The 132,609-nt window shown below is 41.3% G+C and overlaps 2 protein-coding genes and 1 pseudogene across 2 annotated transcripts; 1 reads left to right on the top strand and 2 right to left on the bottom strand.

The window, feature by feature from the left end:
• Nucleotides 1-25,054: 25,054 nt before the first annotated feature.
• On the top strand, nucleotides 25,055-64,713 carry LOC126974478 (uncharacterized). The gene is given in 14 exon segments (XM_050821995.1): nucleotides 25,055-25,067; nucleotides 26,341-26,990; nucleotides 41,205-41,409; nucleotides 47,787-47,857; nucleotides 49,362-49,435; nucleotides 50,233-50,315; nucleotides 55,322-55,410; nucleotides 55,671-55,673; nucleotides 56,588-56,684; nucleotides 58,493-58,598; nucleotides 59,984-60,128; nucleotides 62,307-62,419; nucleotides 63,702-63,832; nucleotides 64,619-64,713. Coding segments are annotated over 14 exon segments (1,875 nt in total).
• LOC126977936 (putative nuclease HARBI1) lies at nucleotides 29,771-30,899 on the bottom strand (annotated as a pseudogene).
• A 7,501-nt stretch (nucleotides 64,714-72,214) lies between the features above and the next one.
• On the bottom strand, nucleotides 72,215-75,955 carry LOC126975375 (protein toll-like). The gene has a single exon (XM_050823232.1). It carries the CDS (start codon nucleotides 75,852-75,854, stop codon nucleotides 74,583-74,585), a length of 1,272 nt encoding a protein of 423 aa, XP_050679189.1. The 5' UTR covers nucleotides 75,855-75,955; the 3' UTR covers nucleotides 72,215-74,582.
• Nucleotides 75,956-132,609: the final 56,654 nt, after the last annotated feature.

Here is a 132,609-nt window from a genome sequence, read left to right as displayed (position 1 = left end):
GAGATAGCAAACAGCCTTGGGGCACTCCAGCGTTCACGGGCTTGGGATTCGAGCAATAACCGTCGATAACGACCTGTATGCTTCGCCCAGTGAGGAAGCAGGAGGTCCACTTGCATAAGCTCTCGGGAAGCCCAAATTATGGAAGTTTTGAGAGGAGCGCCTTGTGCCATACACGATCAAAGGCCTTCGCTATATCCAGGCTAACTGCAAGGCCTTTCCCCTTGCTTACGATAGCCGTCGCCCATCTAGTTATTAGGTATATCAGAAGATCACCTACCGATCGACCATGATCAACTGGTCACCCTCTAGGTATACCAAGAGGTGATGGTTAATTATGCTCTCCGTGATCTTGGAGAGCAGGGAGGTAATAGCTATAGGCCTGTAGTTTGCCAGATCCGACCGGTCTCAATTTTTTATTTGGATTGGATGGATAAGGGCTGACTTCCATGAGACAGGGACTACGCTTTTTGTATATGAGTGCCGGAATAAACGCGTTAGCACCGGCGTCAACTCAGGGGCACACGTTCTAAGCCGGATTGGAGAAATGCCAATCGGCCCGCTTCTGTTGTCGTCAAGAGTCGAGTTGGTGGCAAAAAGAGCGCACAGGAGATCGGCTTTCTCTTTTGCCGTATGGGCCAGGGTGTCATCCCTCATTCGCAACGGCAGGGACGGCTGGTTGAAGAGCAGCTTTCGACAACGACCAGAACTTGCGTGTTTCGGTCAGATAACTGGAAAGCTGCTCGCCGATTTTGATGATGTGGTTCGATATCGCACGGGCGATTTGCCGCTTAAAAAATCTGGAGGCACGGTTATACTTCCTCTTTAGAATTTTCAGTTCGGGTCCTATGAGCCCAGCGCCACGACCCAAATTCGATACACCTGTTTTTTGCAGTAAGATGCTGCTTTAACTAACACATCAGACCAGGGCTGTGATCTGCCACCGATCGGTACTATAGAGGTTGCTATAAAAATATCCGTGCAGGCACTAGGGTCATCCGAAGGGAAACAAACCTTGCCCCAAGGGTAGGATGCAAAAAAGGAACGCATCCTATCCCAATCTGCTGCTTGTTGGCGTCGGATAGGTACTACACTCTTGAGCAGGCAATGGTTGAACGTTCCCAGAGTGGCGTCGACAGAGACCTGGTAAGCATCGGGATGTGAAGTCAGCAGAAGATCTAATAAGGACAGCAAGTGGCATCCACATCCGGGAGCCGCGTTGGTGACTCAACCAATTGGGACAGACCATACGCCAATGCAAATGCCATGAAATTACCTCCGGTCCTCGAGAATCATAGCGGCACTAGGCCGCTACTTCTTAAGATCAAAACTATGTTTGGTAAATTCCAGCATGAGTATTGTGTCCATGTAACTACCCTTAATGATATTTTTTAATGGTCATTTAAAATGAGCACCTCGCTATTTATAGTACCTGATCTGATTTCACTGTTCAACTCTTAATTCAATTCAACAATTTAAAACTTAATTAATTTAAATATAAAACAAATTTCAACATATTATTATAATTTTTAATCTTTCATGTACCAGCCTGGTTTTGACATCTTTGCGCACTACTTCGATCGTTTGATTAATGTCATTATTAACATTGACAATTCACAACCGACGCTTCCGCATTAGGAATAGTCTGTTCTGTGTTATTGACATCTAAAATTGTAAACACTAAGTACAATGAACCCTTTCTATTTTCTCCCATTTATTACTGAAAAAGTGAACAATTATCGAATTTATAAATGAAAAGTGCCTTAAAATGTTCTCTTTGTGTCAGTGTTTGAGATTTTAAAACATGCGTTTGCGTTAAAAACGATTTACATAATAGGGCTATGGAGGTGCAAGCCGGTAAATGTTATAATATGAACTCGCAATAAATGCTTAAGAATTTACGTTGAATTTAATTATTTGACATACAGAATTAATGTACTTATATAGAGAATATATAAGATTTATTAATCGGTAGAAATCATGGAAAGTCAACAGTGATGAACAACCACAAAAATTGGAGGTATATAAAGTCCTAGTTGTAAAAACTAGATACTTTTACTTTATAACTAAGAACTTTATAAAAAATTGCTCCTATTCCAAATTCAAATTCCTGTAGGGGCAGCATATTTTAAAAGATTATTTAAAATTATCAATATCTTCTGTATTAAATCAAAACATATATCACAAAATGTATGCAACCTGAAGATTCACTCACTTACACACATACCTCACCCACACACTTGAACACTCTGCCCCTTCACACATCCACTTTCAACCTGTCTGTCATACACAATCATGGAATATTTTTTTTTATATGGTTTTATTTTGTTCCAGAAAAGGTAACATGATGGAAGAGATCAGTGAAACAAATTGTTGTAAGTTCCTTTTGTTTATCTCAAAATCTAATGTAGGGTATTTATGGAAATTTATAATTTATTTTCATGGTAGTAACAGATTAGGTTCACAAATTGGTAGTTAATATTCAGGTTAGACCTACACTTGGGATCTATCTACATTATGTATATGGTGTGTGTAGATTGATGCATCTATATTTGTTGATTGTCAACAATGATTTTTAATTAAGTCATTGAGTACTTCATTTGTCGTACCACTTAATACTGATGATATTTAAATAATGTGTAAAATGATGAAGCTGTAATTATTGATTCCCAGTCAATTTCAGCCTTTTCCGAAGTTGTGGTGAATGGTAAAAATATGACTTTTGACATTGATTTGAAGTGAAGAAACCTATTTAAAATATCAATTTTTTTATTATTTTTGTATTGCTACTTTATTAATTTATTTATTAACCAATGGGTTTTTTGTCCAGACGACTTGGAGGTGTATGAGGAGTGGGACAGTCGCTCCTCGCTGAGTCAGGCAGATGAGGTGAGTTTCACTCGTGCTCCCGCAAATATGCCTCATTAACCTAGATATCGAGTTATTTTTTCAATATTCTCCTTTTCGACGGCCATTTTTTCAATTTCCTTTGTTTTGACATTAATTGGAATGAAATAAACTCTAATTTGCCAAAGTACATCCGTGCAAAACTGTATTAAAATCTGTATGATCGTTACTGAGACAAGAGATCCTAGACAAACTAAAAAACCGAAACACAAACTCTTTTAAACACAGATTACGAAGATTGTCAACCATGAGAACCATCATATAATAAGAAATGTTTAATTTATAAATTCGGAATAGCCTTGAGCCCCAATTATATTATATATTTTTTTTTTTATGGTATAGGAGGACAAACGAGCGTACGGGTCACCTGTTGTTAAGTGATCACCGCCGCCCACAATCTCTTGCAACACCAGAGGAATCACAGGAGCGTTGCGGGCCTTTAAGGAAGGTATACGCGCTTTTTTTGAAGGTACCCATGTCGTATCGTCCCGGAAACACCGCACAAGGAAGCTCATTCTACAGCTTTGTAGTACGTGGAAGAAAGCTCCTTGAAAACCGCACTGTGGAGGACCGCCACACATCCAGATGGTGAGGATGATATCCTAACTTGTGGCGTGTCGTGCGAAGGTGGAATTCGGCGGCAGGAATCAGGTTAAACAGCTCTTCGGAACACTCCCCGTGATAAATGCGGTAGAAGACACACAATGAAGCGACGTCTCTACGCAACGCCAAGTGATCCAGCCGTTCCCAGACCTCTGTGTCCCCGACAATTCGAGCTGCTCTGCGTTGCACGCGGTCAAATGGATCGAGCTGATACTGGGGTGCGCCAGACCAGAGATGACAGCAATACTCCAGGTGTGGCCGGACCTGCGCTTTGTAGAGCGCTAGAATGTGGGCCGGCTTGAAGTATTGCCGTGCTCTATTAATGACGCCCAGTTTCTTTGAAGCCAATTTGGCTTTGCCTTCCAGATGACCACGAAATTGGCAATCGCTCGAGATTTCGAGACCCAGTATTCCGATACTAGGCGAGGCTTTGAGGGAAGTGTTGTCGAAGAGCGGTGATACGACAAATGGGGTTTTTTTAGTGGTGAACGCGCAAACTTGAGTCTTCTGGGGGTTAAATTGGACAAGGTTCAATTTTCCCCATTACGCGACCTTCTCAAGAGAGTCAACGATTTCCCGAGAGCGACCTGCATGGCCAGTGTATACGGCATCACCAGTGCTGTCGTCTGCATAGCAATGAATGAAATGAAGCACGGGCTTCGGGTTCGAGCAATATCCGTCGACAACGACCTGTATGCTGCGCAGAGTGAGGAAGCTGGAGATCCACTTGCACAAGCTCTCGGGAAGCCCAAATGATGGAAGTTTGGAGAGGAGCGCCTTGTGCAATACACGATCAAAGGCCTTCGCTATATCGAGGCTAACTGCCAGGCCTTCCCCCTTGCTTTCAATAGCCGCTGCCCATCTATGTGTTAGGTATACCAGAAGATCACCTGCCGACCGACCATGGCGAAACCCGTATTGTCGATCGTTGATCAACTGGTGACCCTCTAGATATACTAAGAGCTGACGGCTAATTATGCTCTCCATGATTTTGGAGAGCAGGGAGGTAATAGCAATAGGCCTGTAGTTTGCCGGATCCGAACTGTCTCCTTTTTTTGGATCGGATGGACAAGGGCTGACTTCCATGAGTCAGGGACTACGCCTTTAGAATAAGAGTGCCGGAATAAACGCGTTAGCACCGGCGTCAACTCAGGGGCACACGTTCTAAGCACGATTGGAGAAATGCCATCCGGCCCGCTCGACTTCCTGACGTCCAACGAAAACAGAGCTCGCCTAACAGTTTTCTGTCTGAACTGTACTTCAGGCATAGAGCTCTGACACCGCGGGATGGTCGGCGGTGTTTTTCCGTTGTCGTCAAGAGTCGAGTTGGAGGCGAACAGAGTGTACAAGAGATCGGCTTTCTCTTGCCGTATGGGCCAGGGTGTCATTCCTCATGTGCAACGGCGGCATGGACGGCTGGCTGAAGTTACCAAGAGAAGCTTTGACAACGACCAGAACTTGCGTGTTCCGGTCGGGTAACTGGAAAGCTGCTCGCCGATTATGACGACGTGTTTTGACTTTGCACGGGCGATTTGCCGCTTAAAAAATCTGGAGGCACGCTTGTATTTCCTCTTAAGAACTGTGCAGTTCGGATCCTTTGCGCCCAGCGCCGCAACCCAAGTTCGATACGCCTGTTTTTTGCAGTCAGATGCTGCTTTAACTGACGCATCGAACCAGGGCTGTGATCTGCCACCGATGGGTACTACAGAGCTTGCTATAAAAATATCCATGCCCTGCAGTATCACATTGGCTACTGCAACGGCGCAGGCACTAGGATCATTCGAAGGGAAACAAACCCTGCCCCAAGGGTAGGATGCAAAAAAGGAACGCATCCTATCCCAATCTGCTGACTTGTAGTGCCAAACGTTGCGGGTCGCTGGTGGTCTGCGACGTCGGCGTCGGATAGGCACTACACTCCTGACCAGGCAATGGTCGGACGTTCCGAGAGTGGCGTCGACAAAGACCTGGTAACCATCGGGATGTGTAGTCAGCAGAAGATCCAATAAGGACGGCATGTGGCTATCCACATCCGGGAGCCGCGTTGGCGACTCGACCGGGTTAGACCATACGCCAATGCAAAATTATGCACAGATCGCCCTGCGTAATCTGTGGTACGTGATCCAAGCCATTCGGCATTGTGCCCGTTGAAATCACCCAAGACTACGATTTCAGCGGAGGGGATCTGTGCAAGCACGTCGTCAATTGCCGCTTGAACGCAGCCCATGAGATGATCGGTTTCTGCGTTACCACTATGGGACCTGTAGACACACGCATAGATGCGGACGCGGTCCTCTAAATCTACGCGGAGCCAGAGAGTGGACAGGTCCCTCCCCTTAAAATTGCCGAGACGGCGACAGCAGATATCCTCCCTAACGTACACACATACCCCGGCATGAGGCAAAAAATTGTGCTCAATTTTGTACCCGGGGTACGTTAAATATGACGTATCGCTAGGTCGAGATATCAGCGTCTCCGTAAGGAAACACAAGGCCGGCTGCGCCGTCTCAATATATAATAATATTATAGTATTAAAAGAGGTAGATATGTCACTAGCGCGCCGAAGATGAATCGACTAAATGGACGCAATTGGCCCCTTCTTTCGTAGTCGCTCTCTCGATACGAAAACGGTTCGCAAGCGTTTGTTGTCGGCAGAATTTCTTTTATTTTTTTCTTGAATTTGATATAGCTACAACAATGAAATACCGTCTTGTGATATACTTTGTTTATTATTATTATAACATTTTATTTTATTTTATTATTTCTGTAACAAAATAGCCATGGCATCGCGTGCCGAACGTAAACCAATCCAAGCCGAGCTCGACTCGACAGTCGAGTGGCAGTGCGGACATTCATTAACGTAGAGAAATGACGAAACATTGATACTGTCTGTTAAGGAATAATTGAGTGATATTTGACTTACGTAAGAGTTTTTTCAGTAATACTCTCCCTTTCGGTATATCCCTTGCTAACTGCAGAAGAATCAATGTATCATTTTTTTCATCTCCCATTATCTTATTGTAATAAACCCTCAACAAAAAGACACATCATAAATAATATAAGATACATAAAATAATAATTGTTTATTTTTAAATTTATCAAACTTTATAATGTTCTTCCTTGCGGCGGTGTCCCAGGAATTGCCCTGGACACATACGGGTGCCTCCAGAAAAGCGCGCACAAAAGTCTCACAACGCTGATTCCACGATACTGAAACAGATCCTGGGCGACGTCTTTAGTGCTCTTATTACAGTAAACCAGTTATCCAAACAACATCACATTATAAACAATTTTGAATTACTCACCCACCTTCATCAACTTCACAGACTAAGTTAAGCATTACCTACTTTAAAATAATAATAATAAATTCTTTATTGCCATACAAAACATTACAATTAATATAAAATGAACATTTTGGATACGCGATGTAAAAATTGCCATCCCCTCCTCCCTAAGGTGTTGAGTGGGAGTGGATGTTTGTGGCTCCCCGGTTACCTACTTAAGCTATATTTTTTTTATAAAATATAATATTAAAAAAAGTGTTCTGATTATCCTTGCAAGTGTATGTAAGTTTGTGTGTGTGTGTTTGCGTGTGTGCGTGAGTGTGAGCGTGTGTTTATGTCCGTACACAGAAAAAATAGAGAAAGATATTATTGTGGAAGTGGTTCTATTTCTCCCCATCAAGTTGTTTTTTTAGTATAGCAAAACGGTATTTTTTAAAGGACTCGATACTCATAAATATCTTCGATATAAATAACTCCGGGTTAACTAAATATTAATAAAAATGTAACTTTTACGCAATCTTTTAAAAAGTCTTATATTTAAATGTGTAACACTCTCGTTAGTCAAAGAAAATAATATATATTCGATAGAGAAGTTCTGAAAAACAAAAATTTAATTTTAAATTGGTTCTTGGTACTAATAGTATTAAAATATAAAAATTATGATTTATAACGATTATGAGATCCGTTGGTAGTAATAAAAAAGTATGAAAAAAAATTATGAAGAGAGATTATTATCAGCACAGACCGGTAGTAAGACAAAGAATAGGATTTAGAATTTTATGTAAGCCAATATATTTTACGCGTATATCAACCAGGTGGCGTGTATCATTATAAACCAGCCTGGTCTTGTCTTCAATAATATTTCCAATATCGTGGCAAATTACAATTTGGTGTGTAGAAAAAACTTGCTTGTGAAGTTTATGATGTTGGTGCACCTAATGATAATTAATAATTACTTATTATCTATCCAAAGATAATTACTAATTAACTTCATATTATTATATACAAACTAGCTGACCCGGCAAACGTATTGCCATGAATAAAAAATTGGATGATAGGAAATGAAAAATAGATTACGACCGATTCTCAGACCTACAAAGAATATAATAAAAATCGGTTAAGCCGTAACAGGCACTGTGACACGAGAATTTTATATATTAGATAATTCTTCTGTCCATGTGTTTGTTAGCGAACTCCTCCTAAACGGCTGATCCCATTTTGATGAATTTTTTCGCGTGTTCCAGTGAATTAGAGAATTAAATCTTTAGTTAAAATTGTTGTTGATCTTGGAATGTTTTACATTGCATTCGGCAGAGAGCATTGCGATCGAGTATGAAATATACAAAAATATTCAATTTTAGTGTGTCTCGAATACCGATAGTAGGTGCTGCGAAGTTTGTGTTCTTATTGTGTGCAAAAAAATAAAGTACTTATTGAAATATTACATTAAGATATAATTACTTAGTGTGTAAAAGGTTTTGAGGTGTACGTTAAATCTATATATATATATTGCAATTACACTCCAGTACCGGAGTAAATATTTTATATAATTTTCTATCAAATTTGCGTTGATTAGTAAACATTGTAACCTACAAATTTGTTGTATAGTTCATTGATGTCGTAACACATTTTAATTTAATTGTTTATATTTTAATATATTTACTTATTCTATATTCAACTTACCTCGTAGTACACACAATATACTCACGCACTATCGATTGGTCGAATCGTTAACGTGTAGTAACTATACATCTAATGACATATTTTGATAATGAAATAAACTAATAACGTTAACCCCAAAGTCGTCAGAAGAGGTAAGAGTCACGCGATAGAAAGAGAGGCAATTTGTAGGTAAATAAAAGTGTAGGTTAATAGCGCTGTGAGATCTGAATTACACCTTGTTGTATGACCGCAAGAGTCCCTATTTCTTTAATTGATTTTGCAGAGTGAGACTTCTGTACTTGTATTATTACATATTCTCTGGCAATATTCACCAGTTTAATTATTCCACGTGAGTGTGGACTTGTGTGTAACAATTTAAAAGGAATAAAAGGCATTTATTTTCTCAAAATTGATTCCTTTAAAATTCTTTTTGGTGTCATTTCTAATATACTAGATAATACTACCGCTTCGGAAACAAATGGCGCTCTGAGAGAGAAGAAGCGGCGCAAGAAACTGTCCCAGCATTATTTTTTGCGCTATTTTTAATAAAAATATAGGTACAATATTGTACTGTCATTGCTATGCTATAAAATAATCATAATCTAGATTATATACTTAGATATTCAGTGGTGGAGTAATAGTATATATAATAGAGTTTAAGACAGAGACATTTTTAATAAGACATTTAAATTAATTTATAGGTAATGCCTGAACAGTGTATACATTTACCCTTAAAGCTATTATTTTTCTTATGAAGCCTACTAGAATAAGTTACATGCAATCCCTTATTTCTAGTGTTATAATAATGAAAATCACTATTAGGAGCAAAAATGTGACGATTTTTGTGAACGTTTATTAAATTTTCATAAATGTTCAGCACAATGAACACTCATAATATTTATTTCTTTAAATTTTTCTTTGAGAGACTTGGTTTGTCGTGGTTATCCCTGCTCTAGGTTATGTGAGCTTCACTTCTAATATTTTGTCATTCGTATAAATAATATTTAAACACTCTCAGATAATTAATACGTCTAGATAGAGTTTCTTGCTGTTAGGCAACCGATAAAAACAGGTCAGTTTTTCAAAAAAATTTACAATTAATGGTAATCCTTCGATATTCAATGCTTTGATATTCATTGTCTTCAAAAACAACGTCAGAGTGAAGTTTGACCATCGTTTCAGGAACCACTACGAAAAAATGTTGACACTTGACAATATGAATTTTGATATTGTCAAATATATTTATGAGTAACTACAACATAAAATAATTACTAATAAAATATTAAATTATTTAGATTTGTGTTGATTACCTATTTCACTCCCATACAACCAGTAGAAAATTAAGATAAAATTATTCTATGAAATACCTAATTCATACATGCTATTTTAGAAACTAGTAAAATACAAAATAAACATAAGCTATTTCTCTTATAGAAAAAAAATATTTTAATGGATATTGAAAATAAATTTCAATATTACTTGCAGCAAGTGATTATAAAGTTTGTTTCTTTCTATATTTTTGTTTAAATTAATTTTTAACCGACAGATTTGGCAATCTGTGAAAGAAATCTACAAGATAAGCTCGGGCCTCCGATCGTTTACATATGAAATAAAAACGTCACAATTCAATTAAATCCACAATTCAAGTTTGACGTTACAAAAGTTCTTTCATAAAACACGGTATAATATTGTTTACTAATTAACAGTATGTAAATTAGCTTATTTGTTAATTAGCATACCGGGTACATAATTGATCATCGTTATATAAAAGCGCTTTGTTCTCATAATAATAATTAACAAGAGGCCACTTCAAACTTGAACTTCCGCGCCATTTTGTTTTGTTAGCATTGGCAATTGGCAAGAAACTGTCAGTTTGTTATGTGTTCCCAGGCGTGAATTTATCAGCTATTTTAAAGGAAAATGTCTTTAGTAGAGTAATACAATATTCCAAAAACGTAATAAAATAATATGTGCTATATATTCTATGGCTTCACATAATTGTTTAAATCAGTTCTTGATATAAGAGCACAATTCTTTTTAGCCCATAACGAATTCGATTGACTTTTAATATCAAGCTGAAGTAGCCCGGATTTAAAATAATTATTAATTTATTTAGATAATCGGTACATCAAGCAATATTAATTGTTTATCAAAGTTATTAGTAAAATGTAAACAATTTTGGTTTAAACAAACGTTACTCGTAAAATATTATTTGCTCAAGCAGGTAAATTTTTATGAATATTGCCTACAAGAAAATGCTTCAAATAATTTTTTCATTTTTGTAATTCATTGCATATATTTTTTATTTTCTTACGTTTAATTTAATAAATCACAAGAGATTTTGTATTCCAAAAACCAAAACCATCTATGGCACAAGAATGCTAAGTAATAATATAATACCTAATATTTTAAATGATGTACCAGATAATCTACAAATATTATATTTTATATAAAATAAAAGGTATTTATGTAAAATGTATATTTTATACAGGCTTACTAACACGTATATAGAAAACCAACATATTTATGTGTGGACTAATATAGAAATTAATATGTTATTATAATAATTATTGTAATGTAACCCTTAAATCGCGAGCAACAACATACCTAGTTAACGTTTTAAGGTTAACCCTTTTGGGGTTTTCGTGATATTTAGATGTAGTAATTTTATTCTATGCTTTGTTTTGACCAATAAATGAAAAAAAAATACTTTAACATTCGTAGTATTTTCTCCTTTAAAGAATATTTTTTAAATCTGATATATTTGTTTGATCATGTGTTGTGATCACATAAATATTATAAAACATATGGTAGTTATTAAATAACTATTATGGCAACACTATCATGTACCAATCACGGATAGAATCTGCGACGCAGAAACGTCACGCGCAGCACTGCATTTGCGTCAAGTGTCATCGGAAAATAAATAAACGCAGTTTCGAGTTTACGAATGCGATTCGCAAGTCGCATGCAGTTCCGTGAAAGTTAACATTAGATTAACAGTTTAGTTTTAGAATTATATTTGTGTTGCTATAACCGGTTTGTTAAAAAAGTGTTCTAAAAGTGAAGTACAAAAACAAAGTAAAAACTTTATTATAGATCAGCTTGAAATACAACGGTATTTTAGTTGACCTACTTGAGCTGTGACGACTGACGTCATTGTTGATATTTTTGAAAAAGGAAAATGTATGGAATGCACTCGGTTTAACTAAATTTTTTTATATCATTATAATGAGGTTATATTGAATTAGTTCTATTAACATGCTATTTGAACACTTTAAATAATGGACTAGACTTAGTAATTATAAAAAAAACTGCATTAGAATAATAAAGTTGGTGAGAGCATTTTGTTAGTTATTGAAAAAGGTTGTTCTTGAAAAAAAAAAGTTACATTATTTTTATATATCTCTCAATTGCCCTTAATTCTGTAACAAAATTTTCCAAAATCTTAAAGATTTCATGGCAGAAGGGATGAAACATTTAAACTTATTTGTCTTAAAAATAATTTTATAAACACAAATGCTTGGAATTACTCCCGTATTATGGATCGGTAATCTATGTAAAAACTAAAGATCTATGGCCCTTGCTCCTTTACTACACTAGAGCCATTATTGTTTTTTGATGTGTTTTGGCTACGCTTCTATTACCAATTAATGGTCTAAAAAATTCAAAAAAATTACTAGAATATTGAAGAAAATTTGGATACAGATTCTTAGAACTAATTTTTATACATTTTGTCAAAAATGTTATCAAACTTTGTATCATATTTATTGTATAACTATCCAGAAAAGTTTGAAGAAGTTAACCAATTAGCTAATAGAAGCCAGAAAACTATGTCAAAACTATTGTTAGTGTAGGTTCAATATCTTTGCCTATCTCCCTGTAAAATAATATTTATATATTATATTTTTTGTAGAGATATTTTCAGAGAGTTCCTTCACATATAATATATAAAAGAAAACAAAGTAGATTCCACTGTGAAACATCTGGATTCACAATAAGTAAAGTTGGATACAAAGAAATATCTGCTAGTATGCTCTTTTGAAAACTTTAAATGTCTTTATGACAAAATTTGTTGATGCTAATTGCTAATGCTATTTATATCACGGACACTTTTCATATATATATATGATTATTTATATACATATATATGACTTTTTTATAACTTTTCTTATTGTTTCATATATTTTTATGTCTATATATATGATAATCCAAATAAAACTAAAAATAATTAATTTTAGTTAGGTACATAATTCATAATATTATTTTTTTTACAATTAGGCGTAGGATATTTGGACAGCCTTTGGACGGCTTAGGTCTAATTGGGCTGCCAGTTGCAATCACCAGCCTTAAGTTTTAGTCTAATGCTTTGGTCTATAAATTATGGTGTAAGTGATGTTCACTTTTTAACCATTGTTTGTGTTTTTCATGTTTGGACTTGTAACTGTCACATTCACATAGAAGATAAATATTAAAATTTATCTGTTAGGCCTTCAACAGCATTAATATTGGTTAGCTTCTCTTCTGAATGTTATTCAAAATCTGAAGGGAGTCCATACTGGTTTTCATAAATTATAGTTATATAGTAGTTACAAAGATTATGTTCGTTTACCTTTTTAGTTCATTTCTTAATCTACATTATGAATTGAAATGGAGGAAGAGTGGTTGGGGATGTTACATAAGTGTGGATAGCAATTTCTTGTGCAACATCTGTGCTTGTGTTCATCACAGGAGCAAAATATGTCTCTTGTCACAAAAAAGTTTAAGGATAAGCTATATATTATTTATTTAGTTTAATTAAAATGGTTTACACCAATTATATCATTATTAACTCAGACATTCATCTTGGTCACAGTCCTTCAGTCATTTTGTCATTATTCCCGTCCATTAATCCGCGAACAAGTCACACTCAGGGTGTGTGTTCAGAAGAGGATTGAGCACAGTGAGGGTGTGGGGTATAGGTGACTGACCGCCAACAGATAATGCTTATGTTTATGGAGGTATTTGTTTCAAACAAAAAACCGACAATGCTTATCTCTTAATTCGGGAGTATCAATCTTACCATGAAAAACTTTACAGGCAGTAATGAGTTGTCAGTACTCCCGCCAAACTTCCAATGATATATGTAGTTCAGATACCCCAAAGAAATTTGGTTGGATACAGGTAAGGATAAACCCATATATCAGTTTATAAAGGTACCTCAGAAATACCTTATATTATGCATTGACTCTCACAATATCTCTAGAACCATATAAGGCATAGAGATTTGAAATTTAGTAGGATTATTCCTTTCACCAAGTAGAGGTCTTACGAAAGTAAAGAAAATTTTACAAAAATCAACCTGCAAGAGTTATTTTTTGTTATGAACAGAACAGTTCCAGTACTGTACCTAAGATATAACTGGGGCCTAATATTTTAATCAGATATGTAACTGGCTAGTTGTTCATTTCAATACTTTATGGAAGATGTGTGTAAATGAGTGCACAAGGCAAATATTTTTGCTTGCAACACAGAAGTATATTTATTTATTTAAATTAAATTGTGTTGCATGCGACTTAGTTACTAAACAAAATTGTAATACTAAATAATTATCACATTCACCTCATAAGGTATAGCAATGAATGACAGAGGGGCAGACATTCAAATATTTTTTTCCTCTGAGTATTCATTAATAGAATAGTAACTTTTTAATATTGGTTTCGGCTTTTAGATGTTCTGGTAACTTATTATAAATTTTAACTGTCATTGGGTAGGGACCGGAACTCTGTAATGCTAATTTAGATTTAGTTTGCAAAAGATTATTTCTATAGCAAGGTGTGTTGTGCCTGGCCACATCTATGATTTTAGTGTATGTTGTGTTTATATATGTATGTTATGTTAGAATCTAAGGAGCATTGCCGGCCATTTTAATAAGGTTTAATTTTTTGATGTCACCCATACATCCTGGAAACCCTGTGTAAGAAAACTCATTCAACAGTTTGTATGTGGCAGAAAGGTTCTTGATAATCACACTGTAGGGACACCACACATACAGATGGTGAGGATGATATCAAAGTTTGTTCTGTGTGTGCAAAGTACTCCTGGTATTTTTTAAATTCAATAGGCCTTTACTGCTTGGCCTTTACATCTCATCAATCGTCATTTGCACAGATTTCTCTCATCAAAACTGGGTTCAGTTACTTTTCTTATAAAAACTATTTGTTCTGGTTTGTATTGGAGTTCAATTCTATTCCAAACCTTCATATATATTATCTAAATTATCTTTTGTTTTATTTGTACTTGTAACTAAGAACTTATCTCTTGCTTTTTTAACAATAAGTTATTCATTTTGAGTCTATTGTATTGTGTCAACTGTAGCGTAAATACTGGTTATTACAGCACTGCACCATTCATGTACTACTGTGTACATGGCACCCAGTTGGCAACAGAATGTAGATCAAACATAATCTCTCACTTATCTTCATTTTGGCAAATAGCAGTCTTTATTGAGAGTTGTACCGGCTACATTTGATTGCATTCAATATAATTACTTCTATGTACACCACTATATTAAAATTAAAAACTTAACTGATTCTAATTATTACATTCTTAATTAGGTCTTGGAGTACCTCACTACTTTTGATATAAGCACACATAATTGACAAAAAATACTTCATGGACTCCATTTTTCTCCTCTACTCACTCCCTAGCACTAATCTTCTTAATATATATAAATTATGTGACACATTGTTTGTCCGCGATGGACTCCTAACCTAATGAACGGACTTTAATGGGGATTACTTCATGGAGTGAAGTTTGGTCCAACTTGAGAGATAGGATAGTTTGTATTTCAATTAGGGGTCCATAATAATTTTTATTTTCGATATTTGTTTTGTATCTACATATTTTCTATGAGAGAATTTAGTGACACACGATTTGACAGTTCCGCTGTGAAACAACAACAGGGAGCATTTACGAAATAATTCTTGATGTTTTGAAATATTATTGGCAAATTCCTATATAACAATTTTTTTTATTATCTACAGAACAACGTCTGTTGGGGCATCTAGTAATTATATATATTTATTTATTAGATAATATAGTAAATATTATCCAAAAACAATTTTCTTTGATACAACAATAAAATTTAGTTACCTATATGTAATAGGACAACCAATAACAAAAGCTATTAATGTTTAATATTGACAAAAGTTATATTGCATAAGGAATTTGGACACTTTAAATTTATTTAGGTTCCTATATATATGACTTTTACCGATTTCACTTTAGTATATGTTTATATACCTATATTAACTATATAAGAATTTAAAAAAGTGTTGTAAAAATAACAGACATCAATGTTTTAAAAACAATAACATGATATGTAATAACGAAAGCAATAATTGATTATGTTAGCTGTCAAAAGTAAAATAAAGAGTTGGAAAATTAATCATAGTATAATTTAATATGAGAAGGTATTTTAATTATTAATTAATTTGACTAACTTCTGCTGCATATAATGAAATAACCCCCATTAAAAAATTTCATCAGAATGACTCATTTTTAGGGACAACTAGCACTCAACTAAAATATAACTATGGAATAATTGTTTTCTGTATGTCTGCATAATTAGCATTTCGCCAGTAGTTGGCAGTAGTTAGCATGGGACATCCTTGGTAGTATGAGCCTACAAAAATATTGATAAAATCTATTTCATTTATAGATATTAAAATGTGATACAAAAAAAACACCAGAAAAAGATTAAGAATGTCGCCGACCGTGAAATATTACGCGGTGAAAAAGTGCGGAACGCTAATATAAAGTCCGAGTGGTGAGTTGGATTGGAAGTGTTCCATATCACTGTCACTGTCATATATCACAACGTATATAACATGTATACCCGTACCTCAGCATAAAATATATATTTTTTTAATTTGACCAACAAGCAGTCCAGGCTTTGAATATGTGTTAATATGTGTTTTCTAATTTAACGGTTATGATCGGTGCTAGGATTGAACCAAGTTTTATTTTTCTTATTACACCTGAAATAAATATAGTTCGTTATTAAGTGATATTTACAACTTATTTTTTTTAAATAAGTAATTACACAAAATATTTACAAAATTGGTGAAAACTAGGGAAACCAGAAATATTATAATTATGACATTTATTAATCTATTATAATTTAAAATTTAATAATTTTTGTACCTATTTTATGTTATTTATATATGGCTGTATTATTATGACATTTGACTGGGCCATAGTAGCCAAATAAAGAATTTCAAATTAAAAAAAATATATTATTATAGCGCCAAAGGTACTACTATCCCTTGTCAATTACTATTTTAAGTAATTATATTTGTGTATGTTATATAGTCTAACAGCATGAATATTTGTTTCAGGTTTAAAAAAACTTGTATCAATCTTTAGCACTTTAGAATTAATGCCTTTTATGCCTTATGTATGGTTTCTAGTTTGGTAGCTTGCGGTGGTGTCTCGGTCAAATATAGCGTTTATGTGTTATGTACTCCACGCCCGCTCAGACAGTTGACAGGATTTTTAGCATTACTAATATAGGTATCCCGGAACACACTATGTTGTAGTATTGTCGGCACGGCCACCGTTCCCAACTAATCCTTCAGTAAACATCTGGTAGCGGCCTACTTTTCATGTTTGTAGTTTCGCAACACGCAATAGACAAGTAAACACGAACGGCGCGGACATCGTGTTACATTTATGTTATGTTCGTAAAGATATAAACACATGATCGGATTTGGTGCGACCGAACCGTGGAACGAGGTCCGGTAGCGGACAATATTTGACGGTATGTCATTGTCCATCGCTCAAAATTTTTGAAGTGAAACTTCTTAATCGACGTATGAGATAAATTTTATTGAAAACCGTCACGATTTTTGTTTACGCGCCATCTTGTTTTAATCCAAGATGGCCGCAGCGCAAATTTATGATTGCAACATTATGAATATCGTACCCGAGCTTCTCGAGGGTGCAGAGAAAGAATTTCGGATATTTTTTTTTTTATTACTGTATTGTAACATAATTTAAAATTATTTTCTTCTGAAAATAATATAATAAAAAGACTTATTCTAATAACAAAATAGCGTTAATTTAAAATGGAAATTTTTTCTTAAGCCTAATCTACCGAAGTTCTGCGAAGTTGTAATTAGTAGAAAAATTATATTTTATAAGTTATTTTTATTACCGTCCAGACCGTACCGAGTACAACGCCAGACAAATTGTTGCGAGGCGTCTACCGGACCGTCTGATGTTCCGGCCGTACCAAATCCGACCATGCGATCCACTTATGCGATCTGGTGTGTTAATACAACCCCGTCTCTTTATTTTGACCTAGCTATTTAACAAGTATAGGCCGACATAGTGTATATCTATATAATTTTATTAAATATCGTATTAATCACATACCTACTTGTAATATACTAGCGTATAGAACACTTGACAGTTCGATAATGCGCCACCAATTTTTAATGTTAATGTGTGCGTCAGCACATTTTCATTAGTGTTACTAAGTTAGATTACCTAAGGATTAATATCCGCTGCTATCGCAAGTTGATACCGCAGACTTAGTCGCAATGTGCGGCAATTAATACTACGCCCAAGTGGGCGTACTCGAGCCAGTCTCGAACAATGTGTGACGTTGACGTGCCATATGTTCTGTTAAACTTTGCTAATAAATAAAACTAAAATGCCGGGTTGCGTAGTAGAATTTTGTAAAAATAATACTACAAAAAATAAGAAAGACACTGGGATCACATATCATCAGTAAGTATTTTGTATTTTATTAATTTCAATGTAAAATAACACGAAGCGTATGTTAAAAAATTTGAAATATGCCATTGAGTGTCAAGATGGCACGCACACAAGCATCTAATAGTTATATAATATGCACTAAAAAGTAAAATAATTGTTAGGTACTAGGTAACAAATAAAAAAAGAGTTTAAATAAAACACTTTTAACAGATTACAACGTGTCTAATTGTTACTGTTTTTAAATTAGATTTTTACGTAAAGATACATATTTATTATTATTTTAGTTAAACCTATGTTTGAGTCAGACAGTCCCCCTGAAAACGAGATCTGGAAAGGTCTTGAGCGTTTTAGTCCTTAAAAAATGTTTTATTTAAATGTGTAACACGCACACATTAATCAAAGAAAATACTAAAAAAAGAATTATCAAAATCAAGGCCAGTCTTAGGTTCTGAGGTAACAAAAATAATAAAATACCGACGATTTGAGAAGCTCCTCCTTTTTTGAAGTCGGTAAGAAAGTGATCGTCTTAAAATCATCAGTTACTCGGATTTACCTACGATATGTCTTAGAGTAAAACATTTTACGAACAATGTGGTGAAATTAATACGTGATCTTAATACGATGTCATATATATACAACGTGTTACAAAATCCCGTAAATTTTTTACTAATTCTCAAAGCTAAATATTTTGTCACCCCTAGTAAGGTGTCATGTCAGGGAACCAGATTATTAAGCAGGAAGGCCGATTTACTTGTTTATGAACCTATTTTACCTAATAATTGTCTACTTAATTAGCCTAATAGTTTTTCTATTTTTCATTCATAAATGTTTGCTACCTCCATACAAGGATGTCATTATACTAAAGTACTGGCTTCAAGAAATGTCATGTTGGGAAAAATGGTTATTTTATTTATGTGAGTGTATTTCGCCGATTGCTCAACGGTTGCCGAGATGGAGCATCGTGTTGGATCGGTTTTGCATCAACAACACTGATGGTGGTGCGAAATGCCACACAAGCCATATCCCGACGAGCGAGCTTGTGTATTGAGCAAGGCGGAGCACACTTTGTTAATATGTTGTTATTTTTTGGAGTATGTTATACAGCGTTACTACGGTTCTTAAATATTGTGAATGGACGCGTTATAAGGCCCCATTAAACCTCCGTTTTTTTCCTCTTGGCTTTACGGATAGTTTTGTAACACCCTGTAGAACATGTCTTATTATATTCACGCTCTTCATTGATACCGTACGTGTCATTACCAAAACACACTCGTTCAATTGTGCCTGTCTTTATATAAATCACTATCTAGCTAGCCGCAGGCAGGCATCAATGATAAACAGAGGATCTTTACATGTTTTATTAACAGAAGCCCCTTCGAAACATATTTATTCAATATTAGCTGATGGCTCGCGACTTTGTCCGCGTAGATAAAGGCTTGTTAAAAATAATAAGCAAGTTTGGAATTGAATATTATATCGTGTCCTATTCCTGTTCCGGTTCCTGTTTTCGCTACCGTTTCCAACATATTATATGAATCTTAATTCGAGGAAGATTGCCATGGCAAACTAAACCTACTATTGGTATAGTTACAGCTCATCGACGTGAATTTCAGTTTTTAATAAGTCCCGCAGGAATCATGGATTTAAGCTCTAGTCTATCGCTGTACCAAATTTCATCAAAATCGGTTCAGAACCTCCGGCGTAAAAGCATAACAAACTTACATTAGCAGGGATTTAAACAAACTACTGTCAGTAAATTAATTTTCCGCAGCGCGAATCTAACTCGTAGGCCGTTCCTTCGGGCAGGTACTATAGTAACCACAACGTAACTGTAGGTCTTCGCGACTCAATCCGATAACCACAATGTATGTTAATGTGTAACGTACCTGCCCGGGGAAGTTATTTGTACGGTCATATAAATACTGCTGCAACGTAAAACCTTCATCTTATTATTTTCTGTGCTCATATCTATAATGTATTTGTATTTAAAACATGAATTTGTAATTCATCTTAAATCACACTGTAAGTGCTGACCCAGTCATTGTGAGAATTGTCGTATGAAATGAATAGTCATTGACTGGATTATTTGTATTGCGAATATATAAGAATATCTAAGTCAAAAAAATATAGGTCTCGGACACGGACGAGTAAAAAAAGAAGGACTCCACGCCGTGATATTAGCAAGTGAAGCACCGTTATGATAGTGTGTGTGCGGTTACGGGGGATTCTAGTTACACAATTTTTTCTCCCTTAAATAATCATCATCCGGAAATCAACAACAAACATACTATAACCTTCTCCGAAACACGGTGCATCTTATGGTATAAGTATTATTACGATTACGGTTTAGAAGGAATAACGGCTCTCTATTTATTAGTATGTAGATGTTTAATGATATTGTTGTTCTCCATAGAAACTACGCTAAATATCATAATAGTTGTACTACAGGTACTACATCCTGAATACAGGAATATATGAAGGGTGGACGTTTTTGACGGAAATGAAAGTACTCTTAATACTTAATATAGGGAAATTTACTCAAATAAAACATACATACATCAACAAGACATCTTCATATATATATAATGAAAATGGTCTTTGTTTGAGGCTCTTTCACGCCTAAACCACTGATCATATCGACATGAAACTACAACCATTCGATGAGAAATTTATCCTAGATGGTTTATGGCTACTTATTTTTTTTATTGTATTTGTATAAACTTTAATTTATTTCCTTTTAAATTATCAGTTAAGAATCAACTGTCAAAATACGCGACATGGTTCTAGGTGCTATCTTCATCTCCCGAGATAAAATCTTTTGCTTTCGGACCACCTTTTTCGTACGAACGCTACGTGGACAATTTTTCTGTCACAAACAGAGGAGGTCTCATTGTACCTATTAATAGCCCGGTACATAAACATTTTTTCTAATACCAAGCGTATGGAGAGTTTTAAAAATTGCATTTGGCTCAATACCTACTTTGTGTAATGCAATCACAGCGATTCGGTTCTCTTTATAACCCTACTTTATTTTAATATCGCAATATATTATACAATGTACTAGCGCCAAATTGAGAAAACACAATGAACAATCACAATAAAAAAATTACAGATTCCAAATTCAAATGTAACATTTTGTTTATTTTAATTGTAACAGTATTTATGGCCAGACTTAGTATATGTCGCAAGTAGATATAACACTTGGCGTGAAGTATTCTCAATAGTTCGTATCGTTCCCAGTGTTCAACACAAGCACCTAGGTCGGGAAGGTCAGACCTTAACCTAGGTATAACTCGATTTCCCTCCCCCCCGCCTCTCCCCACCGCGCCTCCCGCCCCCCGCTTCGCCAATCAATGGCCGCCTGCCCGGTGACGCAACGACTCCCCGACTTCTACGGTCAGGGTTGCCAACGGTATAGTTTAAATCAGGGTTTTCATTACGTCATGGTCAATGTTTGATCACAATTTTAATTAATAAATGGTTATTTATAAAGTTTTATGTTGTTTGATGTAGTTCCTTGTTTCTAAATAGGCCGTTTGATTTCGACAGAATCGAACATATATAGTACGGGTGTAACGCTTTTTCCTTACGTGACATTTTCTGTCAATTCACTCTACTGTGAACCGCGTAAAAGAATTTCGTAATAAAAAATAACAGATATGTAATAATGACAAACAGGAGACAGTGGTTAATTTTTTTACTGTTTTTGTGGCTAGGACTGCTTTGTAATTAATAATGTTTTTGGAAGCTTTGAATGAACTATGGTGAGAGTCCCTGGTTCCTTTCAGTATGGTGCGCATTACATTCATGGTATCCTTTTTGGGATAAAATGTGATTCTCATCGAGCCCATCGCATGTAGCTGCTTGATTAGGCCGCAGTGGCGAGTATTTCTGCTTGCTTGGTACTTTTTTTTTATGGAAAAGGAGGACAAATAAGCGTACGGGTCACCTGGTGTTAAATGATCACCGTCGCCCACATTCTCTTGCAACATAAGAGGAACAAAAAAAATTTTTTGAAGGTGTCGTATCGTGTCGTATCGTCCTGGAAAGTCCCGTACAAGGAAGCTCATTCCACAGCTTTGTAGGACCTGGAAGAATTTTCCTTGAAAACCGCACTATGGAGGACCGCCACACATCCATATGGTGGGGTTGATATCCTAATAAGTGGCGTGTCGTGTGAAGGTGGAATTCGGCGGCAGGAATCAGGTGAAACAGCAATGCGGAACACTTCCCGTGATAAATGCGGTAGAAGACACACAATGAAGCGACGTCTCTACTCAACGCCAAGTGATCCAGCCGTTCACAGAGCACTGGGTCCCCTGGGGATTATCTTTGCGTCGATCACATGTTTTAGATTATTTTATATAATATAAGTGAAGCCTTATAGAAGTGGCTTTGAATATTTTTATCCCTCGGTCCTCTCTCATTTATTTTTTGGTATTTAATTAAACTATAGTTACATACGCCACATAATGGTCTTTCTAAGTTAACACCATTGATACAACGAAAAAGCGATAAAAGTACACAGAACTATTAGTTTATATAAGCCGTACTGCCAAATGATAACCCTGCCTCCCACCACCTTCCACCCCGCTCAAGGGTGGGTGTGGGGGTGTGGGGAGGAGTGGAGTTGACCTTGGTGTTTGTACGTGATTCCGTGAAGGTGCAAGTTTGATTCCCAACGGTTTATGGTTATACAAGTAACAGACATCTGAGATATTATTTCTTTATGTCTCGCAATGTGCGTTAGCCAGTTTAATAATCAACATACTGAGTAGCTAATTTCAAGCGTGGCTAACTGTTTACGAATTGCCAATAAAAATCCTTTACAGAAACTATACTTTAGCTTTCTTTTTCTATGTTGCTGTACATCTGTTAGAGATGTTCATGTATTTGTTTGACTATATGTCTATGGTTTTAACATTATGGCTTACCCAAATGATTTGAGTTTTCTTTAGTGTTGATTCCGCCAATATTTGCCGCAGTTGCGGCGCTTTTAGCGAGACAACACGTCCTGAGGATGCCTCGTGTAGAGGCGAAACACGTGTCGAATTGTTTAAAAACAAATATTGGCGGAATTAACACTAAAGAAAACTCAAATAATTTGGATAATTATGGATTTCCGCAAAGTAACGCCTACTTCAATAAATTTTATTATGGCTTACGACTGAAATCGACCGCGATAAAAAAAAATCAGTTGACATGTGCTGAGGAAACGTCCATTGTTTTAGGTCCATCGCAGACTATAGTAAAATATAGCAAGCTATACAGTAGTATATATATATATATATATATATACATACCTATAGCGTTGTACAACTTTCACCAATACAACACTAGTGGCTATCGCTTTTTATAGATATAGTACTGAACGCTCTATACACACCCCTAAGGATTATTATCGAATGATCTCGTAGCTCCTAGTTAGTTCTTGACAATATGTAACGCATTTTGAATTCAGCATATTAAGGAGATTTATGCAGCCTTCTTGACATAAAGAGGTACTTTGAATGAATGAAACCTTTATTACAAGTAAACTAAAAAGACACACTTTTAACTTATGCTACAACTGAATGATTATAATTACATTTCACCTAATATATACTATATCGTATGTTAATCATCACTCGCTTGTCCGCCGACATAGGTCTCCTCCAGATCTTTCCACATTTTCCTGTCGTAAGTTGTTTTTCTCCATATTGGTCCAGCAATCTTTTTGAAATCATCTTCCTATCGTATCGATTGTCTCCGTCTATTTCTTTAATCTCGATAGTAAGGTCATCTGCAAATCTCAAATGATGTCGGCCGTTGATGTTGATCCCGTATAGTTCTCAATCTAGTCTTCGAAAGATACCTTCTAGAACTGCAGAAAAGAACTACTTTACGAAGACAAAAATATTATATTGTTTTTAATTTTAAAAGTGCAGATTGACTACTTCTGGTCTCGCGCTTTCAAATTTCACCTCCGTTTTCGCTCGTAATCGCTAACTTTCTCCCATAAGTCAACAATATATTTCTTTTATTAGAAGTGGCAGTGACGTCTGCTATACATTGTGTTGTTTTAATATGATAATGGGTATGTTCCGATATGCACTGCGACCACTGTACAGTGTGACGTCAATTTAGTATACTGTGAAGCCGTTCCTTTATAGCCAGTTGTATTGGTTACTATTTAAAACGGAACGCAATCTCGTGCACTGTCAGCCGCAATTCGACGCAGCATTCAAATGAGTGTAATAAATGAATTAAATGAGTATTTTAAGTTTTCTAGTTTATTAAAAAAAACTGTTGTTGGAGTGCTGTCAAATTAAAAATATTTGGGATTAAACTGTAGGTATTCTATATATATATGTAAGATAGTGACTCATCACGATATATCTGGAACAGGCGTAGAGAATTGAAATTTGGTAGAAATATTCCTTTCGCCGAGTAGAGATCAGCTAAGAACGGATTTAAAGAAATTCCATCCGCAAGAGTTTTTTTTATAACAGAACAACGTCTGTCGGGTCCGCTAGTTGTTTGTGAAACGTTAGGCCCTCGAGTTGTTTTCACTGATCACGTGATCAAACACTCAAAAAGCGACTATCTTACCTCTCAAAAACGAGTGCTCTCAGTAGAATATGGCGGTGATTTATGACGTCATACATTTCCCTACGGTACTGCGGCAGTATACTGGCAGTCCATAATGGAACGAATTTTTCTACAGTCTACATACCCAATATAGCTAAGATATTAACTATATGTACGATTTAACGAGTCGGATGGATGATTAAAAAGTAAATCCAACGAGTAGGTAACTCGTTGGCTATGAAAGGTGTGTTTGTCAAGTTCGTCGCTAGATGACGCTATGCTGTAAGTACACTTACCAAACTTGAATTTAGTGAAATCAGAAACAATCCCAATACGGGGCAATGAAGAATGTAATAATAATAAAGCCTTTATTATTACAGTAACAAAACATAATATTTACTTATTAACTAATGCATACAATTTAATACATTTTAATTAATTAACTTAACTTACATAACTATATTATTAATTAATTATTTGCACTTTTAAACAGTCTGTGTCTTCTTTCTGTTAACTGTTTGTCCTTCGACAAAGGCCTCCTCCAAGGTATTCCATTCTTTCTGGTTCCTTGATATTCTAGTCCATAGTCCTCCTATCTGTTTCAGTTCATTCTCCCGTCGTATGAATTATCTTCCTCTTATCTCCTCTGAGGTACCATTTAGTTATTGCTCTAGTCCATTTTAGTGTTTCATCCCTCATAACGGGGCCTACTCATCTCCAATTCACTGTGCGTATTGTTTTCTCTATGCTTTTAAACTTAGTTTTTCCTTTATATATATTTTATATCCTGAAACGAGCAACTCTTATTTATATAATCTGAATCTCGGTAACGGCTCCAACGATTTTCATAAAATTTAGTATACAAGAGATTTTAGGGGCGATAAATCGATCTAGCTTTCAATTTAAAAAAGTGTAGTTATATCCGTGTTTTGATGAGAAACAGCTACAATAACATTTGAATATAACTAGGTAAATTTCGCGACTGTATACAAGACTATAATAGCTCAGATGGGACATTGGATGATCCGGAAAGCAGAAGACCCCGGTTCCAATCCAGATGTCCTATTAGCTTTTTTGTTCAAGTTTTGTACATTCTTAAAAATCCGAGCAAGGCTCGGTCTGCCGGATGTTGGCATATTGATATGAGCATTGTTGATACCAATAATAGTCGAATATGATATGGGGCAATGCTGCCGATATCAATACCATCTTTGTGCAAAAGATATTATAGCCGCATATTTGGTACGTGATTGAAACCGATTGCATTCCATTATTTCCATTAGTTGTTAACGATATAACCACCAAAACAAAAAAACAGGCTGACTTTATCATCACCGTCCAAATTAAGAGACTAGGGCCTTACAAAGACTATAATTTAAAACAAATTCCTCAACATTTAACTACTAAGTGATATTATAAATTCTTCTTAATACCTAATCTTTGGACGATGGTAATAAAATCTTAATTTTTTTTAATTCTTAATGTCCACATATAGTTTAAAACTGACATGACATCATGAAATGGGTTGAATTAAGTACCTACAAATAGCAATGAGTTAGAAATGTGAATATCAGCTATGTGTTCGTAGTCTGTGTTATCAAAGTGGCAGGAAATAGGAACGTGTCCGTGGAGCCCCCGCGCTCTACGGCCTACTACTACGCAGACCTCGAACGGATCAAACGACAAAATGGCGGACTGACTGCGTCGCACAATGGCCGACCGGCGGATTTACAAGATGGCCGACCGAGCACTGCACAAAATGGCAGCTCGGGCGTTGCACAAGATAGCGGACGCTGTGTATCACAGAACGGGCGGGAGAATCCCGACGAATTGAGCGAGTACGTGGAGACGAATGAGATATTCAACGATGGCGCTGTCAAGGAGATACCGCCGCTGCGAGACCGGTGGGCCGCGCCCAGGGCTGCAGAGGAGACGTACTCCACGGCCGGCACGTTCCCCATGCCCGAGCCCAAGGAGAAGGAGCCGCTGCTGGCCGAGCTGGAGATAGTGGGGCGGGTGCCGCTCACGCAGCTGTCGCCCACGCCCGGCGTGCGTAGGACCAGCTCCTGGTATCTCTGCTGCCCCAACGTGGCAGACGACGAGATCTCGCGGGAGTCCTCCTGGCGCTACTCCAGCCTGCGTCCTGTCACCGCGCCGCCCACTCCTGGACAGAACTCCTTCCACATGGTATGTTATAATCTCACAGTGTGATGGTTAGTAACTCTAACCTCTACGCTAATGATCCGGGTACGTGCAGAGATTTGTATGATTGAGTGAAAAAAAAGTGAGGACCGTTATTTTAAAATCACAGAAAATAAAGGGTTTATCAGTCATTACTGAAAAAAAAAACAATGTCATAATTGTAGCTATGAAAAGAGCAAATCATTGACACATTTCAATTACTTCTTGTGCATTTTTACGCAAAATTGACAATTTCATTAATAAAACCTTTCCAACGAGAGAATCAAATTGCCTTGATCACTGTTTTGTTAAATCAAAACTCAAAACTTCTACAGTTGTTTGTCATACAACCCTAACTGACCACTTTAGTGTCATGCTATCGTTACCTCTCAAAATAACCAGTAGAACGAGAATAAACTCAACTTTCTCAAAGACCGACTATGAGGCTGCGATCAGCCCATCACTGTCACTCATCGACCCGCTGCAATATTATGTTAATTTATGCAATTATCGCAATAGCCTTAAAATATTATCGAGTCTTGCTAAAATGGAACAACGTCATCGGCATTTTTGACAAGTTGACATTTGACTTTGATTGTCATTTTAAAATTCGACTAACGAGTAATGACTAACGAATAACAAAAACAGTGCAGCGTCGAAGAAGAAACATTTTTAGAGTAAAATCTGATTTTTGTTTAATCGTAATAAATTCATCAATCATATTGTATTCCGATTTGTGTACTCCACGTGTTAATATAATGGATTCGGAAACCGTAAGTATTTATTTCCTAATGCATTCGTTAACTGCTGACGCAAGATATTCGCGCCTAATTTATAACTATTTTTGTATTTAATTTAAAAGAATTCTCATAAATCATATTTACTCAAAATTTTTACTTGACCCTTTACAAGGCCGAAAAATAATTACTTATTAATTAATTAGTAATAAAACCACCAACGCTGTCATTTCTCGCCTAATTTGTTTGCTTTTAGGTTAAAGGCAAGCCTCTCACAAAAGAAGAATCGAAGTATTTGCTCGATTTAATTGAAGGTAATAAAATAATTACATCAAAAGCGACTAACGCCTTCAATAATAAGCAAAAAACACAAGAGTGGATGCCAATATCAGAAAAATTCAATGCTACAGCAACGAATTGCCCACGAACGCCTCAACAACTTCGCCTTAAGTGGGAGAATTTAAAGAAAAAATCACGGAAACGTAGGTCCAGAATCAGAATGAACCAAATTAAGGTTAGTTAGGTACTTGCATACAGTTGTCTCTAAAAATGCAGTTTTTACAAATTTTAACTGAATTTCCTTATTCCAGAGTGGTAGTGGTCCAGGTGACTACATACCACCAGATGATTTATTAGACCGAGTAGCTGGATTACTAGGCAGTACAGTCAGTGGTTTTACTGTGCCATTTGGAGGAGACAGGGAAGCCATGGAATTTACTATTGGTGGTGGTGGTAATGGTGATGGGCAGGGTGGTGCTGGTGATGTTAAAATTATTGGTGATGATGATAGGAATGAAGCTGTGCAGGTGTCCATTATAAATGAAAATGAAATGCTTATTCCAATGCCTTTGCCTATTGACAAGAGCATCGGGATAAGCATTGAGACTGAGATGCCACATGTGGATCAACCTCATATAAATACGCCAAATAAGTTTAAAAGACTTACATTTTGCACACCTGTGATAATGTTGATTTTATAATACAATACTAACTTTATATGGAGTATGTCCATAGCACATATTGAGTCCACTAAAATACAATGCCTTAGCAATAAAAATCAATATCACAATAAAAACATAACATTGTTTTCCATTCTACTGTTTTTGATGGTATGCTTGCAGCGCTTCATAAATTTAATTATATTTATGATGTATATGTTATTTTATTTTGTAAGGAAAAAGGAAAGCTTTATTATTTTTACTTTGTTTTCCAGTTAAAAAGAAATGGAAACCAGATGAGAGCAGGACCACAAGGAACAATGCAATAGCCGAATATTATTCTACCAAAAAATTAAGTACAGATGCTAAATTAATTAATATTAAATTAGAAAATGAAAATTTTAAGCTAAGAAATGAACAACTGAAGTTAGAAAATGAAAAGTTACAATTAGAAACAGAAAAACTAAAGTTAGAATTAGATAAATTAAGAAAGCAAGACTAAATTAATTGAGCTTACATGTATGTTGTAGTAATTTAATAATATTTTTTCTAATTGGTAATAAGTAGTATTCGGATAGGTATGGTTTTCATAAAGAAGTCTGTAACAGTAATTTATTATTAATATGTATTATCTTATATCTTTAAACGAGCAATTCTTGTATATATATATATATATATATATATAATCTGAATCTCGGAAACGGCTCCAACGATTTTCATAAAATTAAGTATGCAGGGGATTTCGGGGGTGATAAATCGATCTAGCTAGGTTTCAATTAAAAAAAAATGGTTTTATCAATGTTTGAATGAGAAACAGCTACAATAACATTAGAATACAAAGGTAAATTTCGCCACTATATACAAGACTATTATAGCTCAGATGGGACATTGGGTGATCCGGAAGGCAGAAGACCCCAATTTAAGTTTTTGATAGCAGATCGATAGTAGCAATAAGTGTCTTTTTGTACTTGTTACTATAACAAGATTATACCTTTATATATTATTAACATATAGTTAGGTATTGTTTTTGGATTCTGGTGAAAAATTTCAATAAAATTCAAAGTTTATAACAAATGTGAGTATGCAAATTTTTATCATTAAAAAACATTTAACATTTTATAATATCTGCTAAAGTATCTGCTATATACTATGATAATACCTTTCTATAGTATTCCTGGTTTTGATGTGTGCTTCATTATATCGCTGTTCCGCTTGTGTAACTGGATTTAAAACTGGTGTCAATAAATATGTTCTATTTGGATAAGCTCCCAGCATCCAGCGGTTGCCAAATTGACCTGTATCACATTGAGCTGGAAATATGTTATTATTATTACTTTCAATTATATTAAACAAAACATACAAATAATAATTATTTGCAGTACCTCGGAGAATGGAATTATTAAATATAGTTGCATCATGAGATGAGCCTGGCCAACGGGCCACTACATTCATAAACCGCAAATCAGCATCACAAATTGCCTGTAAATTCAAAGAGAAATATCCTTTATGATTTCTATATTCCTCACCAATTACATTACCTAAAACAAAATCATAATTATTTGCAATTTATATATGAAGTTAAAAGCTACATGCATATTGGTAGGTGTAGTATATGATACTCACATGGTGATTGAATTCTTATATGAGTACAATCAATTGCAGCAATAATTCGAGGAAATCCAGCAATTCTGTAGAATTTCTCCGAGCTTTGTTGGTGAATTACAACATATTCATCATATAAGTTAGCAATTGCTGATGATATATCACCAACTATCCTCCCAGCTGTAGACGTAGAGACCCCAACAAAGTCAGCTACAGAATTGTACCCAATGCATAGAAGCGCAATGTTAATAAAAGTTGATGAAGTGGCAATACTCCATTGTTCCTGAAATATATAACTGTTATGTACCAACTAATCTTTCTATTTATAAAATAACCTTTACCGTAAGATGTCTGATCATATTATTGATAATAATAATATTCATACCTTGTGGAAGTCACACGAATATATGGCATTAATTTTGTGAGTAATGTCTGGAATGCTGGTTTAGTTAACCTAAATCTAAAGGTAAATTCGACATCATCCAAACTCTGCATATAATTAATTCTTCTCAATTGCCTTGCAGCAGCACGTTGTCTGTCCTCACCATCACTATCAGTATCCCAATCGGATAACTGAGCTAATTCTTCCAAATCACTCTTATCACTATCACTTGAAAATATTGATGAAGTCATTTTATTTTTAACTAATTATTTAATATCCACGATAATTAATAATTATATTATTATGTAAAATAAAATATATACTATAATCTTAAAATCTGTAATCCGACGAACTCCTAGGATAGCAATCTGCGACTGTTTTCACCGATCAAAACACATGTCAGAATAGTCCGATTGTTTATTGACAACGCAAAACTGCCATTTTCGAACAGAGAACAATCTTTAATCTATGATCCGTCCTCTCAGAGATTGTGTGATTGTTAAGATTAAAATCTCTATCTATGGATTGATTAGTGGCATGCTTAACTCAAGATATTTATTAAAATATCAATCGCGGATACCAAACACTGGATTAGGATTGATTATTAATTTCGGGCGCTAGACGACAGGTAGCCATCAAACCTTGGATTACACCGGGACTGTAAATGTATGAAGAATCGAGATGAACTACACAAAAAACTCCGAAAGGATCCCGAAAACTTATCTCTTAATATAACATACAAACGTTATCGCAATACATGTAATAATATAATAAAAAATATTAAAAAACATTATTTTGAATCAGAATTAGCAAAAGCCAAATATAATGTCAAAAATCAGTGGGGATTAGTTAAACATATGTGTAATTTAAATATCCAAACTAAAGTTCCATCGGAGTTATTATGCTCTAATTCAAACTCCCAAGCTGCACTGGATAACATTAATAAGTATTTTGTTAATGTTAGTAGTAATTTGGCTAACTCTATCCTGCTTAGGAAACACACAAATGAGTTGGAATTATTTAAGAAAAGTAGACAAAACACAACTAGTGGACCATTAAATTCCTTTATGCTTTTGCCAACAGATGAAATGGTAGTAAACAAAATTATCTATAAAAAAGATGGGATGAGATCTCCACATCTTTTATCAAAAAAGCTGCTGATGCCATTGTGAACCCCTTGACACGTATATTTAATGCTTGTTTATCTAAAGGCATATTTCCAGATGGATTTAAGAAGGCAATTACTGTCTCTATATACAAATCAGGAGATAGAAATAAAGTATCAAATTATAGACCTATATCTCTTTTGGCAACTTTCTCAATATTAATGGAAAAGTTAATAAACACACGCTTACAACAATATCTAGAGGTAAATGAATTTCTCTCAGGCAACCAATATGGGTTTCGACAAAATACTTCTACGAGTGATAGCACTTGCACTTGATAAATTGACTTCGTATGTTGTCGAAAACTTGGATAACAATAAAAAATGTGTTGGCATATTCCTAGACTTAGCAAAAGCCTTTGATAGTGTTTCTATTCCTATCCTCCTAAACAAACTTGAGAGATTAGGCATTCGAGGAATTCCATTGCAACTCTTTCAGGATTACTTGACAAATCGAAAACAGCTTGTTAATATTGATGACAGTCTAAGCCAAGAAGAAAGTATAACTTACGGTGTGCCTCAAGGTAGTGTTATGGGTCCCACATTATTCTTAATTTATATTAACTTGCAAATGACAAAAGGCCAAATAATAAGATTTACTGATGATACCGTTTTACTGTTCAGCTCAAATACCTGGAAAGAAGTTAGTGATGCAGCGAATGAAGGTTTTGCTGCAGTAACTTCATGGCTAGATAATCACCTACTGACACTTAATATCGAAAAAACAAAGTTTCTCACATTTTCCATAAACGCCAATAGTCAACCCTCTTCGAATTCCGTAATTATTAAAGCACACACATGTAGTAACTTCGGTACTTGTCATTGCGAACCAATCACTAGAAGTAATTCTACAAAGTATCTCGGTGTAATAGTAGATCAAAACCTTAACTGGAAAGAACATATCTCCAACCTAACTAATCGCGTAAGAAAATTGATTTACATATTTAAGACAATTAGAAACGCATGTGATGTAAAATGTCTACTAAATGTTTACTTCGCACTATGCCAGTCTATATTACAATACGGTCTTAATGCCTGGGGAGGTACCTCAAAAGGCACCATGTTAATAGTTGAAAGAGCTCAACGTATGATTCTAAAAGTTATGACACGTAAAAAATACACATATCCAACAAGCTTGCTATACTCGGAATTGGGAGTGCTTACGGTACGTAAATTATTTATTAAATGGGAGATCCTGGCACAACACAGAGTTAAACCTTACTTCACTACGAGACGTAGAACAGATGCAGTCTATAAAATACTTAAATTTAGGACATCCTTTGCTCAAAGATATCATGGTTATCTTGGTCCCTACCTTTCCAACAAACTTAATAAAATTTTAAAAATCTTAATCATAGATCATGCAAAACCACAATTGATAAATATCTGAAGTCATTGGACTACAATGAGACCGAAAATTTACTAAAAAATCTTATTTGACCAGTAGGCACAAAGGCATTTCTTCCCCTCGGGTACATAAATACAGTACCTACACACATCACCCTTCACACATACACACATCGCTACTCATTCACCATACACACATAACAACAGTCATAACGTAAATATAATATAACACTTGATCGATTTTGAACACAATCAAATACCTAGTTTGTATAAGTTTGCTAATTTCAAGTACTCGCACCTAAGTATCGCTGATCTAAGGACGATGAATACTATCCTTTCGTGATACAGTTTTTACTAGTACGAAACGATAGGGTTAATCAGTTTAATGACAGCCACTAAGTTACCTATACTAATGAAAGTTAACTTTGAATAATAATTAGTTATATTGTATTTAGTTAATTCTATAGATTAAGAAGCTGTATAATGGTTTTCATATTTTAATAAAGATTATTATTATTAAATAGCTAAGGAAAGTGATTTGCGTCCCTACCCCGTTGTTAACCCAGCGCTACTCAGATCCTACCTTCTTAATAATACACTACATAGTATTATTGCATACATAGCATTATATCTATAATTATTGACGGGATTCTTTAAAACTATAACATGTACTAATCTAGTAGGTATAAAAAACTGACTTACAATCTCATAACTACTGTACATAGCCCGAACTTTTTTCTTTGGCCTAAATTAAACCCAAGTGATAATGAAGTACCGCGCGAGGTTTGTTAATTATAATTGTGTCGTCACATTACCGACGTAACGGCGTTTGGTTGATGACGGTCGGCAGTACTCCATTGTTCCACTTAGGGCCCTTTCACACCAAACGAATCCGAATCAAGTTGAATCTGATTGACCAAGATTCGGCTTCGAGCGCTCCGTTTAAATGTGAAGGGATTCTTTTCCCCCCTTCAGACCGGACGAATCTGGTTCAATCAGGTTTGATTCGAGGTCGCACTTGATTCAACCTGTCAGATTCCTCGTCCGGTCAGTCTTGAATCAACAACCATACGAGATGGACGTGGAGTTATTAATTTTAAAAGTTAAAGAAAATAGTGCGATTTATGACGCCAGTGATAAAAATCACAGCAACAGAAATCTCATATGTTCTGTGTGGAGGAAAATTGGCGAAGAATTAAACATTCCAGGTAAGAATTATATTGTACTCAGTAATAATAATCATTATTTCTATGTTAGATCATATGCTCGTATTGATTGTATTTTGCAATATTTGAGTTTGTCGGCTATAAATGAATAGGAATTGTACAACAAACACCACACTGTGTATCACAAATATTTTAATAAAATAAATAGAAAATCATTTTTTTTTATTAAGTAAAGTAAGTAAAAATAGTTTTCAAGTAAATACAGTAGGTAATTTCAATTTTGCCAAGGTATAAATCCTGCAGGCTGAAGAAAATACTCTTTCAGGTGGTTTCTTGTTGTGATTGCTTCATTTGTTCCTCTTCTCTGAGTGGTGGGAGGGATTGGCTATTTTCTTCATTCCAAGAGAAAAGTTCTTGATCTAACATAACATCTCTAGGGCTTTGTTGTTTTTAATGAAATTATGCAAAACGCAGGCACACTTTATAGTCATATCTGTTTGGATGACATCAGTTTTAATGGATACCTGCAAAACTTCAAACTTCTTTGTAAGAATTCCAAAAGCACATTCTACAGATATTCGAGCGCGAGACAGTCTGAAATTGAAATTTCTTTTACTGAAATCTAGATCCCGTCGTGGAAAAGGTCTTATTAATTTTTTTTGGAGAGGGAAAGCTTCATCGCCAACTAGGTACATCTCTGTTTCGTACTGAGAACCTGGCAATGAGAACTGGCCTTCTGGTACGTTCAATTGGCGAGCGTTGTAACTTTTCCCCATTGCAGATTGTGTGAATACCGTACTATCATTTTCCTTTCCATAAGCACCAACTTCGATCATTGTAAAGCAAGCGTTAGCATCAGCAACAGCAAGCAAAACAACAGAATGAAAATCCTTGTAGCAATAAAAAAGTGACCCAGCATTTGGTGGGCGTTGTATACGGCAATGTTTGCCATCAATGCTTCCTATACAGTTCGGCATATTCCACTTCTCGTGATAGTCTTTTGCTATTTTCATCCATTCATCACGACTAGGAACACACATGTAACGGGGATGGAGAGCATCCCATAAAGCTTTCGTTGTTTCCTTTACTATTTCGTGGATGGTCGACAACCCAACACGGAAGTAGAAACTGAGAGAAGAGTACGAATGGCCAGTAATTACATACCTGCAAACAAAGAAAAACAATACAATTTATGTTAATTAAAACCTGGTTAATCTGTTAAACTATTTACAAATAAAATGTAATAATCAGTAAATTTATAAAGTTACATTCTCCTTATATTTTTTTTGCAGGAGACAAACTGAAGGAAAAATGGCATCAACTACGTTCCAACTACATGCGTGTCAAAAGAAACGAAAAACACAAACCCTCTGGATCTGCGGCAAAATCAAAAACAAAATGGCCTTACTATCATTTGATGTCATTTTTGGACCAATTTTCAGAATCAAGAGATACTTCTGGGAATGTACAACAAGAATCACTCAACCAGCCAGAATTTGTTAGTGAACTTCAAATACAGAACAACCAGAAACTTCAAATCCTACAGTCAATAATAAGAAGAAATTTACGAGGAAAAGGCAAGCTGCAATAGATGACATCGATTCCCAGTATTTGAGTGAATTGAAAAAAATTAATTCATCTCGGCTGGATGACAACGACCCCGACCGGATGTTTTTGTTAAGTTTGCTACCATTGGTGAAAAACCTGACTCCTGCTGATAACGTGGACTTCAAACTTTACTCATTACAATTTTTTATCTATATTCAATATATATAACTCGGCATATCAATTTATATAACTCGGCATATTTTTCCCATTGATGGTTACCATTAGAGACCGGTAAAGTTTTTCACGCTTTAACGATCTCAGCCATTGTGGCCTATATATACAGATTTAATTAATTGATTTTAATAATTATACAAATATCTAATTCAAGTTTCAAACGGTGAGTGTATGTTGTTCTTTAAAATAAAAAATATATACAGATTTAATTAATTGACATTTTATTACCTGAGACAAATTGCGAGTCGTTTCTCGGCTGTGATAGACTTTCTATAATTTGTATCCAGTTTCGAGATTTCAGGTCCCACCAAATCCAGCAGTATTACGAACAATTCCTCACTCATTCGGAAGAAGTCATAGAATTTCTTCTCATCATTTTATAGGTCAGGATGTAAATGATGAAACATACCAAAATTCGGCCTTTTCCTATTTATGTGATGTATCCACACTTTACTTGTTTTCTGTTTCCGCCGTTGCCTCCTACGAAACACTATTGCATTTAAAACAACTGCGTCCATGATGATAGCTCAAAAGCAACTAAAAGAAGGAAAACAAAAAGAAGATGAAAGGATTTTTATAGATTCAGGTTGATTCAGCTGGTGTGAAAGAGTGGAGATGACGAATCAGATTCAACTTGATTCGGAGTGATCCAGATTGATTCGGATTCGTTTGGTGTGAAAGGGGCCTTAGGGCGACATGAGGTCTGTGCCGCGCGCCCGTGCCCGGAATACTAATGACCTACGCTCTGTGCATTAATGTCGACTTCAAGTCTCTACTCTTATAACGATGCATATGCATGCGTCATGCGGGATACAGTTTCAGGGTTGCATACCTTAACTTAAACTTTTCGTAAATGTTATGTATCTTTAACGTACTGTTTGAATCTGGCTGGTTTTGATGACAGTAAATAAAATAAAAATAGCATTTATTGCTGCTTTTCCTTACATTTAGTATATACATGCCTACTTACTAAACACTAAATTGAATTAATCTATTCTATTATTTGAACCATCGGCAACTGGATGTTTGTGTAGGACAGGTTGTCTTTCGACAAAGGCTTCCTCTAAAGATTTCCACGTATTCCTGTCTCTTGCTAAACGGGTCCATACCGGACCGGCCAGGAAAGTGGCCTCAAGAAATTGAGGTCATCTTCCCATCTTTTGCTTTATCTGCCTCTATTTCTTTTGCCATCTCTTGGGTACCATTCTGTTATTAACTTAGTCCATTTTTCTTTACTGTCTCGTAACATAATATGTCCCGTCCAACGCCATTTAAGCTGCCTGTATGTAGTGTGTGCATTTGTTAATTTTGTTTTCGTTTTAATTTTTTGTAATTTTACTTTATCAATTATTTTTATTCCTAAAATACTCCTTTCCATATCATTTTGGCAGGCTTTCAATGTATTTTCTTGTAATTCTGTTAGGTGCTAACATAAAATGTCTGGCATCCATATAGTAAACATGGCATAATGCACATTTCATGTACTTTCTTTTTTCCTCTCATTGACATTTCTTTATTTTTCATTACTTCTCTAAGAGACCGATACCGTTTCCAAGTATTAGTTATTCTTCGTTCTATTTCTTTATTCATGCAATCATCTCTAGATATAAGTTGGCCCAAATATATATATATATTCATTTACATATTCAATTTGTTCATTATTTACTGTTATTTGAAAATGAAATGAAATGAAAATGAATTTATTTCGGAAGAAAAACTGACACATTCACACAAAAAAGTTAAAGAGAACAAAATATATGCTTAATCTAATACTTAACTTACTTGACTTAATACAAAAGAAACAAAAGCAAAACTTGATGTGGCAGTGGTCTTCCAAAACTGGAGTCACTCAGTTATAGTTGTGTCCATACACTATAAGCACAACACTGATTTTCAGTGACCCCATTGTGCGAAGTTTGGAGCTGAACTGACATATTTTTAAAAGTAAAATATAATTAATTGTGGCACTAAAATAATTATTATGAGAAAAAAAAATATGATTAACAAAAACAATGTTACTAAAAATAAATAATGACAATAACAAAAATGATAAAAAAACGTATGTGTGTAAATATAGGAAGAAAAAATAATAATAAATACGAGAAGGTATTTTATATGATACAATGAAATTTAAACAGTGTTCACCAAGGCAGGAGATGTAGGGAGGTATTGGTCATTAATAAGTTTTTTTTTTTTTCTAAAATCCGAGACTGTATATAAACCCCGTAGCGGCGGTGGTAAATTATTCCAGCACTTGGTGGCATTGTACGTGAAACTTCCCCTGAAAGCCGCAGTGTGATGCTTGGGAGGACAAAGCTTAGCCTTTACAATGTTCCTTGTTATAAAATTCAACACCCTGCCCTCATTTGCCCATAACAGTTTCGAATAGAGATATGCTGGCGTTTTTGTCTTTATAATTCCAAAAATCATACAAGCGAAGTGTAGCCGTCTGCGACTTTCCATGTTCAGAATATTGGCTTCTCTAAGATGCGGACTCACATGAGATCTGTGTGGAATATTCCAACAAAACCGGGCGCAGGCATTTTGCACTCGCTGTATAGTACTTTTGGTGCGGTTATTTCTTCGTTGGTTACTGCTTGTTGGGAATTATATATTGATTAATTGCTTGTCATAATTTTGGTTTTAGTTAGGTTCATTGTCAGACCGGCCTAAATTCCTGAAGATCATCTCCAGTACTCCTGAAAATAATTTAGGTGATATTGGATGTCCTTGGCGTACACCTCTTTTAATAGGAAATTAGTTACCCGTACATTCATGTTTAATTTGTGCTGTGCTCGCTGTGTATACGCTTTTTTAATTGTTCGTATGTATTTGCTTGGACCCTTTGTTTTTTTTTGAGCGTCCCATATATACTTATATGTACCAATGTATCAAACGTTTTGTTAAAGTCAACGGACCCTGTGTAATATGTAGAAATTCTTTATATTTCTGTATAATTTGTCTTAGAGTGTGTATATGATCAATAACTGAGAATTTGCTTCGGAAACCAGCTTGTCCCTGTTGGTTTTCCTCTAATGTGTTGGTAATTCTGTTTAATATGATTTTTGAAAATACTTATAAATATTAGACATTAAACTGATCGGCCTGTAGTTTCTTATATCGCCTCTTGATGACAGTAAAAGGGTTTAAAAAAAGAAATAGGTGTTGTTTCCAACATTTGTTTGTCTTTCTGTCAAAACGAATTGAACCTAATGAAAAGGAAAAATGCGGAAAATATATACGAACTTTATTGGACTTAATGCAGTGTTAGTAAAAGTAGCACAAAATTGGTTTTCAATCCGGGAATTCTGATGTCAAAAATATACCTCGCTCTTTCCGCCCTGTCATGGATGTAATTGGCGACATTTTTGATAATGGAGTAAGATCGGCATATCAGAAGCTACGACATAATAGCTGAAGGATTTGCAATTGCAATTTGCAACAAAAGAGTTTCGACACGAGCTCACTGAAAGATATCTGATGAACTCACTAATATGTAATGAAACCAAATGGTTTTTGAAGAGGTTGATAACTGGCGATGCTGTTTGGTGGGATACGAAGGTTATTATTAATTATCAGATACCCGATGAGATTACAGCTAGAAGTTGAGTGTGAGCAACCGGAACTGATCAATATAACGGGTCTTTAGACATTGAGTAAAAATTAAGAAAGTCTGGTTGGCAGGTGCTAGTGCATCTGCCGTATGACCTTGCGCCTTCAGATTTCAAGCTGTCTTGGTCTCTTTAAAATTATTTCGGCCCTGTGAGGTTAACTTAGAGAGAGGACGCCTAATTGAATTAGCAGGTTTTTCGACCAACATTTTACTTCAGAATGGCGACGGCGTGGCGTGGGACGACTTTGAATTTGAATGCGTGATCACAAGGTTACTTACAGTTTATTCCAAAATGAAATTATGGAAAATTGATTTTAAGACATATATTATTGTCAGGCCTGAGGCATTCATTTAGGACTGGGGGGTTGTTTTTTTGGCTTTTTTTATTTGACATTGATAAGTGTCATTTCCGTGACCTTCGTGAATAAACTGATTTTGATTTGATTTAAAGACCGTATTCATTATATATGACGAGGAAAGAAGGTTTGTATTGTTTTTAAAAGGTGTGACGTCACTATTGTTGATTTGCTGGTGATCACTCATAATTGGATCAGAACGAAAACTGCTCGGGTATTTGATCACCTCCGTATATTCTACGGGCAGCGTTACGACGTCCCAGAGAGGTCCGTATCGTAGGACAGCCCGAGCACGAGTGCCTCAAGTGCCGTCGAGTTTTCTTCTCACCCCCTGTGTGAGGGCGGAAGGAAGGTGTCAGGGCGGGGCCCTATACCCTGGCACTTCTTCTCACAAGACGTTAGGAGAGTCATTTGATTATATTTGGAGTCTTCTTGGAATGTGGTTGTGGTCGCTACATGTGATGTCATCTAACGCGCGCCCGAAGGGCGCGTGGGGGATGATGATCGAGGAGATAGCCTCCTGCATCAGGAACCAGCGCTGGACATGACTATGTCCAGGTCGTTGCGTTGGGGTTCTTGCGTCCCCCATGACGTTTTTTCTTCCGTTTTTCAACATTTTTGTCTTCATTAGGCTTCTTGGTGGGCGCCCCCGCTTGTTCCGAGCGATCGAACTCCGTTGGTAGGATACACGGGGCGATCGACTGGTTGGCGAGGATTCTTGGCTTCAAGGCTTCCGGGACTAAGTATTCTAGTTTGAGTCCTTGTATGAGGATGCCCAAACTTTCTAATGCCCCATCACTTGCCTCAAGTGTCGATAGTGTGGCCGTATTTATAGGGCTCGGCGCACGTACACGTGTTTTCAATTCGTGTTTTTTTAACAATAATTTCACATCACAATGTAATCAAATGATAACTGAATTATTCTCGTTTTTATAATAGGTGTGCTGCAGTATTTGCGCCGAGATATATATATATATATATATAAACATATTAGCTGACCCGACAGACGTTGTTTTGTAGATAGTAAAAAAAATACTGTTTTATAGGAATTTGCCACTAATATTTCAAAACATCAAGAATTATTTCGACAAAAATTGTTATAATGAAATTGTTTTACAGCAGTACTGTCAAACCGTTGTGTTGCGTGCAGGTGGGTGGCGGGCGCTCGGAGCTCGCGGCGCTGCGTGCGGAGCGAGACGCGCTGGGGCGCGCGCTGAGCGGCGAGCGCGCGCGGGCGGCGGCGGCGGCGCGGGCCCACGACGCGCGCCTCGCTGAGCTGCACGGAGTCATCGCCGAGCTGGTGCGGCGCGCGCAGGCCCGCCGCGCCGCCGCCATCCCCGAGGAGGACGACTCGGGTACACTACATCCGCAGTACTAACTGGCCGTGCGAGAGAACAACTTCGCACTGTGCCATACTAGACACTAGTAGAGCGAACCCCTAAACAAATTAATTCTAAACATAATACTACTATAACCTGGGTCTTCCGCGTAGGCCCTTACGGGCCTCAGGGTAACTGTTCGTAGTGGTGGCCCCTTTCAGTGAAATAATTGTCGCCTGCAACTACAGGCGGAGCCCTGAGTGGGACTGCAAGGTCCATGGTGTCGTATCCGGTGGTATCCTGCTGCAGTGCGATCGTGCCCGCGTAGGGTTGCGAGCGGACTGCGGCAGGGTGGTAAGTCCGTGGTTGGTTTGCGCCCGCCGCTCAGCGAGGTCGAGCCCGCCGGTTGTATACCGTCTTTTGTCCGGCGATCGTTGACCTGATTCCGTACGAAGCGTGGTACCCCGGAAATGAGTAGCGTCAGCGACTGCTACGCTCACAGCGACTTCAGACCCGTCTTACTTAAAGGCATAAAAGGCATTTATTTTCTCAAAATTGATTCCTTTAGAATTCTTTTTGGTGTCATTTCTTATACTACTAGATACTACTACCGCTTCGGAAACAAATGGCGCTCTGAGAGAGAAGAAGCGGCGCAAGAAACTCTCCCAGCATTCTTTTTTTATGCGCTCTTTTCAATAAAAGTATACAATATTGTACAGTTGCTATAAAATAATCACAATCTAGTCCCAGGCTGTCCGATCATTTAGATATTCAGCAGTGGAGTAATAGGATTTACGACAGAGCCATTTTTTTATAAAACATTTAAATTTATTTATAGACAATGCCTGAACAGTGGCTGGGACTTTATTGTAGAAGTGTATACATTTACCCTTAAAGCTATTATGTATCTTATGAAGCCTACTAGAATTAGTTACAAGCAATCCCTTATTTCTAGTGTTATAATAATGAAAATCACTATTAAGAGCAAAAAGGTGACGATTTTTGTGAACATATATTAAATTTTCATAAATGTACTGACAATAAACAGTCATAATATTTATTTCTTTAAATTTTTCTTTGAGAGACTGTCTATAACCAAGCTGATATATAGCACGAACAGCTCTCTTTTGCAGAGCAAACACTATATCAATGTCAGCAGCATGACCCCATAGTAATATACCGTACGTCATGATGCTGTGTAAATAACTAAAGTACACTAATCTAGCGGTCGCAACATTCGTGTACTCTCTAATCTTTCTAACTGCATATGCCGCAGAGCTGAGTCTATCTGCTAGATGGGTAATATGTGGACCCCACTGAAGCTTTTTATCTAACGTGATACCCAGGAAGACCGTAGTGTCCACAAGTTCCAATCTCTGGTCATTCATAAGTACGTTGGTTTGTACCTCCGCTGTGTTTGGTGTAATGAACCGTAAACACTTTGTTTTTTTACTGTTTAAGTGCAGATTATTCGTCTCAAACCAACGACCTATCTTTGAGAGTGCATTGCTTACCTCGTCATCAATATCCGCACGTCGCTTCACTTTAAAAATAAGTGAAGTATCATCAGCAAACAATACAATCTCATGGCTATCATCTACCACAAACGGTAGATCGTTAATATATATAAGAAACAAGAAAGGACCGAGAATAGAACCCTGTGGAACACCTATTCGCACAGGTTTACCCGAAGACCGTTTGCCATTTACATCGACTATCTGAACTCTTTCGCTTAAATATGATTTTAACAGATTTAGGGCTCTATTTTTCACTCCATAATGCTTTAGTTTTAGGAGTAAAGTTTCATGGTGGACGCAGTCAAATGCTTTTGACAAATCACAAAAAATGCCCAATGCATCCTGTGACTCTTCCCAGGCGTCAAAGATGTGCTCAATGAGTCTAGTACCCGCATTAATTGTTGATAAACCCCTAGTGAAACCAAACTGATTTTTGTTCATTAATTTACAAAAATGCATTTGTAGCTGTTGAAGCAAAAGTTTTTCAAAAATTTTACTAAAAACAGGCAGCACTGAAGTAGGTCTGAAATTAGCAGGGTCAAAAGAACTGCCCGATTTAAACAAAGGTATAACTTTGCTGTATTTCATGAGGTCAGGGAACACACCCTCATCTATGCATTCATTAAATATTATTGCTAATTCAGGTGCTATAATGTCAAGTATGTATTTAACAATATTAGTCGAATGGCCCCATAGGTCTTTTGTATTTTTTAGGTTAATTAATTTGAAGATTTTTATTATATCGCTACCTGTAACATACTTAAATTTCAAGTCAGTAGAAGATACTGGTACGTGTAATTTAAGCATATCATATGCTGCTTTTGGCGAAGAGTTAAGGTATTTGGTCGTGACAATCGGGATTTCGGAGAAGTATTTATCAAATTCATTTGCAATTTCTATTTCCGAATTTATAACGCGATTATTAATATTTAAACAGATAGAGGTGTTACGGCAATTCGATCTACCAGTTTCATTGTTAATTACACTCCAAGTCGCTTTTACTTTATTATTACTGTTTTTAATTTTATCTGCAATGAAACGTGTTTTCGCTTCATGACAAACTATTTTAAAAAGCTTGGAGTATTTTTTTACATATATTTTAAATACTTCACTATTATTGTAATGTTTCTCATAATAAAGGTCATATAAGCGTTTACGACTTTTGTGGATACCCATTGTTGCCCAATCATTAAAACTATGTTTGTTGTTTACTGTCACCGTTACTGGAGTAAAAATCCTGTCAAATTCCTCACAGAAGGAGTTGAAGACTAAGTTATAGTGAAAATTAGCAGTTTCACCACAGTGTAAAAATGGTATCGTATTTACCAAATTATTTCTAAACCTCTCAAGACGGCTACCCGTAACTGGTATAATCGTCACCTTTTTTGGTCTGACATTGTCCAATCTTGTATTTACTTTTATAAGTTGCCCACTATGGTCGGACTGAAGATTATTAATTATGAGTTTACTAGTAATAGTAACATCTGTAAAAATATTATCTAAACAGGTTGCTGTTGTAGAAGTGATTCTAGTAGGTTCCCAAAATACATTGAACAAATTAAAACTTTGAAATAAATTTTTAAGGCTAGTACAATTGGCCGAAGGTTCAAGCAAGTTTATATTAAAATCTCCACACACTATAATTGACTTGCTAGTTTTGCTAAATTTTGATAGTACCTCCTCCATTCTATGTTGGAATTGTTCATATGATGCAGTGGGGGGGCGGTATACACTTACAATAATAAATTGCTCTAGTTCTATACAAGCTATCTCAATTAGTTGTTCTATAGAGAGATTAACAATATCTCTTCTATTTTTACATTTTAATCTATTATTAATAATAATTAGGGAACCTCCATGTATTGCCCTACTTCTACAAAACGAACTGACTACTTTATGTTCTCTAAAACTAAACTGGAGCTGATGACTCTTACGCCAATGTTCTGTAATACATAATATATCTATATTACAGCAGCTCAAAAACAGTTCAATTTCTAATTCCTTACTTGAGATACCTTGTATATTCTGGTGAACAATATTTATGAGCTTTATATTATGATTATCTATAGCAGTAACATTTATATTTGGTGAATGTTGCCTATTTTGTATGATATTGCAAGAGTTGTCCTCCCTTGTCAAATAACTTAATTTAAATTAATTGAAGAAAAATCTTCATTGTTATATTTTTGTACATTAGTACTAATACATTCCCCAATAGGGGCTTGTATGTCGATTATTTTACAATTTTGCCCAATAGAGGCATGTTTATTAAATAATACTACAGAGGAAGTAGTTTGTTGACTAAGACTATAAGCTACTAAAGTAGCCAGCTGTCGCTTAACTCTAAATGGTAGGTATAGGTTACCATTGGTTATTTTCATTTTATAATTAATGAATTTATTTGTGTCAAATAAAATTAAATTTTCATTGTTGTGGAATGTCGCATTATACAAAGTTGTATTTAATTTAAATATTTTTCTATTTTGCTCCTGTGTCAAATCCGAGGAGTATGGGAATGTACACATCATCACTTTAGATTTTGTCTTATTGGAAATATTAATTAATTTTTCTATATTTTTAATTAGGTCCTTATTTCTAATATTATGAGAGTTATTACCAAACATTATACCTATGATTGTTTTTTCTTTTAGATTTATTTTTGGTATGGAATTTATGAGGTTATTGAAAGTTATATTGGGTTTACATATATTTATCAACTCACAATTCTTTGCAACTGCATTATTTAATAAAGGTCCAAACCCTTGGCCAATTTTGTCTGAAAATAATATAAACCTACTTGATGCACTTGTATCCATACTTTGACTAGTTTTTAATGGGGATACACTTAGGTCTTGATAATTTTCTAGTGAATGTTTATTAGTTGTGCTGGAGCAGTGGCACATATTATTATTGTTTATAAAGGATCCAAAGTGTTCCATGTTTTCATTGCCTAATTTAATTAAGCAATCAGCCTGCTTTATATGTTCTGATATTTGCTCCTGCGCTGAATTATATTTTTGAGTAATGTTTTGCAACATTGTTTCTAGAGAAGATATTTTATTATTTAATATATCTGTATCAATTTTATGTATTGCATGGGACTCTGTTAATTCTTTATTATATTTTTGTAATTTTTTCAGCAACTCTTGGTTTTTTGACCTAATTTTGCAAAATTTTTGGCCTAGGAATTGGTTATTAAGGAGTTTGCTACTTTTTGCTATAAACCTTTTGATTTTTAAATATTTCTTTATCTTTTTATGAGAATTTGTTGTAATATAATTCTTATTATTAGTGGAGCTTTCATTTGTTAAATCTACAGTTACTATGCTTTGTTTTTGAAGCAATTCAGACTCAAGTATGTTTATTCGACTTAAAGTCCATTCATATTCAGAACTACATTTGTCAAATGAATTAATGATTTTATGTAAGCTGTCCCTTTCTAAGGTTAAATCTAAACATTTTTGGTGCATGTCTGCCAGCTCGGACTTAAGAGAAGAGTTTGTTTTAAATACTTTTTGGATCTCCAATTCACACTCTTCCCGTTCATTTAAAAGTGTTTGACAAAGATCCTTTGACTTCTTTAGCTCCTTAGCAGCACAGCTCAGCTTGTTTTCCATTTTCATGGTAGCCTTCCGGGTTTGCATAGTGAGGCTTGAAGTCTTGGGAACTTGTAGGCAGTAGTTAAGTAACTGTCAAAATATAAAGCTATATATAATCTTGTTATAATAGTGTGTGAGAAGAGGGTACAGGTTTACAGAATCTAGAAATTAACTCCAAAAGTGCAGAACTCAATGGTTTACTATGGTTAATTGCCAATTAGATTAGTTACTATATTTTTCCTTGCTATTATTAGTATGTATAGTGTAAGAAGGATAATGGTGAATATTGTATGCGGCAGTTGATGTTGTGGTCTTCAGCTCAGCTTCCACATTTTTGTCAAGTTGAGAGAGACAAACAGGGCCAATGTAGTGAGTATGAACGTAACTCACAACTGTGAGTAGTGTAAAAGTGTTATAAATTGTATATAGCTACGAAACGAACAACACACTACAACGTTAACAACTATTAGTTGTAAGTAAATAGAACAAAATACTTCCCTCGTTTTTGTTTTTTGAATTTTGTAATATGACAGTTGGGCCGGTACAACTAAGTTAGTATTCCATTATCTTCTTGAGATTATTGCGATATTCCACACTTATTTTATATAATTTATAACTTTAATGTACACAATAGCAAATCAAGATTTATTGATTTTCAATATTTCTAATTATTTAAAATAAAATTAAAATCAGCTGTTAATTTTACGTCTCAGTGCCCGGGTTGCCAACCCAAAAAAGCTTATCAGCGCGAACCAGGCGGGGGCCACATAGGTGAGCCGCGTGCAAACGTAAGACTTGTATACGCACAACTTCGTAAGGAGGAACAGGTCGGATGACTGAACGGGGCGGAGATAATTCCGTGCAGCGCATAGAGAGGGACCTGTCGATGGTCACGCCGAGGTATTTGGCCTTTGGGGACAATTCGACGGTATCGCCCATGAGTGTAATACAAGGGGGCGGTAAAAGGCGCGCCTGCCCGATAGAAATCGCCTGAGTCTTCGCCACATTGAACATAATACTATTAATATTAAAAAAATAATAATACACAAAACACAATAATAGTCTGTTTTAATCAACGACTACCGCCATCTATAAACCCACGGAAGAAAACTTCATGTATAATGTCGTCTACGTTTAACCAACATGAATTTCAACAGCCGTGATGGAGATGAATTATGTAATAATATATTAGAGCAACACGTCATAGACTGCAGTTCTGAGTATTGTCTTAACATTTGAGATATGTCATAAATCTGTATGGAGTATATATTATTAACAAGGCATGTAATAGTTTCAGAAGAGTGCGAGTCCACGACGCAGCCAGCCGGCGACCTGGACCACGAAGCTGATCAGTCCAGGACGGAGCAGGTACTGCAGGAGCATGTTGTGTGATAACTTCCAACATCAAATCGACTCGTTTGTATTGCTGCTAAATACGTATGAAGCACTCTCGACATGTACTGGCCAAAATATCCGCGGTTTGTTACAAAAATTGTTGTAATACGTTGGTGCAGAGCCATTCACAGTACACCGATGCCATTTACCACTGGGAGGCTCCTTTGCACAGGATGCCGGCTAGATTATGGGTACCACAACGGCGTCTTTTTCTGCCGTGAAGCAGTAATGTGTGAACATTATTGTTTTTCGGCCTGAAGGGCGCCGTAGCTAGTGTAATTACTGCGCAAATGAGACAACATCATATTATAATTAGCTCAAGGTGACGAGCGCAATTGTAGTGCCGCTTACAATTTTGGAGTTTTTAAAACTCCTGATCGGCACTGCATTCTTAGAAAGATCCTGTTCGTCTCGTCCATTACTGTCATAAAAAAAACCAAAGTACTTATTAAATATACCCAAGTCGCCAACTCTCAGCATTCTGGGACCGAGTGACTCCATGGCTGTCCTGTAGTATATACAGACTAGTTCCGCTTAGCCAGACACTCATATGAACTACAGAGTAATAATTAAAATGTATCTACACCCAGCTTTGAATCGTCTATTAAAGTTTCTCAAACAGTTTGCTTATTGCCAACATTAAAACACCTAATAACCATTACATGTCCAAACGAGTGTTGTAATGAAATTCAGTACAACATTACAACACTCCTTTGAATAATTATAATGGTTACTAGGACTGGCTTTTTTAATGTTAGCAGTAAGCTAACTGTTTCAGAATCTTTTATAGAGGATTCATATTATGGGTGTAGATTAAGTTTTGTATGCAACTGTTGATAATTAGGTATTGAAGCACTCGTGTCATACTATTATAAGCCCAAATTCGTGTTGTAATACTACTTTTTACACAACAGTTGCATAAATAACTATTAGAATAATAATTAAAAATGAAAATGAAAACATTAATTGAACTCATGTACGTTCATATCAGTAAGAGATATATCTAGTACATACAATGCTCTACCGAGTCCGCTTCTGTGCTGTGAGAGCCTAATAACCCCAGTTGTGTTGTCGATGGTAGGTATGTGGGACTCACCATCTCACAAGAATGCACTCTGAAAGAGGTAAATGTATACACTTTTATAATAATGTCTTAGCCGCGGTTCAGGCATTATATCTATAAATAAATTTAAATGTTTTATTTTAAAATGGCTCTGTCGTAAATCCTATTACTCCACAGCTGAATATCTAAGTGACGGACAGCCTGGGACTAGATTATGATAATTTTATAGCAATACAATATTGTATATTTCATTCAAAAGAGTGCAAAAATAAAGAATGCTGGGAGAGTTTTTTCCGTCGCTTTTTATCTCTCAGAGCGCAATTTGTTTCCGAAGCGGTGGTAGTTTTAGAAATGACATCAAAAAGTAAGGTATTTAAGGGAACCTATTTTGAGAAAGAAATGCCCTTGCTCCAGGACATATCGTCGGTCGCCAGCCCGGCCGAGCTGCCGACACCGCACCAGCCTCCCGACGAAGACCATCACCCCAGGTCAGACTCACAACTCACTCACACTAACCAAACTATATCTGAAGGACCGAGCATTGTTCGGAATCTGATGATTGGGTTGTGGTAATTGATAATAAGCAAAAATTTGTTTTATGAAATAAATTTAGATAAGATAATTATAAAATAAAAAACCAAGAAGAAACTCAAATGTGAGTGGAGGAGGGATTTTGATATTGAATAAGTGATTCTTGAATCCAATATTCAATTAAATGTGTTTGTTATAGAGAGGCTGGGGTTACGGGCGTGGCGCGCGCCTCGCTGGCAGTGCCACAGCCGTCCGAGCCGGGCTCCAGCCTGCAACTGTCCGACTCGGAGATCTGCGTCACGACCGCGCGGTGAGTGACCCGCGTTAGGGTGCGTACACACTGGTCAAACGTAACATTAAATGTGTGGACGCATAGTGTGCTTTTGGCCTTCAATTTCATAAGATAAAGATTTTACCTAACCTACTTCAAGTAAAGCAATGCAGCGACACCTTCTCTGCCACAAAATGGTGTTGTTCAAACAGAGAAAAAACTTACGCTACTAGTTATCAATTATAAATAAAGTGGAAATAGTTTATTGTACTAAAATTAACAGAATTATTACAATATTAATGTTTCAAAATTCTGGTTTAAATTATGAACAGAATTGTTCAATGTAGGAAGCCTACCGGCGGCGGCGGGGAATGTGTGGGGCGGGGCGAGGAACTAGCGATTTATTAATAAAATTGTGAATTGAACGAAGTTAAAGATAATTTGTAACATTGTTTTGACATTAAGTAATATTTGTATGTTCAGGTGCTGTCAGAACACAAGGGCGGTGCACTCCAACAACAGCTGCAAGCGGGAGAGGGGATCACCCGCCTTGCTGCCGTCGCCAGGTGTGTCACAATCATTCAACTATTCATCCAATTGTTGTGAGCCTTCTTCATTGTGAATTCCACTAAGATTCGTGTTCGATATTAGGAATGGACTGTAGATTGTTGGTAAAAAATAGAACAATGGTTATACCACCTACCTACGCCACACAGCATCAATATACTTGCGACGTATACAATATGCTGAGGACTAAATATATATTTTATTATATAAAATATGTAAATATGACAACTTTTATTTTCCGGTTCCGGTGCTCGAATTGTACACATCGTTGTAGTGCAGTCCTCAAACTTATTGTAATTAAAATATATTTACGGGTTGTTGGACACGGTGAATAGTAAAAAAACACAATCATAAGTGCTGTGGATTTGTGGAATTATCAACTATCGTGCAATAATCGTGAAAATAAAACAGATTACAACTAAACACTAACCAGCAACTACCGGATTGTGGTTAGAAATATTTCATAGAACTGTATTAGAAACGTCATTGTGTCACTATCAGTCACTGACAAGTTGAAAGTGTCAGTGGCATTTATTGCATCGGTGTTGCCAACACAAAAATTACAATTTATCATTGCGATCCATTTTACGCAACGAAGTTAAAACATGGAGAATCAATTCCAAATTCTGTTTGACAAAATGAAATTTGAAATGCAGAAACAGACGGTTGAACTGAAAGAGTCTATAACTAATTCAATAATGGAGAAAATGGATGAAAAATTAAAGCCTATTTTAGCAGAAAATAAAAGACTTGAAGATAAAACTGCTAAACCTTGAGAGAGAGGTAGAATATTTGAAAAGAGATAAGAAGTACAACAATATTATTATTTTTGGTTTAAATGAAAAAGAAGAATCTACCTCAGCTCTCATACAAGAGGTGAAAAAGATATTTAATAAAGACTTAAATATTAATACTGGGGATTATGAAATAAACAACATTTATCGCATTGGAAAGAAAAGCCTGGAGGGAAAACCGAGACCTGTTTTACTTTCATTTGTGAATTTATGGAAGAAAAATGAGGTAATGCGAGTCCGGAAAAATTTTAAAGATATATACATCACAGAGGACTATTCTAAGGAAGTTCTGGAGAAGAGAAAAATGTTACAAACTAAATTGAAAGAAGAAAGATTGAAAGGAAATTTCGCATACCTTAAGTATGACAAGCTTGTAGTAAAAGAAAATAATACAATAAACCAATGATAAAAGGAAGAGAGAAATATCTTCATCGCCGCTAGATAATATACAAGCAAAAAAGCAACAATCCTGGACGCCATCACAAAATGATATGCGTAACGCTTTCGATGTCATGAGAGGTAGATCCAACTCTCTCTCTTCCTCTTCCTCTACGGTGGATAATAGGCAATAACAATTAGCTATCGGCAACCGGAAAACACAACAATAAAAATTTAAACAACGAAATAATTGGAAATTTCCAACCTCCCCCAAGCCGATTGGTCCTCGTGGGAGAAAACGACCACGACCCTCTAAAGATAAAAAATAACAAAAAACATAAATATAATGATATACATATAGCAACTATAAACTGTCGATCACTAGGAACCACAGAAAAACTAGAAGAACTAGAACTAGTATTAGATGAAATAAAATGGGACATAACTGGAATTAGTGAAGTGAGAAGAATTGGGGAAAGAATAGAAGACCATGGAAAATACATATGGTGCACCATATTGGGGAGACGCCCGGATTGTACGGAGTCGGATTCATGGTTAAAAGAAACCTTGTCAAAAACATACAAGAACTAAGAGGAATTTCAGAACGGATTGCACTTCTCAAAATTCAATTGCCTGTAGATAGATGGTGAGGAAGATCAAGTATGGTCAATAAACCAGGTGTATTCGCCTACCGAATCAAATACAAAAGAATACATAGTAAAAATTGAAAATACTTACGTAGATTTACATCCACTATTGCAAAAGCATCCAAAAACATAATAACATAGTTATGGGCGACTTCAATGGACAGATTGGCAAACAAAAAATTGGAGAAGAAAATATCATAGGGAAGCATGGATTTGGCAATAGAAGTAAAAACGGCTCACGACTAGTATCCTTTGCTATTGAAAATAAATTAAGCATCCTTAAGAGTTTTTACGGAAAGAAACCATCGAAGAAATGGACGTGGATCTCTCCTAATGGCAGGCAACGAACGAGATCGACTTCATTATGTCTAACAATATAAAAAAAAGCAAAAAAAGGTTTGTCTGTTTTAAACAACTTTAATTTTAACTCAGATCATAGAATGGTGAGGGCTAAACTATCGGGGACACGTGTTAAAAGAGCACGACTATTTCACAACAGTATGAAAGCCATTGAATGCACCGGTAACACTAATTTACTTCTGAACAACCTCGAAATATCCTTGCAATGCGGAGGAAAAGAATGTATATCCACGCAAGATAAATACAATAGATTGCTTAAACAATTAAAAATAGAAACTAATAAAGTAAATTTAATTAGTAAGACAGCAATAACATTAAAAAGTGAGCAATTATTACAAGAACGGAAAGAACTTAAGAACGGAGAAAACAAGGAAAATACAATGAAAATAATAGACAAAAGATAGCAGAAATAAGCAAAAAGATAAGCGAACAACTCAGAAAAGAACGAAAAACAAAATGGTTAAGAACATTAAGAAAACATATTGAAAAAACTGGAGGAATAAAGAAGGCTTTAAAAGAAATGAATTATAAAAAAGACTGGATTCCAAACATGGAAAATAAAGGTAATGGAAAGACCAGTATAAGACCAGAAATACAAGGAATCGCTACGGAATACTATCAAAATTTATACCAAAGTCATAATGGAAAACAAGTAATTGAGGAAATTTATTCGGAAAATGAAGAGGAGAGTAAACCAATTCTAAAGGAAGAAATATTAAAATCTATCGAAACAAAAAAGCTAGATAAATCACCTGGATCCGATTTAGTCACAAATGAACTACTAAAAACTACGGTACCAGTGATAGCACCAATACTTACTGATCTGTTCAATGAAATCCTCGAAAAGGAAATCATCCCGGAAGACTGGACCAAATCATCAATCATACTGCTGCATAAAAAAGAAGATAAGGGCGATATAGGAAACTACAGGCCGATCAGTTTAATGTCCAATATTTATAAAGTATTTTCAAAAATCATATTAAATAGAATTACCAACACACTAGAGGAAAACCAACCTAAGGAACAAGCTGGTTTCCGAAGCAAATTTTCAACTATTGACCATATACACACTCTAAGACAAATTATACAGAAGTATAAAGAATATAATAAAACATATTATATAGGGTTCGTTGACTTTAACAAAGCGTTTGATACATTGGAACATGAGTATATATATATATATAGAGCAAAATACATACGAATAATTAAAAACGTATACACAGCGAGCACAGCACAAATTAAACTGGAATCTACGGGTAACGAATTTCTTATTAAAAGAGGTGTACGCCAAGGAGATCCTATATCACCTAAATTATTATCAGCAGTACTAGAGATGATCTTCAGGAATTTAAACTGGACCAAAAATGGGCTCAATATAAATGGAGAAAATCTCAACCATCTACGTTTTGCCGATGATTTTTTCTCAGAGGACGCAGGAACTCTGGGACTAATGTTGCAGCAGCTATCCGATGGAAGCGTTAAGGCCGGTCTGACAATGAATCTAACTAAAACCAAAATTATGACTAATTCCCAATAGCAGCAATCAATGAACAAATAACAGTAAATAACGAACAACTAGAATATGTAAACGAATATATATTTTTGGGCCAACTTATATCTACAGATAATTGCATGAATAAAGAAATAGAAAGAAGAATAATTAATACTTGGAAAAGATTTTGGTCTCTTAGAGAAGTAATGAAGAATAAATACCATGCTTACTATATGGATGCCAGACATGGGCGCTAACAGAATTACAAGAAACTAAATTAAAAGTTTGCCAAAATGGAATGGAGAGGAGTATTTTAGGTATAAAATGAATTGATAAAGTTAAATTACAAGAAATAAAAACAAAAACAAAATTCAAAAATGCACACACTGCATACAGACAGCTTAAATGGCGTTGGACGGGATATATGTTACGAGAGAGTAAAGAAAAGTGGACTAAGTTAATAACAGAATGGTACCCAAGAGATGGCAAAAGAAATAGAGGCAGACAAAGCAAAAGATGGGAAGATGACTTCAAGAAAGTGGCTGGTCCGATATGGACCCGTTTAGCGAGAGACAGGAATACGTGGAAATCTTTAGAGGAGGCCTTTGTCGATAGACATAGAAATAATAGAATAGGTTAAATCAATTAAGTGTTTAGTAAGTAGGCATGTATATACTAATAATAGTAAGGAAAAGCAGCAATAAAGGCTATTTTTTTTTTATTTTATATATGACAACAATTTTGTCATAGTTACACAACATTTTAACCTCTATAACTTTTGTTCACCAATGCTGGGCAATATGCACCTTTTTTTTATGTAAATACGGGAAGAGACGAGCGTGACGTTCAGCTGATGATAACTGATACGCCCTGTGAGATTGAGACATAAGATTTGCATTTACCCAGTAATTTCACTAGCTACGGCGCCCTTCAGACACAGTAATGTTTACATATTACTGTTTCACGGCAGAAATAGCGCCGTTGTGGTACCCATAATCAAGCCGGCATCCAGGAGCCTCCCACTAGTAAATTTATTACTTTATTTCTTTTGTTTTCTAAAGCTATTCTGTTCATAATGTTTGTTTTATATTTTTCTTATTTTTGTTTAGTTTAGAATAGCTTGTTGGTGTGTCTATAATAAATAAATGTCCTACTTTAAAACAAAATAAGTACATTTTGTGTATGTTCATTCTGAGGCACACAGGCCCATACATTTTTTGTTCATCTTGTTTAGAAGTAAGTATACGTTTTGGATAGTTAACTAGTACAACCAAGTTCTCGCGGTAGAGCTTGTGTGTCCTCACAACTGTACGTTCTGTGGTTGTCCTGCGCAGGGAGGTGTGAGGCGCGCGAGGCCAAGCTAGCGTCACGGGTGCGGCTCAAGAGGACCGAGGACTCGGACCACCAGCTCACCGATGAAGAGGTACGTCTTCCTGGATCTAATTTGTGTCTTACAGCCTAGCGAAACTCTTAGTGATATGTGCGCTTGTATGAAGATTATAGCAATCATTGATAGATTAACAGATGACGGCTACAATCTTGTAAAAAACGGAGATAGCCAAAGTCCACTACGTTACAAAGTATACTTCGTCGCCAGTCGCCTTACGGTAAATACTAATATTTCAAACTTACGTCAAAGGACTGCACGTTTCATAACTAAACTCAATTACAATTTTTACTTAGGCAGTCCCGCCTCTTATTACATATTATTTACATCCTCTTTGGTGTCTTACATTTGAAACGCTGAATATGTTTCGATTCGTTATATAATTTAAAAAACATCTATTTCATTCATCATTTCAATAGAGAAGCTGGTTTTGGAATATCTAACATTTAAGAACGTCTTGTCTCCATATTACAATACAAAGATACTTCATCATCAGATCATCTTCTCCGTGCATTGCAACATCAAGCGTCTGCCAAGGTTACATCTTAGGTCCTTTCCTTTTCATTATGATTGTCTCTTGTTACATGAAGTTCCATAAATAGGCTAACACTTGCAATAGATAAAAGCAAAGGCATAATATTTTCTAGAAGATCACAGATCAACCATAGAAATACTTTGCATAACCTTGTCCTTGGTAGAGTTTCTAGTTCTAACAACCAAATTTCAGGCTACCAAAAAAATTAAATTGCAGTGTTCATGCATGACTGACAAGACTTTCTCGCCGGCAAGGCAGTCCCATCGCGACCACAATACATGCAATTGGATCGAAACATCGACATTAAAGTAATAAAATATGTATCGATAAAATAAATATAGATAGATAGATTAAGCTACTTAATATTATATTATGCTGTTGAATCTTATAAATCTATTTTTTTCTCTTCCTAATTAAGTTAGTAGTAGTTAGTATTTACTGTAATTATGTAACTTTAAAATGTTCTCTTGATAATCAGTCATACATATTATTGATATTAAGTAACACATGTGCTTTTGCTTCTCTTTTTGACTTTCTATATTTAATGTTTATATGAGAATTGTATTAGGTTTCAGCTGAATGTGTTTTACCAGTTAGCTTTGGTCAAGTTTATGTGTATGTACTGTAACTGTTACTGTTATTTTCATAATAAATTAATAATTAATTCGTAATCCGCAGTGGTGCGTGCAAGCGGCGGAGCGCTTCGCACTGGAGGTGTGCGCACAGGCAGAGCTCAGTGAAGCCATCGCGGGCGCGCAACAAGGTGAGTCATAATGTATACCTACTGTTACGTGTGTGTTATGTACAGTTACAGACAGATTATGAGACCATATTTACTGTTCTTGACACAACCGAAGCTACGTCATTAATGAAAACTAAAAACAGCAAAGGCCCTAGGAGAAATCCTTGGGGTACGCCAGAAAATAGTGGAGGTATAACCATTTGTGATGACACTTTGAGACCTACCACTTAGGTATGACTTAAACTTAAGATTATTATAATAGCTTTCCAACCACGCCGTAGTTGGAAAGCTTAGTAAGGAGTACTCGTATATTATTGTCGACTTTATCAAACGCTCTACTGAGATCGGTGTATATGACATCAGTTTGGATTCCGCTGTCGACGCTTTCATTCATCAACATAACTCATAAGATTTGTCACAGTAGATTTGATTTTGTTAGAAAAATGTTCTTTAAAATGCCAAATCATAAATTTATGTAAAAATTCTTTCAAAGACTTTCAGATTCATAGATAGAAGAGAAATGGGGCAATAATTAGAAACATCATATTTATCTCCTTCTTTGAACATTGGAACAATATTATCTAATTTCCATTTAGTGGAATATGAAAGTAAGGAATGTAAATATAATTTTGAGTGCAAGGGCTATAGTAGTTTTGCACATTTTTTGATAAATAGTGGTGGGATCCCGTCAGGGCCAACCCGTTCAGAACGATTGAGAGACAAAAGGGTTTTAATAATCAAATGTTCATTAGTAGACATATTACTCAAAATGGGGTTCCCGTGAACAATTATGAGATTAGCTGTTGTATTCCAATCTACTGTTCCGGTTAGCATTTACCAGTCCGTACTGTTGCACATTTTCTTTGATTAACGCGAGTGTTACACATTTAAATAAAACACTTTTAAAGGATTAAAACGTGTGCAATCGTACCTGTTTTTACATTAGATTTTTGCGTTTCATCTGCAGTCCCCCTGAAAACGAGATCTGGAAAGGTCTTAAAACTGTTCGGGTTAAATAAAATAAAATGTAACTTATACGCAAAAATCTAATGTAAAAATTGTTTAAATTACACGCGTTTTAATCCCTTAAACGTGTTTTATTTAAATCATAAGATTAATTAATAGAGGTACCTTGATATACGGAGGAGAAATAACCATCGAATAGGTTTATTATATCTTCACCCGTGTCAGCCGTCGTATTATTGTGACTCATTTTGCTCGGAAGCGATGATGAAGAGCAAGTTTCTAGCTATATAGGGTGGTTTTTTGAGAAAGGCGGTGATGGCCAAGTCGGAAATTACGAGACTTAGAGAAAAGTCGTGAAAGGTGTCATGCCCTCGATTTATAAAAAACCAATAATTGCATATTTAGTTTTTTTAAATTTCTTAAATTTTGACCGAAATCGACCCGAATAATTAAAAAAAAATACCTTCTGTATTATTGAACCAATGTACTCTGTTATAATTTTATTTTCATATCTCACTTTTACCTAACAAATAAGTTGGTCAAAATGGTTTCTTTTGACTCCAATGCATAAGTTTATACGTCTCTCTAATGACCTTAGTTTGAATAGGAGGTGAGTTTTCTTCTGTGTAAAAAAAAAATAAAACAAAAATATTTGGTACTTCCTTTCATTTTTAGTAATAAATACATTTCTTTTTATTTTTGAAAAATCATTCGGGGTCGATTTCCGTCATAAGGTCAAGAAATTTTTAAAAACTAAATATGCAGTTATTGTTTTTTTATGAATGGAGGGCATGATTCCTTTCACGAGTTTTCTCTAAGTCTCGTAGTTTCCGAGTCAAAGCCAGCCTGTATATCGTGGACGTGTTTGTGGACAGAGGGTGGCGGCGCGGGCGAGGTGTGGCGCGCGCGCTGCGTGCGGCTGGCGGCCGAGTGCCGCGTGCTGGAGGTGGCGCTGCAGCGAGCAGTCGACACGCAGCACAGGTGAGTGAACAACAATAATAGTCATTTGTGTTTGTTTACCAAACTTACTTTAAAAAAATTACAAATATACATATACACACGTGCTCTTGTAACATTATTTTTAGTTTATATTGTAAATAGCTTAGTATTTTATTTGTTTTGGCCTTAAAACTACTTTTGACTAATCAAAACTGTTATTCTAATTTAAATTCTAGTTTATACTTCATCCCTCTGCTGGGCGAAGGCCTCCACCTTTTTCTTCCACAGTATTTTGTCGGCTTTGATCGGGTCCAGAGTACTCCTTCAAAGGCAATAATTCGTCGATCCACCTGGTGGTAGGTCTACCACTTTTTCGTTTTGCATCCCTCTAATACCATGATGTGACCAGATTACACCAGCTATTGCTAGATCTTTTTGTTATATGTCCTGCCCAGTTCCATTTCATTATTTTCGTTATTCTTGCTACATCTTGTAATTTACTTTTTTGTGTTATATTTTTATTTGGTACCTTATCTATAAATTAACCTTATGTGTATGTATTAAAAAAAAACTTTCCATGTTTCGCTGTACTGTTTATATTTTCCTAAGCTGACTCCTATTCAAAGCTATATGTTAGGGACGGTATTATACAGCTATTGAAAGTCTTTGTTTTTAAGCTTACATATCTCTTTTTTAAAAATGAACTTTAGACTCCAATATTTATTCCAACATTGTTGAATTCGTTTTTCAATTTCTATATCTTGTCAATTATTTATAGTGATACATATAGGTTTCTCAGTACTTCCCATACACTTGGTCTTATTCATGTTCATCAACAGTCTTGCTTTTTTTTAAGTTTGGAAATGTGTTAGAAAATAGTTCCACTTCGTCTGCAATTCTTAAAGCTGTTGACCATTTATCTTTATACCTAAGACTTCTCATTTATTGTCAAGTAAAACATTTATTTTGAAGGACCTTGCTTTACTCCTGTCTCAATTTTGAAATTTTTACCCTTGTACTCTAGTTTTATAAGTCCTTCATTATTCGTATATATCTTTCTGATTATTTTTATATAATATTCTGTTATTCCATCAGCTTCTAATGCTTTTCTTACAGAATTATGTTCTATTGTGTCAAACGCTTTTGTAAAATCTATGAATGCTATATATAGGGTTTATTGGTATTTTTTACTTTAGTCCAATATTTGTTGAAAGCTTTGTAGATGGTCGCAAGTTAAATAGTTTCTTTTGAATCCGGCTTGATCAAGTGGTTGTTGTATATCCAGGTATTCGTTGATTCTATTTGATAGTATCTTTGAAAATATTTTATACAGGTTTGTAATCATAGTGATCATGAGTGAGATCTCTGCCTGTTTCAGAATCCTTATTAATATAAAATATAATTAAAGATATATAATATATGCGCAGGTTGTCGTGCGCGTGTGCGCTCCACGAGTCGTCGTCCGTGGTGCTGTGTGGTGCGCTGCGGGCGGCCGACCGCGCGCTCGAGACTTACGACGTGCTGCTCGCACTGGCGGAGACCGAGGCTCGAGCCGCCGCACCCGCCCGCCAGGTGAATATACATTTATACATTATAATGCCTGAACAGTGGCTGGGACTTTATTATAAAAGTGTAGGTATACATTTACCCTTAAAGCTATTATGTATCTTATGAAGCCTACTAGAATTACTTACAAGCAATCCCTTATTTCTAGTGTTATAATAAAGTATGCGAATTGTTTCAAATGAAGTAACTTATGAGACTTGAAGTAAGTAAATTATTTTTTCAAAAATTTGACTAATGGTCGGCAAAACCGACACAGGACGATAGTTAAAAACGCGCGGGACGCGGGACGTAAGTCACTCGCGCCAATTGTGTCAGCTAACTTGTATGGACGTGTTCAAATAGACGCGAGAGTCGCTCGAGTTGAACGAAACAAGAGCGCGACGCCCGGCGGGATTATTTAATCTCACAATGCATGATGTTTCTCCACTGAAGAACCAGAAATAACACGCGGGAAGTCATATCAGTTTGAGAGGCTAAGCGAGCGACTATGTTTCAGAAGGTTAGGAAACACGCCATGATTAATACAATAATTATTAAAGACCATTGCAAGATATGGTGCTGTGACATCAATTATTGAACTTATTATTTTAACTAAGCTGAGCGATCAAGTGAACATTCTGAGTGATACCCACAAAAGCTAGGCTTACATTGGATACTAAACAATTGATATTTATATTAAAACATCTGACCCAACAGACGCTGATCTGTCAATAGAAAAAAAAAGAAGGAAAAAATTAGAAATGTGAAATAAACATTACTAAAGGATTTTATAATATCTAATATATAAAATTCTCATGTCGCGATGTTTGTAGTTAAACTCCTTCAAAACGGCTTGACCGATTCTCATGAAATTTTGAGTGCATATTAGGTAGGTCTGAGATTCGAACAACATCTATTTTTCATCTCCCTAAATGTTAAGGGTGACCCACGCCATTATTTTTTATATTTTTGGTATTTTTTTTAAATTTGTTTGATTATGACTCAGCGTTAAAAAAATACAATATACAACTTCAAATTTTCACCCATCTACGATCAACAGTTACTTTTGTATCGCAATTTTGATATCAGCAATACGTTTGCTAGGTACGTATTTGTGTAAACAGCTTATACATTACCGTTTTATAATTGACAATGTTTTTAAAGTATTAAAATGGATATAGTATGTTATCCTTAAGAGATAGACATATGGCCTTTACTCACTTTTTTGTAGGCCTGTATGGACGTAATTCAAAAAACGGCCCAAACCACAATCATGTCGAAATTGAGTTGAAAACACAAAACTGGTCACGTGATTCATATTAACGGACTGACAGAAAATGGCAGCCCTACTACATGACATCATGGGTTAGTAGCCTAACCCATATGTATGGATTAAACTAATATTTATTAAACTTTAAACACGAATTCCATAAAATGTGATGAAGCTACGTCCATATATGTACATATATCCACAATATTACTCCATACATTATTTTGATATAACTCAAACGGTTTAGACAATGTTTTCGTTGAAAACTCCCAGATGGCTTATTTTTTTCCGACACCTCCAACAAATATCGTTACTGTATATAAAGATGTATAAAAAACTACACAAATTATATACTTAAAACCTTCCTTGACAATTATGCTATTAATTGGTGAAAACAGCATCAAAATCTGTGTAGTAGTAAAAGTAGTTTTTGAGTTTATCACGTACAGACAGACAGACGCGGCGGAGGACTTTGTTTTATAATATGTAGTTATGTCCCAAAGTATTGTACCTGTAAACCCGCACATAAGTAATGTTTGATAATAACATACACGGACTAGTAAAAAAAGAAGGACTCCGCGCAGTGATATTAGTAAGTGAAGCACCGTTATGCTAGTGTGTGTGCGGTTACCTGGTATACCAGTTATACAATTTTTTCTTCTTTAAATAATCATATATCCAAAAATACTTTTATATTATTGTTTTTACACTTTTTCACAACCCACGACGGCATTTTTAAAATAGTTTATTGCGACGCAAACTGATCTGTCACAGACGATGGCAAATCTCATAATAGCGGCCGATCGGCGTATATTAGTGTAAGTGTACGCGTGGGGCTATGTACTTACACCTTTACCGGCTTGTTTTGGTGCCTCATTGCTATGTAAGATGACACTTTACATAATAACTTACTTTACACTTAACATAATTTACAGCGTGGTGCAGCAGAAGCGGTGGCGAAGCAGCTGTTGGCTCGACTGGAAGCCCCGCCCGCGTGGGGGGAGCCCCTCCTGTCACCCGGCCCCTGGTACAACCACAACAACGCACAGTGAGTCACCGCATAGTAGATTCGCTTTTGGTTCAACACCAATGGGTAATACACATGTAAACACATTACACTTTTTTGTCTGTACAGTCAAGTTACATTTTTTAAACAAAATCTTAAACATTCTCAAAGCATTGGCAAATAGTACAGTTGGCTCTTTCAGTGGCTATAAAATATTTCTCAGACACACTGTATTATGTCGCTTAAAAATAGGACAACCTTTTAAATGAAATGTATCTGTTTAAGTTAATTAATAATCACATATACTCTGACAGCCTTTTAGAAAAAATATCTTTTAATCTTCCTCGAGCATCCTCACTTTCTCAACATACCTTTTATATACCACTTTGTAGTGCAAACTTTACCTATAACACATTTATAAGAAGATCGTGTGATTTCTACAATATTTACGATTTTCGTTACCAATTTCAAAATATAAATACAATATTGATAAACACTTGCTCCAACGACACTAATGTCATCTTTCATTATCTGTTAGTATTACTCTTGAATGTCTTAAAAGAATATTTAGAATATGCACATGTAAATAATTATATAAATAGTGAAATAATATTAAATACATGAGCTTATAGTTTTTTATTTAATTATTGTCACATTTTTGCTATTTTCTCACCAAACGTGTTTTAAGTTTACTAGTCTAATATATTTACTTTACATCTAAGTAATTAATGGAACTGCTAGGTATATTTGAATTATATAATATGTAATTATGCTTGAACATGACTGTTTGTTTCCTGAAATAAATAAATAAATTTATTTAATACGATATGCAAAATAAAACTTGACTCCTGGTTAAAATCACAGAATTATGATGAAACAGTGAAACTCGTAGAAGTGTTAAGTACTCATTATTTTGTCACGCGCCAAACACAATCACACATTTATTCGTATATCATTAACACGCACCCACACACACACATTCACCCAATACTTAATACATTAAATTAGATGTCTTGTACTGTTTTATTTATTTACTTTATTGGAGACAAAAACAGAAACAAAAGATTAAATACACATTCAAATTATAACCTACTAATATAATTACAATTGTTCCCTTGAGTTGGAACCTCTTACTGAAAACATAGATGTTGAAGATAAAAGCTACATTTGCTTAACAATAAAAGTTAATTTTTGGTTTCTTCGTCCATTATTAGGACAGGTAAGGGGTTCAAGCCAATACAGCCGTATTCGTAAAAAAAACTTTTGTTAACATGAAATAAATGATAATATTATTATTATATGCGTTATGTGTCAGGGCTGGCAGCGCGGGCCAGGAGGCGAGCGAGTGGAGCGACGCGTGCGAGGCGCGGCTGAGGGAGCACGCCGCGCGGCTCAAGAGGGAGACCGTCGCCATGAGGACGCTGCGGCCGCCGCCCGCGCTCTTCTCGCTGCACGGTACTGCTGCTGGTGACGACCAGCGGTGTGCCACGTCACACGTCTGGGACGTGGCACACCACTTGCTTACAAAGTATACATGTCACGAGAGAAACCTGCTTTGTGCATGAACCTCTTAACTGCATATGAAGTCCTGGTACATGCTGCTAGGATGACACATGATACACAAATAAAATTTGAAAAACAAAATCTGAGATACGTCACTCGAACGGTCAGTTAGTTAGAGCACCGGCACGGAACGCCAGAGATCGTGGGTTCGAGTCCCGAATTGTTCATAAAATTTTGTTTTTCAAATTTTATTAACTATTAATCCTAGAAGTGAGGGTTATCACTTTAAAACATATCAATGTGCTTATGACACATGATCTCAACCGCTATGAAAGATATTAACATCACTGCTACCATATTTATGTTCTCCTCGTGTCTGTGTAGTAATACGCCGTGCATGCGACGTCAGAATATTTATTAAGTTATTCTGCATTCTTGTTGCGTTCGTCACCTTGAGACATAAGATGTTAAGTCTCATTTTCCCAGTAATTTCACTAGCTATAGCGCTCTACAGACCGAAACAAAATAACGTTTACACATTACTGCTTCACGGCAGAAAAAGGCGCCGTTGTGGTATCCATAACCTAGCCGCAGCCTGTGCAAAGGAGCCTCCCACTGATTATAGGTTTATAAATTAAAATTATGTTTTGTATAACCGATTAATATGTGACTGTTTGTTTTTTTAATTAATAAAATCATAAATGTGAGTGTATAAGTAACGGATCGATCACCTTCCAGAGCTGGAGGACGAGGAGGTGAGCCAGTCGGAGGAGCGACTCAACATGTCGGAGATGGAGACAGCCGTCATGATGCAGGTGCGTGATGTATACTGAATTATAGAACATTACAGTTGATTGACACGTTTCTCAGCTCATATGCAACAATCATGTGGAGTCTGTGACGAAATATTAATGACATTTAGATGAATTGGATTATTTTCCGCAATTGTGTGCGTGCATGTAATTATGTTGAATCAAAGTTAAATAAACTTTATTAAAATCAACTTAACTAAGCGCTTCTGAATCGTCATTACAAATATTTATTTTAAATTATTTATTGAATTACCATAATATGTTCTTAAATAGTTGAGCTCGTGAGAACATTTAAGAAACTCAACGACCACTATTTTGAATCAAATAGAGTATTTTACAATGGGTGTAATATATATAACGAATTAGTTTGTAAGGAGCTGCATCCAATAAGTTGAATTTAAATAATATATAGTATTTCATTAAAAGTAATAAGGAATTAAATATATTAATATAAATTATCTTATATTCAATCAATCGACCTTTATAGCTTGAATTCATTGTTTGTGTGCGGATGCTTCGTGAACATGATGGTCGTGATTACTATCATCGCATCCAACAAATTATTGAATAACTAGCTGACCCGGCAAACGTTGTTTTGCCATATAAAGTATAATTCACGCGATAGTTTTATAAGTAATAAAATATTGCCTATATTATAGCCTGTACATCATTTTGTTCTATTGTCAATAGTTTTTGCAGCGCACGCAAAAAAAGGTTTTCGATTTTACACCTTGTGTTACAAAATAGCAATTTTATTACGGATCCCTAATCTGAAAAAAAAAACATAGCCTATAGCCTTCCTCGATAAATGGACAACCCAACACTGAAAGAATCATTCAAATCGGACCAGAGATTAGCGCGTTCAAACAAACAAACAAACACTGCAGCTTTATATATTAGTATAGATTATACATACGGTATAGATAATCGTATGAAAGCACTTCATTGATACAAGCTTAAGCAGAATTATTTTATTCAAAAGTTGTGAGCCTTCTTCAGTGTAAATTCCGCTAAGATTCGTCTTCAATCAATTCGACACGTGTTTCGCCTCTACACGAGGCATCCTCAGGAGATGTTGACTTACGAAACTCTGGCACGAGACTGAATTGAATGAGCCGGTAACCGTTTTATATGCTTTCGCCCCATGATTTGGCGCGCCGTGATTGCTCGGCTGTTGTGACTTATTACGCCCGGAAAAAATACGTAACAATGGTGAAGAGACCAAATTTGTTTGTTCATTCAACAATGTAAAAATGTTATTTTTGTGTTTTATTATTACTAATTTTTCCAACAAGCGGAATCCTTTTTCACAGTTATGAAGTATATTTTATTTTTTTTATGATGTATAGTTATCGATTTATGATTTCCCTTTTTTCAAGTATAGATGGGTACCTAATAATATGTACTGAACCCAGTGTGGTATTTTTTTTTATTAACGCGAGTATTACACATATAAATAAAACACTTTTAAAGGATTAAAAGGCGTGTAATTGTAACTGTTTTACATTAGTATTTTTCGTAAAAGCTTCATTTTTATTTTACTTAACCCGACGTTTCAAGACCTTTCTAGATCAGGATTAAGGTTTGTTGTTTATTACAATTACACGCGTTTTAATCCTTTAAAATTGTTTTATTTAAATTTACTGAACCCTCTGTGGGCAAAATGGACTTACACTTGTTCGATTGTTTAGATGAATTATATTATTTAATTACTTTAATTGTCTTGTATCAATTTTGTTATGAATATTTTTTTATTTTATTCTGTTCTAAATGTAATGTTATAATATAATATTTATGTGTGTTGTGTGCAGGAGGTGTTGCAGGCGCGGGAGAATAACATGGAGAGAGAGAGACACGCCCACAAGGTGAGCCCGCACTGATGACGTCATGAGGTGATCACTTACAGTACGATAAGATAAAAGAAGTGTGTGCGTGTAATCTTTACGCGCGTTGAAGTAAAACTTAATTATAATTTACTTTGGGAAAATAATAATTAAGTTTTACTTCAAAAAAAAATAAAGTTTAATTAACAGAGACATATATATACTTTTTTTGCTTATCAGAAAGCTCATAGACGAAAAATGTTATTTTCATTTGCCCTAAAATAATTAAATTATTAATATCACACATATCAATATAACGTTGTTTTGTAAATTAACGAATAAGGCGTTATGGGCTCGGACCTTTTGCCTGTCCGATGGACGAAGAAAAATCAACGAATGTCGCAAACGTCAGACTGAGAACTTTTATTTATTCCTTATTACAAAGTAGTCATAAATGAACAAATTCACTTGGAGATTTTCAGAAAATATTACTGAGCAATTTTTTAAACCATTAAATTTAAAGTGTAGGGTTAAAAATTGTTTCAATTGACTTTTTTCTGCCGGAAGTACAGGACGCTCGGTTCTCGTCTCTGTTTGTATGTCTCTATGTTTTAGAATCTAATTCTTCTCTGTGTCGATAGAACAGTATAAGTTGGTCATTAAACAGAACTATTTTTGCTGTAGAAAATGTAAAACCAAATACTATACGTACTAATATTATATATTTTTTTATTTTTGGAGTCGGTGTCAGCCAATGTAGGTTAAGGTAACTATGTATGTAGTTACAATGAAATGAGATGAGATGTGCTTGTGTCGTGAGGAGGTGAGAGGTGAGAGTGGGCCGCGGCGGAAGAACACCGATTCGAAAAATAACAAGAATTGTAACTGCATTATATTTATCATTAACTATCTTTCTGATTTACAAATTATTATTAGATTAAACTTCATTATCTTATTTAATGTATAAATTATTAGTTATAGTAACATTAGCCATTTTAATAATTATTTTAATTAATTGTACTGACTTCTGTATGGTTTCTTTATACAATGCAATAACATGAATTGTTTCGTTGAAGATAATTAAATTATTAACGTTGCAGAATGAGTCGGGGAGAGATCGTCGACGGAGAGACCGAGAGAGACACTGGCTGGAAGCACAGCCCTCGGAGACAGACCTGTGAAGTGTGATCCATCACGCAGCCAACAGATTGTCGGTCATTACAATATGCGCTCTCGTGTCTACTCATACGTTGTGTCGAGAAGAAGTGACAGCGAACGACAAGGACACTGATCGTCACAGAACTACGAATCTCAGTCGCTTATAAGTTAATTGTTGTTACGGTTTCAAAAATATTGTATTATCCATAGACTCACAATATACTAGTGTAAAGTAGAATCTATTGTAATTGTAACCAATTTTGATTGACAAGTCGTCAACAGTCAGCCACTATTGACATTCGCTGCTTAGTGCTTTGAATAAGCATAACAAGTAGCTAACGATTACACTGACAAATTAAATTAACAAACAAAATTATTCACTTGTTACCGGATCGTCATTCGGTTTGTACGGTAGTATATTGTAAGTGTATGTTTAACATACACTTATACTTAGCATGTTAAAACTGCGCTGTGTAGTTCTAGTTTACAAAATATTGCTTCACTGACTGCATCGGGTTACTTCAACTTTATTTTAAAGTTACAGAAAGACACTAACGAGATAATCATGTTTTAAATAATTTATAATTAATTAATATTATATACATTGTCTTAACAATCAACGGGACACTGTCTCATTGACAACAATCAACATTAAATACTTACTGGTTAAAGGTGCGTACAGACTGGTCAAACGTAATACCACGAGAGTGGGTCAGGGATTGAAAATAATACACCGCTTATATGAACGAGTCTTTATTTGCGTTCACTTTTCTTAACTTGCACTTTGCCGGTCTGCCGCTGTTTCTCTTGTCGATGGCGGTGCCTTCAGTACATCACACCGCACCGAACACTAGTTCTCTTCTTTCTTCTGATTCACTTTTCACTACTTCTTCTTTTCTTCCTTCTTTTCCATTTTCACTTTTGAGTCTAAACTAGAACTGCCGTAGGCCACGCTTAGTATGGCTTATATACCCGCAGATCGGTTCTATTTTATGAAAATAAGGGACGAGACGAGCAGGATGGTCAACCAATGGTAATGCAGTGCCACTCAACATTCTTGAAAAACCCCAAAAATTCTAAGACATAAGATGTCCGAAACACAATAATGCTTACACATTACTATTTCACGGCAGAAATAGACGCCGTTGTTGTACCGATAATCCGAGCCTCCCGCTGGTAATAACCAATACACAGTTACCTCACACCCGGGAGGTGACATCTTACATGTTGTTGAAGCAATTATCACATTTTAAAATAAACTATATTATAATAGAGAGGTCGTGACTCAATCATAATAAATAAGATATAGCTTTCATGGTTATAATATAATAGTAACTATGACTTATTGAATCATTTACTGTTGAATAGTATCACCTGATATATATCTGTCATTTTAACTTTTATTACAAAGAATTATGTAGGTAGGCAAGGAGAATCATCTCTTAAGGGAGAAAAGTTGAAAAATTGTCCAGTTTATGCTCTCAATAACAGTTCAAAAAACTTCCACAATAGCGCTTTTGTAGGAACAGGGTATGATATGAAGTATGGTGTGAATGTAGCAATTGTAAACGAATTGAAGTAAGCCGAGTTAAAAAAAAATCTATATTATTGTCAACTAGAATAGTTAAATAGTGATTATTACAACAACTTACGTTGTACAAAATAATGTAGTAAATATAACCTTAAAGATATTAATATTATTTTATATTTAGCGCTTCTTTTAATATTTACCCTGATGCTACTGCAGCGCCACCCTAATTTAGTGCATTTTGATGGACATCTTTTTTACGATTATATACACAGATGATTCTCCTTACCACAACCCTCCATAAAAGATTGTAAGTAATATAATACAGATACTTCTTATTAGATTAACATATAAAAGTATAAAGTTAATATTTTAATGTGTGGTGCTCGTGGCGTCAATCGAACAATATACAATCATCACATTGCTAAATAATATAAGTGCCATTATCTGTAGAGGTTTATATTTTTAATAATATTGCTATTAGAAATAACATCTCGTATACTTGGATCAACAAATACCAGATAAATTCCACCAATCAGATGTCAACATTTGACTGAACTACGGTCACGAATCAGAACAATTTCGGTCAATGACCCGCCGTGAGCATATTTTGAAAAATATACGCCAAGATTTAATGTTCAAAATTATATTTTAAAGTAGTAGTGTAGTATAATAATTAATTTATTATATTTTGGTATTATTTATTAACAGTCATGGGGATTATACCAACTATGTATTAATAAAACAAAATTTAAATTACACAAATAAAATTAGAAAAACAATATTTTATGAACGATGTGGGACTCGAATCCACGACCTCTCGCGTTCCGTGTGGCTGCTCTCCCAACTCAACTAACCGTTCGAGTAACGTATAAAAACACATAATAATAACATAAAACATAACAAATTGTTATAATTTAATTTTTATTTAAAACATTTTTTTGCTCATGCGTGTTTTGAATAAACACAGCACTACATGAATATAAATATATAATATGAATATAAATATATATATAATATGAATGTATATACATACATATATAGTAGAATCAGACACTATCAAAGATATTTTTATCTTACTTCTGTTTCTGATTAAGATACAAAATCTGGGCTTTTATGATGATCCACTTGATGGTCGAAGTTGGTTCTTGGTGATTGGTTTCCACAAAATTTGTTTAATTAATAACAGCAATAATTGGAGCTTTATCAATAGTGTTAGATGATGCAGATTGGTCCGACTGATGTTGAATATTGATTGTTGTGGTTTTTATATAGTGTTTGTTGGTCCATGCACTGTACTAGCATATTTTACGAAATTAAATAATATCTATTTTAAAAATAACGTTATAAAATGATGTTTCTGGGAATGTCATTTAAGAATCAAATTAATCATCATTAATTGGTAAGTAGTTTTTGAATCTCAATAATTAAAACGAATAGTAGTAAATATAATATATTGATGAAACAACGTTAATAATAATAAAATTATTTTAATCGAATAATTAACTAATAAATTAATATTTGTTTTAATTTGTGTTTGATATTAATTTAACGTTATATAATGGTAGTGTTAACATTATGGTCGCTCGGTGTATATTATAATATGTATGTAATATAGCTGTAACATATTTTTGTAATTGTTTTATTTGTGTGTTAATTATTCGAAATAAAGAGGCTTATTCTGTGGTTAATATTTTACAATTAATTAGTTTAACCGACACTGATATAACTATTTAATGATCTGGACAGCTACAAAACCATTTGAATTGTCTTAAGTCTTGTCAAACCTATTTTAATACCTCTACCAAAGTACTAGGACTGTGGCTCCCTATAAGTACGTGACTTTTTTTAAATGAAAATAAGGGCCGAGACAAGCAGGAGGTTCAGCTGGCGGTAATTAATACGCCCTGCCCATTACAATGCAGTGCCGCTCGGGATTCTTGAAAGATCCATAAATTCTGAGCAGCGACCGAAACATATTACTGCTTCACGGCAGAAATAGGCGCCGTTGTGGTACCCATAATCTAGCCGGCATCCTGCGCAAAGGCGCCTCACTAGTTGAAACAACTACGAACAAATCTTTTTTGTTCGCAGCTTTACTAAGATAAACAATATATAAGATACAATTAACGGAAACTTCGTTGAGTTTTTATTATTCTTTGTTATTAAATATATCGAAAACAACGACATCAAATCTTCGGTGTTGCGGCGTCGGCGGGCAGTTGATCGTTCGCCCTCTCTTATATAAATTAAATTGTTACACAAAGATGGTACGCATCTCAATGCATGCCAAAGGTAAGGTAAGGTACCTAAACTAAAAATCAATAATGAATTTGATTTTTTTTTTTATTTACGTAAACTTTCAAAAAGCATCTGGAAATAGTCATAAAATGCTCACAAGTGCGCAAAAGCGTCAAAAAGTAAATTACGTAAGTACGTCAGTGGATGCTACAGGGTCGCAGAGAATCGCGATATGTATATACGTACTTCAAACTTCTTTATCCTCAATATATTCCTGAATATTATAGTAACCTTTTCCCATTAAAACAGTTTTTATATTTGTTTTGAATGTTTTGTCGTAGTTAGTAAATTGTCTCCCTTCTTGTGAATTGGACTGATGTGCGCAACCTTCCATCTTGACTTAATTTTCTTTATAAACATACGTAATAGTACGTATGCCATTGTGTATAATGCTACCAAATCATGTGTTACTGCTGCTTCTACAACACAATTATTATAGAACTTAGTCGTATTATACGACTAAGTTACAGTGCAGGGACACATTGATGGAAAGCGATGTGATTGGTTAATTTTGATCGCGTCGTTGAGCCACGCCCATTTTCCCCGCAAATATTGACTGACGTGAACATAGTGCATAGTAATAGTTTGTATTGTTTAAATTTGTCTTTGGTTTGGCCTACTGACATGTTGCTTATCAAGTTTGGACTAAAGGATGTTATGATTGACTTCGTCGAAAGTAAAATTTGGCTGGACAACAAAGAAAAAACAGATAGAGTGTAACAAATATTTATTTACAAAAATAACAATCGACTTATTTCTGGTGATTTCGTCTAATATACACGAACACTTATATCACAAATAATAATATCATATTATAGAGATTCAATATTATATATGATACAATAAGTACAACTAATTAGTGGTCTCGTTCATATAAAAATACTTTTTTATTTCGTAATATAGCACCATCATATTATTAATTGTAAAAAGCGAACACAAAAGTACCCATATTATCACATTAACAGCACACACGGCTCTCGGCGTAAGTAAATGTAATTATTAAATATGTCATTTTATATAATTCAATCAATACGGGAATTCTTTAAAAACACAGGATAAAATACATCTCATTAATATAAATGTTATAAGATATTTGTATATAAACGTACAACTTGTATGTATGTGATTATTTAAGAGATTCAATATCAAAAATCAATACGATGTGTACGCCCCCATGTTAATATACCATTTAGAAGAGATTCATAGAGCACATAAGAGCAGATCTCAAACAGATCTAGATAGAATATCGAGTAGCGACTCCCGGCTCGAAATTGACAAAGGGAAGACGTGATAATAATAATATATTGTGAATGTTATCACTTGTTTAATAAACAATAGGCGATTGTTGTGTTTCGTGTTATTATTTATTATCCTCGCACAGACGAGTTGTCACTTGAAGTGGTCAATAAACAATATCAAGATACAAATAAATTATTTCAATTTAACGAAGAATTCACATCACATCAGCTAATGTTAAATGTATGTAAATGACCATTATCCTGGACACTCTTTTAAATTGTAACGAATCGACAAAATCGACTATAACGAATTTAATTGGATTTATTGAGGAGGTCGCGAAAAGTATTGATGAAGGTAATGTATGTTATATATACCGATTTTTAGTAAAGCTTTCGACCTCATTAACCGTTGCCTTATTACTGAGGAAGATATTGGCAATGGGTATTCATGGTTCATAATACATGTGATAATCATATCTCAAAAATAGAACTCAAATCGTTAAAGTCCAAGGTTATGTATCGAGAGCATAATCAATACCCATGGTTCCCTCAAGGATCTCACTTGGGTCCACTATTCTTTATCATATTTATAAATGATTTAGTGTGTGACTTAAAATGTGAAAGAAAATACAGCAAGATGATAACAACATAATACTACAAGAAGAAATGCTTGCGGGATCACAGACTTAAGGAAGTTCAGAGCATAAGAGACTTAGGAGTGATAGTTGATAGGACATTAATTTTCAGAGAACATTTTCAAAGATCCTCCAAGCTTTCTGGTTTTATCTCCAGGCTAATTAACCTTTTTAAAGACCTGCAGTTTTTTACCACAATGTTTTCAAGCATCGTCAGAAGCATATTAGACTACAAGAGTTGGTTCACTATGGTCTTCAAAATAGTTGGTTCACTGTGCAAGATTGGAAAATATTCAAAAGATATTCTTGTACCAGCTATCATTTACAAATAATAAATGTAGAAGTTTATCAAAGTGGGAAAGCAGATTAGTATATTTTAAAATGGAATCAGCTGCCGGCTCATGAACCGGAAGACCTTTCATTTACCGTATCAAAGAACTAACGTTGGTAAACTCGCCCACTTACAGGTCATGTTCTCCTTATAACTCTATTTCTCATAAAACGGATATTTTCTAAGGGTCTCTCGCCTCAGCAAATTCTAAAATTAAGGATATAATATGATTTAATTAACATAATGAATGTTACCTTATCTACTTATATAAGTGTAACCTAAAACTTATAAAGTACCTTTTGTTTATTTGAGTGTCATGTCCACTTTTTATAGAGAAGAATTATTATTGAATGTCTATTGTATGGTCTTTATGTGTCTGTCCCAATTGGTGGACCAAATATAAAAAACCGTCACGTGAGCCTATTGTCCGTTGGCTCCCTCTTATATATAAAAAAAAAACATCAATTTAGATAAAATTATTAAATAGACGCATTTCATAGTCTTAGAGTATGTTGCAGTGGAGAGTGATGACTAATATTACTTGTCGGAGTGGCATGATGAACCAATATTTACAAACATTTTTGTTTGTTTTGTAACCGAAACAACGTCATTTATAGAGAATACGAAGAGTATAGGTCTAAGGAGACATCCTTGGGGTACTTCAGAAAATATAGTTTAGCTCTCGGAAGTATAAACATTTATGATGACACTTACGTTTGATTTGAATCAAAATAATAGAGGTTTAAGAGATGCCGTCGTCTAATAGTTTGTTAAGAATAAGATTTTGATCAATTTTATCGAATGCATTCAGCAAATAAGAATTTTTGTTGTGAGATTCTCAGTGAGATTGTGGTTCAAATATAAAAGAAGATGTAATCAGTTCTTCTCGCCGGAGACCCGAGCCGGTTGCGACTTGCGGTGTATGCCGAGCATGTTGGCGAGCAGCCTACTGGGCGCGCGCGGGCTCGGCTCGGCGAGCAGCACGGCGTCCCGCAGGCGCTCCCACACGAGCGGATCGTCGAGCCGCACGTATGTGTTGAGTGCGGCGTACTGCGCCAGCTCGGGGTCGGCCAGCGCCGCGTTGTCCACCAGCAGCAGCACGACGCGGCGGCGGGCCAGCGCCGCTCGCAGCTCCATGCGGCCCCACTGGGACTGCACGAAGTGGCGCGACACCACCACGATGGTGCGCCGCGACTGCTGCACGGAGCGCGCGATCTGCGCCGGGATCCAGTCGCCCACCACCCAGTCGCGGTAGTGCACGCACAGGCGCAGCGGCGCGCGCCCGCCCTCCAGCGCCGGCACCAGCCGCTCCGCCACCAGCGCCTCGTCCTCGTGCGCGAACGACACGAATGCGTCGTAGCGCTCGGCGCCGCGCGCCGCGTCGCCGCGCACCGGCAGCCCCAGCTTGCGCAGCAGCAGGCGCAGCTCGGGCCGGTACCGCCGCAGCAGCGCCGCGCCGCCCGCCACCGCCAGCCCCAGCAGCGCCAGCGCGCCGCCCGCGGCCGCCGCGCGCCGCGCCGCACACAGCGCGCCCGCGCGCACGCCGCCCAGCGCCGCGCCGTCCGCGCACGTCACGTCCGCCAGGTCCGCCACCAGCGCCGCGTGCTCGCCGAAGGCGGCCACGTGCTCCGCGTCCCCGCACTCGCAGCCCAGCGGGTTGTCGGCCAGCAGCACGCTGCAGTTGGCGGCGAACAGGCCGAGCGGCGCGCCCCGCAGCAGGTTGTGTCGCAGGTCTATCTCCATGGCGTGCCGCACGGCGGGGTAGCCGGTCAGGTTGAGCGAGGACAGGTTCGCGTGGCGCAGGTAGGGGGGCGCGCGGGTCAAGTCGACGGCTCCGGGCGGCGGCCGCAGCAGCTCGAGCTCCGCCGTCCGCAGCCCGCCCGGCAGCTCCGGCCACACTTCAGGCACGGTGTCACACTGGAGGTGCAGGCGCGAGGTGGCGGGCACCCCGTGGCACCGGCAGCCGGCACACGGCACGTCACAGTGCAACCGCTCCACGTCCAACTCGAGCAACTTGACACCGGCGAGACTGGGGGGCGACGAGCAGGCGGCCTCGCCCAGGGTCAGCGGCTTCGTAGTGAACCCCGGGAGAACTCGCAGTACCGGGAACAGCTCGCAGTCGCAGCGGTACGGGTTGTGGTCTAACATAAATACAGGCGCGGGCTCCCCGGGGGGCGTGGCCAGCGGGGGAGACACCCTGCTGATGTTGTTGTAGCGAAGGTCGACTCGCGCCGAGTTCACAAAGTCAGCATCCTAAGAAACGAACGATTATTTTCACAGTATACATATAAATTGATATCTTCGATATCAAGAATTTGGACAAGCTGGGATCCACTTCGAGTGAAAATGTTAAACTTACGTTGAGCTCGGAGATGGTGTTGTGGGAGAGGTCCAGCTCCTGCAACGAGGGTCGATAGCGCCAGTCGTCACAGAGCCGCTCAAGTCGGTTGTAGGCCAACAGCAGGCGCCGCAGGTGCAGCAGCGGGGCGGTGCCGCACAGCAGCTCCACGTTGCTGTACTCCCCGGCACCAACCTCCCCCACTGCGCCCGTCACCGAGATAACGTTGTGCGACGCCGACAAAATCTAGAGATAATGCAAAGGTAACTTACAAAATCGGACCTATGTGAAACCCATGATTACCTCCCGAAGGAACGTCATAGCTTTTAGACTCAAGACCATATACGAAAATTTTTGGGTACTTAGATAGGATAAAAGTCTTAAAAAAAGCTACTTCGAAAATGACTCACGTGAGACATCCGTTAAGTGCAAAATTTTAAGATATTGTTTAATTGTACTTCTTTCTTTATTCTTAATATTATACTAATTTGTACCCCTGCAACTCACAAGGAATACCTATAAGGAATTGGCTTTATGTTAACTGAGCACAGGATTAATGATTTTTCTCAAAAATTAACTAGTTGAAAAATCTTTTAACAAATGTTTTAGGCTACGGAAGTAATTTTATTTTTTATTTTATTTATTTATTTAAGGAAAACCAACATCTAATACAATTTCTGTAGAAACTTAAATAGTAACAGATAGCCAATTACAGGTTTTCACTAATAGAAGTAATATAAAATATGTACGTGAACACTATTTTTCGCCTCAAATTCATGACAATAAAGATACTTTTAAACAGATAGCAAAAAACAATACTTAATTAAAAAAGTTGAGGGTTATCCACTGCTTTGCCTTGGAAATGCTTGTAGCAAATATGTCAATATCTAATAATCTACTAACATCATTCACTGTTCTACACGCTCGCACCATATATGAGTTTTGCCTATAGTTGCTACTAACAGCAGGAACACAAAGTGGAGGGCTATATCTAAGAGTTTTTTGAGGTACATTAAAATTAACTTTATGCAGCAGATCTGGGCAATCGACATGATTGCTTATAATTTTTAACATAAATAAAAAGTCAGCTATATTTCGCCGTTCTTTCAGTGGTAACAAATGAAACTTTTTACACAAATCAACATAGCTATTAGAATCGTAAGGTACCTTAAATCTAAAACAAAGATATCTTAAAAATCGCCTCTGAACACTTTCTAGACGGTCAACATACGTACTATATGTAGGATTCCAAATTTGTGAAGCATATTCCAGATTACTTCTAACAAAAGTAGAATATAGTATCTTAATAGTCTTAATATTATTAAAATTCTTTGAAATTCGCTTAATAAAACCTAATGCCTTTGAAGCCTTGTTAACTATCTTATCAATGTGATCATTGAATAGCAACTTAGAGTCATGGTAAACGCCGAGATCCCTCGTACCATTGCATCTAGAGAGCACCTGACCTCTTAATGTGTAATTTGTTTGTAGGATGTTAATCTTATCGGGTATATGTGACTAATGAACATTTTGATGTATTAAGTTCTAGTTTATTAGTAAGACAATACTCCTCTAGGCGGTAGAGATCCTCTTTAAGGGCAATCATGTCAAGGATTGATGTTATTGAAGAGAATATTTTCATATCATCAGCGAAGGAAAGTAAATTGGAAGACTTAAAACAGGAATCTATATCACCTACATAGATGATAAAAAGAAGTGGACCAAGTAGTGATCCCTGGGGAACACCACTAGGAACTGAAACCCAACTAGAAGTGTAGTTATTTAGTACAAGAGCTTGTGAACGATTATCTATGTATGACGAGAACCACGGTAACAAGTCACCCCGTATTCCCGACTGAGATAGCTTACATATTAATGTATTGTGGTCGATTTTATCAAACGCCTTACTATAGTCGGTGTAGATTACATCGACTTGCATACCATTATCCATAGCGTCAGTAATAAAATTGTTGAGAAGTAAAAGATTAGAAACAGTAGATCTACCTTTCAGAAATCCATGTTGGAAGGGACTAAAGGTGTTTTTTAAGTTAGCATACAATTGCTTATATATGACTCTCTCAAAGACTTTAGCAATAATGCAAAGTTTTGAAATTGGTCTATAATTCGTAATTTCAGATCGAGACCCTTTCTTATGTACTGGTGTAATAAATGCCGATTTCCATAACTTAGGGACAAAGCCAGTAGAAAGTGATTTACTGAAAAGCATGGAGATAGGAAGAATAATAGTGGAAGAGCATTTTCTAAGAAAAAATGAAAAAATGTTATCAGGGCCTGGAGATTTAGTTATATCTAGCCTATCAAGTAATAATTTTATTTCATGCACATTAATATCAATATTTTGAATATCAGAATTAATATTTAAATCAGAACTAAGAGTTAAGTCACCGTTATCTGAAGAATAAGAGGATATACTTCTATTGTTATGTGTCGTGGGGTTAAGAAATGTTGTTTGAAAGTATGTTGAGAACGCATTACAGATAGTTTCTCCACTTGTTAAGCTATTATTATTGTATGTCATTAGACTAGGCATACAATGAGATTGTGACCTACTTTTCACAAACTTCCAAAAAAGTAATATTTGAAGAGAAACTGGTATTGATGAGTATACCTCGAGGTTGGGCAGCAACCCCAGCGCAGCGGCGGAGAGCGTGGTCAGTTGGTTGTGGTCCAGACGCAGCTCCCGCAGGTTGCCCGCGCCTCGCACCCAGCTCCTGTTGAGTAGACCACGAGCTCAAACAATACGTAATGGAGTAAACATACGAGTACTTAACATGCAAATAAAATACGAAGACATGATCCACCTGATGATAAACGGAGGCATCTGTACATAACACGGGCAATTTAATTATTTTTATTCAAAATTGGATAGTATCATATCACTTATTAATCGTCAAAAACTACCACCCATTTGAAAAGGTATGCTTCAGACCTAAGAAAAACGAAACACGAAAAGAAAATTTAGAATACGATAAATTTTACAATTTTAATTGCCAGAGGGCGGTCGCTCCATTCCCAATCTACCACAGATTCAGATCATTAAGAAAGTCATTTATAACAATTCTTTTCATTTTGTTTTGAACATTGTCTGGGATCTTATTTATTTATTAAGTATGGTTGTGTTAATGTGGTTGACATTACACATATTATCCTTACAAACAAATTTTATACATACAGGGTAACGTGTCTGATATGTGCAACAATTACGGTTTACATAGCTTTGCCAAAACATTTAAAAATATTAATACTAAATGACTTTAAAATTTACAATAACTAATAACAATAATATAAACTAAATTGTTAAATGCTCCTAAATCTTTAGCTTAAAACTATATAAAAAGTCATGAAACACGTCCAACTCAATGCGACTATTTATTAAATTCTACTCCTCAAGAATGTGCTTGACCGGGGACTGTAAGCCTAGATTCTATACGGTGGGGTATAGAAAATTTTAGATAACTTAGCTCTCGGATACTTGTAAGGGACCTAAAGTGCATCGACTGAGCAGGTACTCACAATTTACATTACGATTAATTGTGCTATGGAGAAAACATAGGTCATACATAAATCTCCTGTCCTTCAGTTTGACCATATTAAACTTCGCCAGTCGTTCCACATAGGGTTGTCACCATGAGAACTGAACGCTAAGTGGCGGGTAAATGATCTCTGAATATTCTCAACTTGTTGTGATTGGTTTACATAAAAAGGACACCATGCAACACTTGCATATTCGAGATGGCTAGGAAGTAGGGAGTTATAGAGCATAATTTTAGTTTTAGGGAATTCGAAATCCCCAGTCCGAATAACCCAACATCTGTGCTGCTTTAGTGGTACAATGGTTTATATGAGAAGTGAATTTAAGCTTGTTATCTATAATATTTTTCCACTTCCTCTTATTCAGTTCCGCCAATGTCGTACCGATACACAAGTGCTTTGTTCTTTCTAGTGTACCTCACCAGAAAACAGTTATTCAAGTTGCTAGTCATCGTCGCACCACGTTCTTATCTCGTTGAGTTCGATCTGAAGTTAGGTGCAGTCGTAGTGAGAATTGACTGGGCGAAAAACTTTGAGATCATCGGCGAATAGGAGTGCCTTGCAATTGTTGGTGTTATTTGTTATATTATTTATAAATATGGAAAAAAGTAAGGGCCCCATGGGAACCTTGAGGCATACCAGATGTTGCAAGATATGTCTGAGAATTATGTCCGTCAACGACAACGCACTGAGGTCGATTCTGCAAATAGGACTCGAACCACTTCAGCAGCGAACCCTCGATGCCGTGATGATTTAATTTAGACACAAGTAGCGTATTTCACTTAGTAGGTTCACTTTGTCGAAGGCGTTTCTGATGTCGGTGTGAATCGCATCAACCTGAGAGCTATGATCTATTTCATCTGACAGCTCCGAGACAAATGGAAATAAATTAGTCAAAGTAGAACAGCCTGACCTAAAACCATGTTGATGCACGCTAATTTGGTCATTAATAAATTTATATATCGAGGAATACACAGCTACTTCAAATAAGTTTAAACAGGACGATAAGATTGAAATTGGCCGGTAATTTTGAACTTCTTCGCTATCTATATTCGATGCGAAAAGTATGCTACTTATTTTTCGAATTCCAGTTCCTCCATTAATTTATTTTCTTTTGAAATTCGAAGATTTAATTTATAAACCCAAAATATATACTTACATTAATGAATAAAAATAATTAAATTATTAATATCACACATATCAATATAACGTGGTTATTGAATATTAACGAATAAGGCGTTATGGGCTCGGACCTTTTGCCTGTCCGATGGACGAAGAAAAATCAACGAATGTCGCAAACGTTAGACTGAGAGCTTTTATTTATTACTTATTACAAAGTAGTCATAAAGGAACAAATACACTTGGAGATTTTCAGAAAATATTACTGAGGAATTTGAAGCCAAGCCAATTTTTAAACCATTAAATTATAATGGTTAAAAATTGTTTCAATTGACATTTTTCTGCCGGAAGTACTAACGTTACTTCCGTCAGAAAAATATTCTGAGTTACCCCCAAGTCACGCTTAAAGAAGTTTTACTTCAATAAAAATTAAAGTATAACTCACTCGTTCAAGTATGTGATCCGGTTGTGAGCCACACTCAAGTACTGCAAGGCCCGCGCCGACCGCAGCACTCCACCTGGCAGCACCTCCAGCTTGTTGTAGCTCAGGTCCAGGCGCTCCAGAGCCCCCGTCTCACTCAGCAAGTCCTGCTCCAGGCTCGTCAGCTCGTTATGGCTCAGGTCCAGGTCCGTCAGAGCCAGATGTGCCAACAAGCCGGGCGGCAGTGTCACCAGCTTGTTGTGGCTCAGGTCGAGGGAGTGTATGTTGGTACTGTTGGTGAAGAGGTCGGCGGGCAGGCTGGAGAGGTCGTTGTTGTCAAGCCGCACGGAGGTCAGGGAGGGCAGGTTGGAGAACAACCCGCCACCCACCACCAGCGGGACCTGGTTCCCAAACAGTAGCACCTGGTGCACAATAACCGCCCTTTATATATTATGAACAGTCGCGTGATTGGATGATGATGATGTTGATACATTTTTAATGGAAAATTAGGACAAACGGGCGTACGGGTCACCTTGTGTTAAGTGATCACCGCCGCCCACATTGTCCTGCAACACTAGAGGAATTACAGGAGCGTTGCCGGCCTTTAACGAAGGCGTTTTTTATGAAAATAAGGGACAAGACGTGCAGGACGTTCAGCTGATGGTAATTGATACGCCCTGCCCATTACAATTCAGTACCGCTCAGGATTCTTGAAAAACCCCAAAAATACTGAATTGCACTACAACTGCGCTCGTCACCTTGAGACATAACATGTTAAGTCTCACCTGCCCAGTAATTTCGCTTTTTTTGAAGGTACCCATGTCGTATCGTCCCGGAAACACCGCACAAGGAAGTTCATTCCACAGCTTTGTAGTACGTAGAAGAAAGCTCCTTGTAAACCGCACTGTGGAGGACCGCCACACAACCATGTGGTGAGGATGATATTTAACCTGTGGCGTGTCGTGCGAAGGTGGCATTCGGCGGCAGGAATTAGGTTAAACAGCTCTTCGAAACACTCCCCGTGATAAATGCGGTAGAAGACACACAATGAAGCGACGTCTCTACGCAACGCCAAGTGATCCAGCCGTTCACAGAGTACTGGGACAATTCGAGCTGCTCTGCGTTGCACGCGGTCAAATGGATCGAGCTGATACTGGGGTGCGCCAGACCAGAGATGACAGCAATACTCCATGTGTGGCCGGACCTGCGCTTTGTACAGCGCTAGAATGTGGGCCGGCTTGAAGTATTGCCGTGCTCTATTAACGTGCACGGGCTTCGGGTTCGAGCAATGTCCGTCGACAACGACCTGTATGCTGCGCCCAGTGAGGAAGCTGGAGGTCCACTTACACAAGCTCTCTGGAAGCCCAAATGATGGAAGTTTAGTTGATCAACTGGTGACCCTCTAGGTATACCAAGAGCTGACGGCTAGTTATACTCTCCATGATTTTGGAGAGTAGGGAGATAATAGCAATAGGCCTGTAGTTTGCCGGATCCGAACTGTCTCCTTTTTTTTTGGATCGGATGGACAAGGGCTGACTTCCATGAGTCAGGGACTACGCCTTTGGAATAAGAGTGCCGGAATAAACGCGTTAGCACCGGCGTCAACTCAGGGGCACACGTTCTAAGCACGGTTGAAGAAATGCCATCCGGCCCGCTCGACTTCCTGACGTCCAACGAAAACAGAGCTCGCCTAACAGTTTTTGTACTTCAGGCATAGAGCTCTGACACCGCGTGATGGTCTGCGGTGTTTTTTCGTTGTCGTCAAGAGTCAAGTTGGAGGCGAAAAGAGTGCACAGGAGATCGGTTTTTTCTTTTGCCGTATGGGCCAGGGTGTCATTCCTCATGTGCAACGGCGGCATGGACGCCTGGCTGAAGTTACCACGAGCAGCTTTCGACAACGACCAGAACTTGCGTGTTCCGGTCGGGTAACTGGAAAGTTGCTCGCCGATTTTGACGACGTGTTTTGACTTTGCACGGGCGATTTGCCGCTTAAAAAATCTGGAAGCACGGTTGTATTTCCTCTTAAGAACTATGCAGTTCGGATCCTTTGTGCCCAGCGCCGCAACCCAAGTTCGATACGCCTGTTTTTTGCAGTCAGATACTGCTTTAACTGACGCATCGAACCAGGGCTGTGATCTGCCACCGATCGGTACTACAGAGCTTGGTATAAAAATATCCATGCCCTGTAGTATCACATCGGCTACTGCAACGGCGCAGGAACTAGGATCACCCGAAGGGAAACAAACCCTGCTCCAAGGATAGGATGCAAAAAAGAAACGCATCCTATCCCAATCTGCTGAATTGTAGTGCCAAACGCGGCGGGTCGCTGGTTGTCTGCGACGTGGGCGTCGGATGGGCACTACACTCCTGACCAGGCAATGGTCGGACGTTCGGAGAGGGGCGTCGACAAAGACCTGGTAACCATCGGGATGTGTAGTCAGCAGAAGATCTAATAAGGACGGCATGTGGCTATTCACATCCGGGAGCCGCGTAGGCGACTCAACCAATTGGGACAGACCATATGCCAATGCAAAATTATGCACAGATCGCCCGTATTCACGCGTATCGTAAATTACTGATTTGAATGACAGATTGATTTTGATTACAGTTACGTTTGATTTAAATGTGTATTGCAAGTGACATGGTATCGAAGTTGGTAATGTCAGTACAGCAGGTAGTAGCACGCACCTCCTGCAGGTCGGCCAGGTGTTGCAGCAGCCCCGCCGGCAGGCTGGAGAAGGCGTTGTCGTAGAGGTCCAGGTGCTGGAGCCGCGGCGTGCTGGAGAACAGCCCGTCCGGCAGAGAGGGGAGACCGTTGGAGTTGAGGCTAACGTTCACCACGAGCGGGACACCTGACACCGAACACACAGTTACTAGACCAGCTTCTAATAAGATTCATTATAATTATGTGTATGTATTTATAACTACAGGTGTTCGCAACAGCTTTATATTTAAATCACGTTATAACGATACGCTACTTTTAGAACGCCTATTTCGTTTACCAGTATAACTTATATATAAAATTCTCGTGTCACAATGTTAGTTACCTTAGTCCTCCGAAACGGCTTTACTGATTTTTACCAAATTTTATATGCATATTCAGTAGGTCTGAGAATAAATGTTATGAGTCCAACGAAATTATTTTTTTGCACGTAATTTTTTGTTTTTAACTTTTATGATGCAGCATTAAAAAATACATACAACCGTAAATTTTGAACCCTCTACAATCAACCCCTATTTTAGTATCGCGATTTTTATATTATTCTGTTCCATCTACAAATCCGCTATAGGGTTGCAAGATGGCAATGGATCAATACTTACAATAATTGTAGTAAGATATATTTGGTAGGTCTGAGAATCGGTTGCATAAAAATTTTAATAATTGTTTTTTTTTTTAAATATGTTATATAGCAATACGACGTTTGCTGGGTCAGTTAGTTACTGGGTCAGTTATATTAGTTCGCTTCGTAGACCGCGTTTTGACTATCGTTGCAGAATGAAGCTGTATCGTGCGATGTTAAATATTATCCTAAACATTATTATTGCTTTCCAGTTTATGTATTCTATTTAACTTAAATTCATTTACAAAAGCCAATTACCAATTCTAAATCACTCATAAACACACGATAATATACCAAATACTACTAATACCTAATCATTATACTAGCGGCACGCTATGATGACCGTTTTGACGTTTGTCCACTCATGAAGTTTCGTATTAAGTAATAATTTCATTGAAGGAGCAAATTACTGTTCTTTACTGTCAATAGTGACGTGCAGTTAGTCATAAAAATTTATCGAAAGTATTATTTTAGGACACAAAATTTATTTATTACATTGATTTCTAAACTAAATTAGGATCCCGCGAACATTTATTTTTTATTTTTATAAGATTCTAATTATTGGTGTACTTATTTACCACTAAACAAAGCATTTGTTTATCGAAATTCAATTTTTAAAAAAATGATACTAATCCGATCGTCACAAAGGTTCGCTGGCCAGCACAACTACAACCTCCGGCAAACTCGCGTCAATACTCAATGCAAAACAAAGCAGTTTCGACTTGACGTTGCTTCGAAAAGTACAAATTGTGAATGCACTGTGATTGTGGTATAGTTTTGACCTGGCTTTGGACTTCGGATATTGATACTGCATTATTGTTGACCCTTGCTTGTGAATCTCAAAATGGAGGACGAAATAGCGTTAGAACATGGGCACAGAGTTATACGGATATCGCCTTACCATTGTGAATATAATGCAATTGAGTTGATGTTGGCTCAAATTAAGTCATATGCTGCAAGACGCAATACAGAACCCCCCATTTACCACAACAAAAATGCTAAAAATATTAGAAGAAGCTTGTGAACATGTGACTAAAGGAGACTGGGAAAAGGTTGTGAATAGAACTGTTAAATTAATAAGGGAAGATTATGAAAGAGATGTGAATAGCAGTATAGACGAATCTGATTAAATATGGCCTTTTGTTACACTTTTTCTTGGTCTCTTTTTGTATTCATGTTTCTTATGTGCATATAAAGTATGTATATTCATTTATATTCCAATATTCAGTTCGTTCAAATATATTAAGTAAACAATTATATTTTTGTTTTATTAAACCTTTTTGATCAGGTACTACTTGCAACAAAAACTAATAGATTTGATTATATTTTTTTCGAATATTAATAAATTGACATTTCACATAACTATTACAAAATGTCAAAACGGCCATCATAGCGTGCCGCTAGCATAATCAAAATACGTCATACGAAGCCAAGCACACCGTAAGCGCCAACAAAATACAAATATATTCTTTGGTAATAACCGCACTGATATATTAGAACTAAAAATAATATAACGACTTGCATAGCCGAACAAAATTAATCGATTGCCTATTATATTTCATATTGCAACTCGGCTTTCATCTGATTGTAGTTCTTATACAGTACTCTTACAGCATAATTTTGCAGGTGACAAAAATCGCGTTTCGAATATATATTAAATGATATTCTTGATACGCCTAATACGCCTCAACTATGAATTAATTTACGTAGCCGTAAGAACTAAATTCATTTGACCACTAGGCCAAAGACCATAATTTGACAGGCGGCAAAAATCGCGTATCGCATAAATATTAAAACATATTCTTGATTTTTTTTTATGGAATAGGAGGACAAACGAGCGTACGGGTCACCTGTTGTTAAGTGATCACCGCCGCCCACAATCTCTTGCAACACCAGAGGAATCACAGGAGCGTTGCCGGCCTTTAAGGAAGGTGTACGCGCTTTTTTTGAAGGTACCCATGTCGTATCGTCCCGGAAACACCGCACAAGGAAGCTCATTCCACAGCTTTGTAGTACGTGGGAGAAAGCTCCTTGAAAACCGCACTGTGGAGGACCACCACACATCCAGATGGTGAGGATGATATCCTAACTTGTGGCGTGTCGTGCGAATTTAGTTCTTATGCAGTGGTCATAGAGCATAATTTGGCAGACGGCAAAATCGCGTAAATATTAAAACATATTCTTAAATTTAGTTCTTATGCAGTGGTCATAGAGCATAATTTGGCAGACGGCAAAATCGCGTAAATATTAAAACATATTCTTAAATTTAGTTCTTATGCAGTGGTCATAGAGCATAATTTGGCAGACGGCAAAAATCGCGTAAATATTAAAACATATTCTTAAATTTAGTTCTTATACAGTGGTCATAGAGCATAATTTGGCAGACGGCAAAAATCGCGTAAATATTAAAACATATTCTTAAATTTAGTTCTTATGCAGTGGTCATAGAGCATAATTTGGCAGACGGTAAAAATCGCGTAAATATTAAAACATATTCTTAAATTTAGTTCTTATGCAGTGATCATAGAGCATAATTTGGCAGACGGCAAAAATCGCGTAAATATTAAAACATATTCTTGAATTTAGTTCTTATGCAGTGATCATAGAGCATAATTTGGCAGACGGCAAAAATCGCGTATCGCATAAATATTAAATAACGCTTGCCAGTTTTAATAAATAATAGGTTATATGATTATAAATATATATAATAGGTTATTTTATCAGTTATATAATATAACGAACACCTCTATTTATAACAGTCATAATAACCATTAGTGTTTTGATGCAATTTTTATTATTTCCATTCTCTTTTAGTTTCTTACTATTGTATTCTTAGTCAAAGTCAAAGTTTTTATTTGCATAAACATGTTAGATTGATGTTACGTGAATATTATAAAGTTCATGTTTGCCACATTTATGACGTACAAATTTTACAAAATTCATTTCTAAATCATTAGATACAATAATATCAATTTAACAAAAGATTAGTAGCCGTATTATTTATTAATATTAAATTATTTAAAAAAATATCAAGTTTTTAATTGAAAATATTCGTCTAATTTATTTATTTATTTATTTAGGTTCACCAACAGATTATACACTATTACTAGCTTATAAAAATAACAAAATAAGTATAAATTATGGTGTAAATCCAATTACAGGCAAACCAGCATGCATTTTTGAGTTGCACAAGTGCGGGGTTGCAAGTTTACAATGAGAAAATATTGTATTGTACTATTATAATGTAGAAGTAACAAGTGTAATTAAATTTTGGATATAAATCAAATCAAAACAAAGCATAAGTTATGTGGTTTCTGCACTGATAAATTGCTGCAATAATTTTTTGTAATGCGGAGGGGAGGAGGAGTGGATGTCAATACGACAGAGATGAAGCGCAGTTTTTAATGAAATTAGCCGGTATCTTATCAGGACCAGCTCCTTTTCTATCGTCTAGTTTTTTCAAGGCTTTTTCTATTGAATGTTGGGCTAATGAAATTTTGAAAAGAGATTTGTTTGCTGAATCGGCAACTGCGTTATGTGTGTGCCTTTAAATGTCATTACGTTTGGAACCGTTCCCTGACTTTTTCTTTTAGATTTTAAAAACGACCACAGAACTTTCATGATATTTTTACAAATTAAATCTTCTATACTTTTTTTATAATTAACGTAACAACTATTCATTAAAGTATGATATCTTTTTCTAGCTTCTTGAAAATCGTATTCTGTGAGAGTCCTCTCATTTTGTTTTTTTTTGTATTTCAGACGGAAGGCCTCCTTTTCCTTAATTAACCTGATAAGGTTATGTGGAAACCAAATAGGGTATCTACCTCTACTAGCTGACATTTTGGGGACGTGTTTTTCCATAAGTCTTTTAATAATGCTATAAAAATTTCTCTATCATTTGGTTAATAGTGTCCGTTGTTTCAAAAATGTTATCCCAATTAATTTTCCTTAACTCTTTGTTAATAATTTCATAATTAGCGCGATGAAAATTGTATTTTATAATTTTGTTTGGACTTAATAATTCCTGTTTGTGGAAATTAAATACGGAAAGTAATGGTGGGTGATACGGATCAATTTTACTTAACGAGATATCCGAAGGAAGTACTTTAACTTGCAGTGACCCACTGCAAAAAACTAAATCTAAAATTTTGTTGTTTTTATTAGCGATGTTATTATATTGTTTAAAGCTATGAAGGGACATAAAATCTGTAAGAAGATAACCTAAATTGCAGTTAGTGTTAGTCTAATGTCTTGAGTCTAATGAATATAAGCAGTTTTTAATAAGGTATATTTTCAATTTAGATGAGAATTCCTATTTGACGATACCTCTCTTATTATCTTTGGGATGTGATTATAACAATAATAATAATAATGATAATAATAATAATGATAATAATAATAATCTTTATTTGCATTTGAATAGGGTCAGTTTTACAATCGGTCTTATTTTATTTATATTACGTTTCTCTTATTCTACCTGCAAGGCATGCAAATATATGTAGTATAACATTTTATTTCATATAAAATTAAACCTAGCCATTATGTATTATATATACACTTAGCAATACAATTATAATTCTAATAAAATAGTAATATTCATGTCAGATTTTTATGTCAAAATTCCTTAAATTTAAATAGTCATTTATTGAATAAAAACAATTTTTTATTAACCATGTTGTTAATTTGTTCTTAAGTTGATTACATGTCATGTCTTTTAAATGGTCGGGTAAGTTGTTATATATTTTTATCGCCATGTAATGAACATTTTCTTGGCAGAGTGTCAATTGACATTTGGGTACAAGTAATTTGTTTGGTTATCGAGTGTTCCTAGAAGAGTGATCTTTCATTTTGGTGAAATATTCCGGGTGTTTATGTACAAATACACACATATCCCGAATATACAAAGAGGGAAGTGTTAATATTTTCTTTTTTATAAAAAATGGCTTGCAGCTATCCATCCAGTGTGCATTGCATATTGCACGGATACATTTTTTTTGAACTCTCAAAGCGCGAATTGCGTCCGAAGAATTTCCCCAAATGATGAGTCCATAGCACAGTACTGATGACACATATCCGTGGTATGCACACTACGCGGCTTGTTCTGATACTGTCTGTCTTATTCTCCTAATGGCAAAAATAAACCTATCCAATTTATTACAAATATCTTGAAATATGTTCTCTCCATTTAAGATTTTTATCAATTATTATACCAAGAAATTTAATATTATTTATGTGTTCAATCATTGTACCATTATATTTTATGTTCAAATTATTATTAAAATTCCTGTTAGTATTAAAATGGATTATTTTAGTTTTTAGTATGTTTAAATTTAAGTTATTGTTATTAAGCCATCTGGTAATGTCATTAAGTGAATAAATAATTGTATTTTTTAGTGTAATTGTGTCTTTTTCTTTATTAATTAATGTGGTATCATCGGCAAATAGCACACATTGATTAACTGTAGAGTCTGGGAGGTCATTGATATATGATAGAAATAGCAAAGGACCGATAGTACTTCCTTGTGGAATGGCGCAACTCTGATTTTCTCTAAACTCCGAAGTGTAAACAATTTTTGTGGACTTTTTATTGCATTTAACTATTCTTGATATTTCGGTACGTTGTTGTCGACTTTTTAGGTAACTTTTTATCAAGTTATTCACATTGCCTCGTATTCCGTATTTTTCGAGCTTATACAATAAATTTTCATGTAATACCAAATCATAGGCCTTCGACATATCTAGAAAGATCGTTGTTACGGGTATTCTATTATTTAAGCTTTCGGAAATACTTTTAATAAGGTTAAAAGAAGCTAACGTTGTGGAACTATTTTTTCGAAAACCAAATTGTTCTTGTCGTAATATATTGTGTTCATTGAAGAAAGATAAGATTCGACTGTTTATCGCTTTCTCTATTACTTTCGAAAATATTGGGATGAGTGTAATGGGCCTGTAATTATTTACATCGCATTTATCACCTTTCTTAAACAAAGGTTTAACCACCGATTTTTTAAGTTTTTCTGGAAAACATCCTCTTAAAACGCTAAATTAATTATATAAGATAATGGCGTACATATAAATTTTGCACAAAATTTAATAGATTGTGTGTCGATGTCATCATATCCCACAGATTTGCTATTTTTCAGTCCCATTATTATTTTAAATACCTCAAGAGGGCTCGTTAGTGTGAGGAATATGGTTTTTGGGTTCGTTTGAATATGTTTAATATTACATTTATTTCCATTCCGCTGATCAGCCGTTATATCAATTTTTTTTGGATCTACGTACTTGTCATTTTTATAATTAATCGTCATAATGTTGCTGTAAGGAGGTTTCGGGTTTGTTTTTTCTTTAATGGTCGCCCATGTAGCTTTACATTTATTTTTACTGTTTTGTATATATTTGGTGTTTGTTATTTGTCGTGCCTTGCATAAACATTTTTTAAATATTACATTATAGTTTTTATAGTGATATTTATTTTTGTTTCTATTTTCCTTACTAAATTTCAATTTTAGGTACAAACGTCGCTTAAAAAGTCACCGTTGAGTTGTTTTTCGTACATGTCTGGATAGGCGTACTCGTCCGATTAAGTACTGGAGAACATTCCGAATTAATTTTTTGAACCGGAGCAGATTGTTGATGGATTATATCACATTTATCTGTATTCAATGATTCAATTCCGGTCTTCATTAATACTTTTATTTTTTGTTCATACTTGGTAATTATTTTGATTTGTTCCTCTTTTTCTGAATCTAGTATTTGGATTTGTTCGTATGCGATGCTTAATTCGTTTTGCAATTTCTCTATTTTATTTGCCCAGGAACTTGTTGATTGTTAACACTACTTGCCTGGCTTAATATACTTATATCTGTGAGACTTGACTGTTCACCGTCTAAACATTCTAGAAAGTTATCAGTTAAGTTCCGATTTTTTCTTTCTTTTTTTCTATAAGTTATACTATCGAAACTCATTTTTAATTTCCAGTAGTATCGCATTAAAAAGTCTTTATCTAAGTGATAATCTGTTGGGATTTGAACTCTTGCCTCCTCGATTAACAGTGACCGCGCACTACCGTACAGCCACAGCCGATGTTACAATTGTGGAGAATTTAACGATAAGGTTAGGCGTTTATATTGAAGAACCAATTTGTCTTTTTACCTTATAAGGTAATGTTTGTGTTTCTTCCTTCCTATTGGTTCAAGTTTAGTTCAAGTTAGATCGCTGCACTACACTGGCTTATAATAATGTATTTTGCAAAAAGTTATTATCACTGATATGTTCACAGTTTCACTATAATATTTAAAATAATATGTACACTTTGTCATCTGATCAATTAGATTTGATTTGGTACAGTTTTTTCCCAGAATCGGGCACTTTTTTACAAGAATTTTATTTTTGTTAACGGAGCCAATAAAAAGTTACGCGCTTACTTCGAGCGTTCGTCGTAATCTATATAGCACAGATTTTTATGCACATACAAAAACATTTTCTCTAAAATAATGTTCTACAGCAAGGTACTTGTAGTTTCGTAGGGTCCCTGGATGGGAAAAGAGAAGTGTTTTCATGATTACTCAATTCGCTAAAATTTTTTCGAACAAACATACAGCACTCAAATATGTATAATTCAATAATTGTTAATAGGTTAATAGGTCTTGATTATGTAGATTTGTATTTTTGAATCGTTAAGCACAACGTTAATAACAAATATTATAAAATTCGCAGCAAAATAATTTAAAATGAACTAATACAATAAAGAATCACGATACATAACTAATACGCCTCAACTATGAATTACATTTAAATTTAAAATCATGGAAGAGATGCCGTAAGCACTACTTTTACTCCGAATAAAACACAGGGCTTTATAACGTAAACTCAGGAGTGATCAGTTATCTAAATTACAATTTAATTTATGTTACACCAAGCTTGTCTCAAACTCACCTTCAAAAGCGTGCTGATCGATGTCTCGTATCTTGTTCCCCCACATCATCAGCGTCGTGAGGCGTGGAGCGCGGCTGAAGGTTCTGGCGCCCACCCTGTCCACGTGCCCTCCTCCCAGCTCCAAGGTCTCCAGTGAGGCGAGGGGGGACGCGCCTTCCTCACTCGCTTCACCAAGCCGCAGCTCTGCACCTGTCATCGTGAACCGCTGCAACCTCGGCAGGATCGAGAGCGCGTCAAACGGGATCTCGGTTACGTTCGTGCCTGTAGAAATAATATATATCTTTGTCTACAACCATGCTTTAAATAAAAAAAGCCATTCCAAATAACCATTACATCATCCAAACGACTGTTGTGATGTTGTACTGAATTTCATTACAACACTCGTTTGGATGATGTAATGGTTATTAGGACTGGCTTTTTTAATGTTAGCTGTAAGTTAACTGTTTCAGAATCATGTATAGAGGATTCATATTGTGGGTGTAGATAAAGTCTTGTATGCAACTGTTGATAAACAGGTATTAAAACTCTCATGTGATACTAATATAACCCACATTCGTGTTTTAATACCCCTAATTACACAACAGTTGCATAAATAACTATGAAAATAGGGCCTCTAGCAGTACGAGACGAATTACAGGAGATTTGTCGGCGTTTCATTTGAGTGTACTCGCTATATGAGTGAGGGTGTCAGTAAGTGGACGAGACGAGCAAGACGTAAGGTAGCAGGACGCAGGAGGTAATTAATACGCCCTGCCTATTACAATGCAGTGTCGCTCAGGATTCTCGAGAAACTTAAAAATTCTGAGCAGCGCTACAATTGCGTTCGTCACTCTGAGACATAAGATGTTAAGTCTTGTTTCCCCAGTAATTTCACTAACTACTGCGCCCATCGGACCGAAACACAATAATGCTTACACATTACTGCTTCACGGCAGAAATAGGCGCCATTATGGTACCTATAATATAGCAGGTATCCTGTGCAAAGGAGTCTCCCACTGTGTGAATGTAATGTGCGAAATTAATACTATTTTCTTTGTAGTTTTCCATAATAAGGTACATCACCTGCGTTGAGCACGTTCAGCCGGCGAAGGGTGGTAAATCCCGCCAGATGTTCCCTGGTGAGGGGGCCGGGCACATCCTGCAGCAGTACAGCTTCCGCACCCTCCGCACCCACCACCCGCGTCACGCACGCGAGCGACTCTGGAGGCAGCTCGCACCCGTCCACCTTGAGCAGCGCCAGCTGAGGGGGCGCCGGGCCCAGACGAGACGACAGCTCCTGCCGAGCTTGCTCCAACTCTTCGCACTTGTATATCTTATCCTGGAGAGAGACGACATTCAAAATTAAAATATTGAAGTGCACATGTCAGAAGTGAAACTTCATGTGCAACATTGTTAACAAACATCACTTCACTTACTTTTCTTTTATATAAACCAATACTTAGTGAGAATATGTCAATATTTATAAAAAAATTATTATAAAAGTCACATGAGCGTCTAATAAATGTATTTTTTGCATAATTTATGTGATAGGTTTGATATAAAATGAAGAATTATAATATGAAGGGTGTATATGTGACCAAATTTGTATCGACGCTTCTCCCACGTAGTAAACAATAATAAATGTGAGTCGTGTGTCACCTCGCAGGTGAGCGCGGTGTCCACGGCCAACACTCCACGTAGTAAACAATAATAAATGTGAGTCGTGTGTCACCTCGCAGGTGAGCGCGGTGTCCACGGCCAGCACTCCACGTAGTAAACAATAATAAATGTGAGTCGTGTGTCACCTCGCAGGTGAGCGCGGTGTCCACGGCCAGCACTCCACGTAGTAAACAATAATAAATGTGAGTCGTGTGTCACCTCGCAGGTGAGCGCGGTGTCCACGGCCAGCACTCCACGTAGTAAACAATAATAAATGTGAGTCGTGTGTCACCTCGCAGGTGAGCGCGGTGTCCACGGCCAGCACTCCACGTAGTAAACAATAATAAATGTGAGTCGTGTGTCACCTCGCAGGTGAGCGCCAGCGTGGTGAGCGCGGTGTCCACGGCCAGCACTCCACGTAGTAAACAATAATAAATGTGAGTCGTGTGTCACCTCGCAGGTGAGCGCGGTGTCCACGGCCAGCACTCCACGTAGTAAACAATAATAAATGTGAGTCGTGTGTCACCTCGCAGGTGAGCGCGGTGTCCACGGCCAGCACTCCACGTAGTAAACAATAATAAATGTGAGTCGTGTGTCACCTCGCAGGTGAGCGCGGTGTCCACGGCCAGCACTCCACGTAGTAAACAATAATAAATGTGAGTCGTGTGTCACCTCGCAGGTGAGCGCGGTGTCCACGGCCAGCACTCCACGTAGTAAACAATAATAAATGTGAGTCGTGTGTCACCTCGCAGGTGAGCGCCAGCGTGGTGAGCGCGGTGTCCACGGCCAGCACTCCACGTAGTAAACAATAATAAATGTGAGTCGTGTGTCACCTCGCAGGTGAGCGCGGTGTCCACGGCCAGCACTCCACGTAGTAAACAATAATAAATGTGAGTCGTGTGTCACCTCGCAGGTGAGCGCGGTGTCCACGGCCAGCACTCCACGTAGTAAACAATAATAAATGTGAGTCGTGTGTCACCTCGCAGGTGAGCGCCAGCGTGGTGAGCGCGGCGTCCACGGCCAGCACTCCACGTAGTAAACAATAATAAATGTGAGTCGTGTGTCACCTCGCAGGTGAGCGCGGTGGCCACGGCCAGCACTCCACGTAGTAAACAATAATAAATGTGAGTCGTGTGTCACCTCGCAGGTGAGCGCGGTGTCCACGGCCAGCACTCCACGTAGTAAACAATAATAAATGTGAGTCGTGTGTCACCTCGCAGGTGAGCGCGGTGTCCACGGCCAGCACTCCACGTAGTAAACAATAATAAATGTGAGTCGTGTGTCACCTCGCAGGTGAGCGCGGTGTCCACGGCCAGCACTCCACGTAGTAAACAATAATAAATGTGAGTCGTGTGTCACCTCGCAGGTGAGCGCCAGCGTGGTGAGCGCGGTGTCCACGGCCAGCACTCCACGTAGTAAACAATAATAAATGTGAGTCGTGTGTCACCTCGCAGGTGAGCGCGGTGTCCACGGCCAGCACTCCACGTAGTAAACAATAATAAATGTGAGTCGTGTGTCGCCTCGCAGGTGAGCGCGGTGTCCACGGCCAGCACTCCACGTAGTAAACAATAATAAATGTGAGTCGTGTGTCACCTCGCAGGTGAGCGCGGTGTCCACGGCCAGCACTCCACGTAGTAAACAATAATAAATGTGAGTCGTGTGTCACCTCGCAGGTGAGCGCGGTGTCCACGGCCAGCACTCCACGTAGTAAACAATAATAAATGTGAGTCGTGTGTCACCTCGCAGGTGAGCGCCAGCGTGGTGAGCGCGGTGTCCACGGCCAGCACTCCACGTAGTAAACAATAATAAATGTGAGTCGTGTGTCACCTCGCAGGTGAGCGCGGTGTCCACGGCCAGCACTCCACGTAGTAAACAATAATAAATGTGAGTCGTGTGTCACCTCGCAGGTGAGCGCGGTGTCCACGGCCAGCACTCCACGTAGTAAACAATAAGAAATGTGAGTCGTGTGTCACCTCGCAGGTGAGCGCGGTGTCCACGGCCAGCACTCCACGTAGTAAACAATAATAAATGTGAGTCGTGTGTCACCTCGCAGGTGAGCGCGGTGTCCACGGCCAGCACTCCACGTAGTAAACAATAATAAATGTGAGTCGTGTGTCACCTCGCAGGTGAGCGCCAGCGTGGTGAGCGCGGTGTCCACGGCCAGCACTCCACGTAGTAAACAATAATAAATGTGAGTCGTGTGTCACCTCGCAGGTGAGCGCGGTGTCCACGGCCAGCACTCCACGTAGTAAACAATAATAAATGTGAGTCGTGTGTCACCTCGCAGGTGAGCGCGGTGTCCACGGCCAGCACTCCACGTAGTAAACAATAATAAATGTGAGTCGTGTGTCACCTCGCAGGTGAGCGCGGTGTCCACGGCCAGCACTCCACGTAGTAAACAATAATAAATGTGAGTCGTGTGTCACCTCGCAGGTGAGCGCGGTGTCCACGGCCAGCACTCCACGTAGTAAACAATAATAAATGTGAGTCGTGTGTCACCTCGCAGGTGAGCGCGGTGTCCACGGCCAGCACTCCACGTAGTAAACAATAATAAATGTGAGTCGTGTGTCACCTCGCAGGTGAGCGCGGTGTCCACGGCCAGCACTCCACGTAGTAAACAATAATAAATGTGAGTCGTGTGTCACCTCGCAGGTGAGCGCGGTGTCCACGGCCAGCACTCCACGTAGTAAACAATAATAAATGTGAGTCGTGTGTCACCTCGCAGGTGAGCGCGGTGTCCACGGCCAGCACTCCACGTAGTAAACAATAATAAATGTGAGTCGTGTGTCACCTCGCAGGTGAGCGCGGTGTCCACGGCCAGCACTCCACGTAGTAAACAATAATAAATGTGAGTCGTGTGTCACCTCGCAGGTGAGCGCGGTGTCCACGGCCAGCACTCCACGTAGTAAACAATAATAAATGTGAGTCGTGTGTCACCTCGCAGGTGAGCGCGGTGTCCACGGCCAGCACTCCACGTAGTAAACAATAATAAATGTGAGTCGTGTGTCACCTCGCAGGTGAGCGCGGTGTCCACGGCCAGCACTCCACGTAGTAAACAATAATAAATGTGAGTCGTGTGTCACCTCGCAGGTGAGCGCGGTGTCCACGGCCAGCACTCCACGTAGTAAACAATAATAAATGTGAGTCGTGTGTCACCTCGCAGGTGAACGCCAGCGTGGTGAGCGCGGTGTCCACGGCCAGCACTCCACGTAGTAAACAATAATAAATGTGAGTCGTGTGTCACCTCGCAGGTGAGCGCCAGCGTGGTGAGCGCGGTGTCCACGGCCAGCACTCCACGTAGTAAACAATAATAAATGTGAGTCGTGTGTCACCTCGCAGGTGAGCGCGGTGTCCACGGCCAGCACTCCACGTAGTAAACAATAATAAATGTGAGTCGTGTGTCACCTCGCAGGTGAGCGCGGTGTCCACGGCCAGCACTCCACGTAGTAAACAATAATAAATGTGAGTCGTGTGTCACCTCGCAGGTGAGCGCGGTGTCCACGGCCAGCACTCCACGTAGTAAACAATAATAAATGTGAGTCGTGTGTCACCTCGCAGGTGAGCGCGGTGTCCACGGCCAGCACTCCACGTAGTAAACAATAATAAATGTGAGTCGTGTGTCACCTCGCAGGTGAGCGCGGTGTCCACGGCCAGCACTCCACGTAGTAAACAATAATAAATGTGAGTCGTGTGTCACCTCGCAGGTGAGCGCGGTGTCCACGGCCAGCACTCCACGTAGTAAACAATAATAAATGTGAGTCGTGTGTCACCTCGCAGGTGAGCGCCAGCGTGGTGAGCGCGGTGTCCACGGCCAGCACTCTACGTAGTAAACAATAATAAATGTGAGTCGTGTGTCACCTCGCAGGTGAGCGCGGTGTCCACGGCCAACACTCCACGTAGTAAACAATAATAAATGTGAGTCGTGTGTCACCTCGCAGGTGAGCGCCAGCGTGGTGAGCGCGGTGTCCACGGCCAGCACTCCACGTAGTAAACAATAATAAATGTGAGTCGTGTGTCACCTCGCAGGTGAGCGCGGTGTCCACGGCCAGCACTCCACGTAGTAAACAATAATAAATGTGAGTCGTGTGTCACCTCGCAGGTGAGCGCGTTGTCCACGGCCAGCACTCCACGTAGTAAACAATAATAAATGTGAGTCGTGTGTCACCTCGCAGGTGAGCGCGGTGTCCACGGCCAGCACTCCACGTAGTAAACAATAATAAATGTGAGTCGTGTGTCACCTCGCAGGTGAGCGCGGTGTCCACGGCCAGCACTCCACGTAGTAAACAATAATAAATGTGAGTCGTGTGTCACCTCGCAGGTGAGCGCGGTGTCCACGGCCAGCACTCCACGTAGTAAACAATAATAAATGTGAGTCGTGTGTCACCTCGCAGGTGAGCGCGGTGTCCACGGCCAGCACTCCACGTAGTAAACAATAAGAAATGTGAGTCGTGTGTCACCTCGCAGGTGAGCGCGGTGTCCACGGCCAGCACTCCACGTAGTAAACAATAATAAATGTGAGTCGTGTGTCACCTCGCAGGTGAACGCCAGCGTGGTGAGCGCGGTGTCCACGGCCAGCACTCCACGTAGTAAACAATAATAAATGTGAGTCGTGTGTCACCTCGCAGGTGAGCGCCAGCGTGGTGAGCGCGGTGTCCACGGCCAGCACTCCACGTAGTAAACAATAATAAATGTGAGTCGTGTGTCACCTCGCAGGTGAGCGCGGTGTCCACGGCCAGCACTCCACGTAGTAAACAATAATAAATGTGAGTCGTGTGTCACCTCGCAGGTGAGCGCGGTGTCCACGGCCAGCACTCCACGTAGTAAACAATAATAAATGTGAGTCGTGTGTCACCTCGCAGGTGAGCGCGGTGTCCACGGCCAGCACTCCACGTAGTAAACAATAATAAATGTGAGTCGTGTGTCACCTCGCAGGTGAGCGCGGTGTCCACGGCCAGCACTCCACGTAGTAAACAATAATAAATGTGAGTCGTGTGTCACCTCGCAGGTGAGCGCGGTGTCCACGGCCAGCACTCCACGTAGTAAACAATAATAAATGTGAGTCGTGTGTCACCTCGCAGGTGAGCGCCAGCGTGGTGAGCGCGGTGTCCACGGCCAGCACTCTACGTAGTAAACAATAATAAATGTGAGTCGTGTGTCACCTCGCAGGTGAGCGCGGTGTCCACGGCCAACACTCCACGTAGTAAACAATAATAAATGTGAGTCGTGTGTCACCTCGCAGGTGAGCGCCAGCGTGGTGAGCGCGGTGTCCACGGCCAGCACTCCACGTAGTAAACAATAATAAATGTGAGTCGTGTGTCACCTCGCAGGTGAGCGCGGTGTCCACGGCCAGCACTCCACGTAGTAAACAATAATAAATGTGAGTCGTGTGTCACCTCGCAGGTGAGCGCGGTGTCCACGGCCAGCACTCCACGTAGTAAACAATAATAAATGTGAGTCGTGTGTCACCTCGCAGGTGAGCGCGGTGTCCACGGCCAGCACTCCACGTAGTAAACAATAATAAATGTGAGTCGTGTGTCACCTCGCAGGTGAGCGCGGTGTCCACGGCCAGCACTCCACGTAGTAAACAATAATAAATGTGAGTCGTGTGTCACCTCGCAGGTGAGCGCGGTGTCCACGGCCAGCACTCCACGTAGTAAACAATAATAAATGTGAGTCGTGTGTCACCTCGCATGTGAGCCCGTTGTCCACGGCCAGCACTCCACGTAGTAAACAATAATAAATGTGAGTCGTGTGTCACCTCGCAGGTGAGCGCGGTGTCCACGGCCAGCACTCCACGTAGTAAACAATAATAAATGTGAGTCGTGTGTCACCTCGCAGGTGAGCGCCAGCGTGGTGAGCGCGGTGTCCACGGCCAGCACTCCACGTAGTAAACAATAATAAATGTGAGTCGTGTGTCACCTCGCAGGTGAGCGCGGTGTCCACGGCCAGCACTCCACGTAGTAAACAATAATAAATGTGAGTCGTGTGTCACCTCGCAGGTGAGCGCGGTGTCCACGGCCAGCACTCCACGTAGTAAACAATAATAAATGTGAGTCGTGTGTCACCTCGCAGGTGAGCGCCAGCGTGGTGAGCGCGGTGTCCACGGCCAGCACTCCACGTAGTAAACAATAATAAATGTGAGTCGTGTGTCACCTCGCAGGTGAGCGCGGTGTCCACGGCCAGCACTCCACGTAGTAAACAATAATAAATGTGAGTCGTGTGTCACCTCGCAGGTGAGCGCGTTGTCCACGGCCAGCACTCCACGTAGTAAACAATAATAAATGTGAGTCGTGTGTCACCTCGCAGGTGAGCGCGGTGTCCACGGCCAGCACTCCACGTAGTAAACAATAATAAATGTGAGTCGTGTGTCACCTCGCAGTTGAGCGCGGTGTCCACGGCCAGCACTCCACGTAGTAAACAATAATAAATGTGAGTCGTGTGTCACCTCGCAGGTGAGCGCCAGCGTGGTGAGCGCGGTGTCCACGGCCAGCACTCCACGTAGTAAACAATAATAAATGTGAGTCGTGTGTCACCTCGCAGGTGAGCGCGGTGTCCACGGCCAACACTCCACGTAGTAAACAATAATAAATGTGAGTCGTGTGTCACCTTGCAGGTGAGCGCCAGCGTGGTGAGCGCGGTGTCCACGGCCAGCACTCCACGTAGTAAACAATAATAAATGTGAGTCGTGTGTCACCTCGCAGTTGAGCGCGGTGTCCACGGCCAGCACTCCACGTAGTAAACAATAATAAATGTGAGTCGTGTGTCACCTCGCAGGTGAGCGCGGTGTCCACGGCCAGCACTCCACGTAGTAAACAATAATAAATGTGAGTCGTGTGTCACCTCGCAGGTGAGCGCGGTGTCCACGGCCAGCACTCCACGTAGTAAACAATAATAAATGTGAGTCGTGTGTCACCTCGCAGGTGAGCGCGGTGTCCACGGCCAGCACTCCACGTAGTAAACAATAATAAATGTGAGTCGTGTGTCACCTCGCAGGTGAGTGCGTTGTCCACGGCCAGCACTCCACGTAGTAAACAATAATAAATGTGAGTCGTGTGTCACCTCGCAGGTGAGCGCGGTGTCCACGGCCAGCACTCCACGTAGTAAACAATAATAAATGTGAGTCGTGTGTCACCTCGCAGGTGAGCGCGGTGTCCACGGCCAGCACTCCACGTAGTAAACAATAATAAATGTGAGTCGTGTGTCACCTCGCAGGTGAGCGCCAGCGTGGTGAGCGCGGTGTCCACGGCCAGCACTCTACGTAGTAAACAATAATAAATGTGAGTCGTGTGTCACCTCGCAGGTGAGCGCGGTGTCCACGGCCAACACTCCACGTAGTAAACAATAATAAATGTGAGTCGTGTGTCACCTCGCAGGTGAGCGCCAGCGTGGTGAGCGCGGTGTCCACGGCCAGCACTCCACGTAGTAAACAATAATAAATGTGAGTCGTGTGTCACCTCGCAGGTGAGCGCGGTGTCCACGGCCTACACTCCACGTAGTAAACAATAATAAATGTGAGTCGTGTGTCACCTCGCAGGTGAGCGCGGTGTCCACGGCCAGCACTCCACGTAGTAAACAATAATAAATGTGAGTCGTGTGTCACCTCGCAGGTGAGCGCGGTGTCCACGGCCAACACTCCACGTAGTAAACAATAATAAATGTGAGTCGTGTGTCACCTCGCAGGTGAACGCCAGCGTGGTGAGCGCGGTGTCCACGGCCAGCACTCCACGTAGTAAACAATAATAAATGTGAGTCGTGTGTCACCTCGCAGGTGAGCGCGGTGTCCACGGCCAGCACTCCACGTAGTAAACAATAATAAATGTGAGTCGTGTGGCACCTCGCAGGTGAGCGCGGTGTCCACGGCCAGCACTCCACGTAGTAAACAATAATAAATGTGAGTCGTGTGTCACCTCGCAGGTGAGCGCCAGCGTGGTGAGCGCGGTGTCCACGGCCAGCACTCCACGTAGTAAACAATAATAAATGTGAGTCGTGTGTCACCTCGCAGGTGAGCGCCAGCGTGGCGAGCGCGGTGTCCACGGCCAGCACTCCACGTAGTAAACAATAATAAATGTGAGTCGTGTGTCACCTCGCAGGTGAGCGCGGTGTCCACGGCCAGCACTCCACGTAGTAAACAATAATAAATGTGAGTCGTGTGTCACCTCGCAGGTGAACGCCAGCGTGGTGAGCGCGGTGTCCACGGCCAGCACTCCACGTAGTAAACAATAATAAATGTGAGTCGTGTGTCACCTCGCAGGTGAGCGCGGTGTCCACGGCCAGCACTCCACGTAGTAAACAATAATAAATGTGAGTCGTGTGTCACCTCGCAGGTGAGCGCGGTGTCCACGGCCAGCACTCCACGTAGTAAACAATAATAAATGTGAGTCGTGTGTCACCTCGCAGGTGAGCGCGGTGTCCACGGCCAGCACTCCACGTAGTAAACAATAATAAATGTGAGTCGTGTGTCACCTCGCAGGTGAGCGCCAGCGTGGTGAGCGCGGTGTCCACGGCCAGCACTCCACGTAGTAAACAATAATAAATGTGAGTCGTGTGTCACCTCGCAGGTGAGCGCGGTGTCCACGGCCAGCACTCCACGTAGTAAACAATAATAAATGTGAGTCGTGTGTCACCTCGCAGGTGAACGCCAGCGTGGTGAGCGCGGTGTCCACGGCCAGCACTCCACGTAGTAAACAATAATAAATGTGAGTCGTGTGTCACCTCGCAGGTGAGCGCGGTGTCCACGGCCAGCACTCCACGTAGTAAACAATAATAAATGTGAGTCGTGTGTCACCTCGCAGGTGAGCGCGGTGTCCACGGCCAGCACTCCACGTAGTAAACAATAATAAATGTGAGTCGTGTGTCACCTCGCAGGTGAGCGCGGTGTCCACGGCCAGCACTCCACGTAGTAAACAATAATAAATGTGAGTCGTGTGTCACCTCGCAGGTGAGCGCGGTGTCCACGGCCAGCACTCCACGTAGTAAACAATAATAAATGTGAGTCGTGTGTCACCTCGCAGGTGAGCGCCAGCGTGGTGAGCGCGGTGTCCACGGCCAGCACTCCACGTAGTAAACAATAATAAATGTGAGTCGTGTGTCACCTCGCAGGTGAGCGCGGTGTCCACGGCCAGCACTCCACGTAGTAAACAATAATAAATGTGAGTCGTGTGTCACCTCGCATGTGAGCCCGTTGTCCACGGCCAGCACTCCACGTAGTAAACAATAATAAATGTGAGTCGTGTGTCACCTCGCAGGTGAGCGCGGTGTCCACGGCCAGCACTCCACGTAGTAAACAATAATAAATGTGAGTCGTGTGTCACCTCGCAGGTGAGCGCCAGCGTGGTGAGCGCGGTGTCCACGGCCAGCACTCCACGTAGTAAACAATAATAAATGTGAGTCGTGTGTCACCTCGCAGGTGAGCGCGGTGTCCACGGCCAGCACTCCACGTAGTAAACAATAATAAATGTGAGTCGTGTGTCACCTCGCAGGTGAGCGCGGTGTCCACGGCCAGCACTCCACGTAGTAAACAATAATAAATGTGAGTCGTGTGTCACCTCGCAGGTGAGCGCCAGCGTGGTGAGCGCGGTGTCCACGGCCAGCACTCCACGTAGTAAACAATAATAAATGTGAGTCGTGTGTCACCTCGCAGGTGAGCGCGGTGTCCACGGCCAGCACTCCACGTAGTAAACAATAATAAATGTGAGTCGTGTGTCACCTCGCAGGTGAGCGCGTTGTCCACGGCCAGCACTCCACGTAGTAAACAATAATAAATGTGAGTCGTGTGTCACCTCGCAGGTGAGCGCGGTGTCCACGGCCAGCACTCCACGTAGTAAACAATAATAAATGTGAGTCGTGTGTCACCTCGCAGGTGAGCGCGGTGTCCACGGCCAACACTCCACGTAGTAAACAATAATAAATGTGAGTCGTGTGTCACCTCGCAGGTGAGCGCCAGCGTGGTGAGCGCGGTGTCCACGGCCAGCACTCCACGTAGTAAACAATAATAAATGTGAGTCGTGTGTCACCTCGCAGGTGAGCGCGGTGTCCACGGCCAACACTCCACGTAGTAAACAATAATAAATGTGAGTCGTGTGTCACCTCGCAGGTGAGCGCGGTGTCCACGGCCAGCACTCCACGTAGTAAACAATAATAAATGTGAGTCGTGTGTCACCTCGCAGGTGAGCGCGGTGTCCACGGCCAACACTCCACGTAGTAAACAATAATAAATGTGAGTCGTGTGTCACCTCGCAGGTGAGCGCCAGCGTGGTGAGCGCGGTGTCCACGGCCAGCACTCCACGTAGTAAACAATAATAAATGTGAGTCGTGTGTCACCTCGCAGGTGAGCGCGGTGTCCACGGCCAACACTCCACGTAGTAAACAATAATAAATGTGAGTCGTGTGTCACCTTGCAGGTGAGCGCCAGCGTGGTGAGCGCGGTGTCCACGGCCAGCACTCCACGTAGTAAACAATAATAAATGTGAGTCGTGTGTCACCTCGCAGTTGAGCGCGGTGTCCACGGCCAGCACTCCACGTAGTAAACAATAATAAATGTGAGTCGTGTGTCACCTCGCAGGTGAGCGCGGTGTCCACGGCCAGCACTCCACGTAGTAAACAATAATAAATGTGAGTCGTGTGTCACCTCGCAGGTGAGCGCGGTGTCCACGGCCAGCACTCCACGTAGTAAACAATAATAAATGTGAGTCGTGTGTCACCTCGCAGGTGAGCGCGGTGTCCACGGCCAGCACTCCACGTAGTAAACAATAATAAATGTGAGTCGTGTGTCACCTCGCAGGTGAGTGCGTTGTCCACGGCCAGCACTCCACGTAGTAAACAATAATAAATGTGAGTCGTGTGTCACCTCGCAGGTGAGCGCGGTGTCCACGGCCAGCACTCCACGTAGTAAACAATAATAAATGTGAGTCGTGTGTCACCTCGCAGGTGAGCGCGGTGTCCACGGCCAGCACTCCACGTAGTAAACAATAATAAATGTGAGTCGTGTGTCACCTCGCAGGTGAGCGCCAGCGTGGTGAGCGCGGTGTCCACGGCCAGCACTCTACGTAGTAAACAATAATAAATGTGAGTCGTGTGTCACCTCGCAGGTGAGCGCGGTGTCCACGGCCAACACTCCACGTAGTAAACAATAATAAATGTGAGTCGTGTGTCACCTCGCAGGTGAGCGCCAGCGTGGTGAGCGCGGTGTCCACGGCCAGCACTCCACGTAGTAAACAATAATAAATGTGAGTCGTGTGTCACCTCGCAGGTGAGCGCGGTGTCCACGGCCTACACTCCACGTAGTAAACAATAATAAATGTGAGTCGTGTGTCACCTCGCAGGTGAGCGCGGTGTCCACGGCCAGCACTCCACGTAGTAAACAATAATAAATGTGAGTCGTGTGTCACCTCGCAGGTGAGCGCGGTGTCCACGGCCAACACTCCACGTAGTAAACAATAATAAATGTGAGTCGTGTGTCACCTCGCAGGTGAACGCCAGCGTGGTGAGCGCGGTGTCCACGGCCAGCACTCCACGTAGTAAACAATAATAAATGTGAGTCGTGTGTCACCTCGCAGGTGAGCGCGGTGTCCACGGCCAGCACTCCACGTAGTAAACAATAATAAATGTGAGTCGTGTGGCACCTCGCAGGTGAGCGCGGTGTCCACGGCCAGCACTCCACGTAGTAAACAATAATAAATGTGAGTCGTGTGTCACCTCGCAGGTGAGCGCCAGCGTGGTGAGCGCGGTGTCCACGGCCAGCACTCCACGTAGTAAACAATAATAAATGTGAGTCGTGTGTCACCTCGCAGGTGAGCGCCAGCGTGGTGAGCGCGGTGTCCACGGCCAGCACTCCACGTAGTAAACAATAATAAATGTGAGTCGTGTGTCACCTCGCAGGTGAGCGCGGTGTCCACGGCCAGCACTCCACGTAGTAAACAATAATAAATGTGAGTCGTGTGTCACCTCGCAGGTGAACGCCAGCGTGGTGAGCGCGGTGTCCACGGCCAGCACTCCACGTAGTAAACAATAATAAATGTGAGTCGTGTGTCACCTCGCAGGTGAGCGCCAGCGTGGTGAGCGCGGTGTCCACGGCCAGCACTCCACGTAGTAAACAATAATAAATGTGAGTCGTGTGTCACCTCGCAGGTGAGCGCGGTGTCCACGGCCAGCACTCCACGTAGTAAACAATAATAAATGTGAGTCGTGTGTCACCTCGCAGGTGAGCGCGGTGTCCACGGCCAGCACTCCACGTAGTAAACAATAATAAATGTGAGTCGTGTGTCACCTCGCAGGTGAGCGCCAGCGTGGTGAGCGCGGTGTCCACGGCCAGCACTCCACGTAGTAAACAATAATAAATGTGAGTCGTGTGTCACCTCGCAGGTGAGCGCGGTGTCCACGGCCAGCACTCCACGTAGTAAACAATAATAAATGTGAGTCGTGTGTCACCTCGCAGGTGAGCGCGTTGTCCACGGCCAGCACTCCACGTAGTAAACAATAATAAATGTGAGTCGTGTGTCACCTCGCAGGTGAGCGCGGTGTCCACGGCCAGCACTCCACGTAGTAAACAATAATAAATGTGAGTCGTGTGTCACCTCGCAGGTGAGCGCGGTGTCCACGGCCAGCACTCCACGTAGTAAACAATAATAAATGTGAGTCGTGTGTCACCTCGCAGGTGAGCGCCAGCGTGGTGAGCGCGGTGTCCACGGCCAGCACTCTACGTAGTAAACAATAATAAATGTGAGTCGTGTGTCACCTCGCAGGTGAGCGCCAGCGTGGTGAGCGCGGTGTCCACGGCCAGCACTCCACGTAGTAAACAATAATAAATGTGAGTCGTGTGTCACCTCGCAGGTGAGCGCGGTGTCCACGGCCAACACTCCACGTAGTAAACAATAATAAATGTGAGTCGTGTGTCACCTCGCAGGTGAGCGCGGTGTCCACGGCCAGCACTCCACGTAGTAAACAATAATAAATGTGAGTCGTGTGTCACCTCGCAGGTGAGCGCGGTGTCCACGGCCAACACTCCACGTAGTAAACAATAATAAATGTGAGTCGTGTGTCACCTCGCAGGTGAGCGCCAGCGTGGTGAGCGCGGTGTCCACGGCCAGCACTCCACGTAGTAAACAATAATAAATGTGAGTCGTGTGTCACCTCGCAGGTGAGCGCCAGCGTGGTGAGCGCGGTGTCCACGGCCAGCACTCCACGTAGTAAACAATAATAAATGTGAGTCGTGTGTCACCTCGCAGGTGAGCGCGGTGTCCACGGCCAGCACTCCACGTAGTAAACAATAATAAATGTGAGTCGTGTGTCACCTCGCAGGTGAGCGCCAGCGTGGTGAGCGCGGTGTCCACGGCCAGCACTCCACGTAGTAAACAATAATAAATGTGAGTCGTGTGTCACCTCGCAGGTGAGCGCGGTGTCCACGGCCAACACTCCACGTAGTAAACAATAATAAATGTGAGTCGTGTGTCACCTCGCAGGTGAGCGCCAGCGTGGTGAGCGCGGTGTCCACGGCCAGCACTCCACGTAGTAAACAATAATAAATGTGAGTCGTGTGTCACCTCGCAGGTGAGCGCGGTGTCCACGGCCAGCACTCCACGTAGTAAACAATAATAAATGTGAGTCGTGTGTCACCTCGCAGGTGAGCGCGTTGTCCACGGCCAGCACTCCACGTAGTAAACAATAATAAATGTGAGTCGTGTGTCACCTCGCAGGTGAGCGCGGTGTCCACGGCCAGCACTCCACGTAGTAAACAATAATAAATGTGAGTCGTGTGTCACCTCGCAGGTGAGCGCGGTGTCCACGGCCAGCACTCCACGTAGTAAACAATAATAAATGTGAGTCGTGTGTCACCTCGCAGGTGAGCGCGGTGTCCACGGCCAGCACTCCACGTAGTAAACAATAATAAATGTGAGTCGTGTGTCACCTCGCAGGTGAGCGCCAGCGTGGTGAGCGCGGTGTCCACGGCCAGCACTCCACGTAGTAAACAATAATAAATGTGAGTCGTGTGTCACCTCGCAGGTGAGCGCGGTGTCCACGGCCAGCACTCCACGTAGTAAACAATAATAAATGTGAGTCGTGTGTCACCTCGCAGGTGAGCGCGTTGTCCACGGCCAGCACTCCACGTAGTAAACAATAATAAATGTGAGTCGTGTGTCACCTCGCAGGTGAGCGCGGTGTCCACGGCCAGCACTCCACGTAGTAAACAATAATAAATGTGAGTCGTGTGTCACCTCGCAGGTGAGCGCCAGCGTGGTGAGCGCGGTGTCCACGGCCAGCACTCCACGTAGTAAACAATAATAAATGTGAGTCGTGTGTCACCTCGCAGGTGAGCGCCAGCGTGGTGAGCGCGGTGTCCACGGCCAGCACTCCACGTAGTAAACAATAATAAATGTGAGTCGTGTGTCACCTCGCAGGTGAGCGCCAGCGTGGTGAGCGCGGTGTCCACGGCCAGCACTCCACGTAGTAAACAATAATAAATGTGAGTCGTGTGTCACCTCGCAGGTGAGCGCGGTGTCCACGGCCAGCACTCCACGTAGTAAACAATAATAAATGTGAGTCGTGTGTCACCTCGCAGGTGAGCGCCAGCGTGGTGAGCGCGGTGTCCACGGCCAGCACTCCACGTAGTAAACAATAATAAATGTGAGTCGTGTGTCACCTCGCAGGTGAGCGCGGTGTCCACGGCCAGCACTCCACGTAGTAAACAATAATAAATGTGAGTCGTGTGTCACCTCGCAGGTGAGCGCGGTGTCCACGGCCAACACTCCACGTAGTAAACAATAATAAATGTGAGTCGTGTGTCACCTCGCAGGTGAGCGCCAGCGTGGTGAGCGCGGTGTCCACGGCCAGCACTCCACGTAGTAAACAATAATAAATGTGAGTCGTGTGTCACCTCGCAGGTGAGCGCGGTGTCCACGGCCAGCACTCCACGTAGTAAACAATAATAAATGTGAGTCGTGTGTCACCTCGCAGGTGAGCGCGTTGTCCACGGCCAGCACTCCACGTAGTAAACAATAATAAATGTGAGTCGTGTGTCACCTCGCAGGTGAGCGCGGTGTCCACGGCCAGCACTCCACGTAGTAAACAATAATAAATGTGAGTCGTGTGTCACCTCGCAGGTGAGCGCGGTGTCCACGGCCAGCACTCCACGTAGTAAACAATAATAAATGTGAGTCGTGTGTCACCTCGCAGGTGAGCGCCAGCGTGGTGAGCGCGGTGTCCACGGCCAGCACTCCACGTAGTAAACAATAATAAATGTGAGTCGTGTGTCACCTCGCAGGTGAGCGCGGTGTCCACGGCCAGCACTCCACGTAGTAAACAATAATAAATGTGAGTCGTGTGTCACCTCGCAGGTGAGCGCGGTGTCCACGGCCAGCACTCCACGTAGTAAACAATAATAAATGTGAGTCGTGTGTCACCTCGCAGGTGAGCGCGGTGTCCACGGCCAGCACTCCACGTAGTAAACAATAATAAATGTGAGTCGTGTGTCACCTCGCAGGTGAGCGCGTTGTCCACGGCCAGCACTCCACGTAGTAAACAATAATAAATGTGAGTCGTGTGTCACCTCGCAGGTGAGCGCGGTGTCCACGGCCAGCACTCCACGTAGTAAACAATAATAAATGTGAGTCGTGTGTCACCTCGCAGGTGAGCGCGGTGTCCACGGCCAGCACTCCACGTAGTAAACAATAATAAATGTGAGTCGTGTGTCACCTCGCAGGTGAGCGCGGTGTCCACGGCCAGCACTCCACGTAGTAAACAATAATAAATGTGAGTCGTGTGTCACCTCGCAGGTGAGCGCCAGCGTGGTGAGCGCGGTGTCCACGGCCAGCACTCCACGTAGTAAACAATAATAAATGTGAGTCGTGTGTCACCTCGCAGGTGAGCGCGTTGTCCACGGCCAGCACTCCACGTAGTAAACAATAATAAATGTGAGTCGTGTGTCACCTCGCAGGTGAGCGCGGTGTCCACGGCCAGCACTCCACGTAGTAAACAATAATAAATGTGAGTCGTGTGTCACCTCGCAGGTGAGCGCCAGCGTGGTGAGCGCGGTGTCCACGGCCAGCACTCCACGTAGTAAACAATAATAAATGTGAGTCGTGTGTCACCTCGCAGGTGAGCGCCAGCGTGGTGAGCGCGGTGTCCACGGCCAGCACTCCACGTAGTAAACAATAATAAATGTGAGTCGTGTGTCACCTCGCAGGTGAGCGCCAGCGTGGTGAGCGCGGTGTCCACGGCCAGCACTCCACGTAGTAAACAATAATAAATGTGAGTCGTGTGTCACCTCGCAGGTGAGCGCGGTGTCCACGGCCAACACTCCACGTAGTAAACAATAATAAATGTGAGTCGTGTGTCACCTCGCAGGTGAGCGCCAGCGTGGTGAGCGCGGTGTCCACGGCCAGCACTCCACGTAGTAAACAATAATAAATGTGAGTCGTGTGTCACCTCGCAGGTGAGCGCGGTGTCCACGGCCAGCACTCCACGTAGTAAACAATAATAAATGTGAGTCGTGTGTCACCTCGCAGGTGAGCGCGGTGTCCACGGCCAGCACTCCACGTAGTAAACAATAATAAATGTGAGTCGTGTGTCACCTCGCAGGTGAGCGCGGTGTCCACGGCCAGCACTCTACGTAGTAAACAATAATAAATGTGAGTCGTGTGTCACCTCGCAGGTGCGCGCGGTGTCCACGGCCAACACTCCACGTAGTAAACAATAATAAATGTGAGTCGTGTGTCACCTCGCAGGTGAGCGCGGTGTCCACGGCCAGCACTCCACGTAGTAAACAATAATAAATGTGAGTCGTGTGTCACCTCGCAGGTGAGCGCGGTGTCCACGGCCAGCACTCCACGTAGTAAACAATAATAAATGTGAGTCGTGTGTCACCTCGCAGGTGAGCGCGGTGTCCACGGCCAGCACTCCACGTAGTAAACAATAATAAATGTGAGTCGTGTGTCACCTCGCAGGTGAGCGCGGTGTCCACGGCCAGCACTCCACGTAGTAAACAATAATAAATGTGAGTCGTGTGTCACCTCGCAGGTGAGCGCCAGCGTGGTGAGCGCGGTGTCCACGGCCAGCACTCCACGTAGTAAACAATAATAAATGTGAGTCGTGTGTCACCTCGCAGGTGAGCGCGGTGTCCACGGCCAGCACTCCACGTAGTAAACAATAATAAATGTGAGTCGTGTGTCACCTCGCAGGTGAGCGCGGTGTCCACGGCCAACACTCCACGTAGTAAACAATAATAAATGTGAGTCGTGTGTCACCTCGCAGGTGAGCGCCAGCGTGGTGAGCGCGGTGTCCACGGCCAGCACTCCACGTAGTAAACAATAATAAATGTGAGTCGTGTGTCACCTCGCAGGTGAGCGCGGTGTCCACGGCCAACACTCCACGTAGTAAACAATAATAAATGTGAGTCGTGTGTCACCTCGCAGGTGAGCGCCAGCGTGGTGAGCGCGGTGTCCACGGCCAGCACTCCACGTAGTAAACAATAATAAATGTGAGTCGTGTGTCACCTCGCAGGTGAGCGCGGTGTCCACGGCCAGCACTCCACGTAGTAAACAATAATAAATGTGAGTCGTGTGTCACCTCGCAGGTGAGCGCGTTGTCCACGGCCAGCACTCCACGTAGTAAACAATAATAAATGTGAGTCGTGTGTCACCTCGCAGGTGAGCGCGGTGTCCACGGCCAGCACTCCACGTAGTAAACAATAATAAATGTGAGTCGTGTGTCACCTCGCAGGTGAGCGCGGTGTCCACGGCCAGCACTCCACGTAGTAAACAATAATAAATGTGAGTCGTGTGTCACCTCGCAGGTGAGCGCGGTGTCCACGGCCAGCACTCTACGTAGTAAACAATAATAAATGTGAGTCGTGTGTCACCTCGCAGGTGAGCGCGGTGTCCACGGCCAACACTCCACGTAGTAAACAATAATAAATGTGAGTCGTGTGTCACCTCGCAGGTGAGCGCGGTGTCCACGGCCAGCACTCCACGTAGTAAACAATAATAAATGTGAGTCGTGTGTCACCTCGCAGGTGAGCGCGGTGTCCACGGCCAGCACTCCACGTAGTAAACAATAATAAATGTGAGTCGTGTGTCACCTCGCAGGTGAGCGCGGTGTCCACGGCCAGCACTCCACGTAGTAAACAATAAGAAATGTGAGTCGTGTGTCACCTCGCAGGTGAGCGCGGTGTCCACGGCCAGCACTCCACGTAGTAAACAATAATAAATGTGAGTCGTGTGTCACCTCGCAGGTGAACGCCAGCGTGGTGAGCGCGGTGTCCACGGCCAGCACTCCACGTAGTAAACAATAATAAATGTGAGTCGTGTGTCACCTCGCAGGTGAGCGCCAGCGTGGTGAGCGCGGTGTCCACGGCCAGCACTCCACGTAGTAAACAATAATAAATGTGAGTCGTGTGTCACCTCGCAGGTGAGCGCCAGCGTGGTGAGCGCGGTGTCCACGGCCAGCACTCCACGTAGTAAACAATAATAAATGTGAGTCGTGTGTCACCTCGCAGGTGAGCGCGGTGTCCACGGCCAGCACTCCACGTAGTAAACAATAATAAATGTGAGTCGTGTGTCACCTCGCAGGTGAGCGCGGTGTCCACGGCCAACACTCCACGTAGTAAACAATAATAAATGTGAGTCGTGTGTCACCTCGCAGGTGAGCGCCAGCGTGGTGAGCGCGGTGTCCACGGCCAGCACTCCACGTAGTAAACAATAATAAATGTGAGTCGTGTGTCACCTCGCAGGTGAGCGCGGTGTCCACGGCCAGCACTCCACGTAGTAAACAATAATAAATGTGAGTCGTGTGTCACCTCGCAGGTGAGCGCGTTGTCCACGGCCAGCACTCCACGTAGTAAACAATAATAAATGTGAGTCGTGTGTCACCTCGCAGGTGAGCGCGGTGTCCACGGCCAGCACTCCACGTAGTAAACAATAATAAATGTGAGTCGTGTGTCACCTCGCAGGTGAGCGCGGTGTCCACGGCCAGCACTCCACGTAGTAAACAATAATAAATGTGAGTCGTGTGTCACCTCGCAGGTGAGCGCGGTGTCCACGGCCAGCACTCCACGTAGTAAACAATAATAAATGTGAGTCGTGTGTCACCTCGCAGGTGAGCGCGGTGTCCACGGCCAGCACTCCACGTAGTAAACAATAATAAATGTGAGTCGTGTGTCACCTCGCAGGTGAGCGCGTTGTCCACGGCCAGCACTCCACGTAGTAAACAATAATAAATGTGAGTCGTGTGTCACCTCGCAGGTGAGCGCGGTGTCCACGGCCAGCACTCCACGTAGTAAACAATAATAAATGTGAGTCGTGTGTCACCTCGCAGGTGAGCGCCAGCGTGGTGAGCGCGGTGTCCACGGCCAGCACTCCACGTAGTAAACAATAATAAATGTGAGTCGTGTGTCACCTCGCAGGTGAGCGCCAGCGTGGTGAGCGCGGTGTCCACGGCCAGCACTCCACGTAGTAAACAATAATAAATGTGAGTCGTGTGTCACCTCGCAGGTGAGCGCCAGCGTGGTGAGCGCGGTGTCCACGGCCAGCACTCCACGTAGTAAACAATAATAAATGTGAGTCGTGTGTCACCTCGCAGGTGAGCGCGGTGTCCACGGCCAACACTCCACGTAGTAAACAATAATAAATGTGAGTCGTGTGTCACCTCGCAGGTGAGCGCGGTGTCCACGGCCAACACTCCACGTAGTAAACAATAATAAATGTGAGTCGTGTGTCACCTCGCAGGTGAGCGCCAGCGTGGTGAGCGCGGTGTCCACGGCCAGCACTCCACGTAGTAAACAATAATAAATGTGAGTCGTGTGTCACCTCGCAGGTGAGCGCGGTGTCCACGGCCAACACTCCACGTAGTAAACAATAATAAATGTGAGTCGTGTGTCACCTCGCAGGTGAGCGCCAGCGTGGTGAGCGCGGTGTCCACGGCCAGCACTCCACGTAGTAAACAATAATAAATGTGAGTCGTGTGTCACCTCGCAGGTGAGCGCGGTGTCCACGGCCAGCACTCCACGTAGTAAACAATAATAAATGTGAGTCGTGTGTCACCTCGCAGGTGAGCGCGTTGTCCACGGCCAGCACTCCACGTAGTAAACAATAATAAATGTGAGTCGTGTGTCACCTCGCAGGTGAGCGCGGTGTCCACGGCCAGCACTCCACGTAGTAAACAATAATAAATGTGAGTCGTGTGTCACCTCGCAGGTGAGCGCGGTGTCCACGGCCAGCACTCCACGTAGTAAACAATAATAAATGTGAGTCGTGTGTCACCTCGCAGGTGAGCGCGGTGTCCACGGCCAGCACTCTACGTAGTAAACAATAATAAATGTGAGTCGTGTGTCACCTCGCAGGTGAGCGCGGTGTCCACGGCCAACACTCCACGTAGTAAACAATAATAAATGTGAGTCGTGTGTCACCTCGCAGGTGAGCGCGGTGTCCACGGCCAGCACTCCACGTAGTAAACAATAAGAAATGTGAGTCGTGTGTCACCTCGCAGGTGAGCGCGGTGTCCACGGCCAGCACTCCACGTAGTAAACAATAATAAATGTGAGTCGTGTGTCACCTCGCAGGTGAGCGCGGTGTCCACGGCCAGCACTCCACGTAGTAAACAATAAGAAATGTGAGTCGTGTGTCACCTCGCAGGTGAGCGCGGTGTCCACGGCCAGCACTCCACGTAGTAAACAATAATAAATGTGAGTCGTGTGTCACCTCGCAGGTGAACGCCAGCGTGGTGAGCGCGGTGTCCACGGCCAACACTCCACGTAGTAAACAATAATAAATGTGAGGCGTGTGTCACCTCGCAGGTGAGCGCCAGCGTGGTGAGCGCGGTGTCCACGGCCAGCACTCCACGTAGTAAACAATAATAAATGTGAGTCGTGTGTCACCTCGCAGGTGAGCGCGGTGTCCACGGCCAGCACTCCACGTAGTAAACAATAATAAATGTGAGTCGTGTGTCACCTCGCAGGTGAGCGCGGTGTCCACGGCCAGCACTCCACGTAGTAAACAATAATAAATGTGAGTCGTGTGTCACCTCGCAGGTGAGCGCGTTGTCCACGGCCAGCACTCCACGTAGTAAACAATAATAAATGTGAGTCGTGTGTCACCTCGCAGGTGAGCGCGGTGTCCACGGCCAGCACTCCACGTAGTAAACAATAATAAATGTGAGTCGTGTGTCGCCTCGCAGGTGAGCGCGGTGTCCACGGCCAGCACTCCACGTAGTAAACAACAATAAATGTGAGTCGTGTGTCACCTCGCAGGTGAGCGCGGTGTCCACGGCCAGCACTCCACGTAGTAAACAATAATAAATGTGAGTCGTGTGTCACCTCGCAGGTGAGCGCCAGCGTGGTGAGCGCGGTGTCCACGGCCAGCACTCCACGTAGTAAACAATAATAAATGTGAGTCGTGTGTCACCTCGCAGGTGAGCGCGGTGTCCACGGCCAGCACTCCACGTAGTAAACAATAATAAATGTGAGTCGTGTGTCACCTCGCAGGTGAGCGCGTTGTCCACGGCCAGCACTCCACGTAGTAAACAATAATAAATGTGAGTCGTGTGTCACCTCGCAGGTGAGCGCGGTGTCCACGGCCAGCACTCCACGTAGTAAACAATAATAAATGTGAGTCGTGTGTCACCTCGCAGGTGAGCGCCAGCGTGGTGAGCGCGGTGTCCACGGCCAGCACTCCACGTAGTAAACAATAATAAATGTGAGTCGTGTGTCACCTCGCAGGTGAGCGCCAGCGTGGTGAGCGCGGTGTCCACGGCCAGCACTCCACGTAGTAAACAATAATAAATGTGAGTCGTGTGTCACCTCGCAGGTGAGCGCCAGCGTGGTGAGCGCGGTGTCCACGGCCAGCACTCCACGTAGTAAACAATAATAAATGTGAGTCGTGTGTCACCTCGCAGGTGAGCGCGGTGTCCACGGCCAGCACTCCACGTAGTAAACAATAATAAATGTGAGTCGTGTGTCACCTCGCAGGTGAGCGCCAGCGTGGTGAGCGCGGTGTCCACGGCCAGCACTCCACGTAGTAAACAATAATAAATGTGAGTCGTGTGTCACCTCGCAGGTGAGCGCGGTGTCCACGGCCAGCACTCCACGTAGTAAACAATAATAAATGTGAGTCGTGTGTCACCTCGCAGGTGAGCGCGGTGTCCACGGCCAGCACTCCACGTAGTAAACAATAATAAATGTGAGTCGTGTGTCACCTCGCAGGTGAGCGCCAGCGTGGTGAGCGCGGTGTCCACGGCCAGCACTCCACGTAGTAAACAATAATAAATGTGAGTCGTGTGTCACCTCGCAGGTGAGCGCGGTGTCCACGGCCAGCACTCCACGTAGTAAACAATAATAAATGTGAGTCGTGTGTCACCTCGCAGGTGAGCGCGTTGTCCACGGCCAGCACTCCACGTAGTAAACAATAATAAATGTGAGTCGTGTGTCACCTCGCAGGTGAGCGCGGTGTCCACGGCCAGCACTCCACGTAGTAAACAATAATAAATGTGAGTCGTGTGTCACCTCGCAGTTGAGCGCGGTGTCCACGGCCAGCACTCCACGTAGTAAACAATAATAAATGTGAGTCGTGTGTCACCTCGCAGGTGAGCGCGGTGTCCACGGCCAGCACTCCACGTAGTAAACAATAATAAATGTGAGTCGTGTGTCACCTCGCAGGTGAGCGCGGTGTCCACGGCCAGCACTCCACGTAGTAAACAATAATAAATGTGAGTCGTGTGTCACCTCGCAGGTGAGCGCCAGCGTGGTGAGCGCGGTGTCCACGGCCAGCACTCTACGTAGTAAACAATAATAAATGTGAGTCGTGTGTCACCTCGCAGGTGAGCGCGGTGTCCACGGCCAGCACTCCACGTAGTAAACAATAATAAATGTGAGTCGTGTGTCACCTCGCAGGTGAGCGCCAGCGTGGTGAGCGCGGTGTCCACGGCCAGCACTCCACGTAGTAAACAATAATAAATGTGAGTCGTGTGTCACCTCGCAGGTGAGCGCGGTGTCCACGGCCAACACTCCACGTAGTAAACAATAATAAATGTGAGTCGTGTGTCACCTTGCAGGTGAGCGCCAGCGTGGTGAGCGCGGTGTCCACGGCCAGCACTCCACGTAGTAAACAATAATAAATGTGAGTCGTGTGTCACCTCGCAGTTGAGCGCGGTGTCCACGGCCAGCACTCCACGTAGTAAACAATAATAAATGTGAGTCGTGTGTCACCTCGCAGGTGAGCGCGGTGTCCACGGCCAGCACTCCACGTAGTAAACAATAATAAATGTGAGTCGTGTGTCACCTCGCAGGTGAGCGCGGTGTCCACGGCCAGCACTCCACGTAGTAAACAATAATAAATGTGAGTCGTGTGTCACCTCGCAGGTGAGCGCGGTGTCCACGGCCAGCACTCCACGTAGTAAACAATAATAAATGTGAGTCGTGTGTCACCTCGCAGGTGAGTGCGTTGTCCACGGCCAGCACTCCACGTAGTAAACAATAATAAATGTGAGTCGTGTGTCACCTCGCAGGTGAGCGCGGTGTCCACGGCCAGCACTCCACGTAGTAAACAATAATAAATGTGAGTCGTGTGTCACCTCGCAGGTGAGCGCGGTGTCCACGGCCAGCACTCCACGTAGTAAACAATAATAAATGTGAGTCGTGTGTCACCTCGCAGGTGAGCGCCAGCGTGGTGAGCGCGGTGTCCACGGCCAGCACTCTACGTAGTAAACAATAATAAATGTGAGTCGTGTGTCACCTCGCAGGTGAGCGCGGTGTCCACGGCCAACACTCCACGTAGTAAACAATAATAAATGTGAGTCGTGTGTCACCTCGCAGGTGAGCGCCAGCGTGGTGAGCGCGGTGTCCACGGCCAGCACTCCACGTAGTAAACAATAATAAATGTGAGTCGTGTGTCACCTCGCAGGTGAGCGCGGTGTCCACGGCCTACACTCCACGTAGTAAACAATAATAAATGTGAGTCGTGTGTCACCTCGCAGGTGAGCGCGGTGTCCACGGCCAGCACTCCACGTAGTAAACAATAATAAATGTGAGTCGTGTGTCACCTCGCAGGTGAGCGCGGTGTCCACGGCCAACACTCCACGTAGTAAACAATAATAAATGTGAGTCGTGTGTCACCTCGCAGGTGAACGCCAGCGTGGTGAGCGCGGTGTCCACGGCCAGCACTCCACGTAGTAAACAATAATAAATGTGAGTCGTGTGTCACCTCGCAGGTGAGCGCGGTGTCCACGGCCAGCACTCCACGTAGTAAACAATAATAAATGTGAGTCGTGTGGCACCTCGCAGGTGAGCGCGGTGTCCACGGCCAGCACTCCACGTAGTAAACAATAATAAATGTGAGTCGTGTGTCACCTCGCAGGTGAGCGCCAGCGTGGTGAGCGCGGTGTCCACGGCCAGCACTCCACGTAGTAAACAATAATAAATGTGAGTCGTGTGTCACCTCGCAGGTGAGCGCGGTGTCCACGGCCAGCACTCCACGTAGTAAACAATAATAAATGTGAGTCGTGTGTCACCTCGCAGGTGAGCGCCAGCGTGGTGAGCGCGGTGTCCACGGCCAGCACTCCACGTAGTAAACAATAATAAATGTGAGTCGTGTGTCACCTCGCAGGTGAGCGCCAGCGTGGTGAGCGCGGTGTCCACGGCCAGCACTCCACGTAGTAAACAATAATAAATGTGAGTCGTGTGTCACCTCGCAGGTGAGCGCCAGCGTGGTGAGCGCGGTGTCCACGGCCAGCACTCCACGTAGTAAACAATAATAAATGTGAGTCGTGTGTCACCTCGCAGGTGAGCGCGGTGTCCACGGCCAGCACTCCACGTAGTAAACAATAATAAATGTGAGTCGTGTGTCACCTCGCAGGTGAACGCCAGCGTGGTGAGCGCGGTGTCCACGGCCAGCACTCCACGTAGTAAACAATAATAAATGTGAGTCGTGTGTCACCTCGCAGGTGAGCGCCAGCGTGGTGAGCGCGGTGTCCACGGCCAGCACTCCACGTAGTAAACAATAATAAATGTGAGTCGTGTGTCACCTCGCAGGTGAGCGCGGTGTCCACGGCCAGCACTCCACGTAGTAAACAATAATAAATGTGAGTCGTGTGTCACCTCGCAGGTGAGCGCCAGCGTGGTGAGCGCGGTGTCCACGGCCAGCACTCCACGTAGTAAACAATAATAAATGTGAGTCGTGTGTCACCTCGCAGGTGAGCGCGGTGTCCACGGCCAGCACTCCACGTAGTAAACAATAATAAATGTGAGTCGTGTGTCACCTCGCAGGTGAGCGCGTTGTCCACGGCCAGCACTCCACGTAGTAAACAATAATAAATGTGAGTCGTGTGTCACCTCGCAGGTGAGCGCGGTGTCCACGGCCAGCACTCCACGTAGTAAACAATAATAAATGTGAGTCGTGTGTCACCTCGCAGGTGAGCGCGGTGTCCACGGCCAGCACTCCACGTAGTAAACAATAATAAATGTGAGTCGTGTGTCACCTCGCAGGTGAGCGCCAGCGTGGTGAGCGCGGTGTCCACGGCCAGCACTCTACGTAGTAAACAATAATAAATGTGAGTCGTGTGTCACCTCGCAGGTGAGCGCCAGCGTGGTGAGCGCGGTGTCCACGGCCAGCACTCCACGTAGTAAACAATAATAAATGTGAGTCGTGTGTCACCTCGCAGGTGAGCGCGGTGTCCACGGCCAACACTCCACGTAGTAAACAATAATAAATGTGAGTCGTGTGTCACCTCGCAGGTGAGCGCGGTGTCCACGGCCAGCACTCCACGTAGTAAACAATAATAAATGTGAGTCGTGTGTCACCTCGCAGGTGAGCGCGGTGTCCACGGCCAACACTCCACGTAGTAAACAATAATAAATGTGAGTCGTGTGTCACCTCGCAGGTGAGCGCCAGCGTGGTGAGCGCGGTGTCCACGGCCAGCACTCCACGTAGTAAACAATAATAAATGTGAGTCGTGTGTCACCTCGCAGGTGAGCGCCAGCGTGGTGAGCGCGGTGTCCACGGCCAGCACTCCACGTAGTAAACAATAATAAATGTGAGTCGTGTGTCACCTCGCAGGTGAGCGCGGTGTCCACGGCCAGCACTCCACGTAGTAAACAATAATAAATGTGAGTCGTGTGTCACCTCGCAGGTGAGCGCCAGCGTGGTGAGCGCGGTGTCCACGGCCAACACTCCACGTAGTAAACAATAATAAATGTGAGTCGTGTGTCACCTCGCAGGTGAGCGCGGTGTCCACGGCCAGCACTCCACGTAGTAAACAATAATAAATGTGAGTCGTGTGTCACCTCGCAGGTGAGCGCGGTGTCCACGGCCAACACTCCACGTAGTAAACAATAATAAATGTGAGTCGTGTGTCACCTCGCAGGTGAGCGCCAGCGTGGTGAGCGCGGTGTCCACGGCCAGCACTCCACGTAGTAAACAACAATAAATGTGAGTCGTGTGTCACCTCGCAGGTGAGCGCCAGCGTGGTGAGCGCGGTGTCCACGGCCAGCACTCCACGTAGTAAACAATAATAAATGTGAGTCGTGTGTCACCTCGCAGGTGAGCGCCAGCGTGGTGAGCGCGGTGTCCACGGCCAGCACTCCACGTAGTAAACAATAATAAATGTGAGTCGTGTGTCACCTCGCAGGTGAGCGCGGTGTCCACGGCCAGCACTCCACGTAGTAAACAATAATAAATGTGAGTCGTGTGTCACCTCGCAGGTGAGCGCCAGCGTGGTGAGCGCGGTGTCCACGGCCAGCACTCCACGTAGTAAACAATAATAAATGTGAGTCGTGTGTCACCTCGCAGGTGAGCGCGGTGTCCACGGCCAGCACTCCACGGCGTAAACAATAATAAATGTGAGTCGTGTGTCACCTCGCAGGTGAGCGCGGTGTCCACGGCCAACACTCCACGTAGTAAACAATAATAAATGTGAGTCGTGTGTCACCTCGCAGGTGAGCGCCAGCGTGGTGAGCGCGGTGTCCACGGCCAGCACTCCACGTAGTAAACAATAATAAATGTGAGTCGTGTGTCACCTCGCAGGTGAGCGCGGTGTCCACGGCCAACACTCCACGTAGTAAACAATAATAAATGTGAGTCGTGTGTCACCTCGCAGGTGAGCGCCAGCGTGGTGAGCGCGGTGTCCACGGCCAGCACTCCACGTAGTAAACAATAATAAATGTGAGTCGTGTGTCACCTCGCAGGTGAGCGCGGTGTCCACGGCCAGCACTCCACGTAGTAAACAATAATAAATGTGAGTCGTGTGTCACCTCGCAGGTGAGCGCGTTGTCCACGGCCAGCACTCCACGTAGTAAACAATAATAAATGTGAGTCGTGTGTCACCTCGCAGGTGAGCGCGGTGTCCACGGCCAGTACTCCACGTAGTAAACAATAATAAATGTGAGTCGTGTGTCACCTCGCAGGTGAGCGCGGTGTCCACGGCCAGCACTCCACGTAGTAAACAATAATAAATGTGAGTCGTGTGTCACCTCGCAGGTGAGCGCGGTGTCCACGGCCAGCACTCTACGTAGTAAACAATAATAAATGTGAGTCGTGTGTCACCTCGCAGGTGAGCGCGGTGTCCACGGCCAACACTCCACGTAGTAAACAATAATAAATGTGAGTCGTGTGTCACCTCGCAGGTGAGCGCCAGCGTGGTGAGCGCGGTGTCCACGGCCAGCACTCCACGTAGTAAACACTAATAAATGTGAGTCGTGTGTCACCTCGCAGGTGAGCGCGGTGTCCACGGCCAGCACTCCACGTAGTAAACAATAATAAATGTGAGTCGTGTGTCACCTCGCAGGTGAGCGCGGTGTCCACGGCCAGCACTCCACGTAGTAAACAATAATAAATGTGAGTCGTGTGTCACCTCGCAGGTGAACGCCAGCGTGGTGAGCGCGGTGTCCACGGCCAGCACTCCACGTAGTAAACAATAATAAATGTGAGTCGTGTGTCACCTCGCAGGTGAGCGCGGTGTCCACGGCCAGCACTCCACGTAGTAAACAATAATAAATGTGAGTCGTGTGTCACCTCGCAGGTGAGCGCGGTGTCCACGGCCAGCACTCCACGTAGTAAACAATAATAAATGTGAGTCGTGTGTCACCTCGCAGGTGAGCGCCAGCGTGGTGAGCGCGGTGTCCACGGCCAGCACTCCACGTAGTAAACAATAATAAATGTGAGTCGTGTGTCACCTCGCAGGTGAGCGCCAGCGTGGTGAGCGCGGTGTCCACGGCCAGCACTCCACGTAGTAAACAATAATAAATGTGAGTCGTGTGTCACCTCGCAGGTGAGCGCGGTGTCCACGGCCAGCACTCCACGTAGTAAACAATAATAAATGTGAGTCGTGTGTCACCTCGCAGGTGAACGCCAGCGTGGTGAGCGCGGTGTCCACGGCCAGCACTCCACGTAGTAAACAATAATAAATGTGAGTCGTGTGTCACCTCGCAGGTGAGCGCCAGCGTGGTGAGCGCGGTGTCCACGGCCAGCACTCCACGTAGTAAACAATAATAAATGTGAGTCGTGTGTCACCTCGCAGGTGAGCGCGGTGTCCACGGCCAGCACTCCACGTAGTAAACAATAATAAATGTGAGTCGTGTGTCACCTCGCAGGTGAGCGCGGTGTCCACGGCCAGCACTCCACGTAGTAAACAATAATAAATGTGAGTCGTGTGTCACCTCGCAGGTGAGCGCCAGCGTGGTGAGCGCGGTGTCCACGGCCAGCACTCCACGTAGTAAACAATAATAAATGTGAGTCGTGTGTCACCTCGCAGGTGAGCGCGGTGTCCACGGCCAGCACTCCACGTAGTAAACAATAATAAATGTGAGTCGTGTGTCACCTCGCAGGTGAGCGCCAGCGTGGTGAGCGCGGTGTCCACGGCCAGCACTCTACGTAGTAAACAATAATAAATGTGAGTCGTGTGTCACCTCGCAGGTGAGCGCGGTGTCCACGGCCAACACTCCACGTAGTAAACAATAATAAATGTGAGTCGTGTGTCACCTCGCAGGTGAGCGCCAGCGTGGTGAGCGCGGTGTCCACGGCCAGCACTCCACGTAGTAAACAATAATAAATGTGAGTCGTGTGTCACCTCGCAGGTGAGCGCGGTGTCCACGGCCAACACTCCACGTAGTAAACAATAATAAATGTGAGTCGTGTGTCACCTCGCAGGTGAGCGCGGTGTCCACGGCCAGCACTCCACGTAGTAAACAATAATAAATGTGAGTCGTGTGTCACCTCGCAGGTGAGCGCGGTGTCCACGGCCAACACTCCACGTAGTAAACAATAATAAATGTGAGTCGTGTGTCACCTCGCAGGTGAGCGCGGTGTCCACGGCCAGCACTCCACGTAGTAAACAATAATAAATGTGAGTCGTGTGTCACCTCGCAGGTGAGCGCGGTGTCCACGGCCAACACTCCACGTAGTAAACAATAATAAATGTGAGTCGTGTGTCACCTCGCAGGTGAGCGCCAGCGTGGTGAGCGCGGTGTCCACGGCCAGCACTCCACGTAGTAAACAATAATAAATGTGAGTCGTGTGTCACCTCGCAGGTGAGCGCGGTGTCCACGGCCAACACTCCACGTAGTAAACAATAATAAATGTGAGTCGTGTGTCACCTCGCAGGTGAGCGCGGTGTCCACGGCCAGCACTCCACGTAGTAAACAATAATAAATGTGAGTCGTGTGTCACCTCGCAGGTGAGCGCGGTGTCCACGGCCAACACTCCACGTAGTAAACAATAATAAATGTGAGTCGTGTGTCACCTTGCAGGTGAGCGCCAGCGTGGTGAGCGCGGTGTCCACGGCCAGCACTCCACGTAGTAAACAATAATAAATGTGAGTCGTGTGTCACCTCGCAGTTGAGCGCGGTGTCCACGGCCAGCACTCCACGTAGTAAACAATAATAAATGTGAGTCGTGTGTCACCTCGCAGGTGAGCGCGGTGTCCACGGCCAGCACTCCACGTAGTAAACAATAATAAATGTGAGTCGTGTGTCACCTCGCAGGTGAGCGCGGTGTCCACGGCCAGCACTCCACGTAGTAAACAATAATAAATGTGAGTCGTGTGTCACCTCGCAGGTGAGCGCGGTGTCCACGGCCAGCACTCCACGTAGTAAACAATAATAAATGTGAGTCGTGTGTCACCTCGCAGGTGAGTGCGTTGTCCACGGCCAGCACTCCACGTAGTAAACAATAATAAATGTGAGTCGTGTGTCACCTCGCAGGTGAGCGCGGTGTCCACGGCCAGCACTCCACGTAGTAAACAATAATAAATGTGAGTCGTGTGTCACCTCGCAGGTGAGCGCGGTGTCCACGGCCAGCACTCCACGTAGTAAACAATAATAAATGTGAGTCGTGTGTCACCTCGCAGGTGAGCGCCAGCGTGGTGAGCGCGGTGTCCACGGCCAGCACTCTACGTAGTAAACAATAATAAATGTGAGTCGTGTGTCACCTCGCAGGTGAGCGCGGTGTCCACGGCCAGCACTCCACGTAGTAAACAATAATAAATGTGAGTCGTGTGTCACCTCGCAGGTGAGCGCCAGCGTGGTGAGCGCGGTGTCCACGGCCAGCACTCCACGTAGTAAACAATAATAAATGTGAGTCGTGTGTCACCTCGCAGGTGAGCGCGGTGTCCACGGCCTACACTCCACGTAGTAAACAATAATAAATGTGAGTCGTGTGTCACCTCGCAGGTGAGCGCGGTGTCCACGGCCAGCACTCCACGTAGTAAACAATAATAAATGTGAGTCGTGTGTCACCTCGCAGGTGAGCGCGGTGTCCACGGCCAACACTCCACGTAGTAAACAATAATAAATGTGAGTCGTGTGTCACCTCGCAGGTGAACGCCAGCGTGGTGAGCGCGGTGTCCACGGCCAGCACTCCACGTAGTAAACAATAATAAATGTGAGTCGTGTGTCACCTCGCAGGTGAGCGCGGTGTCCACGGCCAGCACTCCACGTAGTAAACAATAATAAATGTGAGTCGTGTGGCACCTCGCAGGTGAGCGCGGTGTCCACGGCCAGCACTCCACGTAGTAAACAATAATAAATGTGAGTCGTGTGTCACCTCGCAGGTGAGCGCCAGCGTGGTGAGCGCGGTGTCCACGGCCAGCACTCCACGTAGTAAACAATAATAAATGTGAGTCGTGTGTCACCTCGCAGGTGAGCGCCAGCGTGGTGAGCGCGGTGTCCACGGCCAGCACTCCACGTAGTAAACAATAATAAATGTGAGTCGTGTGTCACCTCGCAGGTGAGCGCGGTGTCCACGGCCAGCACTCCACGTAGTAAACAATAATAAATGTGAGTCGTGTGTCACCTCGCAGGTGAACGCCAGCGTGGTGAGCGCGGTGTCCACGGCCAGCACTCCACGTAGTAAACAATAATAAATGTGAGTCGTGTGTCACCTCGCAGGTGAGCGCCAGCGTGGTGAGCGCGGTGTCCACGGCCAGCACTCCACGTAGTAAACAATAATAAATGTGAGTCGTGTGTCACCTCGCAGGTGAGCGCGGTGTCCACGGCCAGCACTCCACGTAGTAAACAATAATAAATGTGAGTCGTGTGTCACCTCGCAGGTGAGCGCGGTGTCCACGGCCAGCACTCCACGTAGTAAACAATAATAAATGTGAGTCGTGTGTCACCTCGCAGGTGAGCGCCAGCGTGGTGAGCGCGGTGTCCACGGCCAGCACTCCACGTAGTAAACAATAATAAATGTGAGTCGTGTGGCACCTCGCAGGTGAGCGCGGTGTCCACGGCCAGCACTCCACGTAGTAAACAATAATAAATGTGAGTCGTGTGTCACCTCGCAGGTGAGCGCGTTGTCCACGGCCAGCACTCCACGTAGTAAACAATAATAAATGTGAGTCGTGTGTCACCTCGCAGGTGAGCGCGGTGTCCACGGCCAGCACTCCACGTAGTAAACAATAATAAATGTGAGTCGTGTGTCACCTCGCAGGTGAGCGCGGTGTCCACGGCCAGCACTCCACGTAGTAAACAATAATAAATGTGAGTCGTGTGTCACCTCGCAGGTGAGCGCGGTGTCCACGGCCAACACTCCACGTAGTAAACAATAATAAATGTGAGTCGTGTGTCACCTCGCAGGTGAGCGCGGTGTCCACGGCCAGCACTCTACGTAGTAAACAATAATAAATGTGAGTCGTGTGTCACCTCGCAGGTGAGCGCGGTGTCCACGGCCAACACTCCACGTAGTAAACAATAATAAATGTGAGTCGTGTGTCACCTCGCAGGTGAGCGCCAGCGTGGTGAGCGCGGTGTCCACGGCCAGCACTCCACGTAGTAAACAATAATAAATGTGAGTCGTGTGTCACCTCGCAGGTGAGCGCCAGCGTGGTGAGCGCGGTGTCCACGGCCAGCACTCCACGTAGTAAACAATAATAAATGTGAGTCGTGTGTCACCTCGCAGGTGAGCGCGGTGTCCACGGCCAACACTCCACGTAGTAAACAATAATAAATGTGAGTCGTGTGTCACCTCGCAGGTGAGCGCCAGCGTGGTGAGCGCGGTGTCCACGGCCAGCACTCCACGTAGTAAACAATAATAAATGTGAGTCGTGTGTCACCTCGCAGGTGAGCGCGGTGTCCACGGCCAGCACTCCACGTAGTAAACAATAATAAATGTGAGTCGTGTGTCACCTCGCAGGTGAGCGCGTTGTCCACGGCCAGCACTCCACGTAGTAAACAATAATAAATGTGAGTCGTGTGTCACCTCGCAGGTGAGCGCGGTGTCCACGGCCAGCACTCCACGTAGTAAACAATAATAAATGTGAGTCGTGTGTCACCTCGCAGGTGAGCGCCAGCGTGGTGAGCGCGGTGTCCACGGCCAGCACTCCACGTAGTAAACAATAATAAATGTGAGTCGTGTGTCACCTCGCAGGTGAGCGCCAGCGTGGTGAGCGCGGTGTCCACGGCCAGCACTCCACGTAGTAAACAATAATAAATGTGAGTCGTGTGTCACCTCGCAGGTGAGCGCGGTGTCCACGGCCAGCACTCCACGTAGTAAACAATAATAAATGTGAGTCGTGTGTCACCTCGCAGGTGAGCGCCAGCGTGGTGAGCGCGGTGTCCACGGCCAGCACTCCACGTAGTAAACAATAATAAATGTGAGTCGTGTGTCACCTCGCAGGTGAGCGCGGTGTCCACGGCCAACACTCCACGTAGTAAACAATAATAAATGTGAGTCGTGTGTCACCTCGCAGGTGAGCGCCAGCGTGGTGAGCGCGGTGTCCACGGCCAGCACTCCACGTAGTAAACAATAATAAATGTGAGTCGTGTGTCACCTCGCAGGTGAGCGCGGTGTCCACGGCCAGCACTCCACGTAGTAAACAATAATAAATGTGAGTCGTGTGTCACCTCGCAGGTGAGCGCGTTGTCCACGGCCAGCACTCCACGTAGTAAACAATAATAAATGTGAGTCGTGTGTCACCTCGCAGGTGAGCGCGGTGTCCACGGCCAGCACTCCACGTAGTAAACAATAATAAATGTGAGTCGTGTGTCACCTCGCAGGTGAGCGCGGTGTCCACGGCCAGCACTCCACGTAGTAAACAATAATAAATGTGAGTCGTGTGTCACCTCGCAGGTGAGCGCGGTGTCCACGGCCAGCACTCCACGTAGTAAACAATAATAAATGTGAGTCGTGTGTCACCTCGCAGGTGAGCGCGGTGTCCACGGCCAGCACTCCACGTAGTAAACAATAATAAATGTGAGTCGTGTGTCACCTCGCAGGTGAGCGCGGTGTCCACGGCCAACACTCCACGTAGTAAACAATAATAAATGTGAGTCGTGTGTCACCTCGCAGGTGAACGCCAGCGTGGTGAGCGCGGTGTCCACGGCCAGCACTCCACGTAGTAAACAATAATAAATGTGAGTCGTGTGTCACCTCGCAGGTGAGCGCGGTGTCCACGGCCAGCACTCCACGTAGTAAACAATAATAAATGTGAGTCGTGTGTCACCTCGCAGGTGAGCGCGGTGTCCACGGCCAGCACTCCACGTAGTAAACAATAATAAATGTGAGTCGTGTGTCACCTCGCAGGTGAGCGCGGTGTCCACGGCCAGCACTCCACGTAGTAAACAATAATAAATGTGAGTCGTGTGTCACCTCGCAGGTGAGCGCCAGCGTGGTGAGCGCGGTGTCCACGGCCAGCACTCCACGTAGTAAACAATAATAAATGTGAGTCGTGTGTCACCTCGCAGGTGAGCGCCAGCGTGGTGAGCGCGGTGTCCACGGCCAGCACTCCACGTAGTAAACAATAATAAATGTGAGTCGTGTGTCACCTCGCAGGTGAGCGCGGTGTCCACGGCCAGCACTCCACGTAGTAAACAATAATAAATGTGAGTCGTGTGTCACCTCGCAGGTGAACGCCAGCGTGGTGAGCGCGGTGTCCACGGCCAGCACTCCACGTAGTAAACAATAATAAATGTGAGTCGTGTGTCACCTCGCAGGTGAGCGCCAGCGTGGTGAGCGCGGTGTCCACGGCCAGCACTCCACGTAGTAAACAATAATAAATGTGAGTCGTGTGTCACCTCGCAGGTGAGCGCGGTGTCCACGGCCAGCACTCCACGTAGTAAACAATAATAAATGTGAGTCGTGTGTCACCTCGCAGGTGAGCGCGGTGTCCACGGCCAGCACTCCACGTAGTAAACAATAATAAATGTGAGTCGTGTGTCACCTCGCAGGTGAGCGCGGTGTCCACGGCCAGCACTCCACGTAGTAAACAATAATAAATGTGAGTCGTGTGTCACCTCGCAGGTGAGCGCGGTGTCCACGGCCAGCACTCCACGTAGTAAACAATAATAAATGTGAGTCGTGTGTCACCTCGCAGGTGAGCGCCAGCGTGGTGAGCGCGGTGTCCACGGCCAGCACTCCACGTAGTAAACAATAATAAATGTGAGTCGTGTGTCACCTCGCAGGTGAGCGCGGTGTCCACGGCCAGCACTCCACGTAGTAAACAATAATAAATGTGAGTCGTGTGTCACCTCGCAGGTGAGCGCGTTGTCCACGGCCAGCACTCCACGTAGTAAACAATAATAAATGTGAGTCGTGTGTCACCTCGCAGGTGAGCGCGGTGTCCACGGCCAGCACTCCACGTAGTAAACAATAATAAATGTGAGTCGTGTGTCACCTCGCAGGTGAGCGCGGTGTCCACGGCCAGCACTCCACGTAGTAAACAATAATAAATGTGAGTCGTGTGTCACCTCGCAGGTGAGCGCGGTGTCCACGGCCAACACTCCACGTAGTAAACAATAATAAATGTGAGTCGTGTGTCACCTCGCAGGTGAGCGCGGTGTCCACGGCCAGCACTCCACGTAGTAAACAATAATAAATGTGAGTCGTGTGTCACCTCGCAGGTGAGCGCCGGCGTGGTGAGCGCGGTGTCCACGGCCAGCACTCTACGTAGTAAACAATAATAAATGTGAGTCGTGTGTCACCTCGCAGGTGAGCGCGGTGTCCACGGCCAACACTCCACGTAGTAAACAATAATAAATGTGAGTCGTGTGTCACCTCGCAGGTGAGCGCCAGCGTGGTGAGCGCGGTGTCCACGGCCAGCACTCCACGTAGTAAACAATAATAAATGTGAGTCGTGTGTCACCTCGCAGGTGAGCGCGGTGTCCACGGCCAACACTCCACGTTGTAAACAATAATAAATGTGAGTCGTGTGTCACCTCGCAGGTGAGCGCCAGCGTGGTGAGCGCGGTGTCCACGGCCAGCACTCCACGTAGTAAACAATAATAAATGTGAGTCGTGTGTCACCTCGCAGGTGAGCGCGGTGTCCACGGCCAACACTCCACGTAGTAAACAATAATAAATGTGAGTCGTGTGTCACCTCGCAGGTGAGCGCCAGCGTGGTGAGCGCGGTGTCCACGGCCAGCGTCACGCGGCCGGCGGGCAGCGCGCACTCCAGCCGCACCTCACCCGGCGCGTCCCCCACGCCGCAACCCGCCGCCCGGCCACCCCCCACCCACCACATTGACTCCTCCAGCCTCGCAGCGGCATCCGACGTTGAGTTGCCACTGAAATGTATCAAGCAGCAGCTGCAGATGATAGCGAAACTGAAGGGGCACTGAGCTGGGCAAATAGCTCGACGGACAGATGGCTCTTGAGGCGGTAAAGTCCTCGAATGGTGACCATGTAGCAGAAGACGTAATGTTGGTAGCCCCCCCACAAGCAGTGCAAGACCGATCGTCGTGGCCCCCTATTGGGGGCCCCTTTATCCAGCAGTGGACATATTTCGGCAGGAATGATGATGCTGATGAAAGAACTGCTGTTCCGACCACCACGCGGGGTCTACCCAGAATAATCGACGACCATGTTCTTCGTGATCCACTTAAATCTTGGGACCGCGTACAGATAGTTGCCTCTTTATATGTTTAAGCGCACGAGGAGTGTTCGGGGGAAGTGTTGAGAGAGCCGCGCGTGAGATAATACCAGCAGCTCAATTGAAACACCGAAAAGAACATGAACATGACTGGCGTTACTTGTCTCTTTCAACAGCTGGACGAAGAAGGTTGCTGTATTCTCAAACCTCTACCACTTAGGAACCTTCAAGATTATCACATTGAACAAGTTCCCAAAAAGCTCCTCTAGTGGATGCGACATAAAACAATGCATACAAGACTAGAGATCGATATATTACCCAACCAAATATTTGAACCATACAAAATTTATACAAATATTGTTTGTGGGATTTAAAATACAACTAGCGCCATCTCTTATCGACTAGCAAGCTAAACGATCTATACAAATAAAAACTTAACTTATTAAATCTGAACAATTTGATGAGATTGATTGAAATTTATACAAATGTGGTAGTAACACTACCACATTTGTATACATTGTAGTAAACTATACAAACTTCATTACAAAATACTCTTTACAACAAAAAAAAATCTAAAACTAAATGGACTGTATACATACCTGCAAAAATATTGGAAAGATCCTAAACTGATTTTGTAAAATTAATTGTCTAAAAACTAGTTGTATAAAGTAATACATTATAAAGTAAAACATAAAAATCACAAAATAAAACTAAATAAACATATCCATAATAAACTCAAAAAAACATGCTGTAAACGAGATCAATTGCCATCGGTACCAATTACTCAGTCACGGGTAAAATGCACAATTTTGAAATAGGGTGTTTAATTACGCTATTCTTGCATTTTAGACTTACAACGCGCGTAACGTTATCAAGCCCGGGATGCTTGTCCACAATGACATCGAAAAGCCATCTTGCCTGAGGAAGACCGTCCTCTTTAACTAATACATCTCCAATTTTTGGTTCTTCTTCCTGACGACTCCACTTGTGTCGTTGGTGTTGCACCAAATATTGAGATGACCAACGACGCCAAAAATTTTGTACAAGTTTTTGAGTAAGTTGCCATCTACGAATAGTGCTGATATTTGATTTTTCAAAGTTACAGTCAGGTGGAAGAACAATTGGCTCGCTGATTAAAAAATGACCTGGAGTCAGCGGATTCAAGATGGCCTTAAGAAGTGGCCTTGAATTAAGGCAAGCTTCAACTTGCGACAACACTGTTGACAATTCCTCAAAAGTAAGCTTATTGTCGCCAATAACTCTTTTGAGGTGATGTTTTGTCGACTTTACCTCTGCCTCCCACAATCTCCATATCGAGGCATACTGCAACAGACTGCTCTCGCTTGTTGTAGGCGGTAGCGAGATGGTGCAGTACCCTCGTCACTTGTAAAGTGGTGGAGTGTTCGGCACGGAAACCGAACTGTTCGTCGCGTGGCTGAAGATGCGGCGTGATGTGCAGCAACAGTAGCTTCTCGAAGACTTTCGAGGTGGTGGATAGAAGAGTGATGGGACGGTAACTCCCAGGCAGCATGATGTTCTTGCCTTGCTTGGGAATCAGGATGACTCGGCCGAGCTTCCACGATGATGGAAAGTGCCCGGTACGGAGGATTCCGTTGAAGAGCCGCGTCAGCGTCGCGATTGCTCGCGTCGAAGCCCTGCGTCACCTACCTGGTGACGCAGGGCTTCGTTGGTGACTCGATCAGGGCCGGGTGCTTTGCGCAGTCTAGTTCGCCGAATCATCCTTTGGACTTGTCCGGGGGAGAACACGACGGGGTCTTCTGTCGGTACTATCGGCGACTCGAAGTAGTTCTTCACATGTCGCTCGATGGTCTCTACGTGCTGCACATCTGCGGTCGGGTTGGGTGTAAACTGCGTCTCCAGGTAGTCCGCAAATATCTCCGCTCAATCCTCAGCTCGGTAACGTGGGGTTCCGTCACTGGCCATGAGGGGTCTAATCGGGGAGGGCTTCCCGGAGAGTTGGCGGCAGAGGCGGTGCATGCCAGACCAGACGTCACCGGCTCGCTCAATGGCGGAGTGCCAGGATTCGTCTGCAAATGTCTCCAGTGCGTCTGAGATCTTGGCAGCCAGAGCGTTCAGCCGCGTCTTCATGGTCGGGCAACGCAGGTTTTTCCATTGCCTTCGCAGCTTCCTCTTCTCCTCGATCATCGCTTGTATGTAGGCAGGGAGCTGGGGTTGTCTACGAGTAGATGCAGCGTCGAGTCTGGACTCTCGAAGCGCATTGGACACTGTTGCGCTGAGGTCCGTGGCGAGTCGATCAAC

Source organism: Leptidea sinapis, chromosome 2 (genome assembly GCF_905404315.1).
Source record: "Leptidea sinapis chromosome 2, ilLepSina1.1, whole genome shotgun sequence".
Classification (NCBI taxonomy): Eukaryota; Metazoa; Arthropoda; class Insecta; order Lepidoptera; family Pieridae; genus Leptidea; species Leptidea sinapis.
Note: the sequence above shows the minus strand (reverse complement) of the source record. Positions and strands in the feature narration are given on the sequence as shown.

Excerpts from the sequence above, each read along its gene's own strand:
- LOC126975375 (XM_050823232.1), bottom strand. The coding sequence starts at position 75,854 with ATGTTAGACCACAACCCGTACCGCTGCGACTGCGAGCTGTTCCCGGTA.